Here is a 142,609-nt window from a genome sequence, read left to right as displayed (position 1 = left end):
ATGTACTCTGCATATATGAAGAAGGAAATGTCAACCCACTTCAGTATTCTTGCCTGGAGAATTCCATGGACAGAGGAGCCTCGCAGGCTGCAGTCCATGGGGTCACAGAAAGTCGGACACAACTGAGTGACTAACACACACACACACACACACACACACACACATACAGTGCATATAAGTTAAATAAGCAGGGTGACAATATACAGCCTTGACACACCCCTTTCCCAATCTGTACCCAATTTCAAACATGCTGGTACTTTATTAAGAGAGCAGTTCCATATGTTCAGCCTTTTTATGCAAATCAAGTTACAAGAACCTCAGCAATGGCCTTCAAGGGACCTCCTCCCCAATAAATATTAGCTTCAGGGATAAAGGAGACAAGATGATGGGTCCTGAAAGGGCCCACTGAGAGGCAGGGTGGGGGAGCACCCCCACTTTGCTTTGGTGTTAAGGAAGAGGAGTTGGGGGCAGCTCTGAGAACACTGTCCCCAAACTTGCCTGTCTGTGCATCCCATAGGCAGCCCTGTGGTCCGTGTAAGAGGGATCCTGGAATCTAGCCCTGCCATGGGACCTGGGTGCTGGCATCTCACCTCTCGGGGCCCCAGTTTCCTCGAAGTGACAACTTGAGGGGCACTCAACGGTTTCTACATCCTTCTCTGTGTTGTAATCAAGTGCTGCCAGTGGAGACGGGGGCAGAGGAACTAAAACTCAACGAGAAAAACTCCCATGGTAAACTAGATAGAGACAGGATACACAGCACCATAAAAATCAGAGTAATTTACTATGAAACTGCATTCTGATGTGTTTTGTGTTATTCTGCCATCAGAGCCACAGAACCAGCCTAAGTCAACAACACAGGCAGGAGCCAGGGAGCAGAGGAGATTGTGTCCCTCCCTCAGCACCAACTCGGGGCGAGTCAACCCCACCTGTCTCCAGGGAAACAGGCAGGACCAGGTGGGCCACTTGGCGTCCAGAGAACCAGGGCACTGCCTCCCTCTGGCAGGGGAGGCTGGACTCGGCTGAGCCCAGGAGGGAGCCTGAAAGCTGGGGGCCTCATCCAGGCCAGGCTAGAGTGGGTCCAGCCTCTAAGGAGGATCTAAACAGAGTCGGCTGTCCATCTCATGCCCTGCAAACACAGGCACCCCTGGAGTGAGGCTGGTCTCAGGGGCCACAGGCAAACTGGAAAAAAAAAAAACAGAGACTGGGGTTCTATTCCTGCCCTATCTCACCAGTTGGGCAATGGGGTCAAGTTGCTTGAATTGCTTGGGCTTCCCTGGTGGCTCAGATGGTAAAGTATCTGCCTGCAATGCAGGAGACCCAGGTTCAATCCCTGGGTTGGGAAGACCCCCTGGAGAAGGAAATGGCTACCCCACTCCAGTGTTCTTGCCTGGAGAATCCCATGGACAGAGGAGCCTGGCGGGCTACAGTCTGTGGGGTCACAAAGAGTTGAACACGACTGAGCAACTAACACTTTCACTTTCTGAACCTTAGTGTTCTCATTTCATCTGTAAAATGGGGATAGTTTCACTCAGCTCATAGGGTAGTGGGGGAATTAAACGAGATCATCTATGTCAAAGGTCTGATCACCAAGGAGCCCAGGTCACTAACTCAGTCCTGTCACTCGGGGAGGGAGCTGTTTGCCCTCCCACACTTTGCCTCCACGCCCTGCCCTCCACCTGCTCCATTCCTCCCCCTCTGCTCTGCTTGATCACAAAGCCCAACAACAAGGACAGCGATGATTACAGTGAGCAGGGCCAGGCTTTCCTTAGGCATGTGTCTCACTTGAGCCTCACAGCAGTGTTCACCCGGGTGTATTCAGTGAAGAAGCAGAGATGTTGAGACACCTGCCCCAGATCACACAGCAGCGAGGCTGGAGCTGGGCTCACCTATGGACCGAGGCCTGCCTGATCCAAAGTCTGGGCTCTTAACTGCTTCCCTCCACTTCCTTTCCTGTTGTAGAAAGAATATGGCCCAGAGTTCCAGGTCCTAGCTTCAGCCCTGCCCCTAGCAAACCTGTGACTTGGGAAGTCACTCTCCTCCCAAGCCGCAGTTTTTGGATCCTTAACAAGGTGGGGAGAGATCTTTACGGGCCGTCTGGCTCTGATGTTCTTTGACTCTAATGAGTTGGGGAGTAAAGGGGAGGTTTGGTTCTCCACTCCAAAGGTGATGACTCTGTCAGAGAAATGACAGCCAGGCCAGGGGACACCCGCCCGGCAGCCTCATTACCTCTTCCAAGGACAGGCTGGCGCCTCGCCGCTCTGGTCCTGAGCTGCTTGGCCACGGCCCTGTGACAGAAACCAGCCCCCGCCTAAGTGCGGCGGACGGGGCTCTCTGATCTGGCTTTGGATGTAAATCTCTTGCACGCGCTCGCGCTCTCTTTCCCACTCGCTTCTGCTCCCCAGAGTTTCTGTGATCAAAGTGCCTTTACCGTAAGTCTCCCAGGGCTGGCACTGCCTGGGAGGAGGAGAGAGACAGTCTGACAGTCTCCAGCTGTGGAGAGAGATCCCAGAGAGAGCTCCCAGACTCTGCCTGCCACTCAGGCTGACTGCGGAAGGCTGGGGAGACTGGGGACCCGCAAGAAGGAGCTGCCAGTAGGTGGGAACAACAACAGGTGAGGACTAGGGGTTCGGGGTCCCTTTAAAATGAAGACCATGCCCCGCCAGCTGATCTCCGATGGTGAACCAGAAAGCGATTGGTGTGGTCCCCAAGAAGCATCTCAGCCTGGCCAAGTGATGCAGAAAGAGGAAGGACCTCAGCTCTATCCTGCCCCCACTATTACCAACCTCCCTGACCCCCGTTTTTCATTAATCCAACTGGGACAGTAGAACGTAGCTACTTCCTTGACTGGCTGTGATGACGACAAAGCACTCGCAAAGGGTTTAAGGTGTGGGCGGAGCAAGGGTGCAGCCAGTAGCCATCCTCATCCTTACTGTCCCCTTGTCGAGGCCTAAGCTCCTAATGTCTAAAAGGGGTTTAAAAGGTTCCCCTGTTACGGTGGAAAAAAAAGTTAAATAGCAAGGGTAATGCACATGGTGCTTCATAAGTGCAGCCCCCCTCCCCGCCCCTCCCAGTCTTGGTTTCTTTTTTTTTTTTCTTTTTTATTTACTTTTGGCTACTCTGGGTCTTCATTGCTGTGCAGGGGCTTTCTCTAGTTGCGGTGAGCGGGTGCTACCCTTCATTGCGGGCTCAGTAGTTGTGGCTCATGGGCTTTGTTGCCCCTCGGGCATGTGGAATCCTCCTGCGCCAGGGATCAGATCAGTGTCCCCTGCATTGGCAGGTGGATTCCCAACCACTGGACCAGCACGGAAGTCCCTGAGTCTCAGCTGCTGCATCTGAGAAAGAGCTGATGACTCTGACGCCCCGGACAGCCAGGGGCAGAGATGGCAGGTAGCATACGTGGCAAATGCCTGGCACTTAGGAAGCAGCCTCAATACACACGAGCCTCCTGTCCCACCCTCCCCCACGCCCCTCCCTCCTGGACTTCTACGTCTGGGCCATCATAGGATTTACTGTTGGTGGTGTCCAGCCACTCAGGGCCACCGCGGAGCGCAGCAGGCATGAGGGAACTGGGTAGCGCCATCCTTCTCAGCCACCAAGCGTTATGACTGCACAGGGACCAAGCTGGTCAGGGCCTTTCTGTCCTGGCTAAGTGGCTGCTGGCCCATCGGCTGCAGAGTGGAGGAATTCCAGCCAGGAGAAAGAGCCGTAGATCTCCTGCTGCACATGGTGGCTGCGGCAGGAGCTGCTCAGTGTCATGCGTGGGGCCCACTCCCAGCAGATAAGCAGGCCCATATATCTCCGTCAGAGGCTCCCGCTCAAGGGCAGAGCCATAAATCCTGGGGTGGGAGCCAGCAAACAAGCAGGCCTGCCCCTCCTTGGTGAGCATCCCTCCTCCCAGGGCCCGGCCGCTCTGCACGTGGCGGGCCCGGGGACAGGGAGGTACTACATCTGACCCATCAGGAGCCCCAGGAGAGGGGCCACTCTCCCTCTCCCACTGACTCAGACAACTGCCTCTCTCTCACCTGCCCCTGAAGCCAGGAGTTTAATTCTCCCCCTGCATCGGGATCTCTCGCTTCTTGGAATAGTTCTGTGGCTGCCTGCCTGCCTTCTCTAGCTCGTCAACCCTTCCCAGCCCAGGAGAGGAGGGAGGCAGGGGCGGGGGAGGGCGGCGGTGGGAAGAAGGAGAATCCCAAGGGAGAGGGGAGCAGGGCTGGAAGCCCAGAGTTACAGACTCCTTCTGCCTAGATGTTCCTGTCTGTACAATGGGTCTCCACTGTTTACATTTTTACTTATTTATTTATTCTGCTGTGTTGGGTCTCTGTTCCCATATGCAGGTCTCTAGTTGTGGTGTGCAGTCCTCTCATTGCCACAGCTTCTTTTGTTAGGGAGCACAGGCTCTGGGAGCAAGGGTTCAGTAGTTGTGGTGCAGAGGCTTAGTTGCTCCAAGGCACGTGGGATCCTCCGGTACCAGGGATGGAATCCACGTCCCCTGCATTGAAAGGCAGATTCTTAACCTTTGGACCACAAGAGAAGCCCCTCTCCATTCATTTTTTTCAACAGGTATTTACGTGTAAGGCCTTGTTCTGAATGCTCTGCCTAGCCATCATGAAGACAAGACTGTGTGCTGAGCAAGCTTGCCTTCTGGTGAACGTTCCTGGTAAACGTTGCTTACCAGAAACGTTGAGGTAAACGCGTGGAAAAGCTATATTATTTCAGATAACAATGGCTCTGAAGCAAATGGAAAGGGTGGGACTGGGATGAGAACACCACTTCAGGGAAAGGTTTCAGGGAAGTCTTGGGGCTGAGGTCTTAGTGATAGGAGGAGAAGCCCAGTCAGGACATAAAGGAAAAGCATGGCAGGCAGAGGGAACAGCAATGCGAGGTCCTGAGACGGAAGGAGCTTAGCATGTCAGGCAAAAAGGAAGCCAGTCTGCTGTGTCTGGGATGTGGGGGTGGTGTGGTGTGAAATGCAGAGAAGGAAGCAGAGGACGGACCACACAGGGCTTTGCAGGCTGTAGGCGGCAGGGTTAGGAGTGTGGATTTTACCTGGAATAGGAGCCATGGGGAGATTCTGAGTTGGGGAGGGCCATGATCTGATTACCTCTGGTACAGATCTGCAGAGAATCAGCTGACGGGGACAGGAGTGGAAGAGCTCGGTGTGGAAGGAGGCCCCATATTAGGTATGAAGACTTGATCCAAATGAGTTTAGCGAGGAGGCAGGGAGAATGTAGTTTTGAAAAGGCATACTCAGCAAAGATGAGCCAAGAACCACCGCCACTCCCGCCCTGCCAGGGAGTAGCTAGACCAACTTTTTCATGGTCTGTTTACAATTAAACAAAATTTGTTGAGCACCTTCTCTGTACCAGGCAGTGGGGAATCAAATAAGAATAAGCTGTTATTTAGGGACAAATTATTTCAGGCCAAGAAGCCTCTGGGCAGCCCTACCCAGAGAAATCAGGGAGGGCTTCCCAGGAGAGGCAGCTGTCTGCCAGCATTTCCGGGTGCGGGCGGGGTAAGAAGGCACAGAAGGGAAACCCCAGACAGTTAGACCCGAGGCCTGGGCTGGAGTCCACTCTGCCAGGCACTTTCAAACACCAGCCCACGTGGAGAGGCCCATGTGGAGAACTGCGGTTTCTCTGGTGACAACCAGCTTCACCCAACAGGCAGATTCCAGTCAGCAGCCTTGGAGTTTCCAGCTGAGGCCCCAGACGTCTCGGAGCGGAGAAAAGTCATCCCCGCTGGGTCGTGACCCAACTGCTGATCCGCAGAATCCACGACGTAATAAATGGGTGTTTTACTCCACTACACATTGGCATAATTCGTTACACAGGCAAGAGTAACTGGAACAGCTCCCCACTGTCTGCCCTTGTTACGGAGCCCAAGTTCTTGACAGCACATGCTGAGACCTCCAGGACTGGCCCCACCTACTTCCAGGCTCAGGTCTCCCCTTCTATTCCTTTGCCTCTGAAACACCTTGAGTTCTGGAACAGGGCACCCTGCGCTCCGCTCCCCGACCCCCTCCCCGTCTCTCACAGGCTCTCCGTCTAGTCCAGTGCCCGCGTTCCTCCTCAAGTACACGGGCTAACTCCACCTCCAAGTCCCACCTGGGCCCCACTTCCTGCGGAAGTCCTTGATGCCGGAAATCCCTGGGATACCCTCCACCCCCGGCCCGGCGATATCACTCACTGCTCAGTCAGTACCTGCCCGCATTCCCTCCCTGGGCCTGACCCAGTACACACCAGGCATTTCCTGAGCCCCTCCTGTGTGCCCGGCTGGGTGCAGAGAACACCCATCGGCTTCTAAGACACGCTAAGTCTGGAGAGGGCTGCCAAGAAAGGAAGAAGCCGGTAGGAGGACAGTCAGCAGGACAGCTGCCACCCAGGGAGTCTTCCTGGAGGAAGTGGTACTGTAGCTGGGTCCTGATGATGGAGAGGGAAAGGGGGCAGTTAGGGAGACAAAAGGAACTGCCTAAGTAAAGTTTAAGGCAGTCCCGCCCAACAGGCTGGTGCAGGGACCACACACTGAGGAACACCAATTTCAGAGGCAAGACCGGGACCGGGAAACGGCTCAGCACCAGGGCATCTCGATGAGGAAAAGCTGACTTCACAGGGGAGAAGCCCGCCTGTATGCCAGCATACAGTCCCTGAGAAAGTGCAGAGGGCAGCTGTGGGAGCAGAGAATGGAGAGAGGCACGGGGGCGGGAGCTAGAGTCTAAGGGACAGAGTAACCAGACAGAGGGCCCTTCCCAGAGGCCGCAGCGCCCCAGGCAAGGCAGAGCTCCCCTCGGTCTACGAAGGCCCGTGGCGTCCGGGCTTGTAGTGGGCTGGGTGAGCTCTGTGGCTCCCAGGCTGGTGCAGTAGCTCCCATCCCTTTGAGATGTTGATGGAGCTGTGGACCCTCCCTCTGAAATGTCCCTGTGCATCCGCCTTGACACACTGACCTGTCCCAAGATCCCAGAATCATACCCCAGCTAAATACTAAGCCGCCCCTTAGGCAATGGGCTCTTCACTTAGCTCTTGCCACGAGTGTCACGGGGGCTGCTGGCGTCTCGGATGGGACACCCCGAATCCAGGGCCACTAAATCAGGTGAGGTGGAGGGAGAGGCACCCGAAGAAAGGTCTGCAGGTACGTGGGGCAGCAGGGGAAGGGGAGCTTTTTCAGAGTTTGCCTGAAGGCAGGGCGGAAGCCTGGTGGAGGAGTAAAGGATTCCTGGGGATTCAAGCTGTGGGGGGAAGGGAAGAGGGGCCAGTAAGGCTGATACAGGCCAAGGGAGGGCAGGGGACATGGGGGTCCCGAGGAGAGCGCTCGGTGCCTATCAGAGAAGAACTCAGGTGCCTCTTGCCTCAGTTTCCCTGACTGTGAAATGGGAAGATGCTCCTCCCATCCTTGCTTTCTCCCCTGTGGGACCCAGTGAGGAGTACTGAGATAAAGCCCACCATGTGCCCCAGGCCCTCGGAGAGGAGCACTGGATTGATGCTCATATACATACAGAGTCAGCTGAACTGCAGGGGAAGCGGGTCTCGGTGAGGCATCCAGCCTTCCAGGGAGAGAGATAACGGGCGAGAGTGATAACGCTGGCAAAGGAGGCTAGAGAGCGTCTGGAGGGCTTTCGGAGATAGGAGCGGAGAAAAGGTTGCTAATATGGGTGGGGGCAAGGGGAGCGGAGCTGCTCCTGATGCCTCAGTAGGGCCTTTGAGCTCAAATCAGGCCTTCCTCAGGGAGAGGCGTATAGGGATGTGAAAAGCAGAGGGAAGAAGCTGAGACAAGGTGATAAGTGACAAGTTGGGCATCTCTAACTGGTTCCTGCCCTCTGAAGACTTCGGAAGCAGAGGTGTGGGGTAGGTGAGAGGCCGCATTTGGGTATCAGACAGACCCAGTCTCACCCCACTCTTGCTTACTTCATGACCCTGCTCAGCCCCTCGTCCCTTCTGAAGCTCAGAGAAAAGAAGGCCCCCCCACCACGGGGGTGGTTGGGACACGCTGCTGCTGCTGCTGCTGCTGCTGCTAAGTCGCTTCAGTCGAGTCCAGCTCTGTGCGACCACATAGATGGCAGGCCACCAGGCTCCGCCGTCCCTGGGATTCTCCAGGCAAGAACACTGGAGTGGGTTGCCATTTCCTTCTCCAGTGCAGGAAAGTACAAACTGAAAGTGAAGTCACTGAGTCGTGTCCAACTCTCAGCGACCCCATGGACTGCAGCCCACTAGGCTCCTCCGTCCATGGGATTTTCCAAGCAAGAGTACTGGAGTGGGGTGCCATTGCCTTCTCCGTGGGACATGCTGGCACCCATCTATTCCCAGCCAGCGTGGCTCTGTGCCTCTTACAGATGAGAGCAGAGATCAGAGGCCATGTGCAACCCCACAAGGGTACGGAGGAGGAAACCAAGGCATCGAGAAAACAGAAAGACCATCTGACTCCAGAGCCCGTGTTACTGCTCCCAGCTGCTAGTTATTCCGGGGTCCAGAGTGGATCACGGGTCAGAAGAGCAAAACTGGATGGTCGAAACATGAGGAGGGGGGGTCCCTCCTCACAGGCAGATCAGGGCTCTTGGAGTACGCAGCCATTGTGGGGGTGCAGAGGGCATCGTAGATACAAATAGAGGGATGCTAAGAGTACATAAGAGGCTCTCACCCGTTCATAACAGGAGTAATCTATGAGGAACCCACTGGGTGCCAGGCATTTGACTGATGAGAGGTAGCTCACTGAACCCACACAACTCTATGAAAAGGACTCATTATCCCTTGTGCAAGGCACTCAGGTTAAGTAAGTTGCCTCTGGTCACCCAGCTAGGAACTGGCAAGTCAGAGTTTGAACAACGGTGTGTCTGCCTCCCGGCACCTGCTTTCCCTTGGCCTGCACTGCCTGTAGACAGCGTGGCCTACAGCGCTTACGCAGGACCCTGCCCAGATCTAGAGTGGATGAGGTTTAGGTCCAGGGCGGGGGGAGACCACAGGAGGAGTATTGCCCTGAGGAACTGATCTCCAGAGCCAGAGGAAGAGAGCAGGAGTCAGCACCCCTCTGGTCTCAAGAAACAAACCCTTATTGCACCTTAGGGAGGTCTCTCCCAGCAAGGGGCTGGCCTCTGGCCCTGGAGGACTGTCTGCTGGCCTGCCAGTTAACCATCAAGCATCGCTGGGTCTCTGGCTTCGCCCTGCCCAGGAGCGCCTGGCAGCATTGGCTTTGCTTCATATATTAATTTTTCAATCTGATAAAAGCTGTTTGTCTCTCTGCTTCTCTGCCCTGCTGGAGGGAGGCACATCCTGAATCCTGACCCTTGGGGGAACAAATGCTGTTTAAAAACTTATCAGCCTTCAAATGAGGCTCAGGGCCCAGGGCAGGAGCTTGTCACCTGGCTCTGAGCCCCAGGCTGTGTGTCAGCAGCCCCAGCCTTCACGAGCAGAGGGTCGAGATGAGTATCAGGTAGCTGACATCACTTAGTTGTCTCCTGACATCCCCCATCGCCCCATGGCTCAGCGGTCCCGAAGATCTGCCCATTCTCACCCTGGTCCACTGCCGCTTCTAGGGATGCTGGCATCTCTGAGATGCAAACCTGCCACCTGCCTCCATCACCGTGGGGCTTCACTCACACACACATTTGTTCCTTGGCTCACTCAACACCTACTGTGCGCTAGGATCTACTGAGAGCCAGCACCCATGCTAGACGTTGCATATGAGCATAAAAGATGTAGTTTCTGTTTTTGATGGGCTCACAGTAGGCACACTGTGGGAGTCAGCAGACTTGTGACTGAACCATTTCAAAAAGATGTGAAGGTTAGGACACAGTCAGCCCAGTGGTCTAGGGAGGTGTCGGAAGGTGTGCCCGAGCAGGGAGCTATGAGTTCAGTCTCAAAGGATGGATAAAAATGAGACACTTGAATTCCACCCTCCCTATTTTCCACTTGTTGAAATTCTACTTAACCAGCAAAGTCCAGCTTCAGAATCCCTCTCTGATCGCTTTAACCCAAACCGGTCCCAATCTGACCTGTATGTTCTCCACTTCTCCACGACACATGCTGCTACTCTCTTTAGAGCTCAGGAAAGGATGCTTGCAAGGCCCTTGCCTATGGCCATACTCACTGCATCACACTGCTCAGGGCTGCCATTCCCAGAAAGGTAGGTGAAAACAGCAGCCCCAGGAGTTCTGCAGTGCACAGCCTGCCCAACAGGACATGGGAGCCCTGCGGCTGTGAGTGAATTTCCTTCTCAGCGTCAGCTCCGCCATCAGCCCCACAGCAGAATATCAGATTAACCCTCATTTTTGCCACTCTGTTGCCCACCCACCTCTCTGTTCGTTCCACACTACCCAACAGGCTCTTCTGCTTCCTTCCTTTTCACCTTACCTCACCTTCCAGTGGTCTGTGCTGGTTACGGCTAACCATGTTTAAACTGATAATTGCAACAGTTCTGCCCAATCCATGTTTTCAGGATTCTCTTCCAAGCGTGATTTCAAGAAATCTATTGATTCTTGAAATCAGGGAGTGTCAGCACATGTGTGTGGACTCTAAGTGGAGAAGAGGAGCAACACCATTGATTATCCACTGCGTGCCAGCCACCGTGCTAGCTGCTTCACGTAATCAGACACAGGTTATTTTAAGGGAAGAGAGAACACTATTTCTGCTTCAGTGCTGGAGACTGAATGAGAGCGAGCAAGGCTGAAGGCATTCATGAATGCACATGTTGATTACATATATGTATTAATATCCGTGCCTACTAAACACATCACACTCTATCTTCTCCCTCCAGCAAACTCCCTCTTGGAGTGTCCTTCGGTCTACCCCAGTGATGGATGCATGAGTGGACTGAACAAGACAAATGCGGGTTTGAGCCAGTCAATTAACCTCTCTTGACCTCAGTGTGGATGCTATAACGGGAAGCCCCCGAAGGCTGCCCGTCCCACATGTTTCACAGGGTGCCTGTCACACCGTAAGCAACACGTCTTAGCAACTCGTATCATCATTTAGATCCCAGCTTCTCTCCTGGTTGGACTTTCCACATCAGCTCAGTGTGCACATGAGCAGGGCAGTGTGTGAGACGGCAGGAGCAGCAGCAGCTCTGATGGCACACGCATCCTCTTGGATCCTGGCAACCTGGCCGGCAGGAGTCAGCCCAGTGCCCACTACCCTGGTCAGCCCAGTGCCCACTACCCTGGAAGGTCCTAGCTGGGCCTCTGGTTCTGCCATGTCCACTTTTCACAGAGCCGCTCCAGCACCAAGGGAGGAGAAATAAGCCAGAAGCGCTTACACAGCTCCCACTAGGTGCCAAGAGGGTGAACGGACGAATGTTTTCTAAACAGTTCAAGGCGATCAGGTGAAATTCCCTAAATAAATACAATTCCCTAATGGATTCACAGCTGCAAGGGAGATGTCATTCAACTGACTATTTAACAAAGCTGTTTAAAGAGGGAGACTGCGAGGATCATGTTTTATGTATTAGCTGTGAAAAATTCTCTTTAAAATTTGTCTCAGTCATCTGAATACAGGAGTTCCGATAAAGCGCCAAGTTTTATGATGTATGTTTTACAAGCATTTGCCCGCACTCACATCCTTCTCTGCTTTTCCCCTCCCCCAGCCCCAGCCCTGGCCAAGCCCTCCAGAGATACATTTAATCCTCTCCCATCCCCAAAATGTTCTAAAGCAAATATGCAGTATCATTTTTCATGTGTGCGTTAATAATTCAAGCTTCACACCAAGTTTTCAAACTGAATTGGCTTCCTAGGCCGATGTGGAAATGTCTGGGTCAAATACACTTTAAAGAAAAATTCCTTTAATTAGTTTCTTTTGAACACAACACAAAGGCCTAGCTTGATAGCAGGGCAATTTATTGCCAACTTGACACAGCGTCCATGTTTATCAGTTAAATGATTCTGTTGCATTAGAAATAGGACATCTCGGCTTCGAAGGACCTTGCAGTCTTGTAAATTTGCTATTCTTCTCTTGCCTGCTTCCTAGGAGGCTCCGGGCTTTGTTCTCTCTGGTTTGAAGGCAGAGAGCAGCCTAGCCAGGAGACCAGAGTAGTTTGGCCAAAGTTGAAGCAGAGTCAGAACTCACATTTCCTGTGTCAGCTGGGTCTGTTGTGTTATCACTCCGGCCTGAGTTTTCTCATCTCCTAAATGGGAATAAAGACGACACATCCCTGGCAGGGTCAATGTGGAGACATAGCGAGATCACGAAGGTCAAGTGCAGTGTTCTGCATGAAGCCAAGGCTCAATAGACTAGTGAAGATGATGACAATCTTCCCTATTAGTCTCCTCCCAAGGTGTCCTCTCTCCATTTCAGAAGGTCTTGCATTAAAACCCCTCCAAGGCCTTTCCCATGATACGGAAGGACTCTATCTTCTTAAAGGCATAGACAAGCCTCCTACAGCTCTGTCCTCTGGCCCGGTGCTTCTCAACTGCTAATATGCACTCCAGTCTCCTGAAGATCTTGCGAAATGCGAATTCTCATTTTCAGTAGATACGGGCTAGGGCCTGAGATTCTGCTTTCCTAACAGGCTCCCAGGCAATGCTGATGCTGCTGGTCCATGGACCATGCTTTAAATAGCAAAGGGTAGTCCACAGGGTAACCATTTATTTGCAGAAAATTTACATGGAGAAGAGAACAGAGGAATGAGAGGTAGCTGGTATTTTCCCTCTTCTTTCTCCCTTCCTGCCTACTATCTCTCTCTCTTTTTGGCCATTTGGGTTGCTTTGAGGTCAGGCCTTCCCAGGCTGGGCCTCTGTTGTTCAAAGACCCGGGACATGAGAAGTGCCTGAGCCAGGGCAATCGGTCACTCTGTCCAGGTCTCCTTCCTTCATCTTCAACAAGAACTGAAGACATATTCTGTGCCAGATGCTGTACACAGAGAGAAGGCCAAAGAAACAAAAACCTCTCCTCTAACCCTGAGCGTTTCCCCATTGAAAGGGGTCTTGATGGCTGAAAGGCTCTGGGTCGTATCTTTACATTGCCGTCTTTCAGAAACTTGGGACCAATACAGAGGTAAAAACCATTGCCGAGGTCATAGTGATTGTTGTTTCCATAGCCACTGTGTTCACCTGATCAGCAGGTCAGGGGGTTGCAGCCTGTTTCCAGGAACTGTGATGGGCCGGGGAAGAGAAGAGTCATGAAGACACTGGCCCAGACAGTACTGTCTGGGGGCTAAGCACACACGGGACCAGCAGGCCAAGGGCTCCAGCCCAGTTCCCCCACTCGGTGAGCCTGGACCTCCCGGAGCCCACTTCCTCATCTGTGACAGGGTCATAAGAGTACTTCCCGCCCCCCCCGGGGATGTGGGGAAAGGTGAGAGACACCAGCGGCGCCCAGCGCAGGAGGCCCTTGTCTCTCCATGTCTGTGCATCCCCAACCCCATCCATGTGAGCGGGCTGGGGATTTAGTCTGCAAGTGACAGGTTGAACGGCATTGAATCATAAGGGGTTGGTTCTTTTGTTTATTTCCCATCGCAAGCTTGTCTGCTCAATAATTCAATTCAACAAGCCCTGGTTAAGCCTTCCCTCATTCTAAGGGCTGTACTGGACACCGGAGGGGATAGAAAAATAAATATAAATAAGACTCTGTTCCTGCTCTCAAGGAACTTCCTGTCTTGGCAGTGAGGACGCCAGACACCCACACAGAGCCCTACTCCCAGGGGGACGATGCCAGCCATCAGAAACACACACACACACAGCTGTCACGAGTGCAAGGAATCAGCTGTGGGTTTTGTGAAGCCTAAAACTCAATTCTATTTGCTTTAGAAAAGAGTTGCATTTTCTCCCAGTTTTATTAAGGAAGAAAGCAAAAGCAAAGATTCTGAGTGGTGTCTGATTAAAAGAGCATTTAAAGATACCTGCGCATTTACTCATCACATATGTATGAATAACTTAGATGTCAGGTAAAATTGAGATGGATGCTGTAGGCAAGTCACCCAAATTACCCAGACTTTTGGTAACCATTGTAATTTCAAATATTCCATATCCTGTTGTCTCTTCTCGATACATGACTTCTTGCCAGGTACCCTGATTGGGAGCTGGGAAAATGTGGTGTAATAATAATGCATAGTCAAGGGTTTCCCAGGTGGTACTAGTGGTAAAGAACCTACCTGGCAATGCAGGAGACATGAGACACGAGACACGGGTTCGATCCCTGGATTGGGAAGATCCCACAGAGGAGGGCACGGTAACCCACTCTAATATTCTTGCCTGGAGAATCCCAGGAGAGGAGCCTGGGGGGCCACAGGCCATAGGGTCACAACGAGTCAGACACGACTAAAATGACTTAGCACACACACATGCGATGCATAGTCAAGCTGCCCAGCCACCTTGGTTTGGAGCACTTAGCAGTGTTGTAAAACCAACTGCTTACCAGTATTTTCCTGGTCTTGGCTCCTGGAAGGCGGAGCCTGTTTTTTAGGGACTGGGATACAGTGGTTGCTTTTTCAATTGAGAAACGATTAAATAACCAAAGGCGGCTTGCATCTTGCAATGTGAAATGACTGACTTAAGGGAGACCGGTAAGAAGGTGGGTAGGTGAGGAGAAGGGGTTAAAGAGAATGCAAGAGAAATAGATCCCTTCCACCTGGAAGGAACTGTTCCTTGGAAGAAGTGGGAGTCGTGTCAGTTTATTATGATGATAATAAAGCCTGACTTACTCTGGCAAGTTCCCAAACCTCTGCCTTTCTCCTCCACCCCAATGCCTCCCCTGGTTAATGATTAACACGATCGTGATAGCAAAGCTGTGCTGTGAGAGTCCGGGGCAGCCAGCACTGCTAGAGACAAAAAGACATTTAGAAACACCAGCAGATCTCAAACTGCTCAGAGCTTGGGATGCTGGGAGATTTTTATAGCAAGGGGGCCAGCCTTGGGCTCTGGAAGCCCAGTTGCAAACTCAGCATTGTGCCCTCCATGACTCTGAGCAAGTCACAACCCACTCTTCCTTTCTGAGCCTTAGTTTCCCCATCTGTGAAATGGGCAGCTGAGACATGTTCAGTGAGTTTCAAACTCTGCTTCCTGCCATTGGGTCCCTCCAGAAAGACTGAAGCAGGGAGGAGGCCAGCTCCACCCTCACTGCGGTCAGGACAGCTCAGCTTTCATCTGTAGATAGACTAGACCTCTGCGTAAGCCTTCCCTTTGAAGAAAGGGTTTTGAGGTTAGAAATAAACTGAGAACTACTGGACTGGACATCCTCTGAGGTTTCTTTCAGTTTTGATGTTCTACTTCCCGTCCTTGATCTGTTTCTTAAGGTTCTCCTGCAAGGTAGGCGCAACACTGGCCAGTAAGGATGGACAGGTGAGCAAGCCCACCTTGTACCCAAGGACACCAGTCTCAGGGTGGGAAAATGCAGCCTGCATGACAGCCCCCTGAAGAGCAGCAGTCCTGATGGCCCTCACATGACCCAGGCAAGATGGTATCCAAACCTGGGAGGTGATACACCAGAACGACTCTTCCAAAAGTGAGGCTAAACATGCGACAAGGAGAAGCTGAGGAGCCAAAATGTGGAAATGCCTTGACCTCCATCTCTTATCCCCCTGGGTCCAGCCCTGCACGCTTAAGGACACAGGGACATCAGATGCCACAGCCACACTCTACCTGAGTTCTTATTAAGTCCGTATAATCCTGTAATCTGAGCCTTCTTACTCCCCTCGTACAGATGAGAAAACCAAGGCTCAGAACAGTGAAGGGATACACTCAAGTTCAAAGCTGAGTCTACCCCCTCTTCCCTACTGCTTTCCACACTCTAGAGTCCAGGCCTTCCACAGCCTTGACTAAAGACCATCCAGGACTCCCCTGGTGGTCGAGTGGTTCGACCCCTAGTCCAGGAAGATTCCACGCCCTTTAGAACCACTAAGCCTATGCACCGTATCTCCTGAGCGTGCCCTCGAGCCTGCACTCTGCAACAGAAGTCACTGCAGTGAGAAGCCCACGCACCGCAACCAGAGAGTAACCCCCGCTCACAGCTAGAGGAAGCCCACATGCAGCAACAAGGACCCAGTGCAACCAAAAATAAGTGGACAATTGGATAAACAATTTTAAAGAATCATCTGTCCCTCCTTGGCTCTGCTATGGGGTGCAAAGGGAAGGGCCATGTGTTCAGGGTGGGGCCAGAGTGTCACCAAAGTCTCAGCACCCTCCCCTGAGGCCAGGAGGGTGGCAGTGAGAGGAATCAGAAAGGAAACCTTTGAAATGAAAGTCGCCACAGGCCTGCTTCCCTGTTGGCCCCTCTTTCCTACATCAAGCTTGGAAGCAAAGCATGGAGCCTTTCATCCACACAGCTGCCACTTCTTCTATCACACGGGTTGGCGAGTTGGGGCGAGCCCAACCTCATCCACCCATGGTCCACGCAGAACCCCCCAAAGAGGATGCTTTCCAACAGCAGCGAGCTGGTCTTCTTTACTACAGCCCCTGGTCTCCTGCATTGCAGGCATGTTCTTTACCGTCTCAGCCACCAGGGAAGCCCAACGGTTACACAGTAGGAATCAAACTGACAACACATTCCAATCTTGCCCTCCGCTCACGAGCAATTGGATCATGAGTAAAAAATTTATCCCTCTGTGCATCTCGGTTTCTCCCTCTGTAAAAGAGAAACAGGAATACACTATGGGGTTTTTCCTTTTAGGATTAGTGCGTGATTTTTAGTTTAATTTTTCCTTTATTCTACGTTATATGTGCACAGGCTAAGCATCAAACCATTACGTGACTGTTATGAAAAACAGCAACTCCTGCCCATTTCTACCTCTGGTTGCCTATTTTCCTAAGAAAAACACTTTCAATTTTTTAACAGTTCTATTGAGAGGTAATCCACATCCCATAAATTTTACCCTTTTAAAGTGTACAATCCAATAGCTTTTAGTACATTCATAGAGTTGTACAGCTGTCCCCACCACTGATTTGATTTTATTTTCATTTATTTTTGGCTGCATCAGGTCTTAATTGCGACATGCAAGATCTTTCATTTCAGCATGCTGGCTTCTTTCTAATTGAGGCACACAGGCTTAGCTGCCCCCTGGCCTGTGAGATCTTAGTTCTCTGACCAAGGATTGAACCCACGTTCCCTGCATCGGAAGGCAGATGCTTAACACCTGGACCTCGAGGGAAGTGCTCACCTGTCATAGGTTTTAGAACATTCTCATTGCCACCTCTCTCCCCGACCTCCACACCCCTTAGCCATCAACTCTGTCTCCCCGTCCCCAGTCTCCATTGCTGCTGCTGTCATCAAAGTGAAGTCGCTCAGTCGTGTCCGACTCTTTGCGACCCCGTGGACTGTAGCCCACCCGGCTCCTCTGCCCATGGGATTCTCCAGGCAAGAATACTGGAGTGGGTTGCCATTTCCTTCTCCAGGGGATCTTCCTGACCCAGGGATCAAACCCAGGTCTCCCGCATTGCAGGCAGACTCTTAAACCTCTGAGCCACCAGGGTCATTAAGTCATGTCTAACTCTTTTGCCACCCCACGGACTGCAGCTTGCCAGACTCCTCTGTCCATAGGATTTCCCAGGCAAGAATACTGGAGTGGATTGCCATTTCCTTCTCTAGGGTATGTTCCCGACCCGGGGATTGAACCCAAGTCTCCAGCATTGCAGGCAGATTCTTTACTGCTGAGCTATTGGGGAAGCCACCCGCAATCCTAGGCAACCGCTAATCTACTTTCTGTCTCTATCGATTTGCCTAGTCTAGACATTTCAGATAAACATACTCATACAATAGATGGTCCTCTCTGACTGTCCTCTTTCATGTAGCGGATGTTTTCAAGGTTCATCCATTTCATAGCATCTATCAATACTTTGTTTCATTTTTTGCCGGATAATATTCACTGTATGTATATATGGGGCCTCCAAGGTGGTACAGCTGGTAAAGGATTCACCTGTCCAGGCAGGAGACGCAAGAGACACGGGCTCGATCCCTGGGTTAGGAAGATCCCCTGGAGAAGGAAATGGCAACCCACTCCAGGATTCTTGCCTAGAAATTTTCATGGACGGGGCGCCTACCGGGTTACAGTCCATGGGGTCACAGAGTTGGACACAACTAAGTGACTAAGAGCACACACACACGTATATACACTATCGTACACAATACAATTTTTTTATCCATGCACCAGGGCGGGTGAACGTTTGGGCTGTTTCCACTCCTGGGCTATCATGAGTAACGCAGTGTGAACACTGGTATACAAGTCTTCACAAGGACATATGTTTTCATTTCCCTTGGGTGTATACTTAGGAGTAGGATTACTGGGTCCTATGATAACTCTCTTTTTAACCATTTGTGGAGTCAGAGACAGCTCTCCAAAGCATGGCAAGGTTTTACAATCTCACCAGCACTGTATGAGGCCTAGGGTTGTCCTCGCAGGTTGAATTGAGATAATTTTTATAAAGCATCTAGTGTGGTGTCTGGCAAGTAGTAGGGAAAAAAACAATAGCTCTCTTCTCCCTTTTAGTAATATGTCAGGGTCCTGAACACCTCCAACTTCTCCTAACACTTCACCTAAATCCCCACTATGGATCTCAACCTGAATCCAAAGCCAGGCTCCCTGCTTCAGTTTATACCTCATTTACACAGTCGTGGTTTCTCCACCCAAGTTCGCCCCAGGCACCCATGGGGTTTTCTAGGAGTCCCACATAGCACTTTTCTTGCTCATCCTCGGGAGGTGACTGGGGGCCAGCTCCTGGCCTTACCACACTTCGAGACCATTTTTGGCTTACACTCCACCATCTAGTGCAGACACACTGCCCAGGAGCGCTTGGAAACCCACATCCAAATCACAACTCCTCTGATTTCTCAGCACCGCGATTACAACTCAGACCATGTGTATCCTGCTGGACACCCAGGATCTGTAGATTAGGCCACTAAACAAGGCCTGTCTCAGTGTAGCGTGCCAGCCCTGACTTACCTACGGCTATCTCAAACATGGTAGGAGGCTGCAACATGCTGTAAGATAAACAGACATGCAGGATGCAAGAAATCGATGCAAGCAAAGAACCATAGAAGGGGAAATTTATCCCCCACATTTTCTGACTTTGGACTCCCACAGCTTTTGCTGGACATCCACTTCAGGTCATGCCAAGTCTCTGAGAGTACCTCATGTATAGTGGCCAGGCTTCTTAGAGCTAAAAGTTATAAAGACCCCACTCATGAGACCTGAAGCCAAAAGGACACTTCTACAGGCTCACTGAAAGAAGTCTGGACCAGGCGATGAGAAGCATGGAAAATGAGACCATCTGGTCAGCATTCTCTCTCTCACATAAATCTGCGCCTCTGTGTGACGTTTTCCTGCTGGGGATGGGTTTCTTCTTGGGGCTGGGTCAGTGGGACAGAGGAGGAGCCATGCTTCAAATATTCCTAGGTTTCAATAAATCCAGTTTAATAATCTCAGAAGGAGGACTTCCCTGGAGGCCCAGTGGTTAAGAATCTGCCTTGCAATGCAGGGGCGAGAGTTCAATTCCCAGGCTGTAAACTAAGATCCCACATGCCCTACGGAGCAACTAAGCTTGTGTGCCACCAGCTACTGAGCCTGCGACCTCTGGGGCCCCTGTGCCACATCCAGTGAAGCCCTCTCGCCGCAACGGAAGATCCCACATGCCACAGTTAGATCCCACAGTCAAATAAATAGTCTTCTTAAAAAATAAAATAAGTAATAAAGCTTTTAAAAACAATAATAATCTCAGAGGTGGGGGAAAGAGTCTCCTCCCCTGAGGTCTGTATGTAGAATCCCAGGGTGGACACTGATAGGCCTGGCTTGGGCCTATGCCCACCTCTTGGCCACCGTCTGTAGCCAAGCACGTGCTGGAACTGGCAGTCCTGCCAACGTTACGTGGAATGGGAGAAGGGAGATCCCCTAAAGGAAAGCTGGGGCACTCTTTCCCCGTGAAGGGATCACGAAAGAGGGCTCCATGACATGACTCTTCAACCTTCTCAAGAAGACCACAAACCTCCCAGTGCCCAGCTCATGGGACCTCTACAGTCTCTGTCCCCGTATAATAGCAGGTTCCCCTTATTCAATGCCCAGGACCTCTCTAGCACTTCCCATGGGTTTTCTGTAATCATCACAACAGTGTTTCAGTTGGGTGTTAGGATCCCCTATTGTACAGACAAGGAACCCAGGGCTCAGAGAGGTCCAGTCAGTTGCCCAAAGGCACACAGCTAGACAGTGGCTGAGCTGGGATCAAGCCCTACATGAAAATCAAGCCCTCTTCCGCCTGTCCCCTCTGCTTAGCAGAAGCCCCGCAGCCAGCTGGCATCCGCACTCTCTCGGCTGGCACAGGTGTACTCTGCTTTCTGACAGCGACTGAAGGCTTCTGAAGGAGGCTCCCTTGCCTCTCTCCATTCCACATCACCCGTGGGCAGGCTGGCTCCCACCAGAGGAGGCTGGGACATTCATTACAAGGCTAACAAGCATGTACACCTGTCATCCAGTCACAGTACCTGGGTAAGCCTTGCAGACTGGCACAGAGGGCCTGTCTCCCACCAGGCTGGCATGGCAGGAAGTGCGCCAATGGGATTAAGCCTTGTTGGGCACAGCCGTGGCCACATCAGCAGAGGGGCCTCATCACGGGCATCTCTGGCGACTGGTGATGGTCTCCTCAGACTCCATGCGGACCCAGGACAACCTGGGAGGCAGGGACCTCAGGTTCTATTTCCAAATCATAACAGGCAATAAAGCATATGGGGTCTGGAGCCAGACTGCCTGGTTTGAACCCTATAGTGTTAGTTGCTCAGTCATGTCTGACTCTGTGTGACCCCATGGTCTGTAGCCCACCAGGCTCCTCTGTCTGTGGAATTCTCCAGGCAAGAATACTGGAGTGGGTTGCCATTCCCTTCTCCAGGAGATCTTCCTGACCCAGGGATTGAACCCAGGTCTCCTGCACTGCAGGCAGATTCTTTGCCCGCTCAGCCACAAGGGAAGCCCCAGGTTGAACATTAAACTCTACCATTTATGAGCTCTAGATGATGCTATTTTACTCTCTGTGCCTCAGTTTCTTCATCTATATTATCCTCAAGGTGTCATCATGAGGAAATAGTAGAATAATATTTGTAAAATGCTTTGAATGGTTCTGTGTCAATGCCAAACACTACTACTCCATTGACTCCGGGCCCAGGGAACAGGAGGAAAGGGAAGACACGGCAAACTCAGCCTCCAGGGCAGAATGCCTAGATCTATGCCCCCCCCCCCCCCCCGCCAGGGGCAGCTATGATATCTCAGCTAGCCTCCCAGCTCTGGGTCCATGATGTCCTATGACCCTGGACAGTTCTCTTCACTGCACAGAACTTCAGCTTTCTTATCTGCAGAGTAAAGTTAGCAACACCTCCCCTTCTATATGGGTTCTAGCAGTGACAGCAGAGAAGGCAATGGCACCCCACTCCAGTCCTCTTGCCTGGAAAATCCCATGGATGGAGGAGCCTGGTGGGCTGCAGTCCATGGGGTCGCTAAGAGTCGGACACGACTGAGTGACTTCACTTCACTTTCCGCTTTCATGCATTGGAGAAGGACATGGCAGCCCACTCCAGTGTTCTTGCCTGGAGAATCCCAGGGACGGGGGAGCCTGGTGGGCTGCCGTCTATGGGGTCGCACAGGGTCGGACACGACTGAAGCGACTCAGCAGCAGCAGCAGCAGTGACAGCATCACTCTGAGTGTGTACTCTGAGTGATGGTTAGCCTTCACAAATATGCCTTGGTAGGACTATCAGGAGAGTAGGAGCGTGAGGAAGATAAGCAGGAGCTTTGGGCCCCTAAGGAGGTGGAAAAGCAATAAACCAGGCTCTGGCCATAGGGATCTGCAGCCGCTTTCATCACCATCACCATCATCACCATCATCAGAACACTGACACTAGATGCCTGACTGCATATGGCAATTGATGGAACCATTTGTAGATTATTATGTGGACTCTGCAGTTGCCTATGTGTCAGTTCTTCTCTACCTCAGTGGTTCTCAACTGGACTGGCTTCCCCTACCCAGAACCATGTCACAAGGTCTAGAGATACCTTGCGGAGAAGGCGACGGCACCCCACTCCAGTCCTCTCGCCTGGAAAATCCCATGGGCGGAGGAGCCTGGTGGGCTGCAGTCCATGGGGTCGCTAAGAGTCGGACACGACTGAGCAACTTCACTTTCACTTTTCACTTTCATGCATTGGAGAAGGACATGGCAACCCACTCCAGTGTTCTTGCCTGGAGAATCCCAGGGATGGGGGAGCCTGGTGGGAGGCCGTCTATGGGGTCGCACAGAGTTGGACACAACTGAAGCGACTTAGCAGCAGCAACAGCAGAGATACCTTGACTTGTCACAAGGAGTTAGTAAAAGGTGAGGGATGCTGTTAAACATCTTACAATGCACAGGACAGGCCATAACAGAATGAGTTGGCTCAAAATGTCAGTGGTACCAAAGTTGAGACTCTGCTCAATATCTACACCCTTGACAATTAAGAGTGTGACTAAGATCACCTGGGAGCTTATTTCTCGGGCCTGCTGAATAAGAATCTGTCTACATATTAAAGTTTGGAGTATACGGTCTAAAAAAAAACATGCAGAGAGAATATATAGCCAGCAACTCAAACTACTTAAGTAAGAAACTAGACATGCGTTTCCATGTCAATGGACTTGAGTTGGAGCAAGCTCCAGGAGATGGTGAAGGACAGGGAGGCCTGGCGTGCTGCAGTCCATGGGGTCATAAAGAGTCAGACATGACTGAGTAACTGAACCACAAAACCAAACTGCTAACCATATAGACCAAATTGAGGGCATTTGGGGTTGGGGAGAACAGAAGACAGACTAACAGTGGTTGATGGAAGGATGGATAGATTGGTGGAATTAAGATTTGCTGAGCACCTAACATTCTCCAGGCTTCACGCTAGGTACTTTACATGGGTTACCCCATTTATCTCCCAAACATGGTAGGTTACCGATGCCTCTATGGGCAAAGTCTGGAGAGACCACACCACACCATGGCCTCCCTATCACATATCTTGAAGTTTTTCAACATCTTCCTACTCCCATCAAAACTGGATTATATAAAGAACATGGTTTCATGCATATACTTACATATAAAATCTTATTTACAGTCAACATCTAAATGTTAATTTCTAGTTTCTTACTCAAACAGAGGCACACCATTTTTAAATTTTATGTATTTTTTAACTGAAGGATAATTGCTTTACAGAATTTTGTTGTTTTCTGTCAAACCGCTACATGAATCAGCCATAGATATACATATGTCCCCTCCCTCTTGAACCTCTCTCCCATCTCCTTCTCTAGCCCACCTTTCTAGGTTGATACAGAGCCCCTGTTTGAGTTCCCTAAGACACACAGCAAGTTCCCATTCAGTTCAGTCGTTCAGTTGTGTCTGACTCTTTGCGACCCCATGGATTGCAGCACACCAGGCTTCCCTGTCCATCACCAACTCCTGGAGCTTGCTCAAACTCATGTCCATCAAGTCAGTGATGCCATCCAACCATCTCATCCTTTGGCGTCCCCTTCTCCTCCTGCCTTCAGTCTTTCTAAGCATCAGGGTCTTTTCTAAGGAGTCAGTTCATCACATCAGGGGGCCAAAGTATTGGAGTTTCAGCTTCAGCATCAATCCTTCCAATGAATATTCAGGACTGATTTCCTTTAGAATGGACTGGTTTGATCTCCCTGCAGTCCAAGGAACTCTCAAGAGTCTTCTCCAATACCATAGTTCCCATTGGCTATCTATTTTATGTATTGTAATGTAAGTTTCTATGTTACTCTCTCCATACATCCCACCCTCTCCTCCCTTCTCCCCATGTCCATAAGTCTGTTCTCTATATCTGTTTCTCCATTGCTGCCCTACAAATAAATTCTTCAGCACCATCTTTCTAGATTCCATATATATGCATTTGTATATGATATTTATCTTTCTCTTTCTGACTTACTTCACTCTGTATAATAGGCTCTAGGTTCATCCACCTCACTAGAACTGACTCAAATGTATTCCTTTTATGGCTGAGTAATAGTCCATTGTGTATATGTACCATAACTTCTTTATCCATTCATCTGTCAATGGACATCTAGATTGCTACCAAGTTCTAGCTATTGTAAATAGTGCTGCAGTGAACATTAGGGTACATGTATCTTTTTCGATTTTGGTTCCCTCAGGGTATATGCCTAGAAGTGGGATTGCTGGGTCATGTGATGGTTTTATTCCTAGTTTTTTAAGGAATCTCCATACCGTCTTCCATAGTAGCTGTATCAATTTACATTCCCACCAACAGGAGGCAGTACATCTTTATACACGCAAAAAATTCCGTTTCCTCCTTGGTTTTCACTTGAAAGATCAATATACATTGTGTTTTGCCTTCAACAAATTTGTGCGGATTCTCTATAATCTGCATGTATTTCCTTCCATTAAAAGGATACACCTAAGATTAACATTGAAACTTAGTAACACTGAGTCTTTTTTGGTCCAAAAGCTCAATGACTGCAGCACAAGGGTATAATAACAATATCTCTGCCATTTATTAAACACCAACTGTTTGTGATAAACAAGCTCTATGTCAGTACCTCTAATCGGCCACATAAGCTTATTCCCGACTTTCAGAGGAAGAAATGAAGGCTAGATTGGGCCATGGCGCTAAGGGATGGGTTAGATTTAGACATGAGACCTGCCTGGCTCCAAAGCTCAAGTTCTTTGCCTGCTCCACGCAGCCTCTTGGTCAGTGTAGTCCTTGGATCACCCTGGAATGTCAGCCAGATATAGCATAGGCTTTCAGCTCAACATTTTTGTTCTAGCCAACCGCCCTCATCCAGTCTCTGAGATCTCATTTGCCCACGTCTCCTGCTTCCCTCCATCAACAGGCTCACTTTCCCTCCAAGCCCAGGTTAGCCTCAGGCTTGGAAGGGACCGCACACCGCACCAGGGCCTTAGCGCTAACAGTGGATGGCTATTGACCTGGATTGATGGTCAGCAGATTTCTTCTGTAAAAGGAAAAGATATTCAGTAGCTTAGGCTCTTTGAGATAGAGTTTCCTTCGCATTTCCTCGACTCTGCTATCACGACACCAGGGCAGTCACAGACAATATGAAAACAAGTGGATGTGACTATGTTCCAATAAAACTTTACTGATAAAAAACTCAGGTGGCAAGCCAGATTTGGCCCCAGGATATAGTTTGCCAACTCCTAACCTATGCAATCTCTAGGGTTTCCTCACACCCTAGTATTCTGTGGCTTACATAGAAGAGAAAGTCCTAGATGAGAAGTTGAACGTGGTGGTCTAAGCCACAACCAGACCACCCTAACAGGTTGTGCCCAACCCAAACAGAGTGTTTCTATTTTAAGGACATTTAAAACCCACCCAGAAGCAGCGACTAGTACAATGAACTCACATGAACCCATCATCCAGTTTCAGCCACTATCACCCTTTACCAATCCCATGTCATCTATTTCCGCCCCCCTCCCCTGATATGTTTTTTGGGGGGAGATATTTTAAAGCAAATCCAAACATCACATTATTTCACCATAAATACTTCCGTACATCTTTCTAGCAAGATAAGTTCTAAAAAAAAAACAAAAGCCCACAACCGTTGCCATCTTAACAAAATGAAGAATAATTTCCTTATTAGCATCCAGTACCTCTTACATATTTCAATTTCCCTAATTATCTTGAAAATGTCTTTTTACAGGTGTTTTGTTCGGATCCAAATAAATTCTACTCATTGTATTCACACAGAGCTTTAAAATTTTTGAATTGGTTGTCAACATGTGAAAATGTAGATTTCACATAAACATCAAATTTTCAACTTTTCCTGGGAGAAGAAAAGTTGAAATATTTGCAACTTGGCAGCTTCATCCTTCTGACGGCAGCACACAGAGGGTGAGGACTTGTGTTCCCTGCCCACCCCCACCCCACACCCCCCAGGGTCCCTGCAGGCATTAGAGTTTTCCATGCCTACTCTACATTTTCTAGTCTCTCTCATCGCACGCAGAAAGTCGCTGGGGCCATCTCCAGCCTGCTTTTTCCTCCACTCAATCCCAAACTGCCCCTTTATCATTATCTTTCCTCCGTTAGAGTCTACAGGGTTCCTCCTGGAATTGAGGGTGGGGCAAAGAGGAGGGATTTACCCAGAAAGACTGACCAGCCCTCTGGCTTCTTGGGTGGCTGCCTCCAGGGCACTGGGAAAGCTCCCCTGCCCCTTAAAATGCTCCCCGCCGGCTCAGCTCCCACCCGCCCCTCTCCCAAGTAGAGAACAGGTCTGCCTTGAGTTTACTGTGTGCCCTTGAAGGAATCATTATCCTTTTCTGAGCCGCAGTTGCACCTTCCACACAATGAGGGCGTTTGTGGGAGCAAAGTTAGGTTAGAGAACAATCTAAGCTGGGTTTCTGGGTGAGACATGAGTAATTCTGAGCCAACCACCTGTGATCCTATGAATCTATTGGTCATGCATGGCCTCTCCATCCCGTCTCCAGGGATGGTTGGCAGGGACATGAGAGGTGCCTCCCAGGGGCGGTGGTGGAGGAAACAGTCTGCACCCCTACTTTCCCTTCCATCTTCTCAGGCCACCGTCTTCTAACTGTGGGTTCATGCTGGTTCTTGATTCTCTCCTACTCTGGATATTGACCAGCTGTGTCTGCCCGCACCAATCATTGGCACATACAGGATATCCACCAGGGTAGGACAGACACCCAGAAACGCTAACACCGCTTCTGAGCATGTGCAAGGGTGGGAAGTCTGTGTATGTGCAGGAGATGGGATGGCAGTGGTCGGCTCAGGGTCTGAAAAATGGAATTCAGGCTAGAGCCCATCCGGGGGTGCTCCGTCATGCACAGGACTCCAGCTGCAGGGCAGCCCGGCGGCAGTCGCAGCCCAGCAGGGGAGTCAAACACATACACAAGCAATTATAATAAAAAGTGATAAATGTGAGAATAGAAGCCTGCAACCAAGCATCTTGGGAACACAGAGGAAATGGTCTCTCTGTTTATCGAGTTATATATGCCTCCACCTCATTCCAAAAATGATTTGAAGAGGCCAGCAAAGCTCAGTGCAGAAAAACAAAGTGAAAGTGAAGTAAACAAGGAAAGATAAATCACGTAGGAAGATGAAGGTGGAAACAAGGGTAAAGTTAACATCCAAAATGTCTGCCAAGAGGCCTACACTCTGGCTAGAATCGAGGCGTGGATTTGCCAATGAGCTTCCTAGTAGCCAATGCAAAAAGCAGAAACCCTCAAGTTTGTGCAGTTCACAGTGATCCTTAGAATAAAGCAGGGGAGTAGCTCCAGAGATGCATAAGCAATCCCAGTGCCAGGAGCTGAGAGAAATTCCTCTCCTAGTGGTTCTCAAGAAGAGACCTTAAAACTAGGTAAGGAACATATGGGAATTCTCTGGGCTATATTGAAAGCTTCCTATAAATCTAAAAGTATTCCAAAACCAAAGGTTTATAATCAAAGGTTTATTTATTTAAAAAAAGAAAACAAAAGTCATCCACAGATAGAGCCCCACCCTTGCTCCAAGAATTGCCTCCACATTGTACGTGAGACACAAGTTGGGACTATCCGTACTTGCAACTTCAAGGGGCGCCACTCACATCTACACCATCCCTGACACCTAACAGGTATTTGCGGTTTTGTTTGTTTTAAAATTTGATTAACAATGTTGTGATAGTTTCAGGTGGGCAACAAAGGGACTCAGCCATACATATACATGTATCCATTGTCCCCCAAACGTCCCGCCCACCCTTTACCACATAATATTGAGAAGAGTTCCCAGTCTGCTGTGTGTAAAAGGGATAACCAACAAGATCCTATTGAATAGGTTTTTTTATAAATATCTGCTGAAATAATTCTTGAGTGGTCAAAATGGACATTGAAGGGACATTTAGAAGTGACTGTACATAATATAGAAAGGATATGGACTCTGAAGCCCCAAGTGCTTTAGGGGTATTTTGGTGGGAAGCTGGGGGGGTTGTTAATGTATCATATTGAAGTATAGTTAATTTACATATATGTATCTTTTTCGTATTCTTTTCCATTATGGTTTATCACAGGATATTGAACATAGCTTCCTGTCCTATACAGGAGGACCTTGTGATGTAGCCATTCTGTATACAATAGTTTGCACCTGCTCATTCCAAACTCCCAGTCGCTCTCTCCCTCCCCTCCCCTCCCTCATGGCAACCACGGGTCTGTTCTGTCTGTCTGTGGGTCTGTTTGTGGTTTGCGAATAAGCTCATCTGAGTCCTCTTTTAGATTCTATGTATAAATGATATCACCTGACACTTGTCTTTCTCTGACTTCACTTAGTGTGATAATCTCTAGGTTCACCCATGTTGCTGAAAATGGCATCATTTCATTCTTCTTTGTGGCTGGATAATATTCCACTGTATCCACGTACCACATCTTCTTTATCCACGCATCTGTCAGTGACATTTAGGTTACTTCCGTGTCTTGGCTATCGCAGTGCTGTTATGAACATAGGGGCGTGTGTGACTTTTTGAATTATTGTTTTGTTCTGATATATGCCCAGGAATGGGATTGCTAGATCATAGGGAAGCTCTACTTCTAGGTTTTGGAGGAACCTCCATCCTGTTTTCCTTTGTGGCTGCATCAGTTTACATTCTTCAGGGGCATTTTAACCAACATCCACAGGAATCAGTCTTTTGATTTTTTTATTTTTATTTTTTGGTCTCCATTTACTAGTTTCTGCCAATGTCGTGTCCCTGGGCAGTGACAAGTCACAGAAGAGAACTTAGCGTGGGATCTACAGAACATCTCAAGATTTAGGAGAATCCCCATTTTGAATAAGCAAGTGGACTTTGACTCCTTTTTTTTCTTTTTCACAACTATTAACTTCAAAGTGACACAATAAATTTTTTTCAGTAAGAATATAGCTGCTCATGGCCAGAACATTATTCAGGACATCTGACCTTAAGGCTACAAGGAAAACAAGACAGTGGGAAGGAAATTATGGAAGGCATTATGCTGAATTCTGCATTTTGTGACATCTGCCTTATTTTAGTCACTCAAGATCTTATTCCATTTGAAATTTCTAGGTGATCTCTAGACCGGCTCGACAAACTACAGCATAAATCTTGGATGTGCCTTGCAATAAATCACAAGATTCTTAATCAGAACATGATTCTTAGATTGAAAAATGCAATCATTTTATAAAAATGCTGCAGTATACTGTTTAGCTATATTTTTATAATATGAATAAATCTATCTGAAGTTTCCAGCCTCCTCCCCCCTCAAAAAAGACCCTGGGTGATGGAATGAAAAGCAAAGGTCTCAATCACAGCCTTGTGGTTGATACAATAATACAACAGCAAGCTTCCCAGGGCAGGAGTATCCAGCTCTGCCTGCAGAGATCAGGGAAGCCTTCCCAGAATGGGGTGACTTTGGACTGAGTCCCGAAGGACCAATAGGAGGTTGGAAGCCCACCAAGTGAGAGAGAGTGAAAGGACCTCCAGGCAGATGGAAAGGCAGAACCCAGTGCTCCAGATGCCTCCCATTTGCCCCTTAAAAATGCTCTTTTTGCTCTGCTCAGGGTCCCTGGCTGGACTGAGTTCAGCCAAGGGGATGCTGAAGATGCCAACGCATTACCCATGTCAGCTAGGATTGACCTTCTGCCTGAACTTATGTGGTTTCCTTATACGGGCAAGAGAAAGAGGAAAAGGGAGAGAAAGACAGAGGTCATCTGCCATGTGCCTCTTTTTTAAGGGCACTAACCCCATCTTTAGGGCCCCACTCCCGTGACCTGATTGCCTCTCAAAGGCCCCACCTCCTAATATCATTACATTGGGGATTAGGGCTTCAGTGTGTGAATGTGGGGTTGATGGGGACACAAACATTCAGTCTATGGCAGCAGGTTATAAACAAAGAGCCCCATCCAGCCTGCTCACCAAAGCTCTTAATTATTCCAGCCTTGAGCCAAAAACCCCATCCTGACCCACCGGGAAAGCAGAGGAGAGAGGGTCACAGCTGTCTGCCTGAGTTCCAATCACAGGTCCAAATAGGTCATTTCAGGCATTTCCCCAGAAAGGACTGGAATGCTTGTCCAACACAGGAAGGTCAGGACAGGGTCAGTCACAAAGCCAGAGCCTGTGGTCTCAGAGAAGCTGCTCAGAAACTCCAGGCTCCCACTCCTCTGCCCTCGCATCCTCTTGACCTTGGTTTTATGGCATCTTTCCAGATATCACTGGGGAAAGATTCAAAGATCAGAACAATAGCACTCAGGGTTTAGCGCACATCAGAACGTGGGGAGCTTGTCAGCTTGTTGAGAATACAGACACTGAGATGGTTACCAAGCTGAGCTGGCGGCTCTGAGGCACACCAGAGTTTGAGCCCAATGGACCAGAGAAATCCTGGCATGAATTTTTAAAAAGTCTTCTCTATTTGGTGAGTATTTCTTATTGTCATGACTATTACTAAATCACTGAAGAACTGAATTTTATAGCAAGTGTTTATCACAGTCAAGTAGAATAATGACAAAGGCGTCCCAGGTGACTTTAGTGGTAAACAATTCGCCTGCCAATGCAGGAGACATAAGAGACACAAATTTGATCCCTGGGTTGGGAAGATCCCCTGGAGGAAGGCATGGCCACCCACTCCAGTATTCTTGCCTGGAGAATCCCATGGACAGAGGAGCCTGGCGGGCTACAGTCCATGGGGTCACGAAGAGTCAGACATGACTGAAGCAACTTAGCATACAGAATGACGACAATGGCAATATCACAGGTCTTGTACCTTGCATGTACTAGGCTCATTACACACGGTAAAAATGCACCCTTATGTAAAGAAAATATGGTATATGCAGACAGTGGAATAGTATTCAGCCTCAGTAGTTTGATACAACATGGATAAACCCTGAGGACACTATACTAAGTGCAATAAGCCAGCCCCAGTGTATGTTTCCATTAACTTGAGACTCTGCAAGTAGTCAGATTCATAGAGACAGAAGGTAAGAATGGTGGTTGCCAGGGGCTGAATGGAGATGGGAGCAGAAAGTTATTGTCTGATGGGTATGAATTTTCAGTCTGATGGTGACGGTTGCGCAGCAATGTGAATGTGCTTGGCACCACTTAAAATAGTTAAAATGGTAAATTTTATGTTATGTATAGTTTTGCACACACAAACTGCTTATGATAAAGCTAGGCTGCGAGATGAACCGTGAGCTTCAGAGTCAGGGAAGTGTGAGCCTGACGCCCAACTGTCTGAGTGATGTGGGGCAAATACGTCTTGACCCCTCTCAGCTTCTACTTCCTCTTCTGTGATGCAGGCAGGAATGGGGGCCAGGGCAGGAACTGACATCTCAGGGTGCCGACAAGAGCAGTCATTTCACAAACATCATCTCAAGTCACTGTCCCCCAGCACTGCGAGATGGGTAGGTATTATTACCTTCACTTTGCTGAAGGGAAAGTTAAGACTCAGAGAGGTTTGTGACTCATCCAAGGTCACACAGCTGGGGTAGAAGAGGTAGGCTTCCAAATATAAATATGAGTATAAAACCAGGCTCTGTGTCTCATGGGGCTTCCCAGGTGGTGCTAGAGGTAAATAACCCGTCTGCCAGTGCAGGAGACACAAGAGATACAGGTTTGACCCCTGACTCAGGAAGATCCCCTGGAGGAGGAAATGGCAACCCACTCCAGTATTCTTGCCTGGAGAATCCCATGGACAGAGGAGCCTGGCAGGCTATGGTCTATAGGGTTGCAAAGAGTCGGACGCGACTGAAGCAGCTTAGCATGCATGCGTGCATCTGTGTTTCGTACACTGTGACCCCCCTGCTGCCCCCTTGATGCACATGTAGAATCTTGCTTTGGGTCTGAAGACTTGCAGGATACAAACCCAGGTGCTCAATTTAGGTGTTTATTCTTCAGGTTCTGATACAAAATGTATTGTTTTTGAAGCCAATACCCAGCATCTCTCGGATTATGGGCCCCCTTTATATTTACAAGCCCTACGAATGTGCAATTGAAATAGACCCCAAAAAAATGTGTCTCTAGAATCTTACGTGCTTGGAAATCAAAGCAGGACACATCGGTGAAGGGAGAAGCTGTTCTGAAAGCTGAAGTCTAAATTATGGGAATCAAGTTGAAATCTCAGTTCTGGGAGTAAAGTTCAAAATTCACAGCGAGCCAGACAAGATAACAGGTATCACTGCCAAGAGAAGGGAATGGAACTTCAGCAGGAGAAAAATAAACCCATAGAGTTCTCCATCTGAGAACTCGAGGACATAGATTTTCCATCCTCGCCTCGCTGCCAAGGGCAGCGTCTCACAGAGTCACAGAGATTGTGCACACCTCCAGGGGGTGCCATTTTCATGCTCAATAATACAAACGGCAACCCCTCTCCCCAAAGCTCTGCAGCATGGCAACCCTCTCTGCCTTCAGGCTAGGGAGATTTCTAAGGACATCAAGCAGGGTGGGCATCCAAGGAGGATGGGGAAGAAAGATGTGGGAAATGTCCTGACTTCCTTAGGGCTTGGAGATCAGATTTTAGAATGTGAAAAGAAGATCACCAATATGTGTAGAACTCAGGGGGTGCCTCTACCATGCTAGGCTTTCAGCCATGTTGTCTCATTTAATCCTCAGGGAAAATTGCTCAGAGGATTTCAGAAACCCATCTACAGTCACCCAGCTAGGGAGTGCTAGAGCCAGAACTGGAACCCAGAGCAGTGACTCCATGCCAGCACCTATCTATCCAGCTGCTAACTGGAAAGACTCTGAACTGGTCTGGATGCGGATTCATCTAGGCAAGAACAGGCCTCTGAGCTACTGCAAGGAGATGCAAAGAGGAAATTATGCCATAGAAAGATGACCTGAAGGGTTCGGGGATACACAGAGCAGGGGAACAGAGACTCAGTTCCTCCAAGTCTTAAGGACTGAAGGGACAAGAGTTTGTTTGATCAGTTATCAGCAGCAGGGGTGAAGCTGTCTCAGTCTATTCCCTCTTCTCTAAGTCTCTGCCCTTCCAGCTCTCACTGATGAATGACCAAGCTGTCTCCTGGATCCCACACATCCTGAAGATGACTCTGCTGGGACAAGGAAGGACTGAAATGCAAAACTCTGAATGGGGATCAAGAAAGCCTGTCTCAGGCACTTGCATCCAGAGGTATCCTGTGGGCTCAGCACTGGGAGACGGGGGTCTGAGTTCCAGGCCTGCCTTGACCACTTTAGGCTTGATGTGGGCATGTAACACTCTTCTCTGAGACTCCACTTCCTACCTCCATTCAGCGCAGGCAGCTGGACTCAGTTGGTTATTTCTGAGCTTTTTCCCATCTCTAACATCCTTGGTTCTAAAAATTACCTCTTCTCAACCAGAAAGGCTGAGGGAAGCCTTCTCCAGGGTGCTGGCCTTGTTTTGCCGGTTCTCTTGGTCTGGGTGGCTTGACTGGGTCCTGCCCTCCCATAGGCAACACACTCCCAGGCTCGGGGCTCGTTAGCCAATCGATAAGGGGAGAAGGGACTGGAGGGGAACAGATTCATCTCGCCTTCCCACGTCCCAACACCTCCCTACCTTTCTAAATTTTTAAAAATGCCTTTACTCAGAATTCATCAAAGATTCATCAGCCTTGGGATTGGCCCAAGCATTTGCCTACGGAGCCAAGTCGAGGTGAAATGTGACAGGAGGCAGGGGCCGGCAGGCTGGGCGGGCGCCTAGGTCCCTGGAGCTGCTCTGGGGCTCGGCCAGCCCTGGCTTGCTGACTCGGTGGAATGGGGCTGAGACAGAGGAGGGGCCCTGGCCCCCCAAGGGTATTCCACCTGGGCTCTGGGCACCCTCCCTCCAGCATGTGGATGGTCCTGTCCTTAGAGTGGAAGCACCTCTGTCTGCCCCCTGGTTTACAGCAGGCAGTGAGGATCCACGGGGCAGGGGCAGGACCCAACTCTCTGAGGAAGACAAGTGGGCAGCGTCCCAGCTGACTCTGCGTGTACGTGTTTTGTCGCTCAGTCGTGTTCAGCTCTTTGCAACCCCAGGGACTGTACCCGCCAGGCTCCTCTGTCCACAGGATTCTCCAGGCAAGAATACTGGAGTGGGTTGCCATTTTTCCTCTCCAGGGATCTTCTCAACACAGGGATCGAACCCCTTTCTCTTGCATTGGCAGGCAGATTTTTTACTGTCTGAGCCACCAGGGAAGCCTTCCTAGTTGACTATAAAGGAAGGCATTTGAGAGTCGTCGGCAAAGAGCAGATGTCCGGGTAAGAGAGAAGCTTGGAACAAGCTCCCTTTTTCCTCTCCCTTCAATCTTTCGTTTCTACAGAAGATTCTCTTTAGAAAAAAAGAGCACCTTTAGTATTTTAAAGCTTGCAAATCATTGCAAATGTCAAAAATCCTTAAACAATCTACCCCTTCATTTTACAGATGACGAAACTGAGGCCAAGTGGACAAATGACTTGCCCAAGGCCACTGACCAGTCAAGGGCAGAGTTGAGACTAGATAGAGCCCAGGGTCCTGGCTCACAGGCTGGGAGCCTTCTCCTTCTCCACCGGCCTCACCTTGATAACATTTTCACAAGACTGTGCCCTCCCAAACCAGAGATGACCTTGCAGCGAGCAGACAGCCTGCCTGACATGGGAGGACCATTTCCTGGGTCAGCATAACTAGGTTGGGCGGATCTTCATCCATTTCCCATGATGGAATATTCTGGATTGTGTGTGCCTTGTCAGTGCCCTGGTTTGAGTCTTGCTGTGGAACAAAGTGAAGTTCCTCCAGCCTCAGTAGATACTTGGACTTTAGCCCTCAGAGCACTGGGTCATCTGGTTCAATTCTCCAGTTTACAGAAGATGCTGAAGCCCAAAGAAGCCACGGGTCAAACTGGTCCAAGGCCTCCCAGGCGCCGGGTTAGTGCTCTTTCCACCACATCACCGCCCCTCCCCAGGTCTCTGTCCTCCTTCAGAAGTATTCCTCCGTCCCTACTGCCCCCTCCTCCCTTAGGAGGTGTGACAAGTCCAGAAATCAGAGCAGACCCTCTCTGGGGGTCTTCACTGCTATCAGAGAGTCTTGGCCAGCTCTCAGCACCAAACAACCACCTTGGACCTAGTGAGACAATAAACCATGATAATCATGTTTTTAATAATTGCCCGGAGTTTGTTTAACATACAATCTCAGCCAGCAATAAATCCAAATTAAAAGCCCAACTGGGAGGCCTAAGTTAAGCTGCCTGGTTGGAAGAAGGAGGGAGAAGAGGGGCTGGAAAAAGAAGGGTGGGGCCAGGAGAAGGGGTGCAGCCTCCCCTCATGGACGGGATGCCCTCAGCGGGAAAGGAAGGCGCAGCAAGGAAATTGGCAGGTCCAGGTCTCGCTGCAGCATCAGCCCCAAACCTCGTCTGTGTGTGGCTTTCTTACCCGAAAGCATTTCTTCAATGGTCCAGGCAGAGATAATAGCTAAGTTCCCAAACCTCAGAGCTGTAAAAGAGACAATATTCATCTCCCTGCCTGCAGGCACACCAGCTCCCCACGGCAGGACCTTGCTTGTCATACACAGTTCTGCTTCCCCAGGCCCCTGGCATCTAACAGACAATCAGCAAATATTTGCAGAATAAACAAATGAATGGGTGAAGGCGAGTGAGAGCTTCCCATCCTTTTATTAATTGCCTTGGGTTTTCCCCCTGCAAATATCTATCGCGTCTACAGCACCGCTGGGATGCAGAGAAGCAAGATCTCTGCTGTCTAGGAGCTCACTGCCAAGGGGAACGAACGGAAAACCGATAGATGATTTTGGTCTGTTTTGATGTGCACTAGAGAGAGTGCCCAAAAGGATAAAGGGCGGGATCAACAAGGGCTTCCAGGAGGAAGGGGCTTCCCAGCTGGCATTGGTGGTAAAGGATCTGCCTGCCAATGCTGGAGTCGCAAGAGGCGTGGGTTTGATCCTGGGGTCTGGAAGATCCCCTGGAGGAGGAAATGACAACCTTCTCCAGGACTCTGGCCTGGAAAATCCCACTGAGAAGAGGAGCCTGGTGGGATACAGTCCATGGGGTCACAAAGAGTCGGACACGACTGAGTGACTGAGCGTGTGCGTACCATGCACCAGGAGAAAGCTGAGTCCTGAGGGCAATTCAGTGCTAAGTTCGAGGGGGAGAGGGCAGGGTTGGAAGTTGACACTGACTTGAGCCTGGGGTTCCAGACAAAAGAAACAGCATGTGCAGGGGCAGGGGAGCGAGAGAGGATGTGGCAAGTTTAGAAAACTGAGGAAAGTTCTGTGAGCTGGAGAACAGAATTAGGGCTGGAAAATGAGCAGGGAGGGAGGCAGGGAGGGACGGGGGTGGGTGGACGTGGGCAGGGGCCAGATAGCAAGGCGATACGTGAGCAAGCTAAAGAGTTTGGACTTTATCCTGAGGGCAAAGGGAAGTTATTGAAGGGTTTTAAGCCCGGCCAAGGACATGACCAGAATTGCAGTTTGGAAAGCTCACTCTGGCTGCAGCATGGAAAATGGATTCGAGGTGAGGGAGCCTGGGGCCAGGCAGAGCAGTTATAGGAGGCTGCCGCACCAAGATCCTGGCAGGGAACACGATGGCCTGGACCAGACAGCCGTGAGGAGATGGAGGGACCGGGACATGTCCACTGGGAAGGGTCAAAGATAGGGGCCGAAGAGCCATGGCAACTGAACATGGGAGAAAGGCGCGGAGGCAGGGGGATGCGCAGGCGTCTTGGGTGGCTGGGCAGACGGACGCACTGCTGAGGGTGGAAGCAGGCATGCCTCACAGAGGCCCTGGGTCTATTGCAAACACCTTTTGGGGAGAAAATAGCCACTCGTCCCAGCGTCCACAGCTGTACAGGGAAGATGGGCAGAACACACCAGAGCCGCCCAGACCGAGAAAACCCGCCACCCACCACCCTGGAAAAGACTTACGCTGACCTTTGTGAAACAGAGGCCAAGTCCAGAACCCTAGGGGCCACTTGCCACCGAGCCTGCCATTTCTAAAGGAGATGTCTGTCCTTCCATAGGTCTGCCTTCAATACAGTTTGCTGCAGTGACAGGCCCAGGGCCTCCCCTGGGAGGTCAAGTTGTGAATCCTAGTGTCTAAGCTGGAGCCGGCCTCTGAGAAACATCTCCCATCAACCCTTTCGTTTGACAGCCTCGGAAACCAAGCCTGGGAGGGCAGGGATTCGCCCAAGGTCAGCCAGGGAGTTGGTGGGAGGGCTGGGAACAGAGTCCAGGCGTCCTGACTCCAGGCAGAGACGGTCTACAGAGATTGTTCCGGGTGCTGAGTATCTGCCTGGCACTCTCTGAGCCTCAGTTTCCTCAGCTGTGAAAAGAGAACCAGATGGGTTGGAGATAAGAAGGAGATAAGAAGATGTACCTGAAAGGCCTTTGGGGATCCAAAGCACCACAGTTAGGTATCAGCTTCCTGCTTCCATCATTATTTTTGAAACAAGGATTTGGCCTGGTCCATTCCAGAGGTGCCTGTAAACACCATGGAGGGTGCAGAGGTGACTGGCTCTAGGGCAGCCAGTGGGAACGGCCCCTCCTCCCCTGGCTCAGCACCCTGGAGACCGGTGCATTTCAGCAGGTGGGTCCTTCCTGCCAGGGTCCCCCTCGCTGCCTCTGGCCTCACCCGTACTCCCTTCAGCCCCCAAGACCCCACCCAGACCCATAAGCCCAGGGAGGGGACTACTGGCAAGCCATCTAGTATTCATTCAGCAACCCTTTATTGTATGCTGAGCTCTGCCCCCAGAGAACTGACACTCTGATTGCCCTGAGGTGCAGACCATCCTATTTGCAAACACCTCACACTTGGATCAAAAGCCGAAGCCTTCCCGGGGGTCTCGGGTTGGGGGGCTGGTCTACCACACTAACCTCATGGGCCAGGACTGTCTCTCCTTCAGGTCGCTCCCCCCCGCCCCACCACACACTTTCCTTCAAACAGGCCAAGAACAGTAAAACCACAAGGCCTTAGCATTCGCTGTGCCCTCTGCCTGAAATGCTCCCCTCCCTCCCTCCATTCAAGTCCTTACATAAATGCCCCCCACCTCAACAGGGCTTCCCTGATCACCCTAGCTGAAAGCCACCCCTAATCCCTTTCCCTCCTCCATCCTGTCTTGTGTATACATGTGTCCGACTCTTTGAGACACTTTGGACTGCAACCCGCCAGCCTCCTCTGTCCGTGGGATTTCCCAGGCAAGAATACTGGAGCAGACTGCCATTTCCTCTGCCAGGGGATCTTCCCAACCCAGGGATCGAACCCAAGTCTCATGCGTCTCCTGAATCTCAGGCAGATTCTTTACCACTGAGCGAGTGAGGATTCTTGCCTGGAAAATCCCATGGACAGAGGAACCTGGCAGGCTACAGTCCATGGGGTTGCAAAGAGTTGGATGCTACTGAGCAACCTCACAATTTTTTTTTTTTTTTGAGGAAGCCCCACCCTGCCTTACATACCATCGAAACTCTGACTATGACCTTCACCTTCAGTGACTTAGATTTAGGTTTTTATTAGGTTGTTTGTTTACATTTTGCTTCTCCCAGTGGAATACAAGCCGCATGAGATTTTGGTTTTGTTCATTGCTTCAACTCAGTACCTAGAACAGATTCCATAAATCTTGACGGATGGATTGAATGAGTAAATGAATGAAGTCAATCCTTGTGGTCCTCAGGCCACGAGAGAAGCACCTACTGTGTGTCCCTCTTTCTAAAAGGCAAGTCTTAAAAACATCTGCCCAATTCTGAAATGTAGATATGCGTACTTAAAGCAGGGTTTCTTCCCCCCACTCCCACAAGCTATTATGAAATCGATGGTGCGTCTCACAATCAATGGCCTCTTCCAGTTGAGGAAATGCACAGGAACCCAGAGAGGCAGGGACTCCTCCTCCCCAGGGAGACTTGCTGGAAACTTCCCCAGGCAGAGCACATTTAGCAGAGCGTTGAGGGATGAGTGAGCATTTTCTGTAATGAGGTCGTAGAAAGGGCATTCCAGTCAGGAGAAACAACAGACGCAAAGGCACAGGTGTTCTCTTCTCTTCTTGGGAGGTGAATAACATTATGATTCCCATTTCACAGATGAGAAAACTGAGGCTACTATCTCAGCACCTGCTCATGCCTGGTCCGTGTGTATATGTGTGTATCACTCAGCCGTGTCCAACTCTTTGCGACCTCATGGACTGTAGCCCACCCCGCTCCTCCGTCCATAGGATTTTCCTTGCAAGAACAGTGGAGTGGGTTGCCATTTCCTCCTCCAGGGAATCTTCCCCACCCAGGGATTGAATTCTTGTTTCTTGGTACTCCTGCAATGCAGGCTGATTCTTTGCTGCTGAGCCACCAGGGAATCCCCAAATGCCTAGTCCATAATAGACACTTAATAAACACTATTTTCCCATAAACATTAACTGAGCATCTATTGTGTACAGGCACTCTGGCAGCTTCTACTTCTAAGTAAAGTCTATACCACTCATGCTCATTCGGGTCCCTCTGCATAGAGGCCTTTACCACCTAAAAACTCCCTCGATACTTCAAGATGCTGCTCAGACACCATTTTGTCTCTGGCCTCCCCAAGCAGGACCTGTCACTTCTACTCAGCTTTTCTACTACTTCACAGGGCCCTCTGCACAGCACAAAGAGGTTCACTTCTGCTTGCCCTTCTTTTAGGGCACAGACTGGGCCCCACCCACCAACTGGCATTCATGCACGCATGCTCAGTTGCTTCAGTCATGGCCGACTCTTTGCAACCCCGGGGACAGTAGTCCCGCCAGGCTCCTCTGTCCATGCAATTCTCCAGGCAAGAATACTGGAGTGGGTTGCCATGTCCTCCTCCAGAGGATCTTCCCAACCCAGATATCTAACCCATGTCTCCTTCATCTCCTGCATTGCAGGTGGATTCTTTACCCACTGAACCACTTGGAAAGCCCCTGGCACTCAGTAGGTTCTTCAAAACACACTGACCACTTGTGACGACCAAGTGATCCACAAAAAGGTGCTGCCCTAATGGAGACCAGAGCCAAAAGGGAAAACCAAGCAGAGCTGAAATATGTGTCGGAGAAAGCCAGCCTCACCCTCCTCTGTTCAGCCAAGCCCTGGAATGCTATAAGCAAGGAGGGAGGGTTTCTGGGCTTCCTCCAGCCAGGGGTGGAGGATGAGGAAGGTGTTCATGGAGGAGAAGCTTTGCACAGGGCTTTGGATGGGGACAGGAAGCCCTTTCCTAGGAAGAGAAACGGGGGTTGAGGACAGCCAGGCAGGCTTGTCCTGACAGCAGCCACGCCTGGGGAAACCAGGGGCTAGAGTGCTCATTTAACAAATGGAGCTGGCATTCCACAGCTCTTCACCAGCAGAACAAAAGTAATCTTTGGATTTGCAGTTAATTTGTTCTTTTAATGGACCCATCTTGTTATCAGCGATTAAAATGGGCTTTCCCCATTAGCAATTGGAGTCCAGGGAGGCAGCTGGTTTTCCAACCCCTCTGCCTTAACAAGGAGCAAATGGGCTGGCACCTGTGTGTCCAGGCACCCGGGGTCAGGGGGAGCTGCTAACTTGCCAACACACACACTAGCTCAGGCGTATTTGCCCCCTGTGGATATGCACAGTGAAACTTACACAGGGTATGTTGAACACAAAGAGTTGTGAATTTCACAAATGTCTGCATACATGTGTGGAAAAGACTTAGTGACTCCTATTTATATAAACAGGCAGAGCTGAAAATGGCCTTAGGGACCGCTGAGCTTAGAGCCCCTCTTGTGATAAATAAACAGAAAAGCCCAGAGAAGGAAAATGACTTTCTTGAGGTTGCACACCACCTTGATGCCAGAACCTGACCTGGAAGTCAGGTCTTCTAGTGTCCAGTTGCTCTGACCTCCTAAAATATCAGCTACAAAGACTGGTCCAGCTCCCTCAGAACTGGGGTTCCCAACAGTTCCCTAAGGTCCCCCTTCTAGTTCATTTTCCACTGCACGAACCTGTCTCCCAAACCGAAATCTGATTATGGCATCACAGCTCAGCTCCCAGTAGTTATAATAGCTACACTCGCAGGCCTGTGTGCAGCACTTTACAGTTTACAAACCGCTCTATCTCATTAACTCTCCGTCTCAAAGGTAGGCAGAGCTGGTATTATTTTAATCCCCATTTTCCAGATAAGGAAGCCAAGGCTCAGAGCCGGTAAGGGATTTGGCTGGGCTCACAGCTATTGGAAAGATAAGGCCTGGATTCAAAGTTTCAGGCCTCCCAAATCCAAATGCCAGTACCCCCAGGGCAGCATTGTGACTGCTGGGTGCAGAAACCAAGGCTCCTTCACCTATGAAACATCCTCAGAATCATGAGCTTGCAGGCACACACATGCACCCATCACCCCAAGACATGTGTCTGCACAAATGAGCAGGGCAGAAGTGTGTGCACAAATAGCCTCCCTCCAGTCACATACTCCTCCCCCCAGCCAAGGCTGGCCCCAATCTGCCGACACTCTGGGCACTTAATAAGCAAAAACATCAAGTCACTCAATCAATAAGCTCAGCTGTTGACAACAAGCGAGGGCCGTGTGCTCCTAAGAGCTAATAATGCTTTGAGCTATAAACATGGCCATTAGCCGGGCTCCCGCCCTGCCAAGCGGGCTCTGCCGCGGTGGGCAGGGGCACCCGCGCCTGCAGCCAGCGGCCATGGCATTTCGAGGTTGGTTGAACCCACTCAGCCTGCCCAGATTGCGTTGCTGCTGCCATCTCCCTTTCCTGACTTGAATCCCCCTGGGGACCCCCGCTCAGGACCCAAGAAGGAGCTGCCAGACTGAGGAGGCCCCAGCTGGGTGCTGCCAGAACATGTGGGAACCCCAGAACGCATGGGAACCCCAAGGGCCACCTCCAAGATTGCTGACTTTGGAATTGACAACCACCAGTGCCACTCTTGGGGAGTTGCCAGGGGAAGATGTTACACACCAGACCTCAAGGGGGCGCATTTTCAAAGAGGCTGTCTGACTCCTGGCTGAGCCATTTACCAGCTCTCAGACTTTGAACAAATTACTTCTCTGTACCTCAGCTGCCTCATCTGCAAAATGGGGATAACCATGATCTCCCAAGGTGATTGGGAGACTTGAGTATGATCCCTATGCCTGGCAGAGTGCCCAGAACAAAACAGATGCCTGATAATTAAGGAAAGAGGAAAGTGACCCCAGAAACCGCCTGCAAGGCTGGGAAAGCCAGCACAGTGGATGGGGGAAGGAAACAGGAGCCAAGTGACATACCTTGATGTCAACCCAGTCAGGCAGCCAGCAGGGGGTCTGCCTGTTTCCCCGGCTGTTTCTTCCAGGTGACGCTTAACCTTAAAGACCCGACTCGGCCAAGGCAGGTGGGGTATTAGCCAACCCGGATGGCACTGGAAGACAGTGGCCTGCAAGAATGCCAGCCCTGGATTAAGGAGGGCACTGGGGTCCCATCGCCGATCTAAATGCAGGCAGGAGATCCCACCAGCCTCTCCTTTGAAATGAATCAGCCCTGGCAGGATGTGGCAACATCTAAGGGTTGCCCTTAATTAGTTGTTGTTTCAGCAGATAGAATCAGGGGGCATGTACTCCCCCAACTTCCCAGAGGAAAATAATATGCCTTCTTAGTAAGTAGGATTGTTTGAAAGTGATGTCAAAACAAATGCCATTTTTTCCCCCTCTCTGGAAATCTCTCAGCATTTCTGAATTTCCAGTGGCTTCTCCCATCCACCTCTCTCTCTCTCTCTCTGTATGTGTGTCTTCTCTGTGTTCTTTTCTGTCTCTCTTTCCCTGTGTCTCTCTATTTTGTCTCTCTTTTATCTCCGAGAATGTCTGTGTGTACGCATGAATGTACACTCAATCTTATTTCTCCTACTACTGACTCTTCACTCAGTTCAGAATTTCTGGAAACTTTTGGATAAGAGTTCCCACCAATGACCCAAGACTGATAAAAGAGAATTGCCTTCTGGATGGGGGGTGGGGGGTGGTGGTGGTGGTGGTGGTGGTGGTGGTGGTGGTTCAGGACCATGGACAGAGTTTCATGTTGTTCACACAGGACTTCAGGCCCAGAGGAAGAGGTTCTGGGTCAGGGTCAGGTGGGGTGTAGAGAGGCTGGGCAAGATGATGTGAAGTAGCTCCTGGAACTGATGAAGGCAGAACAGGAGGGGCCTGAAGCGAAGAATTGATGCTTTTGAACTGTGGTGTTGGAGAAGATTCTTGAGAGTCCCTTGGACTGCCAGGAGATCCAACCAATCCATTCTGAAGGAGATCAGCCCTGGTATTTCTTTGGAAGGAATGATGCTAAAGCTGAAACTCCAGTACTTTGGGCACCTCATGCGAAGAGTTGACTCATTGGAAAAGACTCTGATGCTGGGAGGGATTGGGGGCAGGAGGAGAAGGGGACGACTGAGGATGAGATGGCTGGATGGCATCACTGACTCGATGGACATGAATCTGAGTGAATTCTGGGAGTTGGTAATGAACAGGGAGGACTGGCGTGCTGTGATTTATGGGGTCGCAAAGAGTCGGACACCACTGAGCGACTGAACTGAACTGAAGCGATGGGAATGGGGTGAGTTGGGGACATAGTGAGGATTAAAGTAGAGTGAGGGTGGAGGGCCTCACTCTATGCAGTGAGTATAGAGGCTATGAGTTAGGGGTCCTGGAGCAAGAGTCAGGAGAGCAGAACCGTGTACACCCATGAGTGTGTGCAAGAGCACCTCTATTTACTTGAGTGGATGTGAAAGCAGATATGAGGGATGCGCAGATGGGTTAGAGTCAACCCAGACTTAGAACTGGGTTGCTCTCAGTCTTTCTATTCCCTCCTCCTTACCTCCTGGGGGGCAGTGGGGGCCACTCACAAGGCTCAGCCCCAGGGCAGGGCAGGGCCGAGAGGCGGGAGAGCTGAGCTCACACACTGGGTTACGCTTGTGGAGGGGAGGCAGCGAAGGGAAGCAGGCCACTCCACCAGGCTGGTGGGTAAATATTTAGAGGGCTGTTTCCATGAGTATAAAAACTCAGCCCGTCTGCTAGGCTGTGTTTGCAGAGGCTGGGAGGGGAGAGCTGGATCTAGGCCAGCCGGGAAGCCTGTTTAAACCCTCGAACACACAGCTCCCCCAGCCCACGCTGCACCGGCCTTCTGGCTCTCAGAGACACACACAGGGCACTCAGCCCACTGGCACACACACCTGCACTCACCAGTACCCTGCACACGGCGATGTGATTATACACACACTCACACACCAGCCCCACTATATCACACACAACCAAACCACATAGTTCCCATATCATTACAAACACATCCACGGTGGCCCACACAGTTCATACAATAATACATACACACACTCGGTTCATGAGGCATCATGCCCACGAATGTACCTGTGACTTAAACACACGGAGATCAGTCATCATGCGTGCATGATAAGTCACTTCAATCATGTTCCGCTCTTTGCAACCCCATGGACTGTAGCCCTCCAGGCCCCTCTGTCCATAGGATTCTCCAGGCAAAATACTGGACTGGGTTACCATTCCCTTCTCCAGGGGGTCTTCCAAACTCAGCAACCAAACCCAGGTCTCTTACGTCTCTTGCATTGGCAGGGAGGTTCTTTACCACTAGCGCCAGCTGGGAAGCCCCTTAGTCATCACAGATGAAACAATATCACAGGAGGACCAGCCACATACACAGAACGTATACATGATCCTTCCCAGGGATCAAAGTACACTTTGCATAGCGTGTCACTTATACACATAAGTACAGGCACACACACAGAGGTATTGAACACTTAAGGGCTCACGCATCTTTGACATAACCACAAGCAAAAGCCCTAGATGTGTCCTGCAGCATCACGTGCTGTCTTGCCCAGGTGACTCACCACTCCCTGAAAGGCTTTATACTGCAAGTATGTTTATTTAGTGAGAGCGAAAGTGTTAGCCACTCAGTCGTGTCTGACGTTTTGTGATCCCATGGACTGTAGCCTGCCAGACTCCTCTGAACATGAAATTCCCCAGGCAAGAATACTGGACTGGGTAGTCATTCCCTTCTCCAGGGGATATTCCCGACCCAGGGATTGAACCTGTGTCTCCTGCATTGGAGGTGGATTCTTTACGATTTGAGCCACCAGGGAAGTCCCATAATGTTTATAGGATAATGGTTAAAAGAAGACTCACTCTGGAATCAGTCAGCAAGGGTTAGAATCCCACCTGTGCCGTTTATGAGCTGGTCTTGGCCGGGGCGGGGTAGGGGGCGTGTAATAATTCAACAAATTCATGAACCTAGAATGGTACCCAACACGTGGTGAACACTCAGAAAACTCTATCTATAATTGTCACAGAGTCTGCATATATAATTACTGCCCCATTCATAAATAAGGAAGTTCAGGACCAGAGAGTGGAAATGACTTGTCTCAAGTCAAAGAATGATGACAGAGATGGTGGTAGGGATGTTGCTGCTGATGGTAATATAACAGTAGATACGTATTTTGCGTTTATGAAAGCCAGGTATTCTAAGTACTTTCATTATATACTATCTCATTCAATCCTCATAACAAGCATAGGAGAGAGGCCCTGTTATTATCTCCACTTTGCAGTTGTGGAAACTGAGGCATAAAATTGCTGAGTAACTTGCCCCAAGCTACCCAGTAAGGGTTAAGCAGGAGGCTGTCTCAGAGTCACTGCAGAGCTGAGTAGGTCCTGCCTGCCCTCTTGGTCCCCTTGCTCCCCAGCCGCCCTCCACGTGAACGGCAGGCCCCTTAAGTGACCCTTCCTTCTGTGATTCCTACTCTCTCCATCTGCAGGGCCCTTTCCCACTGGCTGCTAGGACCTCTTTTCTGGTTCGCATTCTTTTCTAGGAGTCTCAGCCTTGCCCCTGGTCCAAGGCATGAGAAACCCAACGGGACTGGAACCAAGAGCCTAGACTCCACCCCCAGGTCTGTGACTCAAGTAACCCAAGGCCTGGCCACGTTCCCACACCTCTCTGGCACCCAGTTTGCCATCTGTGGGATGCGGATGACTGTGTCTCCCTCGGATAGAACAAGCACATTCATGAGCACAAATGGCCTTTGTAAACTGTGGAACCATCTACAGATACTGATGGCAGCACCGGGGAGCTAGTTAGCTCCCAGAAACCTTGGCTCTCAAGTTCAGGGTCTCAAGTTAACTCTGGTGGGAATGTCCACATACACTGGCGTCCTTCTTAAGAAGTGTTTATGGAGCAATGTCCTGGGCCCGACAGGTGCCTTAGAGGCAAACTGGCCTACATGCGTTTTTACAGCAATGAGGGAAAGATGGGTCTCAGGCAGGATGGGTCACGTTACACTGCAGCAACAAATAGCCCAAAATCTCAGTGGTTGAAACCAGAGTATTTCTTGCTCACACTAATATCCATCAGTAGGCAGCAGGGAGCTCTGCTCCTGGTCTTCACTGGATCCAGACTAATGGAGTATCCTGTCGCCACTCACTACTTGAAGGACAAGAGAGCTCTGGGTCTCACTTTGGCAATTAAGTGCTTGGCCTGGAAGTGACAGATGTCAGTTCTGCTCACAAGTCGAGAGTCAGAAGGATTGTAGAGCCCCATGCGAGGAGACCGGGCAATGCGATCCTAACATGTAGGCGGAGACAGCTGGAAATAACTGGATCGCAGTCCTGGTGATGACCACAGGAGGAAGGCCGAGCAGGCGTGATGACACAGGGTGCCCAGTACCCCGCAGCTGCTTCTCCCAGGAAGACCCAAACTGCGTGGCAAGCATGCCCAGTCCTGTGAATCATCCCCTCCCAGTGACTTTCCAGGAGGCCACGGACTATGGAGACCCAGAGGCCTGGGTTTGAACGCTGGCTCTGTGACTCCATGCTATGTTATCACAGGAAGTTCTGTACTCTCTGAGTATGTTTCCTTCTGTGAAACAGAGGAAACTCCCTGCCAGAAACAATGTCATGGAGATCGCACCTGTCTCGTGCCTGCCACCGCTCTTGGTACATAGAAGGCGCTGAATAAACAGTGGCTTCTCCTCCCAAGGGCTCAGGTACGAAAGAGACCCATCCTCTAACCTGGCTCCAGCCTTGCCCCCTGGGCCTCCCCTACCCTATGAGCCCCCTGCTGGCATGGGTTTCCACAGCTCCATCATGCTTTGCAGTGAGGCTGACACATCTCCCGCTGGTGGTACCCACCCCCATGGAAGGAGAGACAGGGATGCTGGCTACCTGGCAGAGGATGATCCGAAGAAAACCTCAGTGGCCGGTGTGCATGCTCATTAATGAGGAAAACAGTCATCTCTGAAACCTGGGAACTGGAGAGGGAGAAAGATGTTCCAAACAGCACAGACACCCTGATCTTGAGCATCCTATCCTCCACAGAAGGGCCAGTGGGAAACTCCCAGCTCAGGTGCCCGGTGAAGGGGGAGTCTGTCCTCTGTAAGTCCATCCCCGCCCAGCTTCCCTATCTTCTCTCTCTATTCCTTCTCCCAAGCTCCAGGCCCAGATGCCCTTTTTGTCCTGGGCACCCCTGTGCCCGAGTCCACAGACAACCCCAATTCAACCCCACTCATTGTCTGTCCCCAGCCCGCCCCAAACCTGGTCTTCCCCTCACGATCCCTATGTCTGTGCAGGAACTTTTGAAGCTATTCATTTGTTCAACATGGTTGTAATGCTGTCTGCCTGCCAGGAGCTGGGGATGCTGAGATGAAAGACATGGTCTCGGCCCCCAGCAAGTTCTCTGTCTAAAGGGGAAGACAGACCGGGACCAAGAACCCCAGGGCAACTGCAGGGGCTCGTGGGGCAGGCAAAGGAGGGACTGACTTTGCAGATGAGGCGGGGGGTGTCAGGAAACTCCCAGCAGAGGCCGTCTGAGGGATGAGTGTCCCGGGAACAGCTGGGAGGGGGCGTTCCAGGCAAAGGGAATAGCACAATGCTAAAGAGCATGGTGTGTTCAAAGAACACAGGCCTCCATGGCGAAGGCATTAGGGCAAAACTGGATGAAAGGACGGCCTCCCCGGTGGCACTAGTGGCAGAGAACCTGCCTGCCAATGAGGGAGACTAAAGAGACGCGGTTCCATCCCTGGGTTGGGAAGACCCCCTGTAGGAGGGCATCCAGCCCACTCCAGTATTCTTGCCTAGAAAATCCCATGGACAGAGGAACCTGGCGGGCTACAGTCCATAGGGTCACAGATTCGGACACAACTGAAGCGACTTCAGATGCACGCCTGCACAAAAGGAGTGAGTGGGGGAAAGAAGGGTGCAAACAAGCGGGGTCGCATATTCAGTGTTGCCTTGTTGGGTCTCTCCCTCCACTGATGGGGGCGTCGTTGGTAGGAAACACTGGAAATGGGTGGTCTCACCGGGGAGCTGGAGCTCTCTGGGGATCCCCTAGCAGAGCCCTGGGGCCACTGGAGCCTCCGACCTGCACTCCACTTCCTCCTTGCCTGTGCTCCCATGACCCTTTCAGACTCTGATTCTGCCTCATTTTCCTGACCTCTTTCACACTCTCTAGTGCCCTGGGTGATAGGGTGGTAAATAACCCACCTGCCGATGCAGGAGACCCAAAAGATGTAAGTTTAATCCCTGGGTTTGGAAGATCCCCTGGAGGTGGGCATGGCAACCTACTCCAGTATTCTTGCCTGGAGAATCCTATGGACGGAGGAGCCTGGCGGGCTGCAGTCTGTGGGGTCCCAAAGAGTCGGACATGACTGAGCATGCATGTGGCCTCTCTACCTTTTTTCCAATCCCCTATGCCTTGGGTTCCCTGCCCCTGAGTTAGGTCCACCCCAGGTCCAGCCGGCCGAGATCTAGGGAGGGGGTCTGTGGCTGCCCCATGTGGTGGGGGAGGGGGGCGGTGGTGGGAGTGAGCAGCCCAGCCACCTCCAGGTCTAGTGCTGGGGAAAATCCAAGGAAGAACTTGGACCCCAATTCAAAGGTGATGCAAAGCCATAGAGAGGTTCTAAAGAGGGACACAACAGCGCTGGATCTGTGAATTAAACAGATGATGGGAAGATGTAAGTGATGGCCCCACTGAGTACTTGGCCGAGAAGAGCCTGCTGGGCCGCTCAGTAGGGGGGCAGCCCTGGCCCGGCTGCCTGTAAGGCACAGACTGCACTGATGAGAGCCAGACTTGAAAGAAGTCGGTTTCCTTCTCTGCAGGCGGCAGGGCTTGCCCATTCCCACCTCTTCACACCCATCAGAAGCTCAAGGTCACTGTATGAGCTGCTACATGAACTAAGCAGGCGCCCAGTCTCCAGCCCAGGGTAGCAGAGCCTCTGTGGCCGAGAACTGACACGGGGGCCTCAAGGGAGAGAAGAAGCCATTCGTGACCCCCTGCAAGGGCGCAGGGAGCCCCACAGGCCCCACCCCAGCTCCCTTGTGAACACAGCCTGAACCTGCCACCTGATTGCTTCCACTTCCCCATTTTTTTGGATTTAACGTGACAAAGGCGAGGGGAGCCAGATCAGCACCATTCGCTGGCTGCCAAGAGGGCAGGGCTAGGCAGAGGTAGAAAGCCAGGGTGGGAGTCCCAGCATCCTTCCCGTTGTCCAAACAGAAGATTCCCACAACCCGCAACTCAACACATGGTGATGCGTGCATGAACACACCAACGCCCCGAAGCCAGGCTCACAGTCACAGCCCTTCAGAAGCGCCTCAGGGCGGCACAGGCTGCCCCTTCTTTGTTGTTGGTTATTTGGTTGCTAAGTTGTGTCTGACACTTTTGCAAGTCCATGGACTGTAGCCCAAGTCAGCTTCTTCTGTCCATGGGGTTCCTCAGGCAAGAATACTGGAGTGGGTTGCCATTTCCTTCTCCAGGAGATCTTTCTGACCCAGGGATCGAACCCGCGCCCCCCGCTTGGCAGGCAGATTCTTTTTTTTTCTTAATTAAAATGTATTCATTTTAATTGGAGGCTAACTACTTTACAATATTGTATTGGTTCTGCCACACATCAATATGAATCCACCACGGGCGTACACGGGTGTTCCCCATCCTGAACCCGCCTCCCACCTCCCTCCCGTACCATCCCTCCGGGTCATCCCAGTGCAGATTCTTTATCACTGAGCCACCTGGGAGGCCGCCTGTCCCTGCTCTAGGCAGTCCTCACCCTGAAGCGGGACAGAGGCCGCGTGGAGAGACCGCCGCACGGAGCAGCAGGCGACCCGTCCTGCTTTTCCTCCCGGGCTTTGGCCTCCGAAATCTCCTCTGACATGTTCCTGGTTGCTCTCTTGCTCTCTGTCTCTGTATCTTCCTGGATCTTAATGAGGCTTTCAGCTATGTCTCCTCTGGTCTCTCCGGATCTCTGTCTTGGTCTATGTGTGTCTGTGTCTCCGTTTCACTGTCTCTTTCTATCACGTCCTCTGTTCTGATGACTGTTTTCTGCAGCACCATCACAGACTGGCAGGGTAGAAAGAGCCCTCAGGCTTCATCAGGTCCCAAACGTACTTGCGGAAATGAGGAAACTGGAGCCCACCAAGGGGAAGGCAAGTGCCCCTGGGCAGACACCTGGGCTTGTACTGCTACGGCCAAAGCTCTCTTGCTGTATCAAAGCTAGAACCTTCCTCACCAGCTGATGCTGATGCCAAGCAGGAGGAGGAAGCACGGGAGAGAGGACCATGGTGACTCTACAGCAGCGAGGCGGGGGCAGGACGAGTTTTGAGCCAGTGGCCAGAGCCCAGTTCTAGTAATAGCTTGTCGGTGAGCTTGCTGTTGAAACTTGGTCATGGTTGAACATACCATTATCAAGCCTCAGTTTTCTCTGCTGTGAAGTGGAGATGATCAGAGCAAGGCTGCCTGTTTCACCAGCGTCTGATTCATTTGTTATTAGATGAAGGACACAGAAGTGCTTTGAAACAAAGTATAAAGCCTCAGGGAGGAACGGAGGGCGGGACAAGGGGAAGGACGGATGGTAGTGATGATGGCAGCCCTTGGTGTGGATGGTGATGACGGTGAAGACCTCGATGATGGAGGTGCTGATATTAGTGGCGCTGAGAGAGGTAACAGTGATGGCGGCAAAGAGCGCGGTGGTGGTGGTGGTGGAGATGGCGCTGAGCATTGGGATGGTGGTGGTGGCGCTGACGACCGCTGTGATGCTGGTGATAGAGAGGTGATGTCAGATGGCGCTGAGCATTGGGATGGTGGCGCTGACGACCGCTGTGATGCTGGTGATAGAGAGGTGATGTCATGAGAGTGATGCTGGAGACAGTGCTGATGGGAGTCATGATGGTGGCCGTGGTGACGGTGATGGACTGACGCTGGTGGTCACAGGGGTGTTGATGGCGATCACCTTGTGATGTCTTGGATTCGGCCTTCTGGGGCTGAGATGTATTCTTTGGCGCGAGAGCACCCCCTCCAATTCCCACTTCCCCTTTAAGTCACCCCAAGCTGTGGATCCAGGCCTCCAGCCTTCCCGCCGCCTCCAGCCTTCCCGCCTCCTCCCGCTCCTCCCCTGCAGATGCCGCACTAGCCGAGCCCGTGTGCCACCTCTCTCTCCGCAGCCTCCGCTCCCCTTCCCCAGCCACCTTCCCAGCCTGTTCTTTCCCTCGACTCACTCCTACGCCCAGGCAAGGAAAAGGAGCACGCTCACCGTAGCTATTTATACCCAGGAACACCTCACATTTCTCCTGCCTTGGCCTCCTCCACTCCCCACCGGCCTGCAGCCAGCTTTCTAAGATGGGAGGTAAGGTGGACGGGGCCCTGCCTACTGCCCCCCACTGGCCCCCCACCACCCTGCTCTTCCTTCACCCCCTGGCACCACTGCTGGGTGAACAGGGATGCTCACGAGGTGACACCGCCAGGTCCAGCCCCCTGCCTCAGTTTCCCCACAAAGAAGTGACCTCTTAGTCTCCAGAGACAGTGAGAAGAGTTTCCTGCCCGGCACAGGTGAGGGTCAGTGGCTTCCAAACTCTGCTATCACCCTGGCCAGTCCTCAGCAGACCAGAGCCAGCAGAGTGTCAGGAGGCTGAAGGATGGGTTGGGTCTTATCTGTGTCCTGGGCTATCCATGCCCTCTTCTACGGCACTCCTCTCAGCACAGGGAAGAGTTGGGACTGGCAGGGGACCCAAAGGGATGGAGAGAAGCAGAGAAACAGAGCTGATGGCCAGAAACGAAGGCAGAGGGTTTCTCTGGAGGCTCAGTGGTAAAGAATCAGCCTGCCAATGCGGAGACACAAGTTCGATCCCTGATCTGGGAAGATCCTGCACGCCTTGGAGCACCTGAGCCGTGTGCCACAAATACTGAGCCTGTGCTCTAGAGCCCAGGAGTCACAACTACTGCAGGCCGTGCACCCCAGAGCCCTTGCTCGTCCACAAGAGAAGCCACTGCAATGAGAAGCCCTCACACCGCAACTAGGGAGGAGCCCCCGCTCGCCTCAACTAGGGAAAACCGTGGGCGGCAGTGAAGACCCAGCATGGCCGTAAATAAATAAATAAAACTGTTTAAAAAAGAAATGAAGGCAGAGGTTTGAAGCTCTGGCATCCGCATCCCAATAACATCTTAAGTCATGTCACTCTCTCTTCTTGTGCCTCAGTTTACCCTCTGCAGGAGCAGAAGCCCATCGGGTACCCTCGCCAAAGAAGCAGCCAGGGAACGGCAGCCTCCCACCACCCTGGCCTCCCCAGGGTCACTCACTGACTCCCCCCGCCACCCTGCCGTGGCTGCACCTTTGACAAGAACCGCTGGGAAATCAATCACCCCAGCAGAGCCAGGCCCCGGCCCCTGACGTTCCAATTAAACACTTCACTCTGACCTTGGTTGCATCATCTCGGCTTGGAATAACGTCATCTATCTTCCCCAGACGGACGGAGCCTACAGGCCAGGCACAGGGGACCAGAAGTCTCCCACCCTCTCCCCGCTAGCGCTGGCCTCAGCGGGACAGGGACACATTTCAATCAGGGGGAACGGCCGCACTTTCAGGAAGAAAAGCCGTCAGCCTTCCCAGGGACAAGCATTCATCTCTGCAGGGGGAGAAAAACAGCCTCGGTCCCTGCCAAGGGGAGCCCCATGTTTATGCCTCTGCCCTTCCCATTAGTCGGGCCGTCACCAGCCAGCCGGGCCAGCCATGAACTCTGAAATTCTAGGGAAGGGGCCAGCAGGGAGGAGGGAAACCCAGGACAGGGTCTGATGGGGCCTCTTTGGGAGAGGGCAGGGCTCCTGGGTGGCAGCTTCAGTCTTTCCATAAGGCAGCCCCCAGTCTGAGAGGGGCAGGTGTGGTCCTACCCCAGAGCCTCTTCCAGACTGATGACAGCCTTGTTTTAGGGGACTCTCAGATTAGGAGGAAGGTCTGCCCTGGGGAACCCCCGTTCTGAAGGGAGAGACATAACCCTGCCTTGTGGAAACCCCAATCTGAGAGACAGTCCCTGCCCAAGGCAGACACAACACCTGCCTTGGGAAACATCATTTAATAGCTAAACCTGGTCTCTGCTCATGAACACGTGTCCTGCATGCCCACCTCGTGGGCCCTGGGGATGGAGAGCCCCTAATGCAGGGCTTCCCAAAAGATCCTTGGCATCAGGCAGGCTTGACCTGAATTTAAATGCCAACTCTCTGCTTTCCTTCCTGTGTGTCCTTGAACCAGTGACTCAGCCTCTCTGAGCCTCCAATCTTTAACCCAGAACAGGGGACCTGCCTTAAGGAGGAGGTGGGAAGGCTGTGTATGTGAAGTACCCAATGGAGTGTCTGGCACACAGGGACCCTCAGTGGAGGGCCGTGGCCTCCGGGACAGGTCAACTCACAGGACCGGGCAGAGAGGCAGCCTGGCCAGCTCAGGAAACCCGGCCCTCGAGAGAGGGGGAAGGAGCCCACGTCCCACGAGGTAGTAACTAACTGAGCCAGCAGTGGGACCAGCAACAGGGCCCCAACAGCCCTCCTGGGGCATCAGAAGCTGTCACAAGGCCAGGGGCCCGCAAGTATACTGAAGATGACCCAGCGGCTTAGAGTCTGGGGGCAGGGAGCCAGGACCCACCACCCAAAGCAACTCCAGATTTTAAATTAGAATCTATCACCCCAGAAGCAACAGCGGAGGCTTCCTGGACGCCCCCACCTCCAAGGAACAGCTTTGGGGCTGGCACTGCTTCCCTTGGGGTTATTTTTAGCTTGTTTTCCCAGTAATGATACTTTCGGGTGGATTTCAGGGTTGTGGCTGCGTGCTTTCTGGGAGACGAGAGCAGTATCCATACAAAAAAAAAGAGAGAGAGAGAGAGGTTTTTTTATTCATAGTAATTCAACTGGATTTGTAAAGTTATTATTAAGCGTTTGTCACCACAAAAGTCACTTTGATTTGGTTTTCTTTGGAGCTGCCCTCCCTGCCCAATTTTGCTTGCTTATCTTACACAGGACGCCTAGGGAGTTTGGAGGGGGTCCATCAAGAACACACAGGGGAATAAAAATTAAAAAATGAAGACCACTCTTCACAGAAATCCCGGAGGGTTTGCCTCTCAGGGAGGAACATGAAACATTATGATGATATGAAACATGCAGAGAGTTTACCAGTTACTGCTCCCAGGTGCTTGGCCACGCTACCAGGCGGGTACCATCACTGTCCTCGTTCTACCGGTGGGGAACTGGACACAGAGCAGTTAAATCAGTTGCCCAAGGTCACACAGATAGTAGACATCAGAGCCCGGGATTTGACCCCAGGCAGTCTGACTCCAGGAACTAGACCCAAAGCACCCTCTAGACTCACTCAGAGAGTAAAGGATCTGCCTGCAGTGCAGGAGACCCGGGTTCGATCCCTGGGTCGGGAAGATCCCCCTGGAGAAGGGGATGGCTCCCCACTCCAGTGCTCTTCCCTGGAGAATTCCATGGACGGAGGAGCCTGGTGGGCTGCAGTCCATGGGACTGCAAAAACTTGGACATGACTGAACAACTAACACTTTCACTTTCCCCACTAGACAGCCCCTGGTAACTGCCCATGAGTTTCTGAGAGACAGGCGGTGAGGTGGAACCAAGATGCCTTCCAATTAGCCTGAGGATGGGGGCAATCTCCAAGGAAAATGTTGCAGTCACTTCAGACTCTTTCTGGGATTCCCCCACTGCTTGATTCTGAGGTGGGCTTGAGGAGTCCTGGGGAGACCATTTGAGAGGGTAGTTACAATCCTGCGTGCTCTGAACAGGTGAAAAGAGCACAGGCTTTGGGGCAGACAGAATCGAATCCCAGCTCTCTCACTTTCAAGCTGTGTGACTGTGAGCAAGTTGCTTTGTCTCTCTGATCCTTAGCTTCCTCACCCCTGAAGGGAGATAATATTTGTATACTGGTCAGAATGATACTGAAGATTCAGAAAGGTAACAGATAGGAAGCACCTGAGACATTGCAGGCCGCTGGTGTCCAGACCATCGCCTTTTTTGCCCTTCATTCATTCGCTCACTCAGTAGAGATTTATTAAACACTAAAAGGCTTGTATGGGACTGCATTCAGTGTTGTGGGAGATTGAAGGATGCATAAGATATAAGCTTTGTCCTTAAGGATTTTATACGCAGAAGCTAAGAGAGCAGGTGAATTCCAACTACAAGGCAGACAGTGATTGATTCCGTCTGGAGTGATGAATAAGGCTTTGCAGAAAAGGCTCCACAAGGAGGCTGGAAAGGAGGAACAGGTATTCTGAGCAGAGATTATGGCAGGCAAAAGGCACCAAGGCAAAGAAGCATTCAGCTTGTTTAGGGAAAAGTGGTCAAAGGCGGGTGGGGAGTGGGGAGCTTCTCCAATGGCTGAGCTGTAAAGAATCCATCTGCAGTACAGGAGACACGGGAAACAAGGGTTCAGTCCCTGAGCCTGGAAGTTCCCCCTGGAGAAGGCCACAGCAATCCGCTGCAGTGTTTCTGCCTGGAGAATTCCATGGACAGAGAAGCCTGGAGGGCTACAGTCCATGGGGTCACAGAGTCGGACACGACTGAGCGATATAGCATGAGTATGCTCAAAGAGGGAGAAGGTATGCAGCAAGCACTAAATGAAAATCTGAAGAACTGGGGATTAATCCTCTAGGCAGTGAGGTGCCATAGATATTTTGTAATTTAATGTTTCTTTATATTTGGCTGCCCTGGGCCTTCAGTTTTGTGCACAGGCTTTCTCTAGTTGTGGCAAGTGCTACGCTTCATTGTGGTGTGAGGGCTTCTCATTACAGTGACTTCTCTCGTTGTGGAGCACAGGCTCTCGTTCCTTAGCTCTCAATAGATGAGCTAAGTTGCTCTGAGGCATGTGGGGTCTTCCCAGGCCAAGGATCAAACCGGTGGCCCCCCTGCATTGGCAGACAGATGCTTAACCACTGGACCATCAGGGAGGTCGCCATAAATGTTTTGGTAACAGGAGTGAGACAGGAGGAAACTGAGAATCAGATCTGAGAGGTGGGGTGGGAAGCTAAAGCGAGGATTCCCATTTTAAGGGAACAGGAAGCAGAACCTGGATTTTGATCCAAACCCTGAAATGAGTTCCCTCTGTCCAGCAGAGGGATCACTCACTGCTTTGCTCTCCTTCCCGCCTGTAACACTCATTAATTTCTAACAATCACACACGTCAACGGTGCAAGGACTTCCTCCCCAGTCGTGGCCCCCCTCTCATCTTCCCCAGCAGGCCAGCCCGGCGATCTCTACCCAAAGCAAGAATCCTGGGCGCTGCCAACCCCAGGAGCTGGGCAGAGCTGGTTCGACAATTCTGTGGGGGTGCAGACGACGGCTGGGGAGGCTCTGGGGAGAAGTTGGGTCCCTGAGTCCTTCCTCTTCCCCCTGCATCTGGCAGCCAAGTTGGTGAATGAAAGAGAAGCTGAGTAAGTTGTAGGAACATCACAAGTTGACTACCATTTAGCTGCTGGGCTGTGGCAAAGAGAGTGCGTGCTTGCTCAATCTGTATCTTTCTCTCTCTCTCCCTCTGGCTCTGGTGCTGTACTTCTCCGCTGCACATTTGATCAGAGCTCTGCCCTGGAATTAAGCAGAGCTGCGTGGGGGCGGGGAGGAAAAGACGGGAGAGCACAGCCCAGCCCGCATGGCCTGAGTCCAAATCCTCCCTTGGCTGGGTGCCTGGGGGGGGGGGGGTGGTGCTAGCTCACTGTCTTCATGTGCCAGAGGGAGGAGGGATGGGGGATGTATGGCTAGATCGGGGTTTGGTAGGGGGTGGGGTGGCACAGAGTGCACTGCCTGCTGAGGAAATCGAGGTGGGGTGCTCCAGGGAAATGAGAGTAGAAACCCTGTAAACAGACAGTTCAGGGGGCAGCTCATCTTGTAAAGAGTTGGGATGTGTGTGTGAGTGTGTGTGTGTCTGTGTGTGTGTCTGCGCACGTAGGCGCTAAGATGCTTTACAAGCATCTCTGAGTCTTTGACCAGTGTACATGTGAAGTTTGGTGCAACTGAACATCATAACCCAGGGGCACGCGTCATCACAGGCGCATACCTTTGTGTGCAGAGGCTGTGCACCCGCTCATCTCGCCAGCCTCCCTCCCCAGCGCCTGACCCTCAGCTCTCCACGCTCCAGACTTCTGTTTCCTGACACACTGTATTCCCCCCTCCACTTTAGCACTTTATAAATAATCTGCTCCTTCTTCCTACAACAGCCTCTTCTCTCCCCTCTCCTCCCCATCTCCCTGGCCCACATCGACTTGTCTTTCCTTTAATGCAGCTCAAAGCTCACCTCCTCCAGGAAGTCCTTCCTTTCCCTGCAACACCCAGGACCTAGACTAGGTGCCCCTCTTTCCAGGCCCCGCAGAGCCTATGCTCCCTCCACCGCATCCCTCACAGCCACCTTCGTGTCATAATCCCATGTGTCTGCCCACTTACCTCTTTCACACAGTGGTGAGGTCCTTGAAGACAGAGACGATTTTATTTAGCTAGCATAGCTCCAGATACATAGTAGCTGGTTAATAATTTATTAATTCAATAACCATTAACTGATGTCTTGAGAGTCCTTTGGAGATCAAACTAGTCCATCCTAAAGGAAATCAACCCTGAATATTCATTGGAAGGACTGATGCTAAAGCGGAAGCGCCAGTACTTTGAACAGCTGATGCGAAGAGCCAACTCACTGGAAAAGACTGATACTGGGAAAGATTGAAGGCAAAAGATGAGATGATTAGATAGCATCACTGACTCAATGGACATGAATTTGTGCAAACTCTGGGAAATAGGGAAGGACAGAGGACCCTGGCGTGCTGTGATCCATGGGGTTGCAAAGAGTTGGACACGACTTAGCAACTGAACAACAACAACAAACTGATGTCAGGTGAGGGGCACGCCATAGGGACACTCTTTAAAAGAGGAGACAGACAAAGCAACACGCTCTGATGTGTGCTTAGATGCAGGAATCGGGGCCTTAGAGACAGGGATGGGATGTGGGCAGTGTCGAGGAAGGCTTCAGAGTAGAAGAAATGTCCAAAGTGAAATGGAATGAGTGAATGAGGATGTAAAGGCAAGTACTAAAACTGGAGTCCAAGATTTGAGCTAAAGCAGCAGCCACGCTGAATCAGGATTGAACTCCCAAAATAATGACCTGGGGAGCCTCACCCCCTCCATCAAATGGAAGATTGGTTCCTAAGTCCATGATGGAACTGAGCCAGGTACTGAAACTTGGGGGATGGGAACACTGTGGGGAGGGAGCCGGGCCCGCCCTTGCCTGGGGGTATACTCCTGTCTGTGTCCTTGGGCCAGTCACTAGCTCTCTCTGGGCCCTGTGTTTTTTTCAATGTATCAAATAGGAGGAGTGTAAAGTCTGACCTACAGTCCTAATCAAGAACATGACCTCATCCCAGAGGGGATTTACTGTGTAGTGATGACTGGGTCAATCCTAAAGGAAATCAGTCCTGAATATTCATTCGAAGGACTGATGCTGAAGTCAAAGCTTCAATATTTTGGCTACCTGATGCAAAGAACTGACTCATTTGAAAAGACCCCGATGCTGGGAAAGACTGAAGGCAAAAGGAGAAGGGGACAACAGAGGATGAGATGGTTGGATGGCATCACCGACTCGATGGACATGCCTTTGAGCAAACTCGGGGAGTTGGTGATGGACAGGGAGGCCTGGCGTGCTGCAGTCCATCGGGTTGCACGCAGTCGGAGATGACTGAGCAACTGAACTGAACTGAACTGATGACTGGGTGCTCAAGATGCAGAGGGCAACGAGATCGAGACTTGAACCCTGACTGGTTCCCCAGACTCTGTTCATTCATTTCTCTCCATGAGGTCATGTAACACGATCACACTGAGTCTGGGAAGACTCTTGAGCTGGAAAGTTAAGATGGGTGGGATTTCAGTTGGCGGAGAAGAACACCAGTGAAGCGGGGAGTACAGCAGAAGCAGAAGTGTGGAGGGAGGGATGGGTCCGGCACGAAGAGGGACACGCCTGGTGGTGCTGGCGGCCGGCTTGGCCCGGCCAGGGCAGAGGATTCAGGCTGGGGACTAGTAGGAGACGCAGATGGTTCTCGTGTCATAGCCCAAGCCCCCCACTAGTCAGGGTGAGGTTGGCATGACAGCTGAAGGAACTCCAGCCTCAGCAGGGACTAGGGCACAGTAGGAGCTGGGACAACCACAAGGAGCATCAGGAACAAAGGTGACCAAGGCATTGGCCTCCTAGGCTCAGGAAAGTCTGGGGAGTAAGGTTCCAGGCAGAGCCCTCAAGTGAACTCAGGCCCAAACCTGACTATAAAGACTGGGTATGATCAATGATCTGAGCACAGAAATCAATGAATATGGACAAATAATCCCACCTATTTTTTGAAAGCATATGCCAGGCATTCTGGGCACCAGGGTACACTGATGAACAGTTCATAAAAGCTTACATTCTATCACAGGAGACAGATTAAACAAATTATAAAATTAAATGTCAACTACTGTGAATTAAACTATAACAGGGTGGGACTTTCTGGGTGGTCCAGTGGTCAAGACTCTGCAATTCCAACGCAGATGATATGGGTTCAGTCCTTGGATTCCCACATGCCACGGGGTACGGCCAAAACGAAACAAAACTAGGGCAGGGCATGAAGATAGCGCGATGGGGCAGAGTGAGAGCTGTGTTATTTTAAATCAAGTGGCCAGGGGAGGTGTCTCCGAGGAGGTGATAGTTTTACCTGAACGAAGTAAAAGAGCAAGATGCAAGTTCCAGGGGAAAGGCGTGCCAGGTAGAGGTAACGGGAAGCGGAAAGGCCCTGAGGCTGGGATATGTTTCATATTACTGCAGGGAGTCCTTTGTGGCTCCAGTGTAATAAAATAGAAGGAGAGTGGTAAAATGAGTTTGGGAAAGCAGCTAGGGGTCAAATTATCTAGGGCTTCATAGACCATAGTGAGTTGTGTGATTTCAATAACAGTAACAGTCAGCGTTGCAGAGCATGCGTTTTGCCCAGTGCTACTGGGCAATCAGTATGCATTAGGTGGTAAGTGACTAGGGCTTGCTATGATTATCCGCGTTTAACCAATGAAGAAACAAACCGAGGCTTGGAGATGTGAGGCCCTGAGCATTTGCTCTTAGCTGCTGACAGTTTCCCAGTCTCCCGGCTTGATGCACGCATCAGTGCGTGCATGTGTGTGTGCAAAGGTGCTTCAGTCGTGTCCAACTCTCTGCGACCCCGTGGACTGTAGCCCACCAGGCTCCTCTGTCCATGAGATTCTCCAGGCAAGAATACTGGAGTGGGTTGCCATGCCCTCCTCCAGGGCATCTTCCCGATGCAAGGACTGAACCCATGTCTCTTATATCTCTTGCACTGGCAGGCAATTCTTTACCCCTAGCGCCACCTGGGAAGCCTTGAGGATTGGTACTGGTCCTGGAGTCTGACCTGGGAGATCAGCTTGCAGGGTTGAGGCAAGAGATTATTGTAATAGCTACACACATGCAAGACTGTGTATTAACCGGGTGTATATCTTTTTTAAAATTAATTGTTGGCCACACCAGGTGGCATGTGGGATCTTAGCTTCCTGACCAGGGATCAAACCCGAACCTCCTGCATTGGAAGTGTGGAGTTTTAACCACTGGACCTCCAGAGAAGTCCCAACTCGGTGCATATCTAAGAGCATGTAGGTTTGAGTCTGGGTGCTGAGGAAGGAGAGGCTGCGGAGAGAGCGCAATCCTTTCATCGCAGGCTCCTGCGCCCCTAGACCCCCATGCTGGCCTCCACAGCACTGCCCCCTCCCCACACTGAATGACTTGTGGATGCTGGAGTCACAGAGGAGGGCTACTCACTGTAGCCCCTCAAGCCAGGAGTGGTAGCTTTGTCATCTATGTAATCCTGGGATCTTACACCTCATAGTACAGTGATTCAGTGGGTTACATACATGAGCTGTGGCTCAGCTACTTTCCAGCTGTGTGACCTTAGGCAAGAAACTTACCTGTTCTGAATCTCAGCTTTCTCATCTGAAAAACAGCAGTAAGAACAGTAGTAGTATCTACTTAACAGTGTCCAGATAATACATGCAAAATGCCCAGCACAGTGCCTGGCAAGTAAAAAGTGAAAGTGAAAGTGTTAGTCCTTTAGTCATGTCCAACTCTTTGGGACCCTATGGACTGTAGCCCACCAGGCTCCTCTGTCCATAGAATTCTCCAGGCAAGAATACTGGAGTGGGTTGCCATTTCCTTCTCCAGGGAATCTTCCCGATCCAGGGATTGAACACAGGTCTCCTGCATTGCAAGCAGATTCTTTACTATCTGAGCCACCAGACACGTAAAAAGCACTCAGTAAATGTTAGCTATTAATAGGACTCGGCGTTCAATATGGGTTTGTGGAATTAAGCCCTTGAACTTCCCCACCGGGGTCTTGTCCGTCTATTCAACCTATATATTCTGCTACCTAGCACAATGCTGCACACACAATTTAGAGCTCAATAAAAAAAAGGCAAGGTATTTAAGAAAATGAACGTATTTGCAGCTGTAAAATGAGAGAGCTAGCTTAGAAAATCCCTGAGCTCCTCCCCAGCTGAGCCAGACTAGGATTCCAGGGGGATCCCCGGAGCCCCGTGCAAATGGTGAGCTCCCTCAGGCTCACACTGGCCCGTCCTATCTTCCTCTATGGGCATGCATGCACGCTAAATCGCTTCGGACTCTTTGTGACCCTATGGACCTTAGCCTGCCTGGCTCCTCTGTCCATGGGATTCTCCAGGCATGAATACTGGAGTGGGTTGTTGTGCCCTCCTCCAGGGGATCTTGCAAGCCCAGGGATGGGACCCACATCTGTTATGGCTACCTGTATTGGCAGGCAGGCTCTTTACCACTAGTGCCATCTGGGAAGTCCTCTTCTATGGGCAGGAGTCCTGAAAAACAGGGGCGGATGTCACTAGGTCCACCACGGTGGCAAGTCAGGCAGAAGAGGAAGTGGGGGCCAGATTCTGTGTGGGTCCCTGGTGGGCATCCATGCAGGGCACCGGGCCCATCCTCAGCCCAGGTGCCTGGCAGGAGGCTGGGACTATTCCTGGGCCCATGAAGGTGGATCCACATAGAAAGTAACTGGAAGAATCTGAGGCTGAAGTTACATTCTCTGATGACAGCGAGTTGCCTCCCCACAACACTTCCTGACTCTGGGCCTCAGTCTTCTCCGTAAGATGAGCAAGAAATGCTCACGTTTTTATGCAGCATATCTTATCACAGCTATAATCAATCCCATGCTTAGTGTCTGCCTTCCCCCCACCCCCAGAATGGAAGTTCCATGAGGACAGGCTAGGTCTGTCTTGCTCACTGTTTTGAGCAGGGGCTTGACATCATAAATATGCACCATCTCTTGTAGGGACAGAGGGAGGGAAGGAGGGAGGAGGGGAAACTGAGCGGGCCAAGGAAGACGAGCTTCTTGTTACCTAAGGGCTGTAGGTGGCAGGGAGTGGAGAGAAGAACCAGAATACCGAGCTCAGTGCCCAGTCTCCAGAGGAGGCCAGGAGAGTGGGCTGAGGTTGCTGATCCACATCCTGGGGAAAGTGGGTCCTCAGCTCAGAAAAGCAAATGTGTCTGTCCTCTGCACTGGGCCCCTTCCTTAAGGGGAGGTGGGCAGAGGTGGGAGACCTCCCTACCCTCCAATTCCTCTACCCCAGCAGGGTCTCAGGAGGTAGTTTGTTTCCCCCTTTCTCCCACACAGAGCCTGATTGCTGGCTTGCCTCTCAGTGGGATGGTTAATAAGCCCTTGGGTGACATTAATTGCTAGCAGGCATTAGGGGCCTAATGAGAATCGTCTGCCTTGATGACTCCAGCACCTTCCATCCCCAGGGCCTCCAAGGGCCAGGCCAGCCGGCCCTAGGCTGCACCTCGGAGCTCCAGACAGATGTTGGGTGTTAGGGGGGCGGTGCGGAGCCACTCTCTGCAGGCCCCAGTACCGAGCTGAGGAGCCACAGCCAGCAGGCTGGGAGGAGGGAGGCTTCTGAGAATGATCCAAGCCTATTTTCCAAACAGGGGATGTCACTTTTCTAGATGAAAAGGAAACTCACCAAGTCGGAGATCTAGGACCAGTCAAGCAGACTGAGGGACAGAGAGGAAGCACCCCAGGGGGCCTTGCTCTGACCTGCCTCTACCCACATTCTCAGTCAGGATGGGTGAAGAAGTTTGGGGGAGGGTGACCCTAAAGGTCCATACACCACCGGCCCACCCCCAAAAGAGCTATGTCCATAGGACTAAAGACCCTCTTCCTCCAAATTAGAGTGGGATTGAGACCCAGTCCTTGGAGTGTTGGGGCTTGATACCCAACGAGGCTGTAAAATCATTTCTATTGATCCGATGCCTGGCTGACAGCTGACGGTTGACTTGTCTGGTCTGATCTGGGTTGTGCTCTAATGGAACGGGCCTGACGGTGGGAGAGAACGCCACCCCAGCCCCCCTCCCCACCCACCATCAGCAGGTGCCTGGGTGAGTGTGCAGGAGGGCAGTTCCCCACCCCCACGCCATGTCCCTTTAAAGGTTTGCAAAACAACTTGTGGGAAGGCACGTGCCCTCCTCTCCGCCCCCCTCCATCCCCAGCAACCTAGAGGTTTTCCGGGGACCGGCGCCCCAGACCCCATCCCCAAACGAAGCTGGGCGCGGCCAGGCTGATTGCCATCCGGAGCTCTGGAGAGACCCCACAGCCAGACTCTGGGGGTGTGGATAGGGTACCCTCGCCCCGCGGCTCTGGCCGAGAGGCTGCAAAACGGCTCTGACGCCCGGTGAAGAGCGAGCATCCTTTGAAAAGGGACAGCGGGAGGCTGCGGTTGGCGTCTACCCGGGGCGAAACGCGGCCGCCGCAGCCGGCCGGCGGGCCCCACTCGGGCCCCAGCGCTAGCCTACACTGGGGAGGAAAAAAACAGGGGCTCGCGGAATCGCGAGGTCGGCCCTCGCCCAAGTCTCATTAAGGAACCGCGCGCGCCCCCAGGCTGGGAATGCGGAATGGACACGTGGACTGGGGAGGGGGAGTCCGGGCGGGGGAGGGGGGTCTCCGTGGCGCGCGAGTCGTGGGCCGCGCGCTCCGAGGCCACGTGACCACGGGGAATCTGGGAGGGGAGGGCAGCAGAGCGAGCGCGCCCGGCTCGGCGCCCGCTGCCGCCGCCGGGGTGGGCGCTCGATCCCGGACGGGGGAGGAGGGCGGGCGAGCGCTAGTGTGTGTGTCTCTCTCGAGTCATTTACGGCGGAGCAGCCGGCGCGATCTCCGAGGAGGTGGCGGCGGCGGCGGCGGCGGCTGCTTCGTGCAACTGTGCCCCCCCCACCTCCTCTTCCTTTTTGCTCCTTGATTTTTCTTCTCCCCCCGCCTCCCCACATTCGTCCATGGGGAGCCGGCCCTCCTGCCGGCACCTCCTCTCCGCTTGGCCCGGTAGGCACCAGCTGCCGCCTCCCCGGCCGCGGGCTGCGCCGGCGCCCGGTGCCCCGGCCCCTGGCGTGGCGCCCGGGTCTCGCCGCCCGCAGCCCAGGCTGGCGCGGCGCTCCGCTCACCCAAACTGACTCCGCGAGAGGAAGAGAGAGCACGAGCGGATGCCCGGCTGCACCGAGACCTCGGGCGTCCGGGGGCAGGGCGGGGGCGGCGGGGAGAAGGAGGCGTCGAAGACTCTGAACCCCGGAAAAGTTCAAGGTTTGTGCAGGCTCCCGCGGGGAAGGCGAGGAGCGCGGCGGAGCAGCGCGCCCCTCGGCTGAGACAGCGAGACCCGGGAGGAGAGGGAGGCTTCCCGGGGTTGCCGCGGGCTGACCGAACCCCTCTCCATCCCACTACTCTCGCGGCCAGGAGGCTGGAGTCGGCGCCCGGGGCAGGAAAGGCTAGGCTCGGGCGATGTAGCCCGCCTTCCCGCTCCGTAGCTTCTCGAAACCCCATCTTCATGGGGCAGCTCGTTCCGGCCGACCCACCCTCGCCCCAGCCGCGGTGCCGCTGCCCGGGCAGGCGGCGCTGAGCCTGCCCGTTTGGAGCCCGGGCCCTGGTCGAGACTGGAGAGAGAGCCAAGCAAGGGAGCTCGGCGAGGGGACCAGCCACTGGCCGCCCACCCCGGGGCCCTCGGTGCGGGCGTTGTCTAGGGTCGTGGCGACCCGCGCCGCCGGTCTCAGCACTGCACGGAAACTTTTCCTTCTCTAGATGGATTAAAGTTGCTTGGATTTTCTCTTTCATTGCGAAAGAAATTATTCATTTGCGCCTAACCTGGGATTTTTATGCTGGAGCTCCTGCTGCTGTTGCAGGCTGTTCGAGAGGAAGAAAGCCGCGCTATCCATGTGGGGTTACTACCGAAGCCGAAGAAACTGGGGCTTGCTTTGGAAATCTACACCCTCCAGCGAGTTCGGATTCGAGCTGGGCCGCGGGGCTGGGGAAACTGACACTGGGCTTTAGGCAAGCCTGCGAGACGCTAGTGGCCACCCGGCCCGGGGACCGCACGTGCGACTCCCCCCTCTACTAGCCGCACTGATCCTGCAGGGGGCACCAGACGGGGGGAGTTAGAGGCTCCTCCCGCCCCGAGCGGCGCCCCCATCAGTTCTGAGGGTGTAGCCGGCGGCGCCTGGGACGCCCCCTCCCCTCAAAGTGCCCCCAAATTGCACTCCCTGGCCCCCGGAGCCTCAGCAGAGACAGCCGGGTGCCCACGGCCACCTGAAGTTGGATGTGAACAAGCCCAGCCTGGGACCAAGTCGTCGTCGACCGCTGCCCCCTGCCGCCCCCTCCTCGGCCGGCCATGGCCCCAGGGATGCCGGGCCGCGGCGGCGCCGCCCTTCTCTGCCTCTCGGCGCTGCTCGCCCACGGTAAGTGTCGCGGCGCGGACTCGGGAGTGAAGATGCGGCGGGTACCGCTGGAACCGGCAGACAGGAGCCTGGAGAAGACGAACCCCCACCCCCTGGACTCGCAGCCGCCGCTCCCGGCTTAGCATCTCGGGCTGCAGCTCGAGTTACCTCTAGCCCCCGCAAACCCTTTGGCTGCGAGCCCCGCCCTGGGGAGCCGAATACGGCCCCGGAAAAGGGCGGGAGGGTGGGGGGGGGGGTTATCCCTTCAACCCTCCCCGGATTAGAAAGAAAGGTCCAAACCCGGGAGTCTTGGGGGCGTGTCCACCCACGGAAATCTAAAGGGACCCGAGGGATCCGGCGGATCGCGTCCGGGCCACCCCTCCTGTCGCTCCCAACCTGGCAACCGGCGGGGCCCCGGGGAGCTGCTGGGGTCCGCGGGGATCGTGTCTAGCCCGCCACTGCCGCGCCGCCCACTGCCTCGCTCCCTGCGGCGGTGTTGGAGAAGGGGAGTGGACTGACAGGGGCCCGGGGAGCCGCGGCGACTCGCCCGCCCGCCGTCCTGTGAGCTGCATCTAAATGGCCGGCTGAGCCCAGCCGGAGGGCGGGGGTCTGGGCCGCGGGCGCAAGCCGGGGCGGCGAGCGGAGGGAGCGGGCTCCGTGTTCTCTCGCTCGCTCGGGTTCTGCAATCTGTTGCGTCTGCTCCCCAGGCTCGCCTCGGGCTCCGCGGTAAAGCGGGTGGGAGAGGGAGGAGCCGGGGTTGGCGCGCTTTGGCAGTGGGACAGCAGGGATACGGATGGGGGCCCGAGGGTCGCGGAACAGCACCCCCCACCCCCGGAGTGGGAACTCAGATCCGACGGAAGGAGGCTGCAGCGGGCCTTACGCAAGCTGGAGGCGCTCCAGGGGGTCGGGGGCGCTGACCTAGCGGGGAGGGAGAGAGCTGGGGGTGGGGAGGAAGAATGAAGAAAGAGAGCCTCCGACCCCTCCCAGCGGGAGACGAGCGGAGCTGGGACACCCTTAGCCAACCCTCAAGGGAGTGGGGGACCTGGTTGCCCCACACCGAGGGGTGAGCCTGGCCAGCCTGGAGGGGGGGTAGGATAGAGGGGGCAGAGGGCTCTCCGCATGGGCGGAGGAAAATCCATGTGCCACGCTCAGCTTTTGCCCACGTCGACCGGGTTCTTAGGAACCTGACCAGGCGGGCCGTGAGCGCGGTCAAGGTCTCTAACCGGTGGCCTCTCTTATCCTGAAAGAAAACCAGGAATAGGCTCTGCGAATCTAGGGTCCTGAGGCTAGGAGTGGGTGGGGGACGGTCGACTTCCCTCTACTAGTAGACTGATTCTCCCCGGCTTCAGGGGAAGGGGGTGGCTCAGGGTGGGGGGCTATTTTGCGTTCATTTCACCAACAACAGCCAACCTCGGTGCTTTATCAGAAGAATGGGCTGGGGGAACGGAGCTGGGAACAAGAAATCCGGGGCTCTGCATGCAAGACTGCGGGTTGGGGGGGAGCTGGGGAGGGGAGCCTCTGGATGCCTGAGCACTGGACCCGCAGGGGCTGTGCTTGTGGCCCGTTCCCAGGGCCTTTGGGGTGCAGTAGGAAGGAAACACAGCTCAAGGCTGGGTCTAGGCATGGTTCTGCCCCCACCCACTGTGTCTTGCTACCAAAATTCCCTTCCAAAAGCCAAGCGAGGGTCCCACTTCCAGGCAGCTCAGACATTCTCAATAGGTTCCCACGGTGCACCCTCCTACCTCTGAGCCTCCTATTAAGGATCCTTTGGCCTCCCTCACCGGCTAGAATCTCACCTGCTTCCTAAAACCCAGCTCCAGTAGGGCCTCGGTGTCCCAGCTTTGCTTCTCTTGGAGTAAATCTATCTACCTTGCCTTCTCCTTGGATATCGGTGTCTTCTCTGTGCTCAGTTAGTTCTGAGTAGTGCAGGCAGGTGGTGGCCTTTTTCTGCTCTGTCCCCCACACCGCCAGGGCTTAGCATAGTGCCCGGGACACTTGGGGCCCTGGGTGGACAGGTGATTTGTTGTTGTCCAGTCGCTAAGTCATGTCCGACTCTTTGCAACCCCATGGACTGTAGCCTGCCAGGCTCCTCTGCCCTTGGGATTCTCCAGGCAAGAATACTGGAGTGGAAACATATACACTAACATATGTAAAATAGATAGCCAGGGGAAACTTGCTGTGAGACTCAGGGAACTCAAACCTGGGCTCTGTGACAACCTAGAGGGGTGGGAGGGAGTGGGAGATGGGGCGCAAGGCTCAAGAGGGAGGGGACATATATATACCTGTGGCTGATCCGTGTTGATGTACGGCAGAAACTATCACAATATTGTAATTATCCTTCAACTAAAAATAGATTTTAAAAAAGAGAAAACTGTAACGTGGACACATTTTGCTAAAAAAAGAAAAGAATACTGCAGTGGGTTCCCACTTCCTTCTCCAGGGCATCTTCCCAACCCGGGGATCAAACCCTAGCGTCCTGCCTTGGCAGATGGGTTCTTTCCCACTGCCACCAGGGAGACCCTAGACAGGTGGTCAGAAGGAAGCAATTTGAGGAGATGGAGCAGGGTCCCCCCGCCCCCATCGAGCAGGCATTTCCCCCTCCTGGTTTTATGTCTCCCTTTCCAAGTTTCTTCCCTGAATCCCCATCCCATGCCTCAGTCTCCACTTCCCTAGGGGAAGGTACCAGCAGATATTCAAAGCTTGGGAACCACCCCCAGATGGATAAGGCCAAAGAAGTTCCTCCCCCCAAAATATCATCTCCCCTGGGCCTTCCTTCTTCAGGAATACCTAACACCCACCCACTGGAAGCATGCCTCTATCAGGAAAAGGATACATGGATTTAGTCTCATTTCAAGCTCACTCTTCGTTGGGTTCTGGGCTCTTCGAAGATGCTGGGGTGGAGGTGGGGGTGCAATTGCAGCTTTTCATGCCTGGCAGGCTCCTGAGGCCGCAGGGCTCTGACCACACAGCCAGACTGGGAGCCAAATAGCCTGGGTTTCTGACTCTGGCGCCATCGGGTGGGGTGACCTTGGGCTGCCTCCCTCATGTTCCCCATCTTTCCCAAGCAGTGTGGCCTCTGGCCCATCCCTCCTCACTGTCTGTCAAGACTCCTGGGCCAATGGCGTCTGGGAACAGAGTCCTGCTACCTTTCAGGGCCCAGCTCGCCTGGGGATGGCAGTCCCGATGCTGCTATCACCGGCAAGGCTTCTGCCAGAAGCCGTCTAAGGCCACTTCCCTGCATCTGGTCTCTGGGGAGGCCTTCTGCTCCATTTTTAGTTTGGATAGGAGTTTAGTGAGGCCTGGTGGTGGTTTAACCTATTCAAGGACTGATTATGTCAGCTTCCCACTGAGTAGCCCTCACTGGTTCCCCACTCCCTGTATGATCAAGGATATACCCTTTGCTTTCTTAACATACAAAGCCTTTTCTGTTTATGTCTCAGTTTACATCTTCACTTCTGTGGTACTGTCCTCTCTTCATCCTCCGTGCATCTTATGAGATATCATTCTTCTCACATTTCTGCCTTTCTGCTTTTGCACCCACCAGCCCCTCTCTATCTGGAATACCTTGCCTCCAGAAATCCTTACGCTGCCTTCAAAGCCCAGCTGAAATGTCACCTCCTCCAGGGAGTCTGCCTAGATTACTCCTTGGCTTCTCAGCAGCAGCATCAAACCCCCAACAGAAATAATTGGTCTCTTTCTGGTGCGGCTTTGGCCCCTCATGCTGCCTTCTCAGCACTCCTCAGGGACAGCAGTGTGTGTGTGAAGGGTATGTGTGGGCATATTTACAGTAATATTTATATATGTACCCCTCCAGATCCCCACATACCTGCATTTGGGACAGGAGCCATGTCTTGTTTTTGCCCCACTCTCCAGTTCTTGACACATAGTAGACACTCAGAAGAGATGAATGGTGTGGGAAGACAACTCTATTGTGGGGCCCTCACAGTATTAATTGAGAAGGGAGCTCTGGGGTGTGGAGCATAAGAGGGCAGAGGGAAGGGACAGAGACACCAGGAAGAGAGCAAGGGGGTGGGCCAGGGCTATACCACACCCCTTAAGTGGCATACACAGGATACACGTGTCTGGGGTGACATGTTACATAACACAGACGTGAAGGTAATGTCTCATGATGCTCCGAGTACGTGCCCTCAAGTGTCTGTGTCCTCACCTTTGTGGTCACCAGCCTGGCTTCTCTTCCAGGCCTGTGCTCTCCCCACCCCACTGATCACCCAAGCTCTGGGCTCCTTTGGAGATGCAGGAAGGACATGGCAGGAGGACAGGGTCACTGCTGGCCTTGGGAGGCTCCTTCGCTACTGGAAGTGAGAAATGATGCTCCCCCACACCCCCCAACACACACACCCATCTTCCAGGCCACATGGAGCCCTACACAACACAGCCTTGTTAATGTTTAAGACCAGTAGGTGGGGATGTGTTATAAACTTGGTGGCAGAAAATGAGCTTTATTGGAATCCATTCTGAAGATAGCTCAATGCTTGGCTGCGGGAGGTAAGGCCACTTTGGAATACCAGGGCAGGACCTGGGTGTCTCCTAGGTCCTCAGTGGGGGCCTGTCTGAAACCCCAAGATCCCCCAAGCCTGAGATCAGTCGTAAGTATTTGTGATGCTGCAGACTGAGACCCAGAGAGGCACCAGGGCAGAGGGATGGAGTGACCGGGGGAGAGGGGTCTCTCTTTGTTGCCCTGCCCACAGTAATGTCCATTCACAACCCTGAAACTAAAAGAGATCACAGACGCTTCAATCCAGCCCTCGTGTTGAGGTGGAAATGGACACTCGGGGAAGGACCGGCCAAGGTCATCCTGCCAGTTCATTCTGGAAGTAGAACTAGCACCGGAGTCCAGCTTTTGAGACTGGCAGTCTGTTCCTGGCCCCGCGGCAGAGGTTCCACCTCCTCTGTCGTACCCTCTGTCTGCGGCTTCGGCTTCGTGCAAAGATACACTTCCGGCCTCAAGCTAGCCTCGGGTCCCACACAGTCAAGATAATCAATCACCAGTAGTGTTAACAAACCTTGCCAAGTACTCCAGAGGGCACGTGGATGCGCTCAAAACCTAGTCGTCAACTCCTTTTCATGAACTTGAAGTCCAGTTGGGGAGAGGAGAAAAAAGACTCTGATTCTGATGTTCGAGGCAGTTTGGAATCAGAGTCCCCAGGATCCAACAGATAGGGCTTCAAATCCGGACTTGGTCATCACCTGCTGTGTGCCACAGAACAGTCCCTCCCTCTCCAAGTCTTGTTTTTCTCCCCTGCCGAGTGAGAGCGGGTGATGCCCAGCCTGCCCCCTTCCAGTTCATAGGCTGTGCCACGGAGAAGCCTCTGGTCACCTCCCTGGTCTGCCCATCCTTGGAGACCAGCCACAGATGCTAACGACTGGATACGACTCTTCCTCTCTGTCCCCTCCCCAGGTCTTCTTTACTTCTTTGCCAGTGCTCAGCACAGAATTTTAATAAGAGATTAATGAATCGGTTGTGGGTTTGTTGTTGGTTTTTTTTTTTTTTGGAAAATAATTTTTTTTCTATTTTCCTGTTCTGTCTTTTTAAACGAAAAGTGGGCCTCCTTATCATCAATTCAGCTGGCGATGCCATACTCCAGCAGTTCCCAAGGATGGGGCAGTGTATCAGGGAGTGCCAACGCTCTGTCAGCTACCGCATCCATCTCCAGAGGATCACGAGGCTGCCAGGGTGGGGAAGGGTGCCCTGAGACAGATGCGGCCTCGTGGGAGACAAGCTGAGGGTCCAGAAGTCATTATCTCCTTTCCTCTGATGTGTTCACCCCTTTCTGATCCACCACCACCTCCCAGCTCCGCCTTCCCACACCTCCACCCCAGGCCCTGCTGGCTGGCAGACAACCCAGCAGGATGAAGTGGAAAATGGAAGCAATTACCTGGATTATTCAATGCTTATTACACAAATGAATGAATGCAAGAATGAATAATTCAGTGCAAAAAGAAAAAGGTAGAAAAGGTAATTGAAGAAAAAGAAATTTTTGTCCAAATTATCTAGATAATTATCTGCTTTTGCAAAGTTCTGCTTTTTCTCAAACTTGAGTCCTTTCTGCTTCATTCTCGCCCACACTTTTTTTGGCCCATGAGGGTGGACAACTGGTTACTCTCTTCTCTTGTGTGACTTCCTGGGCTGTTCCAGCTGTAGGGCAGTGGGCAGGCTGTGTGCTTGCTGGAGGAATTTCTCAGTTTGTGTCTGTTTCCTGAGCCCACCATTTAGGATCCTTGGGGCTAGGAGAGTCACCTGGATAGAGGATGATGCTCAAAATGGTCCAGGTTCTCAGAGGCATCTCATCCAAGGATCCAGGTCTGAACATCATCAGACCCTATAGGACGGGCCCCTCACTCGGAGAGAACAGGCAGCCAGGGCACCCTTAAGCCTGACCTCCTTCCCAGGGACACCACCCCAGAGGTGGTCAGCCCTTCAACAGAATCAGCCAGAGTCACATTGAGTGACAACCTCACTGCTACCCTGGGGGAAGAGGGGAAATGATTCCTGCCCACGGGGAGTGCCTCCTATGGCAAGGGAGGCAGTCTCATCTTCAGAGAGGCCCCAGTCTGATGAGGGAGGCCCCAGTCTGACGAGGGAGGCCCCAGTCTGATGAGGGAGGCCCCCGTATGACAGGAGAGGCACTGCCCCAGCCCTCAAGGGTGGCCTTTGTCCTCCTGCACGTTGGGGGTCCGATGGTGAGAAACAAGATGGCCTCGTTGGCCCAGCAGTTGTAGGACCCCACTCTTCAGGCCTCCCTTCTCCTTCCCCCCAGCCTCCAGGGCTGTTGAGGAGCCTGGCTTGGGGCCAGAAGCAAGTGTATTTTGGGCATCTTGGGACAGATGATGCCGCACACTTGTCACGGCAGGAGAACGGTGTCGGTGGGAGCTGGCAGTGCAATGCGCTCAAACGCGCACCCACAGTCACGGGCACTCACCCGGATGCTTGAGGGTCCCAACAGTCCTTTGGAGTTTAGCTTCGCGATCTCATTTGATTCTCCTAGCAGCCGCCAGGTAAAGGCAGCAACTATGATCCTATTTTACAGAGGGCAAAGCTGAGGCCCAACGGAGTCCTGGCCACACCAGTTCTCGCCGTCAGGTTTTCTGACCCTGAATATGGAGGTCTTCTTGCCCTACCTCTGTGTTTCATGCATACAGGGAATCAGCCCAGACAGGGACCGACAGCCACATGCCCACATACCTGAGTGAGGCCCACCTATCCCACCCAACTCAGCTCACCAGTCCTTTAAATGAATCACATTCTTTTTTATGTCAGAGCCTCGGTACATCCTGTTCCCTCTGACCAGAACACTCTCCCACCCCATCTCCTACTTAGCCTTCAGGCCCGAGTGTATCCACACTTCCTCCTGGAAGCCCGCCAGATTCTGAGTTGAGCACACACCCAACATCCCCTGCCACCCTTCCGCTTTGCCTTCTTTGTAAACTGCACAGCCTAGCCTCCCTGCTGGCTGTAAACTTGGATGGACCTGGAAGATACGGACCACTTGCCTGCTGCTGTATCCCCTGGGGTCTATCAAGATGTTAGGAATAAAGTAGGCATTTAACGGTTTGTCAGATGAGTCAATGAACATACAGTCAGTCACTCAAATACATGTCGTAGAGACCTCTTCCTTGTCTCTCAGCAAGTATTCAGCTAGTGGCTACTCTTCTAGGTACTTGGTCTTAATCCATGAATATAGCAAAAAGTCCTGTACTCCTGGAGGCTTATTCCTGTGCAGGTGGAAGGGAGGCAGATAGTAAGTAATACATGTGAAAGTGCGAGTCACTCAGTCGTGTCCGACTCTTTGTGACCCCATGGACTGCACAGTTCATGGAATTCCCAGGCCAAGATACTGCAGTTGTGGGTAGCCTTTCCCTTCTTCAGGGGATCTTCCCAACCCAGGGATTGAACCCAGGTCTCCCGCATTGCAGGCAGATTCTTTACCAGCTGAGCCACAAGGGAAACCCAAGTAATAAACACATACGATAAATGAATTATATGATGTGTTAGAAGGCAATGAGAACCAAGGAAAATAATAAAAAGGTAGGGTATGGGAATTGGGGATTCCAGTGTGTGTGAGTCTGTGGGAAGGGGTTGTGCAGTATTTAAACGAATGGTCACTTGATTCAGTGTCATTAAGCAGACATGAACAAGGCAAGAGGACAAACTAAGCGAATGCCTGAATATCACACTGGGACCCGTCTTAGGGCAGGGCTGAGTACCATTGCAGACAGCAAGGAGCCAGAGGGGCTGAGCACAGGGGAGGTGTTGTGGGCTGGGGAGGGTGCAGGGAGGTCAGGGGAGCAGGGAGGCCCTTGGGAGAAGATGAACTGGTAAACTGAGTGAAATGGGGAGACATAGCTGGATTTGGAGCGGGAGTGACCTGAGCTGCTGGGAGCTGCAAGCTTGCAGAGCCGGGACCTTCCTCTGCTCTCTTTATAACCCCTTGCCCCTCACCATCCTGGCTGTGACTGTCTTTCCTGCCATCCTGCAGCCATCCTGTCAGAGGCAGGACCACGGTGTGCAGGGGGCAGGCTGCTGCAGAGACCACCCAACAATTGACAAGGCTGGCTTCCAGACACGTCCGGCCAAATTGGCAGTAGCCATAAGGCCTATTCTGTGGGCTCAGGCCTCCTGTCTGTAAATTGGGGCTGCAGCCAAACCCAGTCTGTCCAGATCTCTGAGAAGTCCCACGGGTGACTCCAGATTACCTGTTGCTTTGACCCCCTCTGCCTGTCCCTGTTGCATGTGTGCCAGGGTCCAGTTGGTCACCTCCTCCTCCCACGTCCAGCCCCCTGCCGCCGCAAGACCACAGCAGCCCACGCCTCTTAGCCAACACGGTGAACTGCCCCCGGGCTGACCTACACTCTCCCCTGCCCTGCCTCCCTTGGGAAGAGAGAGGCATGTGGGGCCTTTGTCCAATAGGAAGAAACTCTTGGATAGGAAATAGGAAAATTTGCCATTTTCTCAGCTGCCAACACAGCAGAGAAATGATCTCAAATTTTCTGTGGCTATTCTCTGTGGGAGAAAAACTGCCAGCCACCAGCTCCTTCCATGAGGCCTGATGCTGGGGAAAGGGGGCCGAAACTGGAGGGAGTGGTCAGATGAGAAGCAGGGGTAGGGGCCAGGCTTGCTTGGCACAAAGGATCGGGCTCTCCACTTCGCTGCAACCCTCCTGTCTGGGAAGCCCTTCCCCACCCAGCCCCGCTGACCACACACATGGGTCTGAGCAGCTATCAGACTATCTAGCTACCTTCACAGTCACTCACTACTAGCAGAGCGCCTAATATGTGCCATGGCCTGTGCTGGGCACCCTTGGAGCCAGCAGTCGGCTGTCCAGTTTCTCCTGACACTCAAATTTCTGTTTTTCCACCCCCACCCTCTCCCTGTACTGAGCTTTAACACCAAACTGCCTGGCTTTGTCCATCCCCTTGTGATTTCTGGGCCAGTTGCTTAACCACTATGCCTGATTCCCTCATCTGAAAATGATTATAAAAACATCCAGCTTAGAGGGCTGTTGTGACGATTGAGTCATTGCTGGTAAGTCACTTCAGTCATGTCCGACTCTGTGCAACCCCGCAGACGGCAGCCCACCAGGCTCCCCCATCCCTGGGATTCTCCAGGCAAGATCACTGGAGTGGGTTGCCATTTCCTTCTCCAATGCATGAAAGTGAAAACTGAAAGTGAAGTCGCTCAGTCGTGTCCGACCCTCAGCAACCCCATGGACGGCAGCCCACCAGGCTCCTCCATCCATGGGATTTTCCAGGCAAGAGTACTGGAGTGGGGTGCCATTGCCTTCTCCGATTGAGTCATTATTCCAAGTCAAATATTTAGAATAGTCCCTGGCACAGAGTGTCCGAAAATGATAGTTCTCAGTATTATTGTTACTGATATTATCAGCGCTTGCCAGGCACTGTGTTCAAAATGCGACAATGAAGACAAGACGAGGCCTGTCCCACGAGGAGCTTCTAAGGTGGTGTCCCAAGGAGATGAGCCGTTTCTGTGCAGGCTGTGATGAAATTCTGCCACGGATGTGCTGGAAGGGATACAGAGTGCGTGAAGGGAGAAACCTTGAATCTGCTGGAGAAATCGGAGGAGGCTTCAGGGAGGAGATGCCGCTGCAGATGCCTTTACCAAGTGCAGGAATCCTGCCTCTCAAGACTAATCAGTCAGCACCCACTGTGTATTCAAGACCCTGAGCGAGACAAAAACACAGGGCAAAAGTGGTCCCCGGCTTACCGGCTCTGAGTCCAGCATGGGAAGAGCCGCACTGCCTGTGAGGGAGCAGCAGGTCAGGGGGCTAAGTGCAGGGCTACCTGGATGATCTCTTAAGATTTCTCAGAACTTTGACCCTGTGTTCCATGGAGCTGTGGAGCTTTGTGGAGCGAGGGAGTGGCTTGATCAAAGCAGAACTCAAACAACAGTGACTTGACTGGGGGCAGTTTGCAGATGGTAGCAATGCTAAGGAAGGTATTGCAGGAGCCGATCTCCGGGGCTGAGAGTAAGGGCTCTTGGGATGGGGGATGGCCATTGGAAGTCATCAGAGGTGCCACCACATGGCAGAAGGCCCCCTCTGAGAAGCAGGGAGGTGGATCTGAGAGCTGGCTCTGCCTCTTAGCTTCAGCCTGACCTCTTTTCTACTCCTTGGTTTCTGCCTCTGTGAGACTGGGCGGTGGGCTTCCCAGCTACTGTGAGTGGTAAAGAATCCACCTGCCAATGCAGGAAAAGTGAAAGATATTGATCCCTGGATTGGAACAATCCCCTGGAGAAGGAAATGGCAACCCACTCCAGTATTCTTGCCTGGAGAATCCCACGGACAGAGGAGCCTGGTAGGCTACAATCCATGGGATCACAAAGAGTCAGACACAACTGAAGTGACTTAGCACATTGGATGGCAAATGGGGAGTCTAGCATGTGGCTCAGTAGTAACAGCTTTTTTGTTTATTATTATTATTTTAGCAGCCAAAGTCCAGAGAGCAAAAGGGTTTCCCTTCCTAGAAAAGCAGTCTCCAGCCTCGCCCCGTCTTCTCGGGACCTCTGCGTCCCTGAGTGGAGGAGGCCTTCCTGGGAACGCAGCTAGCCCCTGCCCACGCAATGCCAAGGTGGTACCTGGCCCTCAAGGCCACGGCATCTCAATATTTGCATCTCCTCCACAGCAGCCCCAAGCTGGGCGTAAAAGCTGCCTGTATACCATCACAGCAGGAAGCCGGTGCCATTGCCAGAAATAAGATCTAGGGGTGTAAGAAGTTTCTGACAGAGCCCAGGGGCCCCTGAACTTCTTCCTCTGGTGCCTCCTGCAGCCTGAAAGCTTGTGGAGACCCCGATCCCAAAGCTGACCCCTCCTGCTTTTCAGTCTCAAGATTCCTCATCTGCAAACGGGAAGAAAAACAAAAGCATCCTGTACGGTTGTTGGGGCCTGGAAGCAGAGACATCACCTTGCCGACAAAGGTCCATATAGTCAAAGCTATGGTTTTCCAGTAGTCATGTACAGATGTGAGTGTTGGAACATAAAGAAGGCTGAGCACCAAAGAACTGATGCTTTCGAATTGTGGTGCTAGAGAAGATTCTTGAGAGTCCCTTGGACTGCAAGGAGAGCCAACCAGTCAATCTTAAAGGAAATCAACTCTGAATATTCATTAGAAGGACTAATGCTGAAGCTGAAGCTCCAGTATTTTGGACAGCTAATGTGAAGAGCCAACTCACTGGAAAAGACCCTGATGCTGGGGAAGATTGAAGGCAAAAGGAGAAGGGGGTGACAGAGGATGAGACGGTTAGATAGCAACACTGACTCAATGGACATGAATTTGAGCAAATTCTGGGAGACAGTGAAGGACAGAGGAGTCTGGCAGGCTGCAGTCCATGGGGTTGCAAAGAGTTGGACACAACTTAGTTATTGAATAACAAGAGAAAATAGTCAGAACTCAGTCTCTGTAACCATTTATAATTCATCTTGAACCCTTAGGAGTCCTCAAATGTCCCGATCCACCCAGCGGGCCCTGGTCTCCCCAGTGTCCTACCAAGGTTCTTCCTCTGCCTCCGGTTTCTCTCAGCCAATTACTTGCCTTTGGACAAATCCTTTCCTCCTTTTGGAGTTTAGCTTCCCTGCCCATGAGACCAGGGTTGCCATGCTGGGCCGGTGCTGTTCAACAGAAATGTACCATGAGCCTCATATATAATTTGAATTTTTCTAGTTATCACACAAAAAAGTAAAAAGAAACAGGTGAAATGAATTTTAACAGTATATTTCAACCAAAATATTCAAAAGGTGATCATTTCAATATGCAAAGATTTTTACATTCTTTTTTTTTCCCCTTTGTGTTACATCTTTGAAATCCCCCATGCCTTTTACACTATCAGCAGCTCATCACAATTCCAAATTGGCCCCATTTCAGCTGCTCAGTAGCCACACATGGCAAGTGGCTGCCATCATGGAAGTTGCAGGCCTGGATGATCCTCAAGGGCCCTACCACCTTCTTTCCCTTGAGAAGTAATTTTGGGAGTGAGGATTCAGTGCTCTGGGGACCTGTGAGCCCTGGGGACTCTCTGCGGTCCTTCTCGGAGATTCCCTGCCCAGCCTGGAGCTCACTCAGCTCCTCCCCAGCCCTGGCATGGTGCCTGCTGGCCTTGGGGGCTCCCATTCAGGCAGGCAGCCGCTCTCAGCTCCTTCCCCTCCTACCAGGAGATTCTGTAGACCTGTAGACCGTAGGTCTGATCAAGTCACCCTCCTGCTCAGAACCCTTGAGCTCACTGAGAGTGAAAGCCTGAGTCCCTCGGGGCAGGCAAGGCCACTCGATTGTCCCTTTCCCCGACAATGCTTCTCTGACTGTATCTTCCTCTCCCCAGCTCAGCTCCAGCTGCACTGTCCCTTTTGCAGTCCATACCCATGCCAGGCACCAAGCCCCGGGTCCTTGCTACCCCTCCACCTGGCCTTTTGCCCCACAGAAGCATGACTCACCACCCCCTCCCTCTTTCACGTGTGTGCCCGAGTGCATCTTACCAGAATGGCTCTCCCCAGCCACTCTCTATATAAAACAGCCCTGCTCACTCCTTCCTCTGCCCCGACCCTGCGCTATTTTCCTCGTTCTGACATACGATACAGTTATGTCTCTGCTTGTTCATAACTGACACCCCCTCCCCTTGGAATGGAAGCCCCCGAGAACAGGGCAACATCTGTTCACAGCTGTACTCCCACCACCTGGACTGGCGCCTCACCCAGAGGAGATGCTCAGCATCTATTGTGTGGAATGAATGAACAGAAAGGTTGCTCCTTCCCCTCCTCTCAGCGTTTCTTCCCAGGGCACCACCAGGAAGAAACATCCGGGTACTGAGTGGATGACAGGGACCAGAGGGGTGATGTTTATTTCTTTCCCCCTGCTTGTGCTCACTCAGTCATGTCCAGTGCTTTGGGATCCCATGGACTGAAGCCCGCCAGGCTCCTCTCTATCCATGGAGCTTTCCAGGCAAGAATACTGGAGTGGGTTGCCATTCCCTACTACAGGGGATCTTCCTGACCCAGGGATCAAACCCTCACCTCTTGCATCTCCTGCATTGCAGACAAATTCTTTATTACTAGCACCACCTGGGAAGCACCCCCCCCTCCTCGCCTGCCTGCCTGCCTTCAGTCAAACATTCAGCTGCCGTGTCTTGGCTTTGAGGTCTCAGGAAAATGACTTTACAACACCGTGGCTTAGTTTCCACACCTATAAAGTGAGATAATAAGAGTTCTTTCCTCATAGGATTGTAGTAATGAACAAATAATTAATTCATGGAGTGTGCTTGGAGCGGAGCCTGGCTTGTAGTACGTGCTCAATAAAAAGTAGCTTCAGGTTGACTCAGCGTGGGTGTTTGAGTATCTGCTCCATGCCAAGCACTGTGGCAAATACCAGTCACGTGGCAGGAAGATACGGTTACCGGCTGATGTGGGTGGAGGATGCAAGTAACTCCAGTGCAAGCGGGGAGAGGCGAAGGTAACCAGAGACTGGCTAACCTGGACTTCAGAGAGATGCAACCAGTGCCAAAGTCTCTGTGATCTGGTGTGATGAGTTCCAGCAGCCACATGGGGTGACCTTTGTCCACCTGCTACAGCAGTGAAAAGTCGACAGCACGGCAGCCAGGAACCCCCACTCTGCCACCAACCCAGAGGGAGTTGCTTCTGTTCCCTAAGCCTCAGGCTTCTTATCTGTAAAGTGGGAGAACAGCAAATACCACCTGCATCTCAGATCACGGGAATTCAATGAGCTGATGTGTGTAGAGTGCCAAGCACTGCCTAGAGGCTGGATAGACAGGAGGTGCTAACAGTCCCCTCCCTGCAGAAGTACTGGCCAAAGGGAAGAGAGTGTGTGAACCTCTGTGGGCAGCGCCTGCGTGCAGCTGGCCCTCCATCAGTGCCTGTTGGATGCACTAGAAGCTGGTTTGCACCCTGAAATCCTCTCTAGACTGTGGCTCACAGGGGCTGCTCAGTGGCGGGGGGAGATAGATGGGAGCTTCCAGCATCTCTCATCCTGGAAACATCCCTATTTGGAAGGTGGGGAAACTAAGGTTCAGAGAGGGGACTGATCTTAGCCCCACACACACAGCAGTCAGAAGTGGCAGAGCCAGACCTGAGGCCCAGGTCTCTTCTCCCAGCCAGTGTCTTCAGAGGTTTTACATGAGGGTGTTTGAGGTTGAGGAGTCAGCAGGGCCAGCCACCGCTAGAGGAAACTGATTGGTCACAGATCAGAGCACCACCCCCTCCCCACCTTCCGCTTCCCCAGGGGCGTTTCCAAGGGATGAGCCAGCCGGGATGCTGTTTACATGGCGTAACCAGATTCCATAGCCAATAATCACATCACAAGCAGCCTGAATATAAACTGCAGGGAAGACTTTGATAAATGGTTGGCCGGTTTTCTCACTTTCCCTCCGTCTCCCTCCCTAGGATCCCACTCCTCTTCCACATCACATGCGTGTGGACACACACACCCACACCCCTGCATTCCCAAGGCAGCCCCATCAGGCCTCTGATCCCGGCTCGGGGAAGGCCAGTTTTGTCCTAGTCCAGCCTAGAAGTGTGAGTTCTCCATCTTGGGGGTGGGCTCGAGGAGCAGGTATTAGACCTAGATTTCTAATCCAGGATGAAAGAAATGAGGTCCTCAACCCTGAAGTTTCCCCCTGTTCTCCACCATGACCAAGGCTCCTGGAGCCACTGGCAGTTGAAAAACTGGCTACACTTTACGACCTTATCACAGGTAAGCCTCACCTGTGAGGTTGACATGCCCGTCATGTGGATGGATGAGGAAACTGCGGCTTCGAGAGGGGAAGTGACGGGCTCGGGTCTCAGAAGGGAGGAGGCGGAGAGACTGTCTCCCACTCCCCTTGGGCCCTAATCTCCTGAGTCTGCAGCTCTAGGTCCCAGGGCCCCTTCTCTGGGCCCCAATATCCTAAAAGTGACACACCCATTCAGCTTGGTCCCCGTGTGGTTCGTTCACACCTGCAGGTGTCCTGATTACAGAGGAGGAAACTGAGGCAGAGTGCTGGCTCACCCACCTGTGACCCCTCTTCCCGCCTCCTCCTGAGTCTCTGCTCAAGTCACCCTCCCCACTCATCCCTTTTCCTCGGTCCCTGGCAGCTGCCTAGGGCGGGGGCGGGGGGTGGGGGTGGGGAGTGCTCCCAACCAGATTTATCAGACTGGAGTCCTCCCCTCCTTCCCACACCTTTAAGAATCCAGACTCTCCTTCCTTCTCCATATCCCTGAAAAACCCATCTGCATAAAGCCATCCCCAGGCCCTGCCTTTAAAAGTCTTCATCTTTTCTCTTCTCCCTAAACGGCCCCTAAATGATTTCTGTAAATTGCTCTAAGTAGCTCCAAAAAAAAAAAAGAAATAATAATAACTCAGCCACTGGCTGCCTGACCGGAATGTTGATGGCTCCCCTCCTGCCTGGCCACAGCTCCCAGCGCCTTGCTGCCAGGCACCCAGATGCATGCTCCTCCACTCCAAACCCAGGAAGGGGTGCATGGCCTCTGAGCCCCAGCCTCACCTCCTCCCTGAGGCAGGAGGCTGCCCATGTGCATCTCTCATTAGACGGGGAGCTCCCCCCAGGCAGCAGCATCTTTCTCTTCCTTCCCCTCACCCCCACCAGACTGCAGACTCTCCCAGGAGACAGCTGGGTTCCATCGTCACTCTGGGGCACCTCCAGAGAATGCTGTGCCTCTCGCATCAGACTAGGGGCTTCCCCAGGAGAGACTGTGCCTGCCCGGGGATTCTCTCTGGGCAGGGCTGCGGGGGGCATTCAGCAGCCCCTCTGATTCTAACTTTCCTGGCTCTGCAGCCTGCTGCCCAACAGGGCCTCATTTCTTTCATCCTGGATTAGGAATCTAGGTCTTGCTTCCTAGACTGAGATCTGCTTTGCTTATTGCTTCCTTCCTTCATTCATTCTGCAAAGCTTTCCTTAATACTCGCTGTGTTCCAAATGCTCATCAGACATATGTCCTTCTGCAGATGGGGCCCCTTTGAGGTGCTCCTGTGACCAGAGCCCCCAGACATGACCTGGTTCTCCATGGAGTAGGGCATCCAGCCAGAGGGCCCTGTGGACATGAGTCCAGCCTCAGCCCCTGGTCACCACCCATGACCTCCTGGCCTCTTTTCAGGGTGGACCAGAGAGGGGTCCCTCTTGGAGGGCAGAGGCCAGAGGTGGGAGGTAGGCCCCAGCCTGGCTCACCCTTTCATCCGATCCCCATCTCACCTCCTGCCCCTGGAGCGCCACCATCTCCTGGCCACTAGGGAGTGAGATCAGGGCCAGCAGACCTTGATCCAAGCAGCCTAACCTCTAAAATGGTGGTGGTGTGTGGACATGAGCGAGTCCCTTCCACTTTCTGGGTCTGTTTCCTTTTCTGAGATGTGATAGGATCGCACTCAATCATTGATTTTCTTTTTTTAACCAGAAAAATGCATAGTACATAGAACATATAATACATGATACTATACAACATATTGGGCTTCCCAGGTGGCTCAGGGGTAAAGAATCCACCTGCAATGCAGGAGACTCAGGTTCGATCCCTGGGTCGGGAGGATCCCCTGGAGGAGGGCAGAGCAACCCACTTCAGTATTCTTGCCTGGAAAATCCCATGGACAGAGAAGCCTGGAGGGCTACAGTCCACAGGATCGCAAAGGGTCTTTGTGATATAGGTGGTATATAATGTAGATCAGAGCAGAGCCGCTGGTTGGATGGAGAGCAGCTGTGTCTCCCTATTATCTGTCCCACGCTGTCACCCTGTGGCAGCCCTGGAGACCGCGGTGAGCCCAGCTGTAACCTGTCCCTGGGGCCCTGATGCTCTGCCGTTCAAGGAATCTGGATGGTGCTGCTTGATGGGGGGAGGTCCCTTCACTTTGGCCGCTGATTCTTTAGGACCCTACTCAGTTTGGGGGGCAGGGAGCCCATAAGAAGAATCGGCTCTTGCCTGGGCACCCAGCACCCGCTAGGACCGTTGAATGAGTCCAGCAACCAGTTAGAAATGCAGGCCTGAGAGTCCCTCGGCAGGGGGCAGGGAGCCCCAGCCCAGGAGTGCCCACCCCAAAAGAAGGCAGGACTGTTTCCGATTCACGAAGCCCTGTTTGGCCTCCTCCCTGCGCCCTCTTTGATGTGCAGAAGGAGGAAGGGGGGGAACAAACACAGACACAGCCCTCCACTCCCTCTCTGATTTAATGGGAACCCAATTAAGGGAGTAATTGTTACAAATGTGAAATCACCTTCCAGCCACCTGAGGATGGAAGCCCATGCTCAGCGTGAGCCTGTGGGACCCAGGCTGGGACCCGGCCCTGGCCCAGCAGTTGAGGGTTTCCACGGGGTGACCTACAGAACTCCTGACCACACCACCCCGTGGGAAGAGCTTCAGCGCAATCCAGTCCAGCCCCTGCTGCTGGAGCACAGCCTTGGGCCCCCAGCCTCTGGTAACCACACTGAGCCACACAGTATTGACCCAAGCTGTGGACCTGCCCTCCCAGGTCCCAGCAGATGGAAATAGGGTCATTGTGGAGGCACGGACCTGAGCCCCAAGGAGAAACAGAGAGGTGGAGGGGAGTAGGGAGAGAGGGCAGGGATGACTTTTGGTCATCTGTGGATGTGGGGGTAGGGAAGGGAAGCTGTGAAAAATAGAACAACCCAAGCAGTGATTCTCAGGGTTGCCTACACAGTCAGGTTTTGCCTTTTTTTTTTGGAGTATAGCTGCTTTGGGCTTACCCTGGTGGCTCAGAGGGCAAAGAATCCTCCTGCGATGCAGGAGACCCGGACTCGATCCCTGGGTCAGGAAAACCCCCTGGAGAAGGGAATGGCCACCCACTCCAGTATTCTTGCCTGGAGAATTCCATGGACGGAGGAGCCAAGGAGCCAAGAGTTGGACACAACGGAGCAACTAACACTTTCGCTTTTTCATAGTTGCTTTATAAGGTTGTGTTAGTTTCTGCTGTACAACGAAGTGAATCAGCTAGTCTCTACGTATTCCCCTCCCTCTGGGCCTCCCTCACACACCCCCATCCCCACTCTGGGCCATCACAGAGCACCGAGCTGAGCTCCCTGTGCGCCACAGCGGCTTCCCACGAGCTATCCGTTTTGCACGTGGTAGCGTGTATATGTCAAGCCTAATCTCCCAACTTATCCCCCACTCTCTTTCCCCCAACGTGTCCACACTCTGTTCCTGCCCTGGAACTAGGCTCCATACTATTGTTCTAGATTCCACACACATGTGTCAATATACAATATTCGGCTTTCTAATAAATGCATGTGCCTTGGATCCCAGCCCCAGGGATTCTGGATTCACTAGTCTGGGGTGCGGTCTGGTCTGCCAGGTGATTCTAAAGGGAAGCCATGATTGAGGCTCGCTACTAGAGCTGAACAAGTGTAGGGGCAGAGGGTATACGGACTTCCCTTCCACTTGGTTTTGCTGTGAACTTAAAACTGGTCTAAAAACTAAAGCCTAGGGACATCCCTGGTGGTTCAGTGGCTAAGACTCTGCACTCCCAATGCAGGGGGCCCGGGTCTGATCCCTAGTCGGGGAACTAGATCCCACATGCCTCAACTAAAGGGCCCATGCCATAACGAAGACCAAAGAACCCGAGCGCCAAAACCAAGACCCAGCACAGCCAAATTAATTAATTTTAAAAAAATCCTAAAGTCTGTTTCAAAAAAATAGCTCTGTATTAGCAAGTTATTCAGGGTTTTTTTCCTCCCTAAATATGAAACTTTTAGAACTATTCCAAAGGACATGCACTTGGGCAAACTCCAGGAGATGGTAAGGGACAGGGAAGCCTGGCATGCTGCAGTTCATGGGGTCTCGAACTGTCAGGCATGACTTGGCGACTGAGCAACAGCAACAACTAGAGCAAGACCCTCCAAATGTGGTAGGGGGTGTGGAAATGGAGTAGGAGTCCCCTCTCAGGACACCCCCCCCCGAAATTCTGGATTAATTCGGCTGGGGAGGAGCTTGGAAACCTACATTTTATAAAGCTCTCTGAAACTGGGATGATCCTAGAGGGGCCATCCCAATGCTGGGGCTTCCACTGGGGAGGGGAGACTCAGAAGCCCCAGAGGAGAGGGCCCTGGGAAGGAGGAGGCATGTGGAAAAGGTGTTAATGATTGGACTTGTCCTATTTTTAAATGATTTGCAGGGAAACTTCTTTCTCTCTCTTTCCCTTTCTCTCCCTCACTTAGGCCTCTGTCCTGGGACCCAGACCAGTGTAGAACCACTGTTCAGTCTCATGATAATGCATAGTAGGTGCTCCATAAATATTTATGGGATGGATGATAAGTAACAGCTCTTTGGTGGACTACCCTGGGAGGTAGCTGCTATTGATAATATTGTCTCTATAGAGAAAGGGGTGGAAATGTGTTTCCATATTCTACCAGCCAATTTTCAAGGGGCCCATGGACAAGTTGGAGAGAGGGTGAGAGAGAATGTTCTGGCCTCATTGAACCTAGCATGGACTCCACCCTTGGGGGTCTTTGCTTTGTAATACCGGCACCCAGATTGAACCCGACAGTGTTTATGGAGATGAAGAGAGGAATACAGCCAGAGGCAGGTGGGCCTGAACGATGGCTGGGGAGGGAAGCATGAGGGAAGAGCCAGGGAAGGGTTGGTCCTTAAAGGAAGGCAGCCCTGTGGAAGGGAGGGGCAGGGGCTAGAGTGGGAGCCCAGGAAGGATGTGTGAAGTGCGCAGAGTATCGGGGTACTTTCCACACAGCCTCTGCCAGCAATGCAAGGACGGTCCTGGCAGATCAGAGATTCCCAGCAAGAGAAAGACACGTGCAGCTGGAGAGGGCAGCTGTGAGCTGGAGGCCCTGAGGTCCCAAGACCAGTGACCCGGTCGTGGGGCCAGCTGAGCTCAGGCCCAGCCCCCAGTGGGTGCCGTGGGAAGGGAAGGGAGGAGGGACAGTCCCCACCAAGCAGCAGGTAGACACCAGGAGGGGTTTGGGGGAGAGGGGGAAGTGTCCTGCCGGCCTTCTCGTGATATGGGACTTGGGCAGTGATAGCCAAAAGTGATCCTGGTGACAGTGTCACCAGAGGCCAAGGAAGGCTCCAGCTCTAAACCTTCTAAGGGTTTGCAGGAGACTCCGGTTTGATCATCGCCCCAGCATCACCCCGGCCATTATGGTGGAAAGTGGAAAGAGAGAAGCGAAGCCGGTCTGGAGGCCCGGGCCACCTGCCCTTCCGTGAGCTTCTGCAAGGAGCATGCGTTGGGCAGCATCTCAGAGAAGGTGCGCTGGTCAGCTGGCCCCAGGGGAGCCCTCTCGCTCCAAGGGGTGGCCGTAGAGCTCAGAATGAGGGGTTTGGGAAGAAGCCCCAGCTCCCGGGGCTGCCCCGTCTCAGATCAGGCTCTCTCTCCTGAAGCCAGGCTCTGCTCTGCAGGGTGCGCCGACCCCTGGCCACTAAGGCTGTCTTTGTCCTCAAAGTCCCAGCCCTACTTCCTGTTGACGGAGGACACTCCAGAGAGGCGGCTTTCATTAGGAAAGATGACCCTGATGGCCTTGGGGGAGGGGGCCAGCCCCGACCACACAGGGTGACAGTGATTAAATGTACCGGCAGCTGGTCCATCGGGGCCCTCCCTGCTGCTAATTTGGGTCAATTAAGCCAATTTGTCTTTGTCGACTTGAAGTCCCTCCTCAAGTAATGGCTCTGTCCCCTCTGGGCCCTCCGAGAAGGGAAGGAGGGAAGGAGGGGGCAGTGCCCTGGCTACACGGCTGCCTCTCTCCCCATTCCTGTCCCAAAGCCCTAGGTTCAGGGACATTCCTGAACCTGTGACCCCTTCCGTGACACTGCCCAGGAGACTCCACAGCTCTCCTCCCTGCAACCGCCCTGTAAGGCAGGTCAGACAGGGTTAATCCTCCTCAGGCAGATGAGCAACTGAGGGTCCTCCAGGGAGGAAGCATCTCTAGGTTAGCGGACGAGAAAGGATCTGAGCCCGGCGCTCTGTGCCCTGGGTTGGTCCTCCCCTCACTGCGTCATTTGGGCTCCAAGATCACCTCCAGGTGCTCCGTCTGTGGTCCCTGGGGAGCCCTGGCCCTGGAGGGTTCCCAGGAACGCAGTTTGGGAACCACTCCCCTACCCCATCAGGTGGTGGGGTGAGGGGGAGAAGAGGCTAAGAAGTGAAGTGCTCCCTCTCTATGTCCATTCCCGACAGGTGTGAGCATGGGACACGTGTCACCTTGGGAGACCGGCAGGGATGAAGAAGATCCAGAGCTTTCCAGTGTCCCTTTTAGGAGCCTGAGTTCAAGTTTCAGCCCCGTGGAACCAGTTAGAGCCTAACTCTCATTGCAGAGGGAGGGCACGAACCAGGCAGTGGTTTCTGAGGAGGTCATCCAGGGAAGAGAGTCTGGGAACCGTGCACCAGCAGGGCCAGCGTCCACTATGGAATTGGCTAAGCTTCCCTTTCAGACTCTGCCAGTTGGCTGCCTTTAACCCATCTTGCGACCAGAATCATGTACATCAAGGGCGGAAGGTGGGGAAGCAGGGTCTAAGCGGGATGGAAGTCATCGGACTGTCCGCAGAGAGAAAAGAGCCACCCCTCAGGAGATCTTCCGGGGAATGCTGGTGCAGAACACCAGCAGCAGCTGCAGGAGGCAGGGCGGGAGTACTGCCTCCCGGGGCGGGGGGTGCTCCTGCAAGATGTGGCCCCTTGGCCGAGGCCTGGCTTGCATGTGATGGAGATGGACCGGATGGTCTGTGCAGGGCCCAGAGGTAGTTTCTGAGGGTTAAGTTCTTAGATTAATTCGTCTCTGTGGCTGCATCTTGGCTGATAGAGAGTGGGATCGGGGAGGGTCAGGGTGCAGGATGGTGACGAATGGAGGAGACCGTTCCCTCCTGTTTATCGTCTCCTGGTTTATTCCCTTTGAGGATAAGCCAGTGCTGCATCTCAAACCTGTGTGAACTCAGAGTCCCCAGCCGAGGTGTACGGGGCCACCACGGAAAGAGGCTTCAGGGTGACCGACCACTCAGAGCCCGAGGGCAGAGGTCATCAGGGCTGGACGGGTTTTCAGGGAACCCCCTCCTATTATTACTGGTGGGGAGACTGAGGCCCAGGTGGTACACAGCCTGTCTGAGGTCACACCATACAGAGGTGCACCCTGGAGGCCAGCTGATGACCCCAAGGCTCAGTCAAGTGTTGCTCTCTTAATCATATTTCATAAGCCTCCACGCCATGCCACAATGGACTGGTTTCAAATTGAGAAAGGAGTATGTCAAGGCTGTATATTGTCACCCTGCTTATTTAACTTAAATGCAGAGTAAGTACATCATGTGAAATGCTGGGCTGGATGAAGCACAAACTGGAATCAAGATTGTTGGGAGAAATATCAATAACCTCAGACATGCAGATGACACCACCCTCATGGCAGAAAGTGAAGAGGAACTAAAGAGCCTCTTAATAAAAGTGAAAGAGGAGAGTGAAAAAGCTGGCTTAAAATTCAACATTCAAAAAACTAAGATTATAGCATCTGGTCCCATCACTTCATGGCAAATAGAGAAACAATGAAAACAGTGACAGACTTTATTTTGGGGGGCTCCAAAATCACTGCAGACAGTGACTGTAATCATGAAGTTAAAAAGCACTTGCTCCTTGGAAGAAAAGCTGTGACCAACGTAGACAGCATATGAAAAAACAGAGACATTACTTTGTCAACAAAGGTCCATCTAGTCAAGGCTACGGTTTTTCCAGTAGTCATGTCTGGATGTGAGAGTTGGACTATAAAGAAAGCTGAGTGCCAAAGAACTGATACTTTTGAACCATGGCTTGGAGAAGACTCTCGAGAGTTCCTTGGACTGCAAGGAGATCAAACCAGTCAATCCTAAAGGAAATCAATCCTGAATATTCATTGGAAGGACTGATGCTGAAGCTGAAGCTCCAATAATTTGGCCACCTGATGCGAAGAGCTGACTTATTAGAAAACACCCTGAGGCTGTTTTCCTTCCTCCAGGATCTTCCTGCAGGGGACAACAGAGGATGAGATGGTTGGATGGCATCACCAACTCAAAAGACATGAATTTGAGCAAGCTCTGGGAGATGATGAAGGACAGGGAAGCCTGGTGTGCTGTAGTCCATGGCGTCGCAAAGAGTCAGACACGACCACGTCATGCCAGATTCCGTAGGAAACGGGGATGTGTCCTGTCCCGCCTGCCCCTGCATGGGCATAAAGTGGACAGGACACGCAGTGGACAGCACAGGTGGTGATGCTGAGCGGACCTTGGCCAGGACCCCAGAGGGAGCCCTCAGGGGCCAGTCCTTCCCTGGTGTGGTCTGTAGCATGCTCCTCCTCTGGCCAGCTCTTCCCTCTGGGTGTCTCCATGCCCTCTGACCCTGCCTTCTTAGCCCCACTGCGGCTCCTCTTCAATGCCCACCACTCTCAGCCATGGGCCTCTCTGGGCAGCCCTGCCCTGTGGCATCTCAGCCATGCTCAGAGCCCCGAGTGCCAGGCCTGGCCCCATCCACCATTTCCTTTGGTTTCCCATGACTTCCCCAGGCCTGGTCCCCCTGCTGTTCCCCCGTCTCACCCGGTGGAGCTGCCCTCCTTCCATCCAGAGGTCAAAGTGGGACACTTGCCCGTCACCCCCGCTCTCTCCCTCTCCCGCTTCCTCCCTCCCCACGCCTGGCCTTGGATCTGGTCTATTGTGCTGCTTTAGTGAAAGTGAAAGTCGCTCAGTCATGTCCAACGCTTTGCAACCCCGTGGACTATACAGTCCGTGGAATTCTCCAGGCCAGGATACTGGAGTGGGTAGCCTTTCCGTTCTCCAGGGGACCTTCCCAACCCAGGAATCGAACTCAGGTCTCCCACCTTGCAGGTGGATTCTTCACCAGCTGAGCCACAAGGGAAGCCCAAGAATACAGGAGTGGGTAGCCTATCTCTTCTCCAGCGGATCTTCTTGACCCAGGAATCAACCCGGGGTCTCCTGCATTGCAGGCGGATTCTTTACCAACTGAGCTATCAGGGAAGCCCTGTGCTGCTTTAAAGTAACAGCAAAAGTAGCTGTCACTAGCTTGTGCTTACCCACTTCCAAGCATCTTTTTAAGGGCTTTGCACATTAGCTCATTTAATCCTCACAACAGCCCTCCAAGGTGGGTCCCGGTGCTGTCTCCACTTGGCAGACAAGGAAGCAGGCCCAGAGAGGGCGGTAACCTGCCAAAGGTCACACAGCAGCAGTTAAGTGTGGAGCCAAGACCCGGCTCAGGCAGACAGGCCCTGGAGTCTGTGCTCTTCAGAATGAATGGCTTTACGGGAAGGGTCCTCCCCTTCCTCACTGTCACCATGCCGCTCAGGCCCCCCATCTCTCCCCTGGACGACTGCAGTCACATCCATAGCGTTCTGCCTGGTCCCAGGCTCTCCCCTGGGACCACCCTCCTGGAGAACGTCTGTTTTTTCCTTCTTCTTTTTGCCTTGCCTTGCAGCTTGCAGGATCTTAGGGACTGGAATCCAGGATGTGGCTGTGAAAGCTGAGAGTTCCCTGATGGAACTAGGCCATCAGGGAACTCAAGAGTGCTTCTTTTCAAACTGAAAATCTGACTAGGTCACCACTGCCCTTCCACCTGTAATAGCTCCTATCTCCCGTTGCGTGTGTTTTGGATGGCTCCTCCGAGCTCACCTTAGTGATACCCGACGCCCCATGATCTGGCCTTGCCTATTCTCCTGTGTCATCACCCATCTCTGCCTTCTCCCCTCCAAACACACACACTCAAAGTGCTTCCCCCACACTAGTGCCTGGACGTACCGAGCTGTCACCCTGCCCCGCTCATCCCTTGCTCCTCCTGGCAGAGCCCTACTCACCTTCCCAGCTGAGGGCTCTGCTGACTCTCCAGGCCGATTCCATCATTCCTCGCTCCGCACACCTTCAGCATCTTAGCTGCCTGTGGATCCGTCCCCCTCAGAGGCTAACCGTGACCTCTCTGTGTCCCACCCGGCCCATGGGAAGCCTTTAAAGGACCAAGTAAAGGAATGAATGCTTCTTGGGGAAGATAAATTCCCAAGTCTAATGACAATGATTTATTATTTTTAATTACTATAAATTAAATAAGACTGCAAGGAGATCCAACCAGTCCATCCTAAAGGAAATCAGCCCTGAATAGTCACTGGAAGGACAGATGCTGAAGCTGAAACTCCATTACTTTGGCCACCTGATGTGAAGAACTGACTCATTGAAAAGACCCTGATGCTGGGAAAGATGGAAGGCAGGAGGAGGAGGGGACGACAGAGGATGGGATGGTGGGATGACATCACTGACTTGACAGACATGAGTTTGAGCAAGCCTCAGGGGTTGGTGATGGACTGGGTAGCCTGACATGCTGTAGTCCATGGGGTCACAAAGAGTCGGACACAACTGAGTGACTGAACTGAACTGAATTATTATAAAATTATTGAATAATGATGATTTGTTATTTTTAATGTTTATTTATTTGGCAGCGTCAGGACTTTATTGCAGCACAGGGGATTGTCATTGCAGGATTCGGGTTCTTTCACTGTGGCGCTTGGACTGTATAATTGCGGCATCAGCTTAGTTGCTCCATGCCACGTGGAATCTTAGTTCCCCAACCAGGGATCGAACCCATGACCCCTGCGTTGCAAGGCAGATTCTTAACCACTGGACCACCAGGAAAGTTCCTGGCTTATTATTAATAGCCCTTGCTGACATGTATCACCAAGCACTTCTGTGCCCAGCTTCACGCACAGGACCTGCATTCGTCCTCAAGGCAACCCATGGAGTGTCTGCTACTGTAGAGGAGCCCTTTAGAGGAGAGACGGCAGAGGCTTAGTGAGGGTGAGCTGCTTGCTCAGGGTCACACAGCTGGAAAGAAGCAGGACAGGTATTCAAAGCCAGGTTTATCTGAGTCTGGAAGCTAAGCTGCAGACTTCTGCTGCCTGCAACCTAGCTGCCCAGAATACCAAGGCGGAGGGCCAGCGAATGCTTAGGCAGCACTGAGAGAGATGTGCCTGTCCCCCACTGCCTAAAGAGCTGCTTGCATTTCCTTATGTAATCAGCCGCGAAGCCCTAAGTGAGCAGACTCAGGTCCCTCGTCCCTGACTGTCACACGGGCAATTGAGGCCCTCGGAGCATGAACTGTATGATGAGACAGCACGGCTCCAGAACCACGTGGCTCTTCAAAGCTCAGCCCAGCAAAGATGCCTCCTTTTGGAATGAGAGGGGCCTCGGTGGTGGGGTTAGCGGCCCCTTCTGCATTATCCAGAACAGGCTCCAGTGGGCCAGGCTCCCCAAAGACACCCCCAGCCTCAGAGCAGCCTGGCCCTGTCCTGCTGTCCCCCTTGGGCTGCAGGGAACCACCCTGTGCCTCCAACAGGCTGTGGCCTTGTCTACAGGCAGAAGGGCTGAGCCAACCCCTCAAAGCCCCCCCTCAGCACCAGGATTCCATGCACCTAGGAAAGATGTATTAGTCAGCTATGACCATGATAACGCCACATAACAGACTGCCCCCAAAATTCAATGGCATAAAATACTACACATTTATTTCTTGCAAGACTTCTGCTGTCTGGGGTTTGGCTGTTCAGGACTGGGATTGGCTGGTAGGACTCCAAGTTGATGTTTACTCCTTTTGTCCTGTTTCTTGCGTCTTTGGACTGTGTGCGACTTGAGGCTTATTATTCTGATGAAAAGGCCCAACTGTGCAAGCACATTTCAAGCCTCTTTGTGTGTGTCATTTGCTAAAATCTCATTGGCCTAGACAAATCCCATGGCAAAGCCCCGAATCAGGACTTGGGGAAGTAAATCCACTCCCCACAGGCTGGGGCAGGGGCATGGCTGTGTCATATTATTGCAAAGCCCAGACGAATAGAGACGATAATTCTGTCTACCATGCAGGGAGAGAGTGGTCCAGAGTCCGAAGTGGAAAGGGCCCGAGAGGTCACAGGTTACAGAAGCTGAGGCCCCAGGAGGGGAGGGGAGGGGCCCATGTCACACAGCAGATGCTAGGCAGAGCTGGGCACCCAGGGCTCTGGTTTGGCTCTGCCTCTCAGGAAAAACTGAGGGGAGCAGGGCAGGGGGCAACAGAGGAGCAAATGGACTCAGCATTGAAGAGGATATCTCTGTGCTTGTACAGCCTCTTCTGGAATCTAGGGCTGTAGGGACGTCAGAAATGTCTAGGTGGGTACGCCCATGTGATGCCAGGAGCCAGGAGGGTGAAGACCTTGAAGATGTGACGTTGAAACCGCTGTTCCCATCCGGCACTCAGAGCAGACATCATTCACTGAGTGTCGCTCTCTTTTTCCCTGAGTGAGGGCTCAGATTCCGAACCACTCTCAGCTCAGGTTCTATTATAGCAGCCCAGACAGGCTTCCTGGAAGAGGTGGGATTTCAGCGTCTTTTAAATTGGTGGGTGAATCACAGTGAGTGGAAGTGGGGAAAGCGTGATCTGGACGTGGAGTTTGGGGGGATGTCTGGGGAGCGTCCTGTGCTCGGTTCTGCACATGGGCTGGGGGACCAGCCTCTCTGCTGTCTCAGCACTCTCATAACAGGTGCTGGGCAAGGACAGAGGAGGGGATGGATTAATGCAGGGTGAAATGGGGATGGGAGAAGGAGGAAGGGGAAGGCGACTGTGAGCAGAAATGGGGGGTGAGCTGGGGAAGGAGTCTGCCGGGGGTCTCTGCCCCTTCACCTCAGGATGTCAGGAGTTGAGCCCGGGGCAGGGAGCCCAGGCCAACCTGCCAGGTTGTTGAGATTACAGAAGCTCAGGAAATTAATCATAGTGCTTGCTTCTCACGCCGTGTATCAGCCCCTTGCGGCAGCAGCTTTATCCATCTCCCCTGCTTTTGCCCCGCTGTCTTGAGGGTATATGGCAGGGAGGGGATAGGGAGACAGGGCCAGGCACCACCTCCTGATGTCTCTCCCCGCTGCTCAAGTACCCTAGCGGCTCCCCATCATCCATGGCATGGTGGACAGACTTTCAAAGGCGTAGGAGCCACTATTTCCTAGGTGGAAACTCGTGACTACCAAAGCTGATGGCGATGGCTGTGAATCCTCCCTGCGCTGGGCCTGGATGCTTCCATGGAGCCTCAGAGCTCCACAGAATACAGTTTGAAAATCCCTAGGATGAAATGCACAGATGCCTCTGCCTGGCATTCGAAACCCTGTGCTCCCTGATGCCCACCCAGTCTCAGCTATCCCTGGGACATGGCATTCAATCCAAAGCGGCCTTTAACCCCCCTGGCCCCTTTGCCATGCTCTTCTCTCCACCTGAAAGGTCCCCAACACATCCAGGCAGCTGTTGAATTCCCACTTATTCTTCAAGACCCCATGGTCCCATCCCTCCTCCTCCTCCTTCCCACATTGCTTGTGTAGGCATCTGACCCTTCTTCCCATGCCCAGGGAGCTCTTCTCTTCTGGGAAGCCTTACAGCACTTCCTACCTTGTAGCATGGTTATTTATGTACTTGTCTGGCCTCACTGTTAGCCAGCAAATTCCTTAAGGGCAGAAACCATCTTCTTTATCTCTGTCTCCCTGGGCAGTTCCCAGCAGGGTCTTGTGCGGAGAAAGGGCTGAATAAATATTTATTTGTTGACTATCTTTATTGAGGGTGGGTTACGATATGGTACTAGGCAGTCAGGCTGCAGAGTGAAGGGCCCGCTGCCTGCCCTCAGCAAGGCTTCAGTCTAAGAGAAAGCAGAGGACTCGCCTGGTGGTCCAGGAGTTAGCACTGTGGAGCAACTGAGCCCCGCGCCACAACTACTGAAGCCCGCGTGCCTAGAACCCATGCTGCTCAACAAGAGAAACCACCTCAGGGAGAATCCTATGCACCGCAGCTGGAGAGCAGCCCCTGCTCACCGCAACTAGAGAAAGCCCACACACAGCAACCAAGACCCAGTGCAGCCTAAATAAGTTATTTAGGAAAAAATAAGAGAAAGCAAAATCTGCAAACGAACAGTACAGAGGGGAAGAAAGGTCCAGCACGATGTAGGCAGGCGGGTTTACCACTGAGCCATCAGGGAAGCCTATTATACCGTGACAGTCTTGAGCAAACCAAGACAGACTGGTGCCCCTGGGCATTCTGCAGAAGGTGAATGGGAGCCCAGGTCTCTCCTTGCAGGTGGTGGTTCCCTGGTCCTTGAGTTTCTTCCAACACACACACACACACCCTTTCCTCCTTCCCAACTGCCTAAGTGCAAGGGAAAAGGCTTCCATCTCAGGACTGCTGTCAAGACATTAGGGATGGTTCTGTGGACCAGCAACAAAATCTTACCTTCATAATCGTGCCTGAAGCTCCAATACTTTGGCCACCTGATGAGAAGAGCCAACTCATTAGAAAAGACCCTGATGCTGGGGAAGATTGAGGGCAGGAGAAGGGGGCGACAGAGGATGAGATGGGTGGATGGCATCACTGACTCAGTTGACATGGGTTTGAGCAAGCTGGAAGAGAGTGAAGGACAGGGAAGCCTGGCGTGCTGTGGTTCATGAGGCCACAAAGAGCCGGACACGACTTAGCAACTGAGCAACAGCAACAGTCGTACCCACCTGCAGTGCCAGTCTCGGAACACAGTTTATTTGATCACCTGGTCTCCAGCCTCCAGGCTCCAATGCTCCTTCTCAATGAGGTCAGGGAACTCAGAGGGGCCGGTGGGGCCTCACCCCAGCTGTGTGTCCCTGGGCAAGCCCCTTAGCCTCTCGGAGCTTTGGGTTCCTTCATAGGCAAAAGCACGGATGCTAGTCCCCAGGGTTATCAGTGAGGAATCTGGGACCCAGTCCAAGTGCCTGCTCTCCATAAGCAGCCTCTAAATATGAACCCCGGGCCCACCCTCCACCACCCTCCACCACCCTCTACCACCCTCCACCACCCTCCACCTCCAGAGTGTGTGTGGGGGGCTGCTGTTGGCTACAGCCCTGACCCCCGACCTGATGGAATGAGCTGGAACAGTGATGTGGTTCTCCAGCTTCCCCTAGAGCCTTCCCCTAGAGCCTTCCCCACAGGAGCAGCAGGGGGAGGAGAGTGTGTGTGTGACGAGGGAGGCCCAGCTCCAAACCCACCCCCACTCACCGCAGGCGCACTCAGGAACACTCTCCCTCTCTCTCACACACACACACTTTCTTTTTCTGTTGTTTGCGGCTAATTGTTTATTAGGAGATGCAAGCGGCTGCGCCAGTGGGAAGGCTCAGCTTGCTCCGCTATAATTAGGATAATGCACATTAGTCATTTAGTGAAACTCGGAGAGCAGCCCCCTCCCCCGGGCTCCCCTCCCCCACCGCTCTTGCTGCAGCCCCTGGCTGGGTTGTACCAGTTTGCCCAGGTTCCTGGGTTGTGGGGGGCGGTCCTGGGCCTGGGCCCCCAGCCCCCAGCCTCCGTCCACCCCTTATCCCCTGCCCTCTGCTCACCTCCTCCTCCACCCACTGGCCACCCACTCAGATGGAGTTACCTCCTCTCTGTCCCCCACCACTCTCCCCGCACCGCTGTTCCCTCCCACCTCCTGCCATCCTTGCCTTATTTCTGCTCTTTCTTTCTCCCTCCCCGAGCCCTCCCTAGCAGCCTGACCAGTGGTCTGGTTAGGTTGGTCAGTGAGCACGTCAAGGCCGGGTTTCCATGTCCTTGGGGTGGGGCCGGTCCTCCTGGGTGGGGTGAGCCCCCTCAGGCTTGCTCCCTTCCAGGGTACCCCGCCCCCGCCCTGCGGCTGTCCACCCCTCTTCCCTGCCCTAGGCCCCTGATGCTTGCTTGCTCAAGGACTGGACTGGCAAAGGCATCCCTTTGTCTTGAAAGGGCCCTTCCCACGTCAGTGAGGCTCCGTCCCTCACTCAGTCAGGGAGGGGCTTTCTGAAGTGGGGGCAACCAGGCTGCAGGAGAGGTGAGTGTGTTTGGGGTGAAGGCAGGGCTGAGTCCCCATACAGCCTTTTGCGGCACTGAAAAGGCATCACATCCGGCCCACTAGGTGGGGCAGACTGAAGTCTGGGGCCCGAGGTCGTGCCCCGGCCTTGCGGGTGGTCACCGGGGCCAGAGGTGAGGATGGGGTCCCTCCAGATTTTCAGAAGTGAATGAAAGAGCTGTTCCAGGTGGGGAGGGGGGCGGTGAGCGATGCTTGCCTGAAAATACAGGCCTCCTTGTCTTCAGGAGCCTGTTTTGAGCCTCTGGTTCTGATCGTGAGGTCACAGACGCCGACAAAGAGACAGACACGTGCTCACAACTCACAAGGGCAGGCTCACGGAGCAGGCACTAGGGAGGTGGCCACCCGCAGCCCAGGTTCACCGTCTGAGTGGTCCATTTCTCAAGGTGCTCACCCCCCAGCAAGTCCACAGCCTCACCTCCCGGGCTACCCTTTCTCACCCTCCCTCTATGTTGTGGGTCCCAAGGCTCTGCACCTCGGTGTCATGTATGAAAGTGAAAAAGTCACTCAGTCGTGTCCGACTCTTTGCAACCCCATGGACTATGCAGTCCATGAAATTCTCCAGAACATTGGAGTGGGTAACCATTCCCTTCTCCAGGGGATCCTCCGGACCCAGGGATTGATCAAACCGGGGTCTCCTGCACTGCAGGCAGATTCTTTACCAACTGAGCTATCAGGGAAGCAGCTTACAGGATTCCGTGAGAGCAGAAGCTGGAGGGGAAGGAATGATCTCAGACCAACCAGTCTCTCGGGACCAGGAGACATTTCCTCAATCTCCCATTGGGATTGCTTCTGTCTAGCATCAAGGCTCTGGGGCCGGTAAGAAGATGCTTCTGGGAGAAGCAGTGCAATAAGAACCCTGCTCCCCTGGGCCTGTGGCCTACTTTACTGTGTACCCAGCAGGTCTTCCTTCCATCCTGGAGCCTCAGGTGCCCTCCCCCAGGCCCAGGAGCAGGACTAGACAGTCATTTCCAGCACACAGGGGCTGTCCCAGGAGCACCTCCTTGGGGGCCCGTGGCTGCCTGATCTTCCAGTGCCCTGGTCCTCTTTTGACCCTCAGGAAGCATCCCTACCTCCCACCTTAGCTGAGTTTGGTTCCTTCTTTCATCTGCCAGCATCTGTTCATTCCCTCCTCTCTTTTTCACCTGTGTCTTTCTGATTTCCTGCAGTATCTGGTGCAGTGGAATGATGGATTTTAGGCTGTGAAAGCAAAAGGTCAGGAGAGGAGAGATGGCCAGGTCAGGAGAGACGGCCCAGGATAGGGCCACCACAGTCTTTGTTTCATTCATTCATGGCTCTGTGCAGGGTGCCAGGGAGAAAGAAAGCAACAAGGCACCCACCCTTAGTGGCACACAAGTCAGCCACCTGTCAAAGCATGAAACGATTAGGGTAGGGATTCATGCATGGGGAAGGGGAGCCCGTCACTGAGTTTCCAAGATCTCCGGGCCTGGACTCAGGAGGCTGTGTGGGGATCCATTTAATGATGAAGATAGTAACACCCAAACAATAGCTAACATTTCAAGAGGGCTAACTGGGTGTTAGGCTTCCCAAGTGGTGCAGCGGTAAAGAGTCCACCTGCAATCCTGAAGATGTGGATTCGATCCCTGGGTTGGGAAGGTCCCCGGAGAAGGAAATGGCAACCCTCTCCAGTATTTCTTGCCTGGGAAATCCCATGGACAGAGGAGCTGGCAGGCTACAGTCCACAGGGTCGCGAAAGAGTCAGACACGACTTAGATACTAAACAACAACAGCTGGGTGTCAGGCACTGTTGAAATGCTTTGCTTCGTATAACACTAGCATTTAATTATCAAAGTAACCCTCTCAGAGAGGCATCTCTGACTTTCCTGGTGGTCCAGGGGTTAAGAATCCACCTGCCTATGCAGGGGACCCAGGTTCAATCCCTGGTCCGGGAAGATTGCACATGCCACGGGGTGACTAGGCCCGTGGGTGACAACCACGAAGCGCAAGCACCCTCAAGCCCAAACTCTGGGACGAGAGAAGCCAGCTCAACAAGAAGCCCAAGACTGCAGCTAGAGAGTAGCCGCCACTCTCTGCAAGTAGAGGAAGCCCGTGCGTAGCGGCAAAGACCAGCACAGCTAGAAATTAGTAAATATTTTTAACAGTTAAATTAAAAAAGAGACTGCTGTCACCTCGTTTTGCAGTTTTTCAATGTGAAGGTGAAAATGAAAGTAAAAGTCACTCAGTCGTGTCCACCTCTTTGCAACCCCATGAACTGTATAGTCATGGAATTCTCCAGGCCAGAATCCTGGAGTGGGTAGCCTTTCCCTTCTCTTCTCCAGGGATCTTCCCAACCCAGGGATCAAACCCAGATCTCCTGCACTGTAGGCGGATTCTTTACTAGCTGAGCCACCAGGGAAGCCAGGAAATCCAATAGGAGGATGTTAGGCCTCTTGGCTAAGGTCACACAACTTATAAATGACAGAGCCTGTCTGACCCTCAGTTGCTTTATCTGTAAAATATGGGGGAAGGGGCCCTGCCATCCTTCAGTTAAGACTCCTGGGAGTTCCCAGGCAGATGGCTGGAAAGGACCTGGCCAATCACCCAGTGCTGTTGGGACTAAGCAGGCCAACGGGATTTAGGGCAACGTGGGGGAAGGGGGCCCCTCCTACTTGCCCCTCCCCCAGCTCACTATTCCAGTGTTGTGCCCCTGCCCCATGGGGGATGGGACAGTATTGGGAAGCTGCTGCACCAGGATTTGCAGCCTCCAAGGAGGCAGTGGAAGCCCCTGGTTGTTACAGGGGCCACTGGAGACTTCAGGGGCCCACCCTGACCCTGCCCCTGCCCCTGCCCCTGCAGTGAGTTATTAACATATACTCACTGAATAGAAGTCCTCCCCACCAGCTCCTGCTGCTCCCAGCCCAGCCCAGGCTGCCGGCACACAGGGCCCTCAGTGCTGGGGACACAGGGGCTAGAGGACAGGGAGCCTCCAGGTTGATGGGGGACACACAGCCCTGCCCCAAGGGCGCTGCTTTGGGAAGGGGTAGAGCTAAGTGGAGGAGGGAGGTGCAGGGGTGCTCGGAGTGGGGGTGGACATCTGTCTCGGGCCCCACACCCCAGGGAGCCTCCCTCTCCTCTGCTGGACTCCTTCTCCAAGGGGTGGATTATCACCGTCCCACCTCGAGTGGGGTCTTGCCTATATGGACCAGCCTATAAAGCATCTTGGTCAACTTGAAAAGAGACAGAAACAGCCTCGCACTAGGCACTGGGTTTGATGAGCAGGGGTGGGGCTGGGTTTCAGCATCTTTGTGCAAGACCCAGAATGCTCTAGATTACATAGAAGCCCTACCTTAGTGTAGGGGTGGGGGTGGGGGGCGTGTTTGGGTCCTGCTGGGCCCAGCTGTCACCTCCCTTTTATCCGGCCGTCCCTGCCTGGATGAGAACCCACCAGGATTCCCTGCACACATGGCTCCTGCCCAGCCCGAGGTCACCCAGGTGGCAGGCAGGGCAGGGACTAGCCTCTTCTCCCAGATGAGGACACTGAGGCCCAGAGGGAGGAGGAAGCTGCTAAGGTCAGGTTCCTGGGCTGGGTTCCAGGGACCCCAACAGCGAGCCCTCGTTCCAGCCTTGATGCCACTTTCCAGGTCCTCGGGACATTCTGCTCCATGTGCCTGTCACCTCAGCACTTGTCCTGTTCAACTTAACGGATGTTGGCAGGGAACCTGCCAGGAGCTAAACAAAGCAGGTCAGCACTTCCCTCCTCTCAGAACCAAAGAACCAGTAAGTGATGAATGAATGAATGAAGAAGCACTGAGCACTGACTCTGTTCCAGAAACTATGCCAAGTAATCTGCTTATTTAGTCATGACACCTCTATGAAATAGAGCCTATTACACTCATTTGGGGCTTCCCTGATAGCTCAGCTGGTAAAGTATCCACCTGCAATGCAGGAGACCCCGGTTCGGTTCCTGGGTCGGGAAGATCCCCCGGAAAAGGGAACGGCTACCCACTCCAGTATTCTTGGGCTTCCCTGGTGGCTCAGACTGTAAAGAATTCACCTGTAATGCAGGAAACCTGGGTTGGATCCCTGGGTTGGGAAGATCCCCTGGAGGAGGGCATGGCGACTCATTCCAGGATCCTTGCCTGGACAATTCCCGTGGACAGAGAAGCCTGGAGGGCTACAGTCCATGGGGTCGAAAAGAGTCGGAGACGACTAAGCACAGCACAGCACATCCTCATTTTACAGATGTGGCAATAGAGGCTCCGAGAGGTTATATAGCGGACTCAAGTTTACACAGCCAAGAAGTGTCAGGTCTGGGATTTGTATGTGAGTTTGTGTGGCTCCCAAACCACATAGATTCTTCTCCCTTTTATTTTTTAATTTCCTATTTTTTTTTTAAATTCTTGGAACAGCTTCAAACACTTTCCTTCATTTTTAATGACATTTATTGTTTTCTTTCTAATTTTACAAGCAATCCATGTTCTTTGCAGACAACTGGAAATACATAAAAGCATAAAGTAAAAAATAACCATCGTGCATAATCCTCGCCCCCAGAGATAACCACCATTAGCATTTTGATGTATTTCCTCCCAGTGTCTACATATTTTTATAAAAAATTGATATGCTGCCATATTGCCAGTTTTGCATCCTCCTTTGTTTAGTTCAAACTATTTGGGGAGCATTTTCCCACCCGAGCAAATATTTTTTGAAAACCTCCATGCTCAGGTGTTTGCTTTTATTGAACGATACCCTGCTTTTAGACATTTAGCTTGTCTCTAATTTTTTGCTAATAAGCGTAGCATTGTGGTGAATATCTTTCAGCATAAATCTTTGAACCAGTTTCTGCTTAATAGATTCCCAAAGGCAGAGTTACTGGGGCAAGGAACATGAATGATTTCAAAGCCTTTAAAACATATTTTGAAATTGCGTTCTAGAAAGTTTGCCCAGTTAACCCCCCAGTAGTGGGTCATGTGAACATCTTATATCTTAAAGCCCTTACTGACACTACATATCACTAATTTAAAAAACAAAGTCTTTCTCAAGATGTAGGTTTTTCCTACTCCAACACTCACTTTGGAGTAACTAGTACATGTGTGTGTATGTGTTAGTCGCTCAGTCATGTCCGACTCTTGGCAGCCCCATGGACTATAGCCCACCAGGCTCCTCTGTCCATGGAATTCTCCAGGCAAGAACACTGGGGTGGGTAGCCTATCTCTTCACCAGGGGATCTTCCTGACCCAGGGATCGAACCTGCGTCTCCTGCATTGCAGGCTTCACTGTCTGAGCCACCAGGGAAGCCCAGTAACTAGTACTGCTGCTGCTGCTACTGCTGCTAAGTTGCTTCAGTTGTGTCCGACTCTGTGCGACCCCATGGACTGCAGCCTACGAGGCTCCTCCATCCATGGGATTTTCCAGGCAAGAGTACTGGAGTGGGTTGCCATTGCCTTCTCCTAGTAACTAGTACATTTGTTGCTAAATCATCATTTTGCTGATGGGGAAATAGGGCCTCAGAATGCAGAAATGACGTGCTTGCACTGGATCAGATCCACCCATCAGCCAGGCATCCCTCCTCTCTCTTCTAGTTCTTCAGGGTCTCAGTGGAGTTTCCTCCACTGCCAACTCCTGGGCCAGGGGAGTGTACTCTGCAGGTCGTACCCCTCCTGTGGGCCTGGAGGTCAGGGTTAGGAGGGGTCACTGGATATAGCCCATCCATGGGCTCTTGATTCTGGACCACACAGCCTCCAGTATTGTCAAACCCTGGTTCATGTGCCCAATACCCAGTAAGGCCAAACAAACTAAAATGTTGGCATTTGGGGCAGAGAAAGTTTTATTGCAAGGGCCAAGCAAGAAGAATAGGTGGCTTGTGCTCAATAGACCCAAATTCCTGAATGGCTTTCAGGCGAGGGTTTTTAAAGATGATTTAAGGGAGAGGTTTGGAGGATGGGTGATCAGCTCACGGACCTTCTTCTGATTGGTTGATGGTGAGGTAATAGGGTGATGTTTTGGGAATCTCAACCTTCTAGTCCCAGCCACTGTGGGGTTTGCATGCTTGTGGTCAGCATATAGTCACCATCGTCCACCTGGGTCAGGAGGGGAGTCTTAGTTTCTGCAGAACAATTCAACAACATGCATCAGACTGTTATTTTCATCCTTGCAGGAGGACCCAGGAGCTCTGTGACTCTATTCTCCGAGTCATTAACTGCTTGTGCCTGCTCTTTAGAACTCAGGGAAGATTTCCCCAAGTTCCAACTGGGAGACTGAAGCCTTTTTCCTACAGACAAGAAACGAGGGGGCAGGGAGAGGCTTTTGTACCCAGAAGGGTGCTGCAGGGTCCTGCTCAGTTTCACCAGCATCCTCACCACCTGTGTCAACCCCGCCTCTTGCTTCCTCTTTTCTGTCATTCATCCATCCGCCTGTAGATTTGGCACCAGTGTGTGCCTGGCACTGTTCTAGGCTCTGGATGCTTCATCCTGCACCGTCAGCACTGCCGCAAGATGGCATGCCGGTCGCAACCCTTCAGCATCTCCCAATCCCTCCTGCTTAGTGCCCTGTGGTCCAAATGATAATGGCAATGCCTGGGAGGCTTAATAAGCATACAAGGGACCAAGTCTCTCCCCTGAACACTGTGACCGTGTCACCCTGGGTCCAGCCCTTCCAGAATCTGTTTGCTGTGGCTGTTTTATTTTCTGTGGCTGAGTCTTACATTCAGGCAAGTTCAAGAGTAAGTGTTGAAGGATCCCTAAGCACCAGACATTGGGTGTGGTGCTTACATACACACACACACACAAAAAACACACGTGAGCAGGCCCTCTCCCAGCACAAACCTGCATCCTCTGGCCTTGCTGACACGCCCTGCTGTGACCCCACAGCCTCAAATTTATAAAGCTAATAACAATCTTTTTTTTTTTCTGATTTGCAAGTGATTAGTTTTAATTTGGGAACAATTAGAGATAGAAGCAGGAGGCATCTGATCTTGATTAGAGACAGGGAGATGGCCAGAGGTGCCCCCTCCCCTGGCCCTAGCCTCCACGCAGATTCATTTATAGATTTGGAAGGAGGTGGCCTTTGTGTCTGGGGAGAAGGTATGACACGTATCTGGGGGTAGCAAAGGCCCCTACTGCCCTCCTAGACATCTAGGGCCAGGCTGAGGTGAGAAGGGAGGGCCTGTGTCCCAGCCGATGGCCCTAAGCAGGTGCCCCAAGCCTTAGAAAAGGATAGAATTGACATTCATTAAGCACATACACATACCTATGTGTGTACCAAGCCATGCACTATGTGAAACTGCTTAAGTCCAGTGTCTGCCCAGATCCCAAGCCAGCTGGAAAGGCGAAAGCATAAATAAGTACCTGCCCGCTGGTCCTGGAGGTGACTTGAGAGACGAAGAGCCACGTGGACCAGCATCCTGCCCACTCCACCCCCCAGGGAGCATTCACAGAGGTGACCAATGAAACACAACATCGATTTTGCATTTCACGGTCATACCAGGGCCAAGCTCCAGATCAGCCGGAGCTGGAGCTGCACAGAACAATTAACCACCCAGGTGGTGGCAGCGGAGATATCAGGAAGGCTTCAGGGAGGAGGTGGTGCCTGAGCCAGGCATGGCAGAATGCGGGGTCCTCACTCCCCCACCCCCACACCCTGTGCAAATCTCCTCTTCGGTGCTGGTGGGGTCCAGTGTCGTTCTCGCTCCAGTGATGCCTCAGTCTCTTTCTGGAACAAGAGGGGCAGGATGAAGCCTGTTGCCTCCCAGCTGGGCATTGTCCTGAAGCGGCCTCAAGGATGGTGCTCCCAAGGGTCCCCAAGCCTGGGCAGGTTCAGAGCCCAGGGGAGGGGGCGGGAGATTGATGGAGGTCGGGGGATGGGAGTTCAGACCTCTCACATTGACAGACACCCCATCCTTAGTTACTGTCTGAGCCACCAGGAAAGCCCCATCCTTAGTTCCCAAATGGTAAAGACCTGGATGCACCCTCCCGGGGCTGCGGGAGGAAGGAGTGAGCTCAGCTCAGCTGGGAAGGGTCCCAGGCCAGGCACAGTCATGGGAGGGGGCTGGGAATGTACCATTATTATCACCGAAGGAAAAAACTGCATGATTCTAGGGATTTCCCTAGTGGTCCGGTGGTTAAGACTCCACAGTTCCAACACAAGGGCTGCAGGTTCGATCCCTGGTTGGGGAACCCACGCCAAGCAGCCAAGAAGAAAAATTGCATGGTTCCAATCTGTCTTCCTCCTCCACCCCCCTTACAGTGTCTCCACATCTCACTGGGGAAACTGAGACTGTGAGGGGCAGAAATAGCCCATCCCTCCCATCATTAACCTGCTTGGGCTGCCAGAACAGGGTGGCAAAGCTCAGGAACTTTCATCCTTGCAGTTCGGGAGGCTGGAAGTCTGGGCTCAAGGTGATGGCAGGGTGGGTTCCTTCTGAGGCATCGCGCTGTGGCCTGTAGACGTCCGCCTTCTCTGTGGGTCTTCGTCTCGTGTGTGTCTGTGTCTTAATCTCCTCCTTTAAGGCCACCGGTTCTACTGGATTAGGGCCCACCCATATGACCTCATTTTAATTTAATCACCTCTTTCAAAGATCGCCATCTCCGAACACTGTCACATTGCGAGGTGCCAAGGGTTGGGACTTGGACGTATGAATCTTGGAGGGGGCACAACTCAGCCCGTAATGCTGATGGTGAGATATGATGATGGTGAGATATGATGAGACGGGGAGAACCGCCTTCCTAGGGAAACAGCAACGGGGTCAGGAGCAGATTCCGCAGGCCCAAGGCTGTGTGGATGGTGGGGTGGGCAGGGGAGAATCCAAGTGATGCTGCTCAGGGAGGGGAGGCCACTGACAGGAAGACAATACCGTCTGGTCCACAGGGTGAGCCGAGTCAGAAGTCAGCAGGTAGAGTTTGGGGTCTGGCAAGTCGAGCGGAACCAATGAGAGCCGGGGCAGCAGGGGTTCAGAACCACCTGTCAAGGGGTGCCTGCTGTGGGGCTTGACAGACAGGTGTGTTCCCAGCTCTATGTGAGCACGAGTGTGTGTGTGTGTGTGTGTGTGTGTGTGTGTGTGTGTGTATGCTTCCCACTAGACTGGAGGGACTTGAGCTGTTTCCAAGGCAGGGTGAATCCAGGCCAGCACATCCACCCCTGCAGGACCCCTTCCCGCCTCAGGACCTAGCTCGAGATGGAGGCCAGCGTGCACGTCGGCACACACGCATGTGCACGCACATTCACATACCGCGTCCCTGAAAACTTGATCTGTTGGCAGCTCCACCAGTCTCCCCTTCCTCCCCGCAGCCCCAACGGACTGCTTCAGGGCCTTCCCCACCTCCCTGGGGAAACTGAGGGCCAGAGAGATCAAGCCACCTCCTTTAGGCTCCAGAGTCAGTGAGTGGAGAGCAGAGATTAGCGCAGGGGTCTCGGGGACACCCCCATCCCTGCTCAGCCCACAGAAAGTCCTCAGGGCCCCAGAGGATAGAATGATTCATGGTGGTGATGGGGGGGCAGTGTTTGCATGTCATGATGCCATCAGCACAAACACTGTGGTACCCTAACACTACCTTTCCCTTTTCTAAATGCTAGTTGGTTTCTTAAGGTAAGTTGCTTCCTGTTTCAGAAGCACAGCCTCCTTATCTGCGTGGTTGCTGGGAAGGGTCAGGAGTCCCAAGCCTAGGGCCAGCAGCCCTCTGCCCACTGGCCATCAGGTCTCCCCTGGAAGCCCCATTGAGGGTGCTCTCATTAGCCCGTGGTTTCCCAGTTGGTGCTGAGAGGTTCATTCAGAGAACTGCATTCGTCCAACTAAAATCTGTTGAGGGTGGAGGAGGGCAGGCAAGCATGTTTTTCCAATCCCTTCCTCCATGCCCCTCTGCGTCTGCTGCCCATCTGACGGTCCCACCCCAACTGTGCCTCCAGGGGGTCCAGATGGCCAGCCCTCAGGTTGGGACGGTGAGCGGGTCAAAGGGGACTAAGTGCCACTTAGCAGCCTTCGGGGTCTCCTGGGGATGATAAGTGAGGCAGGGACGGTGGTTCTGCCATCCATGTCCCCGCCCTATCCACCCGGCCTGAGCACGGTCCTGACAGCCGCTGCCCTACTCCAGCCCCGCAGGACGGGCACGGTGGCCTCTCCGCATCTCAGCTCAGTACCCACAGGCCCTGGACATCCCATCACGTGGAGCAGTGCCCCACCCCTCCCCCTTGGTCTTTCAGCTCCCCTCAACATCTCCATGAGGGGCCTGATGTTACCACCTCGATTTTAGAGATGGAAACTGAGGCTCAAAGTAGGAAACAAGTTGCCGTTTGAGTGTGGCGAGGATAAGCCTTGAATTTGAGTCTCGAAGCTTCTGTTTGACTGCTTCCTGCTACTTCCAAAGCAGTTGGTTGGCTGTGTGCCCTGGCCCAGGTCACCATCTCAGATCCCACCTGTGTGCCTGGGACCAGCCCCTCCACACACACACCTTCTCAGAGACTCCAGTGGTAACCATCGGGCAGGGATTCCAGGCGCAAGCCAGGAAGGCTCTGTCATCTCTCCAGACACCTTCCCATCCTCATCTGGGACCCGGCCCCCACCTCCACTTAGTGTAAATCAATCGTGATTTGTTAAAGGCTTGCTGAGTGCAAGGCCTCACAGATAACTGTCCCACCAGACAGGACGAGAGGTCCCCACAGAGAAGGGCAGAACTCTGAAGAAATTCCCAGGAGTGGAGGTCATATCTTGGAGGGCTTCATGGAGGAGGCGCCATTTGAGCAGGGCCTTGGAGGAAGGTTTGTATTTGGATGTGGGCAGATAGGAAAGGAGAAAATCCAATGCAGAGGGCACAGCATGAGCATAGGAGGTGCGATAAGGCAGCATCATGCTAAGTCGCTTCAGTCGTGTCCAGCTCTGTGCAGCCCTATGGACTGTAGCCTGCCAGACTCCTCTGCCCAAGGGATTCTCCAGGCAAGACTACTGGAGTGGGTTGCCATGGCCTTCTCCAGGGAAGGCAGCATCAGCAAGCACTAAAGCCAGAAGTTGTTTCCTTATGCTAGCAGCAGGGGCTTGGGAAGAGGAATGCTGGGGAATGGGAAGCCTAGAGCCCCGCTAGAGGACCCTGAATGCCATGCTCAGGCACAACGTGAGTTTGAATTTTATTCTCCAAGAAGAAAGAAGAGAGTCTTTAACAGTACACACGTGTGCATTGTGTCGCATGAATTATAGGGGGATTTCTTGATTCTCAAAAATGGCAACACAGCATCAAAAGTGAAGAACACAGCTCAGAGGTCCATCGGAAGATCCAGAACTGATTCTCAAACCTCAAACCTCCCCATATTGGTCCTTCTTGTCCCCTGACAGTGTCCAGCAGGTGCTGAGCTGGGAATGGGGAGCCAAGAATTGGTGTCTGGGGGAAACAAATCCTTCTGGCTGTGATGCAGGGAGGGGATGAGAGAAGAGCCGGAGAGAGGACAGACCCAGTTAGATTCTGTTATGTTGTCATGACAACAAGAGGGAAGCCAAAGCTGGAGCAGGAACCTGGGGAGGGGGCCAGCAGTAGGATTTGAACCTGTGCCCACCTGGCTTTCAAACCCAGAAACAGAGCACCAAGAGGTGGAGTTGCTAGAACCTGGCGCAATCCTGCGAGGATGCGGAGAGGGGCCAAGAGGAGGGAGAAGTCAAGCCCAAGAACCCAAGGCCCACGCTTGGGTTTGGGGAGTGGCGATCCACTTCCCTCTGTGTATCTGTGGGCTGGTAGGGCTTCCCAGGTGGTTCAGTGGTGAAGAATCCACCTGCAATGCAGGAGATGTGGGTTCGATCCCTGTGTCGGGAAGATCCCCTGGAGGAGGAAATGGTAATCCACTCATGTATTCTTGCCTAGAAAAATCCCATGGACAGAGGAGCCTGGTGGACTATAGTACATGGGGTCACAACTTAGCAACTGAGCTTGCATATAAGCATAAAGGGAGTGGGGAGGGCCGCGTGGAATCCCTGGGGACCCTGCGCCACCTGAGGCATCTGGAGCCATAAAGCCTTGGGTCTGAAAGCCAGGTGGCCCCAGGTTCCAATCCTACTGCTGGCCCCTTTCACTCAAGTGGACTTGAGTAAGTTAGTTAAGCTTCCATGCCCTTCATTTGTAAGAGCTAAGTATAGGCCCTCAAAAAAGAGATCTTGCTGATAGAAAACTGGTTGAATCAATGGAGATCATAATAATACTTCGTTCAAAAGCTTAATTGGAGGATCAAATAAGTCATTGCCTGTCATAATAATACACAAATAATCATTTGATTTTAATAATTTTAAACCATTAAATATGTACTGTGTGTGCATGCTAAGTGACTTCAGTCGTGTCTGACTTTTTGCGACCCTGTGGACTGTGGCCCACGTGGCTCCTCTGTCCATGGGGTTCTCCAGGCAAGAGTACTGGAGTGGGTTGCCATGCCCTCCTCCAGGGGATCTTCCTGACCCAGGGATCGAACCCACATTTCCTGAGGCTCCTACATTGCAGGCAGATTCTTTACCGCTGAGCCACTGGGAAAGCTGGTAATATATGTACTGCACTGTACCATTAATAACGGTAAGAAGGAAAACTCACTGCCTCAGCACCACACTGTGCTCTGGGCCCTCTACACACGTGACTCTGGTAAGTCCTCACAATAGCACTTGGAGGCAGAAACAATTTTTATAGCCATTTTACAAATGAGGATGCGGGAGGAAAAAGCCTCTTTAAAGCTTCCCAGCGCTTTGTACAGGGATTAGTTTTACCCTTTCCTCCGGGATGAAGGAATCAGCAAAGAGGGCAATTAACACGCCAGTAAAGGCGGGGCCAGGCTTGGAGCAGCAAGGATGGAGAGCATGGTCTGGCAGGGAGGGGCCAGCCGCCTGTCAAGGTGAGAAGCCGGAGTGCCCTGGGGTCCGAGAGCCCCCTCTCCTGACCACTCTGGGGTCTTTCTTCTGTCTGTCCCCAGCCTCTGGCCGCTCCCACCCGGCCAGCCCCAGTCCACCAGGGCCGCAGGCCAGCCCTGTGCTGCCGATCAGCTACCGCCTGTCGCACACGCGACTGGCCTTCTTCCTGCGCGAGGCACGACCCCAGCCGCCCACGGTGGCCAACGGCTCCCTGCAGCGCTCCGAGCCCTTCGTGGTGTTCCAGACCAAGGAGCTGCCCGTCCTCAACGTCTCCCTGGGGCCCTTCAGCACCAGCCAGGTGGTGGCCCGGGAGCTCCTGCAGCCCTCCAGCACTCTGGACATCCCCGAGCGCCTGACGGTCAGCTGGAAGGTGCGCGCCTTCATCGTCCACTCCCGCGTGCCCGCCTCGCAGCCCGTGGCCCAGGTGCTGTTCTACGTGGCCGGCCGCGACTGGGATGACTTCGGTGTCACCGAGCGGCTGCCCTGCGTCCGCCTGCACGCCTTCCGCGACGCCCGGGAGGTCAAGAGCTCCTGCCGCCTCAGCGGGGGTCTGGCCACCTGTCTCGTGCGGGCCGAGCTGCCCCTGGCCTGGTTCGGGCCCCCGGCTCCGGCCGCGCCGCCCAGTGCCCGCCGCAAGTCTCCGGATGGGCTGGAACCCGAGGCGACTGGGGAGAGTCAGCAAGCCGAGCTCTACTACACACTTCATGCCCCCGATGCTTCGGGTGGGTGTGGGGGGACCCGACGGGGCGCCGGACCCGGAGTGGGGGCCCGGGCTGAAAGCCCCACCCAGCACCCGCTGCTGCGCATCGGAAGCATCAGCCTGTTCCGCCCGCCCCCCAGGAGAACCCTGCAGGAGCACAGGCTGGACAGCAACCTGATGATCCGCCTGCCGGACCGGCCCCTCAAGCCAGGGGAGGTGCTCAGCATTGTGCTCTACCTGGCCCCCAACTCCTCCTCTCCCTCCAGCCCCAGCCTGGAGCACTTCACTCTCAGGTAGGGGGCTATGGCTGGGAGGTGAGGGGCGGGGGCGGGGGCAGGCTGGCTGGCCTCCTCGCAAGGTCTGAGGTACACCTGAAAACCTTGTAGGGGGCGCGCCCAGACCTGCTCCTCCAATATCCTAGTCTCAATTCTTCCTGTTATTTATTACTTTAGCAACTTCAGAAAGACAACTCACTGATCTGAGCCTCAGTGTTCTCATCTGCCTAATGGCCACAAAATATCAGCTCTGACCTCCCTGTCTCACAGACATAGTGTCGTGGTTGGCCAGTTCAGTCATTCAGTCGTCTCTTTGTGACCCCATGCACTGCAGCACGCCAGGCTTCCCTGCCCATCACCAACTACCGGAGCTTACTCAAACTCATGTCCATTGAGTCGGTGATGCCATCCAACCATCTCATCCTCTATCGTCCCCTTCTCCTCCTGCCTTCAATCTTTCCCAGCATCAGGATCTTTTCCAGTGAGTCAGTTCTTTACATCAGGTGACCAAAATATTGGAGCTTCAGCTTCAGTATCAGTCCTTTCAGTGAATATTCAGGATTGATTTCCTTTAGAATAATTGACTGGTTTGATCTTGCAGTCCAAGGGACTCTCAAGAGTCCTCCCCAACACCACAGTTCAAAAGCATCAATTCTTCAGCGCTCAGCTTTCTTTAGTGTCATGGTAGAGAGGGAATATCTATTTTCACAAGCGAGGACATCCAAAATGATAGAACTGGGGCTGGAAGGGCCCTTCGACATTAGTGGGTGCAACTCCCCCATTTTACAGATAATGAGACTGAGGCCAAAGAGGAGAAACGGACATCAGAGAGCAGCTCCTTGACTGCAAGCCAAAATAGGAACAGGAGAGTGTCCGCGTGTCAGGACATTTGGTTAATCCTGGGGATAGGAGAAAACTTGGGGGGAGTCCCAGCTTCTTCTATACCCTGAGAATGATACAGTTCACAGATTCAGAATTGCCTTCAATTGTATCACCTCCCCACAAAATATAATGATGTCTCACAAGCAGAATCCATGGTTTGAGCCTTACTGAGTGATTCTGAGGATATAAGAAAAGCCCCACCAAAATGCTCCCCACCAACCCAAGCACACTATACATGGGGCCCAAAACACCATTAACCTCCAGCTTCTTCAAGTATTGCCTTCTCTCCTGAATGTGCTACCCTGAAGTACAGATATTCCTGGAGAGCTGCTGCCTAGTTGCTTTAGCTGCGTCTGACACTGTGCCCGACACTGTGCGAACCTATGGACTGCAGCCTGCCAGGCTCCTCTGTCCATGGGATTCTCTAGGCAGGGGTACTGGAGTGGGTTGCCATGCCCAGGGTGATACCTAATTCAGTGATTATACCTGAATGTGAATGTGAGTTAAATCAGTCCTCAGAGGTCTCAGGCTACTTTAATAGGAGTAGAGAGTGTAGAATTAGGGAGGTGATAATCACTCTGCTTTAGTTAGTGTTAATTAGAGCACCGCTGAAGACACTAGGTATATCTCAGAGTGTCCAGAGGAGGGTGACTAGGCTGTGGGTGACTTGAAACTATGGCCAAAATTGACAGTTGGAGGCCCTGACGATTTCAGGCCTGAAGAAAAGAAGACTCAAAGAATACCTGCTCACCTCCCCAGGTGTCTATTCAGGTGGAGGAGAACTGTTCTCTCTTGCCCCAACAGAGCCCATGACTGTTCTATTTCAGCTAATTATAGGGAAGAGGTTTCTCCTTTTAGGGGCTTTCTGAAAACGCAATGTGATGTGTGCCGAAGTAGTGAGTCCCCTGTCACTAAGGTATGCAAATAGAAGTATGGCAAGACCTGGTAGAGATATAACAGGAGGGACTGCAGCTTCCACTGAGGGCCAGAGGTTGCAGCTATGTGATACCAGAGTCCCCAGATTAGTTTCAAGCTTTGAGTCGAGAACTCGGGGTGACTTACTCACCTGCTCCCCCTTCTCCCAGCCCCAGCCTAAGCGTGGTAGCCAGGTGGGCAGCCTTGAGACCCCAGGCTGACCCTCTCCCTCTTCTTCTTCCTACTTTGTCCCAGGGTGAAGGCCAAGAAGGGTGTGACCCTTCTAGGAACCAAGTCGCGGAGTGGCCAATGGCATGTGACCTCGGAGCTGCTGACTGGGGCCAAGCATTCAACAGCCACCGTGGATGTGTCCTGGGCCCAGGGCACACCGCTGCCCCCCTGGTGAGCCAGGGTGGCTCCTCTATCCACCTCTTTGCAGGACACCACGGGGAGTGGGAGGGAAAGTCTCGATGGAGGAGGCCAAGCCGGCAGAAGGGCTGGGGCTTAGTTTCTGGGGACTCCCCAGGCTGGGGAAGGCTCAAAGAGCCCCGGGGCAGGCCGTTGAGGAGGGATGGAGTCCCCAGCGAGGGTTTCGGAGCCCCTGAGCTGCTCCCAGCCCTTCTTCCTGGGCTCTCGTCCCTTCCCCCACCACGCAGGGAGGGCCAGGGGCCCCTGGAGATTCTGCAGCTGGACTTTGAGATGGAGAATTTCACCAGCCAGTCAGTCAAGCGCAGGATCATGTGGCACATTGACTACCGGGGCCACGGAGCCCTGCCGGACCTGGAGCGGGCCGTGACCGAGCTGACGGTCATCCAGCGGGACGTGCAGGCCATCCTGCCCCTGGCCATGGTGAGTTGCCCTCGCAGGAGGCAGGCAAGTTCTGTGCCTGGTGCTGGAGTGGGACAGTGGCTGCTGAGGGGCACGGAGGTGAGAGATGTCACCATGGGGGGCTTCTTGGAGGAGGTGAGCCTACAGTGGCGCCTTGAAGGACTCATGGAGGAGGAACTCACACAGCGAAGATGATGAGGGTGCTCTAGGCAGGGGACCTTGTGCACAAATGTGCAGCGATGGGAAAGGGAATAGTTTATTCAAAGAAGCAACAGGTTTTAGGGAGAGTGCACTGGAATGATTGTCTGGGACCAGCCCAGGGGCATCTGGAATGGCCAGGAGGAAGTGGAGCCAGCCTAGGGGAGCGTGGAAGAGCCAGGCAAATGTGCTGGATATTATTCTGAGTCTGGATGAGCATCAAAGACGTTGAAAAGACGGTGCGGAATTGGGGAAGCATTGCTTTCTGGCAGCAGAGTGGGGGAGACCCTGAAGGCACCCGTGGGAGTCCACGTGAGCAGAGCGTCGGAGAAGACACATGAGGCTGGGCAGATGCGTCTGTCCGTGCATGTGTGCCGGTGTCCTTCCAAGGACATGCATCTGCGGGGTGGGGGCAGCCAGGAGCCGGGGGCCTTGGCTGGTGGTCCTGGGAGAGCAGGGGGCCTCAGGCAACTCACAGAGCCCACCCTCCTCTCCTCCCTGCAGGACACAGAGATCATCAACACAGCCATCCTGACGGGCCGGACAGTGGCCATCCCTGTCAAGGTCATCGCCATCGAGGTGACCGGCCTTGTCCTAGATGTCTCCGCCCTGGTGGAATGCGAATCTGACAATGAGGACATCATCAAGGTGGGCTTCCTGGAGGTGGGGGCCCTGGGAGAACGGCCTCAGACCTTCAGGGGGCGTAGGACACCAATCCAGACAGGAATTCACATCTCAGACAGGTTCCCTTGGTAGACAAGAGGAGGGAAGTGGTAGGGGATGGGGGAGGAAGAGCATCCCACGTCCAGCCTGAGCAAGGGGAGGCCCTAGGAGAGCCCTTCTAGCAGGCTGACGGGAGAAGGCAGCGTTGACAACTTGAATTCAATCCCCAAGTCACCATGGAGCCTGCTGTCTGGCAACCACTGGGTAAGAAAATAGGGGAGGGGTCCTGGGGGGACTCAGAGACAGGCTCTAAACCTGGGGGCTGGCAAACAGATGGAGATCCAGCCCAAGGTGGAAGCCTCCAGAAGAGCATGAATTAGGGGACTTCCCTGGTGGTCCATTGGTTAAGAATCTGCTTTGCAACACAGGGGACATGGGTTTGATCCCTGGGTGGGGAACTAGGATCCCATATGCTGTGGGGCAACTATGCCCATGAATAGCAACTAGAGAAGCCTGCACACCGCAACTAAGACTCGATGCGGACAAATAAATAAATATTAAAACATTTAATAATATTGTTAAATGTTTACTTTAAATATTTTAATTAAATGTTAATTAAATATTATTTTAATTTAAATATTAAATACTATATTTGATATTATTAACATTATTTTAAGTAAATAAATATTACAAATATTTTTAAAATGAAGAAGCAGCAGCTCATGAGTTAGGCCAGGGGTGAAGGTTGTATGAAAGGACCCACTCTGGGAACACCCACTGCAATCCCTCCAACTCCCGGAGACCTCTCTCTGAGCTCCCTCCCCAGTGACCCCATCTGGGCCGAACATCCTCCATGGATGGTGGTCATGGAGGATGGCCAGTGAGGGCCATCTCACCCAGTTTGCCATCTCACCCCTGAAGACCTTCAGATTTCCCCTGGCTTTCGACAGTGCTCAGAGGAGAGATGTGGGGAGAAGGCAGTGGAGCACGCAGTGATGAGAGAGGCATCCAGCTCCGGTACCTGGAAGTGGGCGAGCTGCTTGCTATGGCAGCCTCCAGCTGGTGTCAAAATCAAATGATCAGACAGCAGAAGCTGTCTCTGTTCCTATAAATCCTTCAGTGGGGACACCTGGGATGTGAGTTTCCTTCTCCCTCCCCGGGAATGTGTGCTCTCTCTCTCCATGCTCTACACTAGATCCCTCCCGGAATGGGGGTGCCCGAGGCTCACCTCCTCCTTCCCCCGAATTCAGGAATAACGTCCCCAGAGTGAGCCAAAGCAGATGGCTGGGCACCACACCCCCACAGCCTCCTGAGGACCAGAAGCTTTGCCCAGGCCTGTGGGGCTCTCCACTGCTTGCAGGCTGGGATGGGGAGAAGTGGGCCTGCCCCCAAGAGCCCTCACCCAGCACCTGCCCTGCCACCCAGACTCCCCCAGCCCCACCCCAGAGTAGACCAGAAGACTCACCGTGGCTTAGACACCAAAGGGAATTAGCAAAGATTCTAAATGGAATCAGTTTCCATTCTCAGCGAAATATGCTCAGGTTCTTTCTGGAGTTTGCCAACATTCTAAATGGGATCTGCCAGCCTTCAGCTGGATTCTCTGCCTTCCAAAGTGGGAAATGAGCATTTCTGGCGGGGTCGCCATCCCACGCCCTTTCACCCACCACCCACCGCCAGATGACTAAGAGAGCTTTGAGGAGCTTGGGACCGTCAGGGGCTCTTCTCCACAGCTGACCCGCCATCCCAGGCCCCTCCCCACCCCCCCACCGGAGACTTCGAGGTGTCGTCAGCCTACAGGCTGCCTGGTGCACGCTCCTCCAAATGCAGGGATGGGCACCCCTGGGTGTGCACAGGTAGAAACACCTAGATGCATCGCACGCAGGATTCTCTCCAGTTACATGGGCATTTCCACACGCACCAACTGCATCTACCCTCAAGTACTAGCATGGGCACCTCGGTGAGTGGGCACAGCTCTCCGCCAAGATGTGTTCATGGAGCATATGCTCACCGGGGAACCTCTAAGAATCCAAGGTGGTGTCCCGGTGGGCATGCATTTGCAAAAAAGCTCCTCCCATTGATGGCAGTCATCCACCTGTCTGTGCTTAGGGTTCTCTGGTCCTGAAATTCCCTCTCTCTTCCCCTCACCTCCACCTCTGGCTGGAACAGCCTCCCTCCTGAAATTAACCAGCTGGCCTATCTCCCGGGAGCCTCGGGGCCAGAGGCACCTCAGAGGAGCTGTTGGCTTGCCCCTCCGCCACCCTCTCCTCCATGACCTCCTCCCCACCCAGTCACACCCGAGTGTCCTGCTCAGGACAGGCCACTCCTCTGCCCATCAGACACCTGCTCCATAGCCCAGACGGTCATGCTGGGGAGGAAAGCCAGTGCAGGGGGCCCTCAGCATGCAGACTTGCCCTCGGTGTGGCCTGGCACATCAGAAGCAGCCCCTTTCAAAGGAATGGCACATTGACTTCTTGCCAGGGAGCAAAAGCCTCCCACAGGAGCCAGTAAGAGATGATCTCTGGAGGTGAGGAAAGCTGACATCTCCTCCCAGAGAAGGAAATGGCAACCCATTCCAGTACTCTTGCTTGGAAAATTCCATGGATGGAGGAGCCTAGTGGGCTACAGTCCATGGGGTCGCAAAGAGTCCGATAGACTGATGGACTTCACTTCACTTCACTTCCTGCCAGAGGAGTTAAATTAGGAGCCTTCTCCCACCCGGTCCCGCCCCTTCAGTCTCTTGTGACTGGCACTTTCTCTATCCAATGGGCTTCTGGCTGACTTTCCTGGTTAGACTTAAGTCCCTCCCCTGCTCGGCCCCCAGGATGACCTGTAGGGCAAAATAGGCCAACCAAGCTCTCTCCCCACCCCCCAACCCCCAGGTATCCAGTAGCTGTGACTATGTGTTTGTTAGCGGAAAGGAATCCCGCGGATCCATGAACGCCAGGGTCACCTTCCGCTACGACGTCCTCAACGCCCCCCTGGAAATGACCGTCTGGGTGCCCAAGCTGCCCCTGCACATCGAGCTCTCGGATGCCCGCCTCAGCCAAGTGAAGGGCTGGAGGGTTCCTATCCTTCCCGACCGAAGGTACGGCCCCACCACACACCACAGATGTTGGGAAGATTCATCTGCATGTGTGTGTTATGACCCTCAGTATACACAGTCGGCAGGTCAGTTATGCAATCAACAAACTCTTATGGAGCAGCTACTGTGTGCCAAGGCCCTGATGGGGGGAGGGGGTCAGTGTGGCCAGAGTCTGACCCAGCGGAGCTCTGGGTCCATCAGGGAAGCCGTCATATATATGCTGCTGAGCAGTGGATGGGGGAAGCCCCAAGTGCAGAGAATCAAGTGGCACAAAGGAAAAAGCCACCTCTTCCTCCAGAAGAAATCAAAGCAGGCTTCCTGGAAGAGGTGACTCTAGAGCTAAGTTTTAAAGGATACGTGAAAAAGGAGTTGGCCCAGTTGCCGTCAAGGAGCAGACAGAATGGAGTAGAAATACCAACACAGGCATACCCACAACTGTACATGCGTGCCCCAGCCTGGGCACACTAGGGACACACTTGTGAGTATGTCAGCCAGGTACACAGTGACTCATACTAGGCCCCCTCACTGGTATCCAGGCTCACACACCTGGATGTGTGCCCATCTGTGGGGCAGACCCATGGGTACTCAGCAGGCTCACTCACCCACTCATCGCTGCTGGAGAGAAAAGCCAGCAGAGAAGAGAGGCAGAATGACAGGCAGCTAAGCGCAGGAGGGGTGAGGCTGGGGAGAGAAGCAGGTGGCACAGCAAGAATTGGGCCCAGCTTAGTTCTGCAGAGATTTGGAAAAGCAAGGCGTGTAGACCAGAGCCTCTCAAACTTGCACATGAATTACCTGAGGACGCTGTTAAAATGCAGATTCTGATTCTGTGAGCCTGGGACGGGGCTTGTAAGTCTGCATTTCAGGCCAGCTCCTGGGTGATGCTGAAGCTGCTTTGAGTAGTGAGGACCCTAACCCTACAAAATTTGAACACTGGCCACCTGGGTCTCATAACTAGTTAGCATGCCAGACTCTCATTCATTATCAGAATTAACCAGAATTCTGAAGCCAGATGGCCTGGATTGAAATCCTGACTCTGCCATTTGCTAACTGGGCAACCTAAGGCTACTGTGCCTCAGTTTCCTCATCTCTGAAATGGGCACATTAACACTTAACTCAGAGGACTGCTGTGAGGATTAAATTAGTTAACATAAAGAACCCTCTGTGTGAATGCATTTTCCAGTGGTTTGATCCTTGTGAAGCACTAGCCACACCCTCTTCTCTCTCCAAAGCCCACTTGCCTGGGTGAACCTCCTGATTTTCACATTTTTTGGCAATCTGGAGAGTTTGAGAATTTCCCCAGTTGTCAAGTCCGGGTTCCCTTTTGCTCGCCGGTTCCTCCCTCCATTTATCCCTCTCCTCTTGCATTTCACTGTGAGCAGTCACAGGAAGCCAGGACACACCTCCCACACGCTGCTTGGAAGTCTCACCAGCTAAACATCCAAATTCTGCCTGCCACACAGCTGTAGGTAGGACACGAGGCAGCTAAGCCTGCTGGCACTCGAGCAAGGATCGCCTTTGCTCCAATTTAGAACTGAGCCCAGGCCCCAGCACGTGCTTAGTGCTGAGAAAGAGGCAGTATTTGCTGATATTTGATGCCAGTTAGTCACAGGTGTGGATTCAGCCAAGCAGAGGTGGAGAGGGACCTGGGGTGGATGGGGAGGGTCAAGAAGTTACCCATCTAGGAAAGCAAAGCCTGAGACTCTGGGCTTCAAGCTTGGCAGAGACAGAAGGGATGAGCCCAGGCTTCCACCCATGGGAGCTGGGGAGGGGCCGGCAGGGCAATGGAGAGAGTGGGACCTGTGCAGGTCCAAGCCAGGTGGGGAGCCCTGACCTCCGGCCTCACCCACCCAGGTCAGCCCGGGAAAGCGAGGATGAGGACGAGGAGGAGGAGCGGCCGCAGAGTGCGAGCCGCGGCTGCACCTTGCAGTACCAGCACGCCACCCTGCAGGTCTTCACCCAGTTCCACACGACGTCATCGGAGGGCACCGACCAGGTGGTCACTATGCTGGGCCCCGACTGGCTGGTGGAGGTCACCGACCTGGTCAGCGACTTCATGCGGGTGGGTGACCCCCGAGTGGCACGCATGGTAGACAGCAGCACGCTGGCTGGGCTGGAGCCGGGCACCACTCCCTTCAAGGTAGGCATGGGGTAGGGAGTTCACCATGATACAGATATCCCCAAGATAGGGTTTCTGGGGCCTCAGCCTCAGGGAGTAACCCCAGACGGCCCCCGAAACACACTTGCTTCCCCGCCTGCCCTTTTGCTGGAAATTCCATCATCGAAGGTCAAGGTCAACTTCACCTTGGTGAAGGTTCTCTCTCCCAGACTCATCAACCTTGCATGGCTCAATGTGGTCCCTGAGAGTAGATGGGGATGAGGAGGGGATGGGGGCAGGGGGGAGGGCTCAGCCAACCCAGAGGCCAGGAAAGGGAATTTGGAGATCTAGGAACTCAGCTTTGACCTTTCTCCTTGATAACTGGGTGCCTCGGCAGATATCATCCACATAAAGGATTATAAATAGTGACCCATGGGCTGGAATATGCTTGTGGACATATTTGGTTTAAAAACCAATGGATCCGCCATTTAAAAATTGGGAGATTCCCCCCCCCTTTTTTTAATGTAAATTTCTGATTTGAGAGAGTATGAATCTGGCCACACTGGCTCTGCATTCTGACCTGGCAGTCATCAGGCGGAGTCAGTACTGATGCCTTTTTGACATGGTCACAAATTCTCCCATTTGCCCCAGTCCCCACCACTCCTTTTTGTCTCCCTGACATCGAAGCTGACCACCAATTGCTATTTACCACTGTGGGGGTCGGGGGAAGAGCTGTTGTTTTCTTTAAAACTCAACCTACCCCTCTCACCTGTCACCCACTCTCGCCCCACTCTGCTGCAGGTGGTGTCCCCTCTGACGGAGTCTGTGCTTGGGGAGACGCTGCTGACAGTGACAGAGGAGAAGGTCAGCATCACACAGCTGCAGGCCCAGGTGGTGGCCAGCCTCACCCTCTCCCTGCGACCCAGCCCTGGGAGCAGCCACACCATCCTGGCCACTGCTGCTGCCCAGCAGACCCTCAGCTTCCTCAAGCAGGTAACTGGATGCCCAACTGGCCAGCCTGGGGGCTTGGAGTGTGGAAGGAGAACCTGCAGGTTCTGGCTGCGGGTCCCCCCAGATTGGGGCTCTGATAATGGAAGATCCGTTTACTCTTCATGCCCAGCAAGCCTGCCCCACCCCATTGCCCTGCCATCTGCACAGGAGTCTGGCCAAGGCCTCGCATCCTGCACCTGCCGCCTCGAGGCGTTCCAGTGGAGGGTTCCCTCCTGGATTCTCAGAAGGCCCGTTAGCTTTTCCTCCACCCCCAGGAATCACCCTCACCCATCTCTGGACCCCCACAACTATAGCTGCCCCGCCCCACAGATATTCCAGGACACTGGCCGTGGTCTAAGGTGAAAAGTTACATGTGGGGACACAGGGAGGGCAACAGTGGGTATTGAGCACCAAGCCAGAAGTCAGGACTCAGGAGTTCTCGGCTTTAATTTGCTTTGTGACCCCAGGCCAGTGGCTTGTCTCTGGGCCCTGCTTCTTCATCCACAAGGAGGTCAGTTCTCAGGAGGTGTAACACACAGAGGACAAGGCTGAAGTTGAGTATGTTGTGCTCTCGATGTCCACGTGTCTGCTGGGGGTGATCCCAAAGTCAGGCATGGAGATGGGGTGTGGCTCCTAGAAGAGGAAGGAGGATTCGAGTTAGAACCAAGGTGGGATTTACCATCAGCTCATCCAGGGGAGAAGGGTGAAGTGGGAGAGGATATCCTCGGGGAGGTACGAGTCTATAAACTTCTATGTACCCTCTCCACCACCTCCAAAGGAGAACTCCCATGCAAATAATGGTTCCGAGCACTGGTCACCCACCAGGCTCTGTTCCAGCACTGGGAATACGGCAGGGAGCCAGAGCACCTGGGCCCCACCCTCAGGGAGCTCAGGATCTAGCAGGGAAGCCAGCCCTAGGAGTTCTCTGACTCCTGTCCTCTCCTGCTCGTCCACCTCCAGGAAGCCCTCCTGAGCCTCTGGCTCTCCTACAGCGATGGAACCACGGCCCCACTCTCCCTCTACAGCCCCCGGGACTACGGGCTGCTGGTGAGCAGCCTGGATGAGCGCGTGGCCACGGTGACCCAGGACCGGGCCTTTCCGCTGGTGGTGGCGGAAGCCGAGGGGGCCGGAGAGCTGCTCCGCGCGGAGCTCACCATCGCCGAGAGCTGCCAGAAGACCAAGCGCAAAAGTGTGCTGGCCACGACCCCCGTGGGCCTGCGGGTGCACTTTGGGCGGGACGAGGAGGACCCCACCTACGACTACCCCGGCCCCAGCCAGCCAGGGCCCGGCGGGGGCGAGGACGAGGCCCGGGGAGCTGGCCCGCCCGGCACGGCGGGACCCCGACCCGAGGCCGCGGCCCCTGGCACTGCCAGCCCGGCTGTGCCACCCACAGAAGACTTCCTGCCGCTGCCCACCGGCTTCCTGCAGATGCCCCGGGGGCTGACGGATCTGGAGATCGGCATGTACGCGCTGCTGGGCGTCTTCTGCCTGGCCATCCTCGTCTTCCTCATCAACTGCATCGTCTTCGTGCTGCGCTATCGGCACAAGCGCATCCCGCCCGAGGGCCAGACCAGCATGGACCACTCTCACCACTGGGTGTTCCTGGGTAACGGGCAGCCACTGCGGGTGCAGGGGGAGCTGTCGCCGCCCGCCAGCAACCCGATGGAGACCGTGCCCGCCTGCTGCCACGGTGACCACCACAGCAGCGGCAGCTCGCAGACCAGCGTCCAGAGTCAGGTGCACGGGCGGGGCGACGGCTCCTCGGGCGGCTCGGCCCGGGACCAGGCCGAGGACCCCGCCAGTTCGCCCACCTCCAAGCGCAAGCGGGTCAAGTTCACCACCTTCACCACGCTGCCCTCGGAGGAGCTGGCCTATGACTCGGTGCCCGCCGGCGAAGAGGACGAGGAAGACGAAGAGGACCTGGGATGGGGCTGCCCGGATGTGACGGGCACCACGCGGCCCGCCCCGCCCTCGGACCTGCACAATTACATGCGCAGAATCAAAGAGATTGCGTAGAGGTGCCGTCCCGACTCCCCCGCCCCACCAGGGCAGGGTGGGCTCTGTATGATTCACAGCCAGGACCCTGCTCACATGTGATGTGGGCCGGCGCGAGCCAGTGGATTTTATAGTCCGGCCCCTGCAGCTTTGCTCCTCCAGGGTGGGGATGGCCGCCGCCCCTCACGGTGGTTCTTCTTCCCTGCCTCCCCCTACCACTCCTCTGCCCCCAAAGGTGGAGGCGCCTTCCTCCTGGAGCTGGCTAAGAGGAAAGCAATCCCAGCCCTCCTTCTCCCCTTTCCAACCCTCCTCCCATCTTAGACAACCCCCCTGCCCCAAATCGGGGTACGGAAGTCAAGTTTGGGCTGAGAGGGCCCCGCCCCCCCATATCTCCTGCTTCCCCCATTCAGGGGGAGGGGTTCTGGGGGGAGCCTTGTGTTACAAGCTGCACAAAGACTTTTCTCAAACCACTATTCAGGGATTTCTGTCCTGCAGGGTGGGGAGGCAGCGGCTGCCTGCCCTGCCGAGGATCTTGCTGTGGACAAAACATTTAGGGCGGCGGGGGTGGAGGCAGGGAATGTTTGTAGCATCTGCTGGCTTCCGGGTGCCCCCCCCAAGTCCCTTCCTAGGATCTGGGAGCTGACTCTATAGAGAAGTCTGGGGTCAAGCCAGGCCCCTCTCTGAGATCTCAGGACTCCATCCTCTGCCCCCAAGGGCTATGGGCAGGCCCTCAGGGGGAAGAGTCCTGGGTCCACCCCAGAGCACTGTGGTCTGGGCACCCAGGAGTCCTGGGTGCCTCCCGCCCACCCCTCAGCAAGATCAACACCACGCCTTAGCCTCCCCTCCCGCTCCGCCCACTCCTCCTTCCTCTCTGCAGCGGTGGCCACCCCCTTCCCACAGGGCAGCATCCCGTGGGAGAAGACGCCCAACTGCTGGGGGACTGTGGGATGAGCAAGGCAGAGGGAGCCGCGGCTCCCTGACCCCATCCCACGGCCGCCCTTCTCTCGGGTTCTACCCACCACTGTGTCGGATTTTTCTTAAATAAACAGAGGCAACAAGACTGGGGGTGGGGCAACAGCTCCCGGAGAACAGACAACGCGTGGTGGCTGGCTCTGCGTCCCTTCCTTGCGGTGCAGGTGCGTGCACGCGCGCACGTGTACACACACACAGAGGTCCCACTAAATGACGTGAGACGGAAACACGGCTGAGCCGCCTGGAGTCCTGCGCCTCCTTCTCCTACATCCGGGTCCCTTTAAACCCCCTGGTGCTGGAGGGATGCTCACATGGGGATGGAGGACTCTTGGACCCAGAAGTGGCCCCTTATAAAGAGATGCCTCCTCTCAGAGAGGGGTAGAGGAGACAGAAGACAAAGGGGAGAGGTGAGAGGGCTGTGTGCACAGCTGAGCTCACTCCAGTTTCCTCCTCTGCCTTCAGTCCACCTTTCAGAGGGTGACCCTCCTTGTCACCATCAACCTCTCCCAGGGAAGCCTCTCTTCTCCAGGGATTGATGGGGACAATCTGGGGGACTCCGGGTCAGAAAACCACGTGGGAGAGAGCAATGGCTGTTGGGTGAGCCCCTCTGCAGCTACTCATGGCCTCCCTTGTCCCTGTGAGACCTCTCTCCAGTGCAGGCCGCAGCCCTGGGGACCACTGGAAGCCTGGGGGGAGCAAGAGCCCAGCCAAGGCGCCCTGGCCAGCCTTCAGCGCCCTGAACAGGTGGCTCCAGCTGGTTGCATCTGTCCCAGAAGGGATCAGGGGCAGGACGAGAGCTGTGTGTGCAACTGCCCCAAATAGCTGTTGCCCACGACCAAAGGAAGACTGCCGGCCAGGATCCTCTGCTCAACCGGCGGGGGCAGCCCTGGGGTTGGGGTGAGGACTGGATGAGATCATGTCTATAAAGTGCTGTGCACAGTGCCCAGCAGCAGGCAAAGCTGTGGGCACAGATCCTAGCAAGCAGAGATGTTCAGTAAAAGGAGACTGCAACATTCAGGTCTTCGTGTTCAGGTAATATGTGAGCCTGAAAGAATGCTAGCTCTGCCCCCGATGTGCTGGCAACAAAGAACAGGTGTGGCTCAGCAGCAGGGAAGCTGGGAGCTGCCAGAAAGCCATGTAGGGCATAACCATAGGTGGGCTTGGCATGAGGGCGCTCCTGGAATGTCCAGGACATCAGGTACCTGCTGTTCCAATGTGCCCTGACGGTGGCCTCCTAGAGGGTCCTAGAGGAGCGGGGAGGGGGGCTCTCTGTCATTTTCTTTCACCCATGGTGCCCAGAATTGGCAAGCACTCAACAAATATTTGGTAACTAAAGTCCAGACGCAAGCTATGAGTGGATTTCCATTTCAGTGGCTTCCCATTTTTATCTCCATTAATCCCCATCCACTCTGCCACTTCACCACTTATTCACGCAGAGTTTCAGGGAGAAACAAGGACATAGGTGTGTATCAAGGGAGGATGAACATCTCAGCTGGGGTGTGTCTGCATGGGAGGTGCTGGTGTGGAATCTGGAATGAGGGTCCAATTCATTTATTTGACACATCAAGCTCCTACTGTGTGCTGGGCCCTGCCAGGGAGAGAGGAGGCAAAACCGTGGGCTTGTCCCCAAGGAGCTTCAGCCCCACAGGGACGATGGACATGTCATCTGACCACAGTGGCCTGGGATGATTGATGATAGAGCTTTGCCCTGGGTTGGAGGGATGCAAAGAAGGGAGGGGCAGACATACTCAAACTTAGTTTGAGAACAAGGCCAAGGGCATTCCTGGAAGGGAGAGCAGTGGGTGTGGGGGTCCAGAGGCTGCATATTCGACACCCCAGGGGCATTTTTTTTTTTTTTTTTTTTGCTGCCTTGTCTCTGTACGCGCTTTCCTTGTGCCTGGACCATGGGTCTCTGGTGATGGAGAAACACACAAAATGTATATACCAAGGAGTGGACGCCAACAGGTTCAAAATGGACTGGGGAGTCAGGCTTAGGCTTGAGGTTCAGGTCATTTCCCTCTTGCTGGGTGAATGAAGGAAGGGTTGGAGGGGCAAGGGGACCAGTTAGGAGCAGGCTACAGCAGAAAGGCAGTAGCAGCAGAGAGCCAGTGGACACCATGGCATTCACTGTAGAATTTGCCAGCTGCATCACCCCGCGTGAGGATGAAGGGATGAGACAAGAGATGCTACTAACACCGAGATCTCCTTCCTAACGGAGCCTCAGAGAACTGGCCGCTCCAGGGACGACCGTGGAAGCGATGTGGTATTTGTCAGCATCCACGCTTTCACAAACAGGGAAAGAGGACCCAGGGAGGGGGAGCGCTCGGGCGACAGTCACACAGCCACCCTAGCAGCGGAGCCCGAGCCTTGCCTGCCACCCTGGCTTGTCATCTGGGTTCCTTTCTCTTCATTCGTCACCCCCCTGTTCTAAGGCAAGGACCCAGAGAAGCAATTGTTGGAAACGGCGAGTCCTGACCCACATAGGGATCAAGAGGCAAGAAGCTTGGAGGGAACGAGGCGGGACATTAAGTTAACAGCCCCTCTGGAATGGCCTGGATGCTAAACTCTGCTTTAAAAATTTGTCTTCAACCCCAAAAACGAATCAAGGGAGCTTGTAAAGAACAGCTATTGACAAGAGAGCTGCTCAGGGAGCACCGGGGAACCCGGCCCATGAATCAGCTTAGTGGCCAAATGAGATTTCTCAGGCAGCCAACAGCCGGGGGCGGGTGAGGGCAGAGCCAGGGCGCAGAAAAAAATACTGAGCTCTCCCCCGCCCCCACCCGTCAGTGCTCCCTGTCACCGCCTGCACACTGGGACGCACCTCCAAGCCTGTCTTCACTAAATATTAACAGGCGCCTACTGTGTGCCGGGTACTATGCCCCCCTTAAGAGAAGGGGGAGAGACTTGGACCCAAACTGAGAGCATAAGAAATACAATATAAGGGCCAGAAAGAGAAATTCTCATTTAAACGGATGAAGCTTCCTCAGACAAGTGAGAAGGACCCCTGGGGCCTGCAGTGCATTTGCTGTGTGACCTTCAGCCAGAACACGACCAGCTCTGGGCCCTCGTTTCTCCAGCTGTGCAAACATGGAAACTGCCACTATATACCAGACAATATCCACTGATCTTTCCGCAGGGGCTCAACGCCTATATTACGCAAAAGTCCAGGGAGATAAGAACTACTAACTCCTATTTTCTAGGTGAGGAGAGGGGCACACAGAGAGTGTGCAAGTAACTTGCCCAAGGCCTCCAGCTTAGAAGTAGGTTGGCAGGCAGCTACAAACCTACTGTCTTTCTGCTACAACCTGAAGCAACTGATGATATTAACAATTGAAGGGGAGACAACGCTGGAGAGTTTTGGAGGTGGAGAGGGCCTCCAAAACGTGGCGGATAGAGGGCCTTGTAAGGATTTGATGTGCTCGGTGATAGAAGCAGGTGGTGCCAGTGGTAAAGAATCTGCCAGTCAATGCAGGAGATGTAAGAAATGGGGGTTCAGTTCCCTGGGTTGGGAAGATCCCCTGGAAGAGGAAATGGCAACCCACTCCAGTATTCTTGCCTGGAGAATCCCAGTGACAGAGGAACCTGGTGGGCTACAGTCCATGGGGTCACAGAGTCAGGCATGACTGAAGTGATAGCATGTGATGGGAGCAAGGCTGTGGGACTCCCATTTAAGGTATAGATTGTGGATACTGCTGAGGGGCAGATGGAATACGCTGAGCGCTATGGTTCCCCTCCCACTGTTAGAGGGGACACACTCCCTCCCCTGCTAGGAGCTCCACCCCCAGCTGACCATCACAACAGACTGCCATCCAACCCGCTCTTGGTCACCCTAGGAGCAGGGAGCCAGCGGGGCTTTCCCAAGCAAGATGCTGAGCTGGGCTTGTTAGGAGAGCAGGTCCCACAGACGAGGAAGTGGGTATGAGTTGTACCTGCCCTTTCCTTTGGGGAACTGGCAGTCCCTTCAGCCTGCAGAGAGTAAGAAAGAGACATTGGGAAGTTGAGGACAACCCCTATGTTCCCACCCCGGGCATGGTAGCACAGTGGATGTTTATTAAACCCTTGTCATGGATCCATTGGTGTGCCAAGCACAGAGGAAGGAAAAGGATTAAATAGCGATCGCTAACATTTCCTGAGTGCTTACTCCATCCATTGTTGTTGTTATTTTTGTTGTTCAGTCGCTCATTCTTATCCAACTCTTGGCAACCCCATGGACTGCAGGACTCTGGGCTTCCCTGTCCTTCACTGTCGCCTGGAGTTTGCTCAAACCCATGTCCACTGAGTCTGTGATGCCATCCAAACATCTCGTCCTCTGTCATCCCTTTCTCCTCCTGCATTTCCCAGCATCAGGGTCTTTTCTAATGAGTCAACTTTTCGCATCAGGTGGCCAAATTATTGGAGCTCCATGCTAACCACCCTATATTCATGATTCCATTGACTCTACACACTATCCAAGTAAGGTAGGTGGTTTCATTATGTCCATTTTATAGATGACAAAACTGAGGCCCAGAAGTTGTATGACTTGTCTCACGCCACACAGCAAACAAATAGCAGCAGAAAGATTCAAACCTAGGTTACACTGGTTCAAGCTTCCCATCTTTCCTCTGCCCCACGCTGCCCTCCTCCATGGGGACCAGGAGCTCAGAGAATCATTCCAATGCAGTGTGTCAAGAGCACGAGGCCGGGAGTCCAGCAGTTTGGTGGGAGTTCTCTCTCTGCTATTGACTTGGTCACGTGGCCATGTGTCTGGGACAAGCCAGGACCTCAGCTAGAATCCAGAGCCAGATGGTCCCTCGAGTGCCTTCCATCATGATGGTCCTCAGATCTGGAGGTGTGAAGCCTGGAGCACCAACCAGCCCTGCCAGCTTGCACCTTCTCCCTCCGCCCTCTTAGAGAGATGCTATGGACAAGGGGTAGGGTAACAGTTTTGATGTCCTCAGCAGCTCTCCAAGCTTTGCCATCTCTGCCATCCTCTGCTTGATGCTGCCGCTGGCAGTTGCTTCTGTAGGTTTGGGATTTGCCAGATTGTGGGTGAGGGGGTCCGTAGGGATGGAGTTTGCGGGGAAGGGAATGATAACTGTCCCTGTGTACACCAGAGAGGCAGCGAGTCTTGGGGCTAAGACAGAGCTGAAGCATTCAAGTTGTCAGTCCCCTGCCCACAGGGAGCTCTCAGTCTGACGGAAGGGGCCCATAGTCTGTTCCACAGGAGATCCCCGTCTGATGGAAGAGGAACAGGCCCTGTATTATAACAGCTCCCAGTCTGAGAGGAGAGACTGACACACTTGAAGAAATGCCATCGAGAATTCAGCAAAATTTAGGAACACGTGCAAATAAGCACAAAGTAACCTACACATACACTTAGCCCACAGAGCAGAAGTAAAATGCACGTGGAAGCTGGGAGATTTTATCCAAAAATGAAGCCTGGACAAGGCTGTAGGCGGCATTGAGGGAAGACATTAGGAGGGGTCTACCAGATGGCTGGGAAGTCAGAAACAGACATTTGGGAATGAGGAGGTGGGATGGATTTACCCTGGTAGCTGGGGGATGGGGTCTGCAGGGGCCTGGCTGAGAGGCATGCACAGGGGAGGTGAGGAAGGGACTCTCCCACGGGTGGCCCTGGAGAAGCCCTGTGCTGCTGAGCTGCTTGGGTCCCAGTCCCCTGCCTGCCCCCACCACTTGCAGGGTGACTTTGCATGAGTCTCCGGCCCTCTGCTGCGAGATGAAGGGTCTGGACTAGATTCTGACTGAGGTCTGTCCCTGGACTGACCCTCTGTGCCCTTGTCTGGAACCCACCTGTGAACCCATCTGTCAAGTGGATTCAAACACAGGACTCACGGTGCCTGCCAGCCCCTCCCTGGGGCACAGAGGGGTCTTCAGGCCCCTGTCCCATGGGGCAGGCTGCCGTGGGGACCCCAGAAGATTGAGGCTGGAAGGACTTGAGCCCCAGGTCCGCTGCCATCTCCCTGTGCACACTCAGGCAGCCCCCTGCCCAGCTCTGTTTGGGTTTCATGGAGGTGCCCTCTCCCTCCGGACCTTCTACAGTTCTAGAGGGACTTTCCTTCTCCTCCATTGCAACAGACCTCCTATGATTTGTCCTGCGGCAAGGTCTCTGGGGTTGCTTCCTGTAGCTTCTCCCATTAGGAGGGGTCCTGCCAGTTAGGAGAGTTGACTGGGAGCGAAGGTAAAGTGAGCAGTGTCCTGAGAGTGGACCCCCACGCTTCCATTCTTTAGTGAAGCTAGCAGCTGAGCCCTGGTCCTGAAATGGTCTCCACCTGCAGACCCCCAGCCCAGACAGATCAGGGACAAAGGAGGCTGGGGGAATACCGAAGGTGGGAGGGAGCAAGGGAAGGGTCCAGCATGCCTTCCCCTCTATGCCCCTTCTGATTTATTCTTTACCGCTAAGAGTCAGACACAACTGAGCGACTTCACTTTCAATTTTCACTTTTCACTTTCATGAATTGAAGAAGGAAATGGCAACCCACTCCAGTGTTCTTGCCTGGAGAATCCCAGGGACGGGGGAGCCTGGTGGGCTGCCATCTGTGGGGTCGCACAGAGTCGGACACGACTGAAGCGACTTAGCAGCAGCAGCAGCAGCCACCTCGACACACAGTCCACCCCTCCAAGGGGCAGAGTGGAGCCCAGCCCTCGCCTGATGAGATGCAATTCATCAGCATCGACAGAAGCTGAGATTCTGTTCCAGGGTCTCCTCCTTCATACGCACTCGCCTATGGGGTCCTTCTTCCGCAGTCTGTTCCCCACCCCATCTGGGCTCCATTCCAGATTTCAGGTCCCCCGTGAGATGGCCCTCTATCAAGGGAAATGGCGGGCCCAGGGGAGGGAAGCTGGACCATGGTTAGCGCACCAGGCAGGGACCACATCTCTCAGGGAGGGAAGAGAAGGGAAGGAGGGGGAGGAGAGGACATTCTAGCAGCTGCAGTGTCTCGAGGAAATCTCCAGAGATGCCAAAGCCACAGGCGACCCTCCACGCCAGCAAATCTGCTCCAGGGACAGACACGACAAAGCACCAGATACATCCAGTGATTAAAGTGCTGCCTTTGTTAGAAGAGGAGGAACTCTTGTGGGCAGGGCACCTAGAGCATGCGTGCACATCCGCCCTACCCGTACACACAGCACGCATCACAAATGCAAACTCTCTGAGCATCCCTACTCATTCACACGCCCTTCAACCACACAGATGTGAGCATGCCCCTTGCACACTCACACACACACACACACTACGCATGCACGCTGGCAGCTGGAGCCCATAGCTCCAGTGCAGTGATCACCAGAGGCGTGCTTGATCACACGAAGGGGCAGAGCCACAGAGCCCCTCTACCCTGCCAGGAGGGAAGGCGGAGATCACAGGAGTCGGGGCCAGATCCAGAACTGTGAGCCAAGGATGGATCGGTGGACCCAACAAAGAGAGGCTGGAATACAGACAGACAGCACTCTAGGTTCCAGTGTACCCACCGGGTGTCTGAAGACAGGGGCGGCTGCCCATCCTGTAAATAACCTACAGGGGCAGTTGTTTGTATAAGAGCTTGTCGGAGAGAGGGATCAGGGGCATGTTTACCCTATACTTGAAACAATAACCAAATAGTCTCACAGCATTCAGAAGAATACTTACATACAAGCCATCACTGAGTTAATTACAAAGATTCTTATCTGTTCATTAAAGCAGACTGGAGGGCCTTCTATTTGGAAACACTTTGCAGTTAAAGGGACTATGTTATTAACCCTAATGAAATGATTTATTTGGGGATCGTGCCTGATGAGGTAGAACCAGAAGCCTTCACACAGAGGGTGTGCCCTGGAGCCTGGGTTGACATTCTTGGCATAAAAGCCAAAAAGACTTCTGGGAGGAAAACACCGGGTGAAGATCCTGAAGAGATTATGAAAACACGTATGGTTGGAGCGAACCCTGCAGAGGCTGGCTGGGAGAAAAGGGCACCCTCGGTGAGCTTGGGGGTCACCTTGGCCAATCTAATCCAGCTTGGAAGGCAGCCGAATTGACTCTTCCCTGATCCAGTTCCCTGTCTATGAGGTGGTCTGATGAAACTCTGTCTCAGGCTGGTGTCCACTACCAGGAGCGTCTCCCTTGCACTGTGGAAATGGAATCCACAGCCTCTAGGCAGGCATGACAGGAGCTGTGTTCAAAGACTGGACGAAGAACCCTACCCTGAGCTGCTCAGGCTCACCCCTACCTGTGACACAGTCTCCTGTGAAAAAAGGTTCTACGGTCTCACCTGGATGGTTTCCCCTGGGAGGGAGGAGCCGGGGTGAGGATGGAAGGATGGGAACGAACAAAGTCCAACTGGCCAAACGGGAAAGATGTCAGCAAGGCCAGAACTTTCTCCAGAAGCAACGCAAGGAGGACCTGTGCTGGCAGTGGAGGAAACCCAGAATCGAGCAAAGACTCAGAAGCAACAGAGGGTCCTGGGGATTTGGGGAAACTCACAAGACTTCTCCCCATGAGCTCCTGAGCAAACTGGCAAGGCAGGCATGAAGTGCCTCAGTGGAAACTTGTACAGAGTGGTCCAAGAAGATTGGGCTTTGGATTTTGCAGGACTTCCCTGAAGGTCCAGCGGCTAAGACTCCACACTCCTAGCACAGGGGGCCCAGGTTCAATCCCTGGTTGGGGAGCTAGATCCCACCTAAAAGTTGCCTCGCAGTGCAACTAAGACCCAGTGCAGCCAAATAAATAAGGATAAATAATAAATTGTTTTTGTTTTTTTTTTAAGAAAAGAAGATGAGGGTTTGGAAAGATGGTTATGATGCAGACAGATGAGGATGGACTGGGGCCCGATGAGAGATGGAGCTATGCTAAGTGTTAACTGAAGCCAAGAATGGAAATGTTTTCCCAAATGGCTCTCTTGAGGTTTCAAATCCTTCCTTTCAATTATTTATTCCTCCAGATTCCCTGGGTTCAATCACTGGGTTGGGAAGATTCCCTGGAGAATAGAAAGGCTACCCACTCCAGTATTCTGGCCTGGAGAATTCCATAGACTGTATAGCCCATGGGGTCGCAAAGAGTCAGACACGACTGAGCGACTTTCGCTTTCACTAGATTCCCTGAGGTCCATGCTCCCAAGAGTCTCTGTGCCCTGGCATCACCTAGTAAGACGAAAGGACTTAGGAGTTAACAGGGTGGGTTTGAATCTTGCTTCCTGCAAGTGACTTCAAGTCAGTTACCTCAGTTACCTAATCTGTAAAATGGGGCTGAAGTTAGCTTCTTAACAAGGTCCATGTGAGGGTCGATGCTCTCTTCGTACCGTAGAAGTCACATAGTAAGTGCTCAACAGATGGGTGAGTATTAGTATCATGTCTTTAAATCCCCAGCACATGACCCACTACCAGCACCAGAAGGAATCCATTCCAGTTTTGGAAGAAAACTGGACCTAGAACCATGGGTCGATTCACCCAAATCCCTAGAGTTTCATCGATTAAAGGAACTGGGATCGGGATCCGGGTCTCCTGACCCCTCTCCCATCTTCTCAGCTGTCCCCCTCCTGGGCAGACTTGACCTCCAGGCATTTCAGTGACATGACTGCCCCTCATCATGCTTTCAGACTGTGAACCCAATGTCTTCTCGTTACCTCCCTCCCGATCACCACCCGTCTTCTGTGTCATGGAGCATCTGCTGCTAAGTGCAGTCAGAACCGAGGCCGGGGGTGCTGCCTCCCGGGGGCGCCGCCTGGTCGAGTCGGTGGATGATCTGCAGTGGGGGAGGGAAGGGAGAGGAAGAGCAGCACTGAGGAAGGAGGGATGCGAAATGTTCATCTCATCTCCACGGTCTCCCCCGGGCTCGGAGCCTGGCTGAGCGATGGGCCTGTGCCCTGTCAGCAGCCCCGGCCCACGATGGATGTGGAACCTGGTAGGATGGTGTCGGCAACACTTGGTGAGATTCATTTCCCTGCTGCGAGAGGAGAAAAATGCGGCCTCCGTGTCATCCATCGCTCTGCAGCAAAGTGGCAAACAGGCGCGCTCTCGGAGAGCAGCCTGGAGCTGAGCCCAGCTCAGCAGGCTTCCCGCAGGGGCTGGGAGGCTGGGAGGAAGCACTGGGATTCGTTTCCTTGGGTGCCCAAGGCTGGGAGGACTCCTGGGTGCAGATCTACTGGGTGGGGCCTTCTGTGGAGTCACACGGCACCTTCAAAAACCAAAAGTTACCAAGTGAGATGGACTATAAATTCTGCTTCATAATTGTTCTCACTTCTGTGATGGATCTAAGGGGGCAGTGGCGGGCCACCCCCCCCCCCCCCCCCCCCCCCCCGCAATGTTCCTGAAGCCCTGCCTGCCCTCAAGCAGTCTCCTGCCTTGGGCTGCTCCCCAGTCCATGTCACTCTGGGGAGCCTCCCCGTAAACCAGCACACATGTCACCTCCTCCAAGGGGCCTTCCCAGATCCTCCCGGCTTTATCTCCCAGAACTCAGAGGTTCTCTACTAAAGTAGGCTTCTAGGTAGCTGAATAACTTGCATCCACCTCCACCCCACAGGCATATCTTTTCTGAGCCTTGTTCCTCCCAGCTTCCCCTGTAGTGCGTTACCTGCTTTCTAGGGCAATCAAGGTCTGGGCTGGAACACTTAGAAAACCAAAGTTCCCAATTTCCCTCTGAGATGAGAGGCCACCCCCTGGCATGTTCTGTCAAAGGTTCAATGTCAAGTACATTGTGCTTCCAGGAAAACACCTGGACGCTTTGAGTGGGGTTGACACTGCCTTCTCCCCGCCCGCCCCTTCCCTGCTCCACTCCTCCCCTAACCCTGCCCCATCATTTCTTTCAACACCAACCTTCTTGCTGAGCCCTTGTCTGTTCTCAGCAGCAGAGTGCTTTCATGTCCACACTTCTGTCTCCGAACCTCACTTGCTAAGAAGGGCAGCAACTATGATTATTTCATTTAACAGATGGGGTCCAAATGTCCTATCTCATTTAATAGATGGGAAAACTGAGACCTACATAAACGCAAGTCTGGTCCAGGGTGACACAAAGTCGGAGCAGGGACTGGGGCTAGATTGATTCTGAACCTGCAGAAGCAATTCCTGTCTGCGTTTTTAAAGCTCCCAGCCCCAGAGTGAGGCCCCTGCTGGCTCCACTGTCACCAGCAGGGACCAGGCTGACTCCAGTGCTCTCTCTGTCTGATTTCCCAGCCCCTCCTTTACCCTAGGACCACCACGGCACCCTCCTCCCAGGCCTCTCCGCCCAGCTCTCCCCATTACAGACTTGGGTTTCAGAATCACTTCAAATCTGTATCTGACCTGCCCTCCACCCCTCTTCCTGCCCTAGGTAGGCATTGTTTGCAGTGGGGAGAGGGGAGATAAGGCTCCGCCCCAGGTGAGAGGTCCTTGTAGGTGCTTCTGGTCTGTATCCTTGATCATCAGCGCCCCCCTCCCCACTGTTAGGACCCCCTGGGGAAGTGGGAGGGCAGCTCATCCACACAGTTACACATACCAAGACTTTGTTTAAACCCCTAGTCTTATCCCTATCTCTTGTCCCCCTGGGCCTTCTGCCCGTGGATCACCAGGAGAAAGAGCATGCAGGGAGGACCGGGAGACCTGGTTCTCTCATTCAGCGCCCCTCTTTAGCCAGGCAGGCATTGGATGGTGGGGAGATGACCACCCAGCTGTGCACCCACATCCACAGACCTGCCGCGTGGTATTAGATAAGCCCCTCCCCTCTCCATGTGTTAAGCAAGAGAGCAGGATCCATGAAATCTTAACTTGAGGCCACTGCCTGCCCTTTTCCGCTTGTACAAATTTTCACACACTACTCAGGGAGGGTGGAGGACCCCTAAGGACCCTCCACAGAGTCCCCCTTAAAACTCCAGGCAGGCTATGTCAGAAGCCCGTGAAAGATGGTTCCTAAGGACCCCAGCTTCACTCTCTGAGATGCGCTACTTCTGCGTGCCCAGGGGAGCATCCCTTCCTGCCCCCAGGCCTCCAGTCCCAGGAAAGGGGAGGGGAGGAGGCGCTTCTCCCTCCCTCTCTCACCGAGGGTGTTTATAGAGCCGGCAGAGCCATCATTTACCAAGCCAATCTCTCACTCCAACGCTGGCCCACCCCCTCCTCCGAAGAACAAAATTAAAAGAGATCTGTCCTCAGGCTGCAATGGCTCATGCCTTTCTCTCTCAACAGTGAGGGGTTCCCGGGCCAGCAGCTCAAGGCAGGGATTGCCCGCTGAGAGCCTGGACGGGGGCTCCGGCTCCTTTGCCTTGGTCCTCCTGCTCTCAGCAGCCCTGCCCCTCCAACCCTCTCCTCCTGCCCTCCTTTCAGCCGAGGGACATTTTAAATGAATTCCATTTAAAACTTCAGAAGCAATCCCTTTCCACATTTTTAAAGTCCACGGCCCCAGCATCAGGCTCTCATTTTCATCTGTTCACGCTTTCGTTCAACAAGTAGCTCAATTTGTCACCCCTTTGCCGAAGCCTCCCCATCCTCCAAGCTGAATTATGTGCCCTGCTTGGAACCATCAGAGGGAGCGTTTGCTTGAGGCGTCTGTCCTCAGAATGAGGGCTCCAGCCACTGGCCCCTCTGCCCCTTCCTGGGGTTGGGGGGGCTGCAGTTACTTGAGGCGCCGAACCCTTTTCCTTTTTCTTTTTAACCCCAACCACGCCTGGAATAGAATACGTGCCAAGACAGCAGACCGCATCTCTTGATGGCGGGTCCACTTGTGCACGGCACTGTGTAGCCACAAAGGGGCTGACCAAGAGCGATGTATCAGCAGAAGTGACAGGTGCAGAATGAGACAAAACGCCGCTGTGACCAGTGAGGCAACAGAGATGGGCACCCCCACACCCACACTATGCCCTGTATCTACTTACCCTACATCTCTGGCCACACTGGCACACACTCACCCCCCACCCTCTCCCAGGCAGACAAGGTGCCCAGCTCAGCAAGATCTCTTGGCCGTCACCACCTCTGCCCAGGACACTGGGACAGGAAGACAGAGCTTCGTGCCAGGTGCGCTCCTGGAAAGGAGAGTGGAGGATTGTGGGAAATTCCCTCATGGCTCTTCTTACCAAGGCTGGGGAGGGGCTGGCAGAAGGAAGGAAGGAGAAAGAATCATTCTCTCGGTCTGCTCAACCACTTGGTTACTTTGGTCTCACTGGTGAGAGAACGTTATCCCAAATGACATGAGGACTCACTACAGGACAACTGAAGCCCTAAGAATTGAACTTGCCAGAAAGAAAAACACCAATACAGTATACTAACACATATATATGGAATTTAGGAAGATGGCAATGACGACCCTGTATGCAAGACAGGAAAAAAGACACAGATGTGTATAACGGACTTTTGGACTCAGAGGGAGAGGGAGAGGGTGGGACGATTTGGGAGAATGGGAATTCTAACATGTATACTGTCATGTAAGAATTGAATCGCCAGTCCATGTCTGACGTAGGGTGCAGCTTGCTTGGGGCAGGTGCATGGGGATGACCCAGAGAGATGTTGTGGGGAGGGAGGTGGGAGGGGGGTTCATGTTTGGGAACGCATGTAAGAAAAAAAAAAAAAAAAAAAAACATAAAATAAACGTAATAAAAAAAAAATAAATAAAATAAAACTAATTCTTTCAAAAAAAAAAAAAAAGAATTGAACTTGGGGGCCTCCTTTGGGGGCTCTCCTCTTTTAAGGGGCTTGCAACTACAGAAGAAGTCTAGACCAAATCCCCATGGCACCCAAGGTCTCGATTCAACAGGCCCCAAGGAGGGGAACCACTCAGACCTAGTCAAGACACTGGTCGGCAAATGTCTTAAAGCAGCAGATAGCGAATATTCCAGGCTTTCAGACTATACGGTCTGATCTCTGTTAAAACAGCTCCGATCTTTTCGACCAAGAACAGCCATAGGCAATGCCTGAACAAGTGGGCGTGGCTGTGCAGCTATACAACCTTATTTACAAAACCGGGCAGCTGTCTGCTGGAACTCTAATATCACACACATGTGTGCAAACACACACCTTAAGAGCACACAGGCCCCTCTTGTCACTCAGGATGGTTATGCTCAGTGCTGGCTTGGCACAGCCCCTAACCCTAAACCCCTGCTCTCATAACACTGTTCAGGCTCCAGGGAAATGGGGGTCTTCACAACTTGTGCTCTGGGTTTGCAGAATCAGAAATGACAAGGTCAGACTGCTACGGTTTCTGGGGTGTGCTGCCGCCGGCCTCAGACTCCTCCGGGTGGAATGGAAAACACAGGGTATGGAGAGCTGCAGAAGCCCTTCCACAAGAAGACGAGTTAATTAGCTTCTCAAATCCTTGCTCTCAGATAGCATGAATGCCAAAGATCCTTAAAAAACAAAGTATCATTTCTAAGTAATGCCGAGTGTCCTTTTCTAGCTGTCTGACTGTTCCAATTAATGGTTCTGGAAGTACTCACAATTATCAAGTTATTATTTGTAGTCTTGGCTCTAGTTGACAGGGCAGCTGAGGAACATGTTGCTACCTTCAACAATTCTTATTAATCATATGGTGTAAATGTAGGTCTGGATGTGAAAGGCATGGTACTAATTCATCACATTAAGAAAAAACATTGGACTTTTAACACTAGAGTTGTGAACATTTTTTTAATAAAAATATTTAATGATACTTAAATACTTTTTCAAGGCTTCCCAGGTGGCTCAGTGGTAAAGAATCCACCTGCAATGCAAGAGATGGAAGAGACGTGGGTTTGATCCCTGGGACAAGATCCCCTGGAGGAGGGCATGGCAACCCACTCCAATATTCTTGCCTGGAGAATCCCATGGACAGAGGAGCTTGGCAGGCTACCGTCCATAGGGTCGCAAAGAGTCAGAAGTGACCGAAGTGACTGAGTATGCACACATTCCAATAGCTTTTCAAAAATTTTTTTTTAATTTCAGCTTTCTTTAAATAGTTTTGATTAATTTTTATATTCATTGGTTACAATGTGGATTACACCTTTTAATTTTAATAGATCATTATTAATACTTTGTTGGAACATATATAGCTTTTAAATTTTTGTTATCATTTGAACTTAAATGTTTAATGAAAATGTATTCAAATTTTGTATACTTTGAATAAAATTACATTTTATCCTTTTGTTCTTTAGTTGAGCTGTCAAATAGAGGAGCTATTCTCTGTAGATTACAACTGAGTACTTGAAATGTGGCCAGTTTGAATTGAAATGTGCTGTGTGTGTAAAACACATACTGAATTCTGGAGTACACTAGTGCTAAGTCACTTCATTTGTGTCTGACTGTGACCCCATGGACTGGAGCCCACCAGGCTCCTCCGTCCATGGGATTTTCCAGGCAAGAATACTGGAGTAGGCTGCCATTTCCTTCCCAGGGGATCTTCCTGATCCAGGGATTGAATCCGTGTCTCTGATGTTTCCTGCATTGGCAGGTGGGTTCTTTATCACTAGGAGAACTTACATGAAAAAAAGAAATATAAAATATATCATTAATAATACTTTATATTGATTACCTGTTTAAACAACAGTTTGGACATCTTGGATTGAATAAATGTATTATTAATTTCTCCTGCTTATTTTTTGCATTTGGAAAAGACCCTGATGCTGGGAAAGACTGAGGGCAGGAGGCGAAGGGGACGACAGAGGATGAGATGGTTGGATGGCATCACCGACTCGATGGACATGGGTTTGGGTGGACTCTGAGAGTTAGCGATGGACAGGGAGGCCTGGCATGCTGCGGTTCATGGGGTCGGAAAGAGTTGGACACGAATGAGCAACTGAACTGAATTGAAAATGTAGACTAGAAAACTCTATACATGACTCACATTTGTGGCTCACGTATTTCTATCCAATAAGACTGCTTGAGATCATTACTGTCAGGAGAACACAAGTTATATGAAATCCTGATTATAACAACAATATCAGTGATTTTGCTGACATAATGGCAAGAAAGATAAATTTTACGGAGTAAATACGTGATCATTTAAGCATTACTCACATCTTGTTTTTTACATGATTTTGACACTAATCTGTTCTAACTTTCTCATGATTCTGATGTTATCAAGTCTTTTATGGTTGCATTTGAGGTGCAATTTACATACTGAGAAATGCCCTCATTTAAGAATACAGTTGGATGAGCTTGGATCCACGTAAACACCATATTCCCAACCCTTTAATCTAGATATAAAACAACTTCATCAGCCCACACAGGTCATTCATACTCCTTTCAATCCCCAGGGAAACGGATTTTTCTGATTTCTATCATCATAGATTCATTTGGCCTGTTCTTGAACATCACATCATCAGAATCATGCATTATCACTTTGGCGTCTGGCTTCTTTTATGTGTCTTTATGGCATTCCTCATCCCAACACCAGCCCCACCCCTTTAAAGGCCACAGGGACATACACGCGTGGTAATAAAACACTCCTCAAGATTTGCCGCTATAGTTCTGGGTATTCTTTTCAGTTTTGTCATTATGAGGGTATGTTTGCCAAGGGAGGAGGAGAAAACACACTTTATTTGCCTGTCTGCTCACTGAATCATTGACATTTCGGTATTTAGACGTGGCATGTGGGCATTATTTGCACTCGCCCTGGGCTCTGCCGATGGTAGGCATGGGCTGGCTGAGGAGGGAGGGGACGCAGAGGCCAGAGCTGCCGGCGAGTGGAGCCTCCACCTTCCATAGTTCAGGAGGCTGGTCTGGCTGGCGGGACTCAGCCTCCGGGGCTTCCTCGGAGAGGATGCTGCAGCTGTCTGAGGGCCAGTGGAGAAATCCCTTACACAGGAGTCGAGTGCAAAGGTGAAAAGTCCAAGGTGTGCAGGAGACCCATGAAGGGAGGAGCAAAGCAAAGGGTCCCGAGACAGCGAGCTAAAACCAGCCCTGCTCATTTGACTAACAAATGCTTCTTGAGCAGCTGTTGTATGCCCTCAGCGTGCTAAGGTCCACGTGGATGATGGAGAAACGTGAATGAAAGACGTCCCCTCTGCCCCCATGGAGCTTATTGGTAATTGATAGAAGATAATCAAATAACCATATCCGCAAGGGATAAAACCTACAGAATCCAGCCCAAACTTTCTAGACAGGCACTCAAGCCTTTGATCCTGCCGCCCATTCACCCAGAGAATGCTCTTCTGGCTCTTTCTTCCAACAACAGAAGCCTGGACTCATTCACCAAAGCTCAGCTCCAATGCCTCCCCTTTGTGAAATCTTCCTTGGTGTCTCTCATCTGAATTTTCGGCCTCTTCCCTTAAGCTCCTGGAGCACCTTCCCTGAATTTCTCTCCTTGTGTATGGCATGTTTTGGGGGGGTCATTTGTCTATGCCTCTGTACTTCCCACCACTGGGGGGTAGGGGGATGGAGAGAGAGTGGTGTGCTTGAGGGCTTTGTTTGAAACCTGGTTCCACCACCTAGAAGCTCTAAGACATTAGCTGGGTGGGTGATTGTGTCTGAGCCTCAGTTTCCTGGTCAGTACAATGGGAACAATGATAGTTACTTTGTAGAGTTCTGTGATGATTAATTATGGCACAGGTACGTTAAGTAAATGTCACTTCCTACATACCACCACCACTCCCCCCATGCCTCCCACCTTTGCTTAGAGGTCTAGGATCCTCGTAAAACTGGACTTGACCACTCTCAACTGGCCTTGTAGCCTCTGCAACCAGCCGGACAGAGCAGACAGGTAGCTAAAGCAGGGAGTGAGGGGCAGAGAGAGGAGCTGGAGGCTCAGGAGTCCCGAGTTCCCTGGCCCACAGAGGAACTCAGTGGATCAGTTCCCATCTGCGTGTGGCTAAGGGTAGGGAAGAGGCGGCTTCTCTTGGGAGCATCTAGGCCGCCAGGTTGGACCCTGTGTGGTGGCAGGACCAGCCCAGAGCAGCTGGGATCCAGGGGGACACTGAGTGCCAGGAGCAGGCCCAGGCTGCTGGAGCACCGCCCATCGCCACTTCCCAAGTCCCACCTCATCCCCATTCCCGGAATGTGGCAGCCATGCCACCAACAAGCCTGGCAGCCTCTGGCCCCTCGGTTTCCAGAGCAACCTGGGAGCCCAGGACCTTGCCAAGCCAGCCACCACGAGCTGAGGTGTCCCGGCCTGAGCCCCTGCCCATCCCATCACCAGGCTGCATCTGGACTCTCAGACTTGACTACGGACTGACCTGGAACACAGCCCCGGCCCAGGTCCAGGGACAGCCCCCGCCCCAGATGGAGAAGGCTGGATGGGAGTCTAGATCCTGAACTCACTGCTCCATCACTGATTCATTCTTTGACCTGGGCTTGAGCATCCCTTCTCTGTGTCCACTTTCTCATCTATAAAATGGGAAGAATAAGCTCTGGCCACCCTACCTCCCACAGCTCTGTGATTGTGAAATGAGACCACGCGAAAGGATGCATTCACGTGTGGGTCCACCCGCTGTGTGACCTTAACCAAGTTGCCGTCCTGCTCCGTGCCTCAGTTCTATGAGGCAGCGCTTGGACAAGATGAGTGTAGGGCTTCCTCCCCTCCCAGCCCACACCTCCATCTTCCTGAAAAGGGAAAGAGCATCTCCTAGCAGCAGCTGCCTGGAAGGAAGGCAGTTTCCATTTTTGCCCTTAGAGGAAGCCGAGGCTTGAATTTCACATACCCCCACCATCTCCAGCCATCCTCAGAGATCTCCAGGGCGAGTTCCCGAGTCCTAGAGGAAGTCCAGGGGCTCCTTGTCCAGAGAGATAAGCTCCCAAGCAGATGCCCGCCCCTGCTATCAACAGCCAGCCTTAGCTGGGTCAGTCCTTCCCTCCCTCCCAAGCCAATTATCGACATCCCTGGCAGCTCTGCTTGGCAGCTCACACCACCACACCTGGCCTGGCTAAGTCTCTCTGCCTCTATCAGTCCTTCCCTGTCCTACTTCTGTACCTTTTTCCAAAGTCATTACAGCCAATGGGGATTCACAGCCGGCCCGCTGAGCTCCAGGCACCACACCAGGCAAGGGTGACGCACAAGGACCTGAGACACAGCCATTCTCAATGGGGCATCTGGACAAAACTGACCCCAGTGATGGAAGCTGACATACTGTCTCGTGTGTGTGTGTGTGTGTGTGCGTGTGTGTGTTAGTCACTCAGTTGTGTC

General features: G+C 53.0%; 1 protein-coding gene and 1 non-coding gene across 2 annotated transcripts; both read left to right on the top strand.

The window, feature by feature from the left end:
• On the top strand, positions 1,271 to 1,342 carry TRNAC-GCA. The gene has a single exon. It is a non-coding gene; the product is annotated as a tRNA-Cys (tRNA).
• On the top strand, positions 64,658 to 123,715 carry TMEM132E (transmembrane protein 132E). The gene is made up of 9 exons (XM_018064235.1): positions 64,658 to 65,867; positions 110,059 to 110,989; positions 113,024 to 113,170; positions 113,425 to 113,617; positions 114,299 to 114,442; positions 117,337 to 117,542; positions 119,391 to 119,676; positions 120,436 to 120,627; positions 121,585 to 123,715. Exons 1-9 carry the CDS (start codon positions 65,801 to 65,803, stop codon positions 122,638 to 122,640), a joined length of 3,222 nt encoding a protein of 1,073 aa, XP_017919724.1. The 5' UTR covers positions 64,658 to 65,800; the 3' UTR covers positions 122,641 to 123,715.

Source organism: Capra hircus, chromosome 19, assembly GCF_001704415.2.
Source record: "Capra hircus breed San Clemente chromosome 19, ASM170441v1, whole genome shotgun sequence".
NCBI classification, from domain to species: domain Eukaryota; kingdom Metazoa; phylum Chordata; class Mammalia; order Artiodactyla; family Bovidae; genus Capra; species Capra hircus.
This window is presented reverse-complemented; position numbering and strand designations above follow the sequence as displayed.

Bases quoted from the DNA above. Each gene is read 5' to 3' on its own strand.
- TMEM132E (XM_018064235.1), top strand. From the start codon at position 65,801: ATGGCCCCAGGGATGCCGGGCCGCGGCGGCGCCGCCCTTCTCTGCCTC. The intron at 110,990-113,023 runs GTAGGGGGCTAT...ACTTTGTCCCAG, and splicing joins CTGGAGCACTTCACTCTCAG to GGTGAAGGCCAAGAAGGGTG. The intron at 113,171-113,424 runs GTGAGCCAGGGT...CCCACCACGCAG, and splicing joins GGCACACCGCTGCCCCCCTG to GGAGGGCCAGGGGCCCCTGG.